This window comes from Mangifera indica, chromosome 9 (assembly GCF_011075055.1).
Source record: "Mangifera indica cultivar Alphonso chromosome 9, CATAS_Mindica_2.1, whole genome shotgun sequence".
Lineage (NCBI taxonomy): Eukaryota > Viridiplantae > Streptophyta > Magnoliopsida > Sapindales > Anacardiaceae > Mangifera > Mangifera indica.
This window is the reverse complement of record NC_058145.1, coordinates 1,729,524-1,852,165: the sequence shown is the minus strand read 5'-3', so window position 1 is coordinate 1,852,165 and position 122,642 is coordinate 1,729,524. Positions and strand designations below refer to the sequence as shown.

The following is a 122,642-nucleotide window of genomic DNA, read 5'->3' as shown; positions in this document are numbered from 1 at the left end:
AAACCCATTATATTTTATTGAACCATCACCATTATCTTATCCATCCTTTTGTACTTTCTGAAAATATTAAATTTTAATTATTCAAAAACATTTCTGAAGTTGACAAACAACAATTAATAACACAAATGAATAATTGTCCTTTCTTTCTTTCTTATTTCCCATTTAAGGTTTGATGAATTGATAATTTTCACTCTCTAAATATTAAAAAGTTAAATTCTCACCTGTCATGAACATTGTTAAGTTAAAAAAAATATTATTTTGTATATTTTATTCTATTTTCTTTTCTCCCTTTCATATTTCTGTTTTCTGTTTTGTCCCTTATTCTTTTTATCTTTATTTTCCCTTTATTTGTTCTATTTTTTTTTTCAAAAGTTTGAAATAAATTACAATTTTTGAAATATATTTAAGGTTTTAAAAATTTTTTCAAGAGGTTTTAGAAATCAAAAAAAGTTCAAGAGTATTTTTGAAAATTTTAAAAATTTAATACGTTTCTTGATAATTTAAAAAATGATAATTACACTCTAAATAAATGACAAAAATACAACTTAAAGTCAGTTAGAATTTTAATATTTTTTAGAAGTTTAAGTATCAAAATTTTATATTAATGAAGATATATTGGAAATTTAACATTTATATTAAATATTAATGATAGTTATGTAATTTAAATAAAAGGGCAAAGTAATTATTTTAAGAAAATCAAATATATTCACTAACATGATTAAATGACGGATGGGGGTGAAGATTTGGTGGTTCATCAAACCTCGGGTGGGAAACAGTGATTTCACATTTTTATTGTTTCAAAATAATAATAATAATTGTCCATTGAAATGCATCTAGAAGCGATGCATGTACTCCAGGCAGGGAGCATTCCATAGGTCAGGAACTAAAGAATATCAAATGGGAACTGGTCACACAACAAAATATTGTTTCTCTCTTACGCATACTTGTATCAATTATGGGCAAGTCCAAACTCTGAATTATATTTTAAATTAAGATTAGAGAATGATGCTTTTCTTTTTAAACAATTAGCTGATGATTGGTAATGTTTTGATTTTACTGTAACTAATCAGTCAATACGAATTCGCTAATTGATGTACGTAATTCAAATTTTTACGCAAGATAATTTATGATACGTAATTCAAACAATTACGCAAGATTTGTTAATTTATGGTAGTGACATCCTTGACATTAAATATCAATAATAATGTAAGATGTATTAAATACATAGAAAATAGAAAGACAAAAAAATTTTAACATGATTTAGTCTGATGATCGAAAAACCTATATCTATATATATTAGTCAACGTTACGAGAAAGATCTAAATTTGAATAAGAACTTTTAGGCAAGGAAAGTGGTTCTCTTTTTATGTGCTTCCAAAATATTATGCAAGCTTTATGTTTGCTCTACCCTATTGTTTGTTTTTTTTTAATCTCTCGCCTGGTCTCTTTGTTGTTCTTTCATATTTGTAAGATAAAAATGAGAGGTTGCGTGGGAATAACTATATTAGAGTAATCCTAATTTTAATGTGATTATCAATATTTATTTATATTATTATTGAATGAAAATGAAATATTTACATTAACAACATAATTACAAATTGGTAGGGAGAAAATAATTTCTTCTAATGGGCATAATGGATAATAAGAAAGTAATTTTGTTATTGCTAAGAAGATTTACAGCTTTATAAAGTCTTTCTTTTTACCGGTTAGAGCGGAAAGTTTATTTGGTATTTCATCAGACCTAGGGTGGGACACAGTCATTTCACCTTTTTATTATTTCAAAATAATAATAATAATAATAATTGCCCATTGATGTGCCTCTGGAAGAGATGCATGTACTCCAGGCAGGGAGCATTCCATAGGTCAGGAACTAAAGAATATCAAATAGGAACTGGTCACACAATAAAATATTGTTTCGCTCTTACGCATACTTGCATCAATTATGAGCAAGTCCAAACTCTGAATTATATTTTAAATTAAGATTAGATAATCATACTTTCTTTTTAAACAATATATTAGTTGATGATTCGTAATGTTTTGATTTTACAGTAACTAATCAATCAATACGAATTCGCTAACTGATGTACGTAATTCAAATTTTTACGCAAGATAATTTATGGTAGTGACATTGATATTGACATTAAAGATTCGATAATTTACCTGATAAATATATAAAAAATAGAGAGACAAAAGAATTTTAACATGGTTTGGTTTAATGATCGAAAAACCTACATCTGTATACATTTGTTGAAGTTATGAGAAAAATGAAAATTTGATCAAGGATTTTTAGGCAAGGAAAGTGGTTCTCTTCTCATGTGCTTCCGAAATATTATGCAAGCTTTATGTTTGCTTTACCCTATTGTTTGTTTTTTTTCTTCTCGCCCGGTCTCTTTGTTGTTCTTTCATATTTGTAAGGTAGAAAGAAGAGGTTACGTGCGAATAACAATATTAGAGTAATCCTAATTTTAATGTGATTATTAAAATTTATTCTTATTATCATCAAACTAAAATAAAATAATTACATTAACAACATAATTACAAATTGGTAGGAAGAAAATAATTTCTCTTTATAGGCATGATGGATAATAAGAGAGTAATTTTGTTGATGCTAAGAAGATTTACTGTTTTGTAAAGTTTTCCGTTTTACCACTTAGAGCGGAAAGTTTATTCACATTTTTCGACTATTGGCGGGTAAGAGACACATGTGTTTAGTTATTGTTATCACTTATAATCGCTGATTATGGTTGTTCGAACTTATTCGAATAAGGAAAAACTTCTTGGGTAGGTATTCCGTTAATAGTAATTTATCGTATAACAACTAGTATTCTTTTTTGATGAAAATTAGCTGATATTATATCATTTATAATAAAATTCATACGCCAAGAGAAAAAAAAAATTCAGACAGAATTCAAATTTATTTTTCTACAAGTGGCAGATTTTATATGAGGCAAATATTAAATCATTACAATAAAAATTAATTATACGCTCTCAGAATTTCAAAATAATTGATGATTCTGACAGCTAAATTAATTATTTGATACTTTGGCTTCAAGTTTCCAAACAGAGAGAAATAAATACTATTTTAAGGTTGCTTGTAGCTGTAGACATCCGATATAATTTTTTAGGTACAAATGATAACAAGAACATATTATTCTTATAAATTTCACCCGTAATTAATATCATATTTCAACTTGTTTAATTTGTTGAAATATGATATTATGTTTGAATTATTATTATTATTTTTTGATAACCGGAGACTCTGTTTATATTTATTAGATGAATAAACCTATGACACAGTGTTTGAATTATTTAGAAGCAATATTATATACACTCAATTTTGAATATCTTTTTCAGATATTCTGTCATTATGTAATTAAGTGTTACTTCATTCTTAATTTAAAATCATTCAATTATGTAATAACATATTATCTAGAATATTTAAATAAAAACCCAAAGTCAAACTAGGAGCATATAATTTCATTATTTATGTGACCTACCTACCCTTAAGATCTCTACATATGAATGGTTTATACATTAGTAATACTACATGTACAATAATTGTATAAACTTATTTATGTAATCTGAAGTGGAAGTATTTAATTAGGTGATTTGAAATGAAAAAAAAAAGTAAACAATTATATCACTGAATTATATAAATAAATTTGAAATATATAGATCATATAAACCTATTAGGATATGTTAATATTTTAAGTAATATATTAATATAAAAAAAGAGACAAAAGACATATGTATCCCCGTTCTCGATTGTGTGAAAATTTTTCATTTTTGTCCTAGTCTCCTTTCTCATTTTTATCACGGAGTTTTCTCCCCATTAGAATTAAAAACATTAAATTTAAACGAAAATTATCATCTCTACGACAAATCCTAACAAAGTAAAATATACAATCAATATTCTTGAATTTTGTCTATTGGACTAACCCTGAGATTGTATGCTCAAGGTTAATAGAATATTTGAACCATCGAAAGACTATTTTGCCCCTGCCAATAAATGACTTATAAAATCTTGCTACAGTAAATTACAATTCTGCCGTTTGATTAAAAGTTTAAGACACAAGAATCCCATCTCCGTAAGAAAGAACCTACCCTCTTCTTCACAGCAGAAAAGGTCAAAAAATTAAAACAGAACAGGGAAAATAGGATGGTCGTCGCTTTATGGTCAGCTTCAATTTTATTAAACGTAAATTCCTCCTTTCCAACACACACACACACACACACACACAACTTTGTTTTAGGTGGCATTTTAAGACAGCCATAAGTTCACAATTAAAAAATTATAATTTATGTCACGTGTAATAAATATTTCTTTAAAAAATAATTAAGATTACTTGTTGGTGGTGATTTTAATTAATTAATTAATTTGTTAATTCTTCAGTGACAAACGGGAGCTCGAGGTCGACATGACAGGAAGCTTCTCATGCCCGGTGACTTGCTTTTATAAATGATATTATTCTTGCCAAAACAGAAAAATGAATATATACAAATACAATTTGGCGGTGAGGACTTGAACGCTTATTTTTTATTCAATTATTTTTCTGTTGTTTTTGTTTATCGAATTTCTTGATTTGATTTATTGAAGCAGTGGCTCATTATTGACAATGACTGAATACTATCCAGCTCATCAAGTTATTGATATATGAACAAACAAAATCAAGACATGGGATTTTTTAAATAAAGTATCTTAGATGTACATAAGCACGCCTTGGATTTGTTTGGGTACATTTGTTTTACATGGGATGGATGAAAAAGAGGTTAATTCGGTAAGAATTGAGTTGAGTTTAGAATTGAGTTAAACTTAGATAAAAGTTATAATATTTAAATTGAATTCATTTAAACTGATGCCCAATATTATCAGAAAACTGTCAGTTGGGTGAAATTGTTTGTGGGATAAGCAATCATCGAATGAACAAATGACATAATTTGGAGTAAAGTTGTTGAATTAGAATTCTAATTCAAAATTGAAGTGTTTGAATTGAACTATGAATTGTTGGATTGAATACACCTCTAGGATCAAGAATTATGGTGTCATTGAAATGAAAAGCCAAGATTAATTACTTATTATCTTCACTTGGAATTAATCCGGTCATATTGGTCCCTGAAAGAGAAATAATAATAGACAAATCAATGAGAGACAATATTAAACTAAATTGTTCGAGCTGAACTATGAATTCTTTGATCAAATACACTGTTACTATCAAAGTTATAGTGTTATTGAAATGAAAAACCAAAATTAATTATCTTAATTATTATTTTTACTCAAGATTAATCTGGTCATATTAGGTCTCTAAGAGAGACATAATAGTAGACAAATAAATGAGAGATAATTAAAACTAAATTGTCCAAGCCGAATTATAAATTCTCGAATCAAATACACATTAAGTGTCAAAGATTATAGTATCATATAAATGACAAGTTTGATTCCCTTAATTATCATCTTCACTTGAGATTAATCCTTTCATTCTAGGTCCATAAGAGAGAAATAATAATTGACAAATAAGTGAAAGATAATTTCAAATTTGAATTATTTGAGTCGAACTATGAATTCTCAGATTGAATACACCTCTAGTATCAAGGATTATAGGCAAGATTTATTATCTTAATAATTATCTTCACTCATGATTAATCTGATCATATTAGGTCTTTAGAGATAAATAATAGTAGCCAAATCAGTGTGAGACAATTTCACAACTAAATTAGTCGAGCCGAACAATAAATTCTCGGATGGAATACAACTCTAATATTAGGACTATAGTGCCATTGAAATGAAAAGCCAAAATTAATTACCTTAATTATTATCTTCACTCAGGGATATTGAATCCGTGACAGAGAAATAATAATGGACAAGTGACTGAGAGACGACTCTAACTTGTCGGCGGAGGGAGACGTTTTGCATTAGAACTCTCCAAGTTTCAAATGAAAAAATATATACATAATACATTAATTAATAGAGCATTAATACTATATAAATCGAATCTTGAGTGTAGATTAGATATTTAAATGATATATTATTATGTGATTAAATTTTATTTTATTTTTAATTAAAAATTATTTAACTATATAATGATATATTATTTAAATATATAATTAAATATTTATTCATAATTTTATTATAATTAATATTAAACTGATTATGAGAGTAAACTCAGAATGATTAGAGGTCAAAATTTGATAGTGGAGGTGGAGGCGTAGAAATTTTGGTTCAAATTAAATCTCCAAATTATGAAGGCTTAATTTCAGACGTCAACTCTTTTAATTTATTCAGAGTTGCCAGTTCCTTCCTGGATACTTCACCAGTTTGGCTAGAATTGTGATGAGCTGGAGCACATGCATCACCATTAATCATCATTAGCTCAACTTAATTAATTCATAAAATTATAAATAAATTGCACTTGTCACCAACTAGTCCTTGAGTTTGCGGCAAATTTCAAGTGCTTATATGAAGCAAAATTATACATGCATAAGTTTGTGAAAGCGGAAATAATACGAACAAATTATTAAAATAACTATATACACGAACACAAGATTTATAATAATTCACTTTCTATATGAGAGTAGCGTATATTTCATCGTTACAAAGAAGAAGAAAATTACAAAAGTCTTTTGCAAGTCTCACTAGGCATTTTCTCTTTAAACCTCTCTCTAGTTACTCTCATTTTCTGCTTGTATTGTTGCCCTTTTATTGTATATGTTCGATACGCCTGAATTTAACCTATTTTTATAGGTAATACATAGAGCACTATTCTTATAAAACTCATAATTATAAATTGATAAAACTTTTAGTCTAACTCGTAATTCAAATTATATTCCTATTTTCAATTGTATTTCTCAAAGAAAAACAATTCTACATAGAAACATATTGGGAAAATTGATATCCTAATATAAAAATTATTTGACTTAGATTATAGTCTCCAATTCTGACAATCACCCACTGGGAGACTAATTCAATGCATGTATTTGATTCTTCACTTCTCTCTCTGGCGGCATCAACTCATATTTCCTCAAATGAAAAGTCCAACTAAAGTTGTACACAACTATAGTTTCTTAATTGTAACAATATTCATCTGCATTATAGATGGATTTTGACTCCTTTGAATATGATCCAGAGGTATAACTCTTTCTTCTAAAGTTGGGCATGCGTAATGATAACATACTTGTACTCATGAAAGAGTCAATATGACTATCAACAAATAAAAGTGAAAAGTTTTGTAATTTTTTTGTTGTAGCATTGGCGTTGTTACTGTCGCTCTTCTCTTTCATCAGTGCTTTGTGATTCCTCGTAGGAGGTTTTTATCGTCGCAATTCTAGTATATTATTTTTCCAAACCTAGACTTGCTTCATTTGTTCTTTGATTTGAACTTTTTTTTGCATGTATTTAAATTTTTGTCATAGATTCATAGCCTCTACCTCTTCTTTCAACATTCAAAGCATTTAATGTTGTCTAACCCAAATCTCTCTAACAAACCTCCTCAATGAGAATTTTAGCTTTATCCTCGGTGAGTTTTAATTTTATACTACCTTTTGAGCCACTAATTATGGTTCTCATAGGCTATCAACTATTTGGTTGGGAGGCCAAGAGAATTAGGGTGTACACAAACTTCATCATCAAAATTAAATTTTATTGAAGATAATTGATTATCGATCCTCTTAAAATCATTCATATATTCTGTCATGAAAGCATCTTCTCTCGTCTCCAGATTAAATAATCTTTTCTTAAGATGTACCGTGTTTCTCATACATTTATGTTAGACAAGATCTGCCTCGATTATGTTGTGCTGATCTCTTTGCCACATTACTTGCCACGTTCTAGTTGAATTACTCCTAATGCTTGTATATTGAATAATTTTTTTATCTTTATTTGACATTTTTAGGGTTGCTTTCCCATAGAGGTAGATATAACTTTTTTCCACACAGATGATTATTAATTTATTTATTCTAGAATATTTAATGTGTTCCATTAAACTTATTGATCCTTTGCACTAATTCTCCTTTTTCTTTAGGTCATCACTTTCTTTCTTGATCTTAGGTTCTAATACCAGTTGTTATGGGGATTTAATTAAATAATAGTAAATCATAAATTTCTATTAAAGCAAAAATAAAACAAAGACTAAAAATAACCACATACACAAACACAAGAATTATAGCGGTTCACTCTCTATATGAAAACTATATCCATTCTGTTGCTATAAAATTTCTCTATAAAGAATACGACAAATTACAATTCTCTTGAAAATTTTCACAAATTGACTCTTTCTTTGAGTATCTCTGTAGTGATCCTTGCTTTCTAATTGTGGTCTTGCTTTCTATTGTATTATGTTCCTAACTCTAGGATTTAACCCTCTTATATGGGGCAATACATGTGTACTATTTATTCCAAGGACTCGCAACTCATATCCTATTTAGACTCTTATTTTAACTCCTATTACAAATTATATTTCTTTAAATATAAACAATTTTGCGTAAATACATGGTATATTATATTATTCATAAGGGTAAAAAAAAAAAAAAGTTAACAAAGCTTAGATATCCTTTAATTACCCTATAGAGGAGAAGTTGAGAATATGAGTATGAGGGGTCCAAAGGAAAGTTTTTCCACCTCGTGTTTCATGAGTAATCTCCTTTCTCTTTCACCAATCAATAGAAAGTATAGAACTTCTTTTTATTTCTTTCTTTCCTATACTTTTTCTTCTCTTAATTTCTCACGGAATATAAAGTAGGTTTCATAAAGTCAATTACATAGTTTAAAACATGGGGCAACATTCACATTTCTGGTCATTAATATGTTACATTAATATTTAATGCACAAACATTTTGATAAATCAATATAAAGTAGGTTTCATAAAGTCAATTACATAGTTTAAAACATAGGATAACATTCATACTTCCAGTCATAAATATATTATATTAATATTTAATGCACAAACATTGTGATACATCAATATAAAGTAGGTTTCATAAAATCAAGTACATAGTTTAAAACATAGGATAACATTCACATTTCCAATCATAAATATATTAAATTAATATTTAATGCACAAACATTGTGATAAATCCACATGTCTATCAATGTTTTGTGGCTTTTGTTATGTAAATAAAAATTTTGATTTAAATTTGTTAATCATTAGGTTTTAAACCCATATTGACCACCCCACCGTTGCTACTCAGATTATCCCTTAGAAATTTTAGAGTAATATTATGTGTACATATTTTTGAATACATAATTTGATATACAAATAATGTGTTATCATATAATTGAATGTTACTTTATTTTTAATTTAAAATCATATAATCATATGATGAAATATCATCTATATACTCAATTATATATTAAAAAATATGTACCTATGGTTTTATTAAAATGCCTTTATATTTATTTTTAGATGCATATAATTTTGGTCAATATATTATTCTTAATAGACAGTTTTTAATTTGCTTTAAAATACATTCTTTGTTGCTTTTTATAATAGAGAATTACAACTAATATTCGCTTTAAACTTTATGGTCGGCTATTTATTGCCTCTTCTGTTGCTATTCTTAACAACATCAAAAACTCTCTCTCTTTCATCTTTTAAGCTGTCATTAAGCAGGCTCATAGTTTCTTCACCCATTAAGCAAGAATGGGGATTAAGTCGTCTGATAAACCAAAGTTAAAACACAAGAAGGGTTTATGGTCACCGGAAGAAGATCAAAGGCTTCGAAACTATGTTCTCAAGCATGGCCATGCTTGCTGGAGCTCCGTTCCCGTTAATGCCGGTGAGAACATGCTTATTATAAATAGTTGATTATTGATTTAGTTAACCCACTTTCCTGCTGCTTAACTTCATGAACTTTTCAAAGAAGATCTGAATAGAGTACCGCGTTTATGAATTATAGGTTTACATATTGTGTTGTAGCTCTTAACAAATTTAGAATATGATCACAAATCACCACTTTTCTTTCGCAGTTTCAAGGGTTTTGTTTCAGCTCTAGAGTTTGCCTGAATTTTGTGATCAAACCCAGATAACATCGATAAAGCTCTCATTTCACTCTGCAGTTGCTTGATCGTTGTTGTATTTAATTTTAACAAAATCAAGATTGTTAAAGTCGCATTATTTGGTTTAGCTACTTAAATTAAAGATGAGCAGATGATTATCATAATTTGACCTTTCATTAACAAAACAAAAGGGGTCACGGGGTCCCATACAATGAACATCTTACATGTTTCCGGTTTTCTATTCTTGTGGGAATTTTTTTGTTTCATACTTTTTGGCTGTCTCACTAATATTCTGTATTATTTTGGACGCCATGGCAGCTTGAGTCAACAAGGCAAAAGAATCTCTCGGAAATCTGAGATGTTCAGTGGAAAAAAACAAAAACATATCATATATTAAGAGAAAGAGACTGATAATAACTTGGAGTTCAATTGACTAAACTAGCCTTTCGTAGTTGACTTGTTATTTTTCAGGACTTTGTGAAATTTATTTTTCCAAGCATGCAGGCTTGCAAAGGAATGGTAAAAGCTGCAGATTAAGATGGATTAATTATTTGAGACCAGGATTAAAGAGAGGAATGTTTACTGTACAAGAGGAAGAAACAATCTTGACCCTCCATCGCCTGATAGGGAACAAGTAAGCACTACTCTTAGTTGTTGTCAAAATAATAAAACTATATATACATATTTTTGTGTACATAATTAAATACATAAATAATATGTTATCTTATAATGTGATGATTTTAGATTAAAGTTAAAGTAACACCTAATTATATAATGATATATCATTTATGTATCTAATTATATATTCAAAGTGTATATACATAGTATTTATTTGTTAACCTGGGAACCCTTGTGGTAAACCCCAGAGGTCCGTAGTCATATAGACTCATAATTATGGATCGGGCAAATCAAAGAGTAAACTTTGTTGTGGTATATCACGCTGGAGTCACTTGAACCCTAGATATTTATAAATGACACTTGGTTTTTACCACTTAAGCCAACCTTTGGGGTTATGTATATATAGTATTGCTGATAGCAGAAAATAAAATGGTCACATACATCTTTTGCTTGTATAACTAGTGGGCACCCGTTTTAATTTAAGGTTGACTTTTCTATTCAATTGGTTAGTGATACTGAGCAGAAAAATGATTAGATGGTAGTATTTGATTGTGATTTTGAAAAAAAAAAAATAATTGTATCATTCAATTATAAGTTATTATTTTAGTATATATAGATAAATTTATATAATTTATTTATATACATGATTTTATTCAATAAAATATTTGATTAATGAATTAGGTGGTCACAAATTGCACAACATTTGCTTGGAAGAACTGACAATGAGATAAAGAACTACTGGCATTCCCACCTGAAGAAAAAACTGGCCAAACTTGAAGAAATGGAGGCTCACAACAAAACACAGTGCATCACTGCCAGTTCAAGCTCCGAGAACATGGATTCTTCTGTACTCTCTCCTGCTAATAATAACCTCACAAGTCGAAATCTAAGCTATGAGTCGTTAATGAATCCCATGGAGAAATCATCAAGGGAAAATAATGACTTGGCTAAAGATGGTCACAAAAGCTCCTTGCCAAAGCTTTTATTTGCCGAGTGGCTATCGCTGGAGAATGTTCATGGCAGGAGTTCTGTGAATTGTGGTCATGAGCAAGTGATTTCTGGGGATGGCTTTAATAATCATAACACAAACTTTGTCCAAGATTCTTTCAGGCATGGTTATTCGTTGAATGAGGGAGCATTTTGTGGCGATTTCCATGCTGGGGTTTACAATGATTTGATGGACGAAATGTTGAACTCCGGGTTCAAGTTCGAAGATCAGATTTCCGGAACTGGGTTTGTGGATGCTTCCCCTGGGGATGGCATATACAACAATGATGTATTATACATATGAGAACATGCATACTGTCAATAGGTTAACAACTAGGTGCATGAAGAAAAACTGTTAATTATACGTCTAATATCTTGCACCAAGTTTTGAGTATTTAATTATTTACACTGATGATCATTATATGATTGAATAATTTTTAATTTAGGATAAAGTAATACAAAATTATATGATTACTATTGGAGGCTCAAATAAAAAGAAAGAGAGTTTAACATCTAATAAAATTGAATAAAGTGAGAGGTATATAAATGTGTGGATTAGGCTTTAACACAAATTAATTGATTTTGTGTAATATGAGTTTTGATCTCTAAACTTATAAGCCTAACATATTTTTGACATGATATCAGAGCACAAGTCAAATGACCAGCTTAATAGTCTAAAGTCTTCTTGGATACAAGTGACAACGCATTCAACCAAAAACTAGTTGAACTGAAATGACGGGTCAACAACATATGATAGTTGCACTTGAGTAGGGGTTTTAAAAACTCAAATAAATAAAAAAGATTTCCACATTTAATAAAATTGAGTAAAGTGAGTGGCATATAAATGTGTGGATTAGACTTTTAACATAAGTCAATTGGTTTTGCATAATATGAGTTTCAATCTCCACACTTATAGGGTCAATATATTTCCAATAAAAATACGTCATCTCGGTATGCAATTGAACAGTTAAAACTAGATGCACATAGTATTTTTTTTTTCAAAAATTAAAAATAAATAGTTTAGCAGTTGTTGGGCAGTTGTCCACACAATATAGTTTAAATTTTTTTTTTATATTTTAAATCTATAGTATCGGGTCGTGTTGGGTTGGCCATGGGCCCGGTTTTTAGGCTTAGGCACAACTCGCCTAGTCCACGAAACTGGCACAATCAATAATTTTGAAGGTCGTGCTACCCGTGGGTCTGGCTAAAAAAGGGGGCCTCGAGCCAACCCGCCCCTCACCATGTCTTGCCTATGAAGTCATGTCCATTTTAACATAGTTGTAACTTCCATATTGCCACTTCAGTTTGAGTGATTTTAAAATAAAAAAATAATAATAATTATATCATCTAATTACATAATGTCGTCTTAGTTTATATGAATAAGCTAGTAAAAATTATCTGTACACAAAATTTTATTTTAAAGTTTCTCTCATTGAAAATTTCAAATTTTAAAAAAATTGAGGTTATATTTGTAATGTTCTTAATAATTCTCCTAATCATCCGATTCACTAAAAAAAAAGGTAATAATAATAATAATAATAATTTGGGTTTAATTAAACAAGGTTAATTTATATAAATTTAACTTTTCTCATTACATTTAATAGTTATGATGTTACTCTTAATAAATTAGGTTTTATTTTTACAAATAGAAAAGAAATGTACTAATACATAAAAATGAGCAATGTTATATATATTTATTTTTTATACACAAATATTTATATATATAGATGTGTTATAATGTGATTGAATGTTATCTTATTATTGATTCAAAATCATTCAATTACATTATGACACATTTATATGTATACATATTTATGTATACAAAATATATACACATAGTTTTATTCAGATTTTTTTCCTTCTATTTGATGTCTTTTATCCACTTATTTATTTATTGTTTTACTTTTTTAATTTATAATTAAGGATTTAATGAGATCAATAATGATGCTATTAATTGTATAGGATTTTCTAACCATGAATAAAAATTCAAGGATAAGATCATGCATACTAATAAAAAATATGATTTTATGTATAAATAATAATATATTATTATATAATTAGATATTATATTATTTATAATTCAGAATCATTTTTTACAAACAAGATAGTAAAACAAACAAAATACTAATATTTATAGTATTTCGAAAACACACAGAAAGATGAAAATCATCCAAATCTATATCTAGATGCGTAGATCTATGATTTATGAAAACAATAAAATTATGACTTTAAACATATTATATAAACTTATTTATACTTAAAAAAATTTGTTTTTATTGTCTAATTATCATTACAAGAACTTACATCTTTCTCATGATATATTATATCCACGTCGAATAATAATAAAATACAACTGACGTAAGTTTTTCTAGTCGTCAGAGTTCATTAATGATCATCAACATTACCATCATAATTTCTCAACTTTATATTATGTATATCCGTTGAGATTAGTTGTTGTAAATCCGTTATGAATACATGTTGACTGATTAGTTACTGTAAAAATCAAAACATTACCAATCATCAGCTAATAAATTGTCTAAAAAGAAAGTATGATTATCTAATCTTAATTTAAAATATAATTCAGAGTTTGGACTTCTCATGATTGATACAAGTATGCGTAAGAGAGAAACAATAATTTATTGTGTGGTCAGTTCCCATATGATATTCTTTCCTTCCTGACCTTTGAAATGCTCCCTCCCTTGAGTACATGCATCTCTTCGACATGCTTTTCAATGGACAATTATCATTTGTTTTTTAAATAATAAATAGGCCAAATGACTGTTTCCCACCCAAGGTTTATGAAATTGCTTTTCACTTTTTAAATTTTAAAAAATTAATTAAATTCTTATATGTCATTCACTTCAGGTAGTAAATATATTTGATTTTCTTAAAATAATTATTTTATCTTTTTAATGAAACAATAAAATTATTATTAATACTTAATATAAATATCAAATTACCAATTTAAAAATTTAGCACTTAAACTCTTAAAAAATATCAAAACTTTAACTGACTTTAAATTATATTTTGGTTATTTCTTTGAGGGTATAATTGCTATTTTTGTAATTATCAAGAAACATATTAAAAATTTAAAATTTTCAAAATACTCTTGAACTGTTTTTTGATTCCTAAAGTCTCTTGAAAATTTTTTAACTCCTTTAATATTTTCAAAAATTATAGTCTACCTCAAACTTTTGTAAAAGGAAAATAGGACAAATAAGGGGAAAATAAAAATAAAAAGAATAAAGGAGGAAAGAGAAAATAGAAAGAGGGGAAAAAAGAAAATGAAATAAAACATACAAAATGATATTATTATCCTTTTTAACTTAACAGAATTTATTATGGAAATGAATAATAGGTAAAAATTTGATTTTTTAACATTTAAAGGTAGTAATTATCATTTCATTAAACCTTAGATGGGACATAGTCTTTTGGCAAAAATAAATAAATAAATATATTCCTGAAGTCGTAGTATCCCTTTTCTTCATTGCTAAGAGATTTAGTTGATTGTGTAAGGAAGAATGGACAATTATTCATTTTTTATACAAATTGTTGATTCTCAACTTCAGAAATGTTTATGATGAATTAAAATTTAATATTTAAAAAGGACAGAAGAATCAATATGATAACAGTGAAGCTCAATTAAACATTGCCGGTTTAGCTGTGTGCTCAATTAACTTTTGATATGCCTCTGAAAATGATTTGATTTCATATGTACCAAGTCAAATTCGTGATTGAAACAAAACTGTGACCCAACAAGCACGCATGGGCAAGAGCATACTAGCATCAATGCATTGAATCCTATCGAAATTTCGAAGTTACAGCAATAATATGAAGGGTGACCTTCTGAGAAGTCCTCACATTGTACTCATCTTTTTGCCTCAATGCATTTTAAAGGAAATTCAAGATAGTTAGGTAAAAAGGATAAGAAGGTGAATGAGAGCTTGCAGGATGGTGAAGCAAAATTTGGTAAGTATTTAACTATAAGTACTTACATTAGTAAATGAGTAAACTATGTAAGAATGATGATGCAATGCAACTCAAGACGCATATCCCTTTGAATAATGTTATGTAATTAAGTTTTGAATACTTAATCAGATAATTAAATTATATATCATTATATAATTCAATATTACTTAATCATATGATGATAATAATACCCAATTAAATATTCAAAACTCGGTACCTATATTTTATTGTATCCTTTTTAACCCCAAAATATAAAAGAAAATAAAAACACTCAATAATTCGGTGAAAACTCTTTGACGAATATGAAAGATGTTGGATGTGATTATATGAATTCTTGAATAAATGTTTCCGATTAAAGAATGGGCGTTCTAGTGGCAGAATTGGTGTTCCAAATAGTCAATAACGAATTCAGAAATAAAACTTAGGATGGCCAAGTTTGAATAAATATAAAATATAGAGGGTCAATAAGGAGCAAATGAAGCATAGATCGGTCAAGTAAATTTTGTAGGGTTATATTGACATTTTACAAATATTAAATTAACAAATTTAAAAGTTAAAAGGGTTGACTTACCACCTAACCCCCTAGGTTCGTCGTTGCCAATGTTGTGAATGCGTGTTCCACTTAATTCTTCAATTTTTTACCGAATGTTGAACGATTAGAAAAATAATCTCCTTCATGGTTTGAAAACCAAGGCTTAAAGACTCAAAATGGGCATTCCGTAGAAAAGAATGACCATTTCGTTGCAGATATAAAAATGTACTAAGGATATTTTATTAGGTTTTAAGAGAAGCTTAAGAGAAAGCTCAAGGTTTTAGAATTTTGGAGGTGATATTGATCAAGAGAGCTTTCAATCTTTTGTGTTCAACTTGTAATTAAAACTTCAGTTCTCTATCCTCCGTCTGTGGGTTTTTTTTCTAATTTTAGATTTCCACGTAAATTCTTTATGTCCTTTTTGCTCACTCAATAAAAGATTCTAGTGGTAAAATTCAAAGACAATAATATCGAGAAATGGTATGCCAGTAAAATAATACACTCATCTATAACACACATTTGTATCGAATGCCTTAATATATATAAAGAGTTGGACTTTCATCTCATTTCAAAGAATAAAGCTTAAGTTTTGGTAGAGACATATATAATTTAGTTCAAATTATAAAATCAAACTGAATTATTTAAAATTATGATTTGGTTTGATTTGTAAAATAGTTTTGTTTGGATTGATAAATTTTTTAAAAACAATTTTAAGTTTGATTTATAGTTTAGATAATTTTCAAACCAAACCAAACTATAAACTATATTATTTTTAAATACATATATATACCTATATTTAACAAAACTTTTCAATAAGTAATTAGGTGTACAACATGTTTTTTCATCTTTATTTTGTCATTTTATTTACATGTATATTTTATATATATATATATATCTCATATTTATTTTACATGTTTATATTATGTTTTAAAAAATTATAATTTTATTAAAAATATAAATTTAGAAGTGAACAATTTTAATAAGTTTAAACTATAATCTGAACCAGACTAAATCGTATTTTTTTAGTTTGATTTGGTTTAGTTTGAAATCTAAAATGATTTGGAAAATTTTCAAACCATTTTTTTAATTTGGTTTCAAAAAACTCTCAAGTTGTATCAAGCCGGATCATGCACACCCCTAAAGTTTTGGTTATAATAGTTGAATTTTGTATCATATCATATATTAAACACCTAACTTTTCTTATCGTATATTATGTGTTGTATATATATATTTTTTAAAAGAATAATCACAAAATAATAATAAAATTCAAAATACAACATCATCATCTTAAAAAATATTATAAACACCTTTTAAATTTTAAATTTTTTTAGATACATTGTTATCACATCATCACTTTTTAAAAAATGTATATCGATTTGTATTGGTAATATATATTGTATCATTCAATCTAATCACTATGTCGTATCAATTCAATATAACTTATTATATATATAATTTTTTATTTATATTATATCGTATTATAAAATATTTATTGTATATTACATGTATGATACTAATAACTTTGATTTTGGTGGAATTCTAAGTTGGAAACCACTTTATAATTTATTAGTGATTCACCATGAGAAAAAAGAAAATAAAGTATTGGACATTAAATTCATGTTACACGTTAAAATCAATAACATAACCAGAGATTTATTATTATTATTATTAAGCTACACCGGACGTTTCTCGCCATTGACCTAAAATCATATCTCTAAAGAAAATACGAAAACCCTAATTATTGGTGGCACCCATATATATAAATAAAGTTGAGATATATAATATTATTATAAAGCAACAGCCACTGTCAACAAATATCAAATATACTTTTCTAAGCAATAGTATGTGAATACAACTGTATAATTTATAGTTGCAGAAATATTCGTGTATGGCTACAATATATACACCGGCATATAATTTGCATTGACAATGACTCGGAACAGTGAGATACAGAAATAAAACTTAAAAAAATTAAGATTGAATAAAAATAAAATATATCGAGATCAATAAAAAATAATGAAATATTAAAAAGGCTAATTTAATATTTTAGGTCAATGATAGTGAAAATGTTGTTGGTTGCATGAGCAAATTAATTATAACATGTTTTTTTTTAATTCCCATTAATTTTTTTTTTTTACTTCCGTTATTCTTGACTTTGTTTTCCGATTCTTCAACCAGATGCATGCATAAGAAGATTCAACCTTCAGTAGACAGATTAATGGGATGACGATAAATAGTTTTCCTCTTATGGTCAAGAGAATGTTGGCCATCCATTTCTACATATGTGCAAACACTGAGATCAGAACTTTATAATTAAGGCAACGTATAAAAGACAATGTTTACGTAGATGAAAATACTTTTGTAGGAGGAACCCAATTTGGTGGAGCTTGACCACTCTTTTGGGACAAAACCCAACCACCAAGTTATTAAACCGCAGAAAAATATATATATAATTTACATGTTATTTAAAATAGAATTTTGAAATTTTCGGTATTTAGCAAACTTACTAAATAAAAAGTACGTGTGTGTAGACATACATATGTACATACATATAAAAAGGTTCACAAAAATACAACTCAAGGGGTTTTGGGCTGTGCCCCGACCTTTTTATACTAGAAACCAACACAACCCAAAAGGCTAACCCATTCGCTGGCCTTGGCATGGCACAGCCCGCGGACACGGTGGGTTGCACCAAATTCAACTCAACACAATCCATGACTATGTCTACTTATATTTGAATTATGGGAAATTATAAAAAATGGCCAAAATACCCTCCCACTAAGCAAAAAAGCCAAAAACCACTATTTTCAAGCAAAAATACCCAAATTCACTATTCCTAAGCAAAAATACCCATGATTTTTTCTAAAATACCAAAATTACCATTCCCCTCATTTGTATAAACCCTCCTCACTCATTATGAGGGGTTAAATAAAAATTTATTAAAATTAGAGGGGTTAAATCGTTTTATGATATATCGATTCGTATTTTTCAAATTTTTGAAGAATTTTTTTATTGTTACCATTCTAGGGTATTTTAACTTTTTGAATTCGAATTTCAGTTCCGTTTTTGCTAATTTCACCGTTTTACGATATATCGACTCGTATTTTCCAGAATTTCGATTGTTGCCATTCTAGGGTATTTCAACTTTTAGAATTCGAATTTCAGTTCTATTTTTTTGAATTTCACCATTTTATGATATATAGACTCGAATAACATGTTATGAATAAATAGATATATTGAAATACCCTAGAATATCAATAATAAAAAAATTACTCGAAAATCTAAAAAACAGATCTAAATTTATAAAACTATATGTTCAAATAGCTTATGAACGAGAACACTGAAAAATCGATCAAAAATTTTGTAATTATATCGTAAAATGTGTCTAAAAAAGCACGTCATAATTATAAATATCAAATTTGAAAATTACATATGAAAAAAGTCTAGTCCGGTCACAAACAAACTCAAAATCATAAAAACCGAAAATCCTAAATTTGATAAAATAATAAAACTGCATAATACACATTGAAACAGTTTTATTTTGGCCCCCCAATTCAGTGCAACCGACAAAGCTAATTGTCGTTATAGAGCTCGAAACGAGCTTCGCGTTTGAAAAAGTTAATTTCCACCCAACAGCCCACTGTCATGTGGCAAATTTCAAAAAAGTCTACAGTGGAATGAGGAATCTCACACAACTCCCCGATTTTTTGAAAAAGGCTAATTAACCCCCTAACCCACTGTCGATAGTGGGAAAAATCGTTCCACAGTGGGAAACACTATTCCCACTGTCGACTGTCGATAGCTTCGGAATGAATTTTCGACCAAAAATTCGTCGTTTCGACCTCCAATTTCAACACAAATCAAATCTACGTAGGTTATAACACAAAACCCCTCAACCAATTCAACGAAAACGATCAAGAATCAAAACATTTCAAGCATTGTTTAAAATTGAAACCCTAAACCCTAAACCATAAAATCTCACACAAATCTCAATAATATGAACAATAAATTGATTCAAATAAGATGACGGAAGATATTCTAATGTGGTGTGCCATTTTTGGTTGTCGAAAACCACGAAAATTGTCAGAAATCTAGCCGAAGTGCGATGATAATGGGACAGGGGAAAATTTCAAATTTTCCCCTATTTTTAAACAGTGATTTCACAGTGGGGACAGTGGAAATTTGCTGGGTTTATATATGGGCAGTTTCGACATTTCACAAAAATTGGGCATTTTTGCTTTAATATGAATTTTTTGGGCAATTTCGCTTAAACCCCTTACTTTTGCCTTTACTTTTGCCTATTTTTTGTAATTTCCCTTGAATTATTCATTGTCCTATTACCTACTTACCCTTAAGATCTCTAATATGAAAGGTTTATGCATATACATACATAGTTACAACAAGCTTTAGTAAAATGTTGGACCAATTAATTTACTTAATTACAAGTGTAACAACTAACAATTTATTTATAGTATGATTCCTTGGTTGAACTCATAGGTGTGACTTGTGAGGGACTAGCCACTAGTGTGCATGCATTATTCCAACCCACAACTCAAAGAAAAAGCTTTGGATAGGAAACAATCTCTTTTAAAAGCTATCGATAGGAAAAAGGGACTAAATCCGCCATGACTTTTGTAATCTACCAAACGATAAATAAACATTACTATTCTCTTAGAACCACTTCCCCCGATTTTGACAATTATAATTAAAGTGTAATTATTTTCCAATTAAATCGAGTCACAATGATGCCTATCAAGCTATCAACTTTCATAACTCATAAGTTATACATTTATCCCTAACTTTTACTTTTATAAATTCTTAACAGTTGAAGGAGAGTGAATACTAAAACAAACACACACATACATATACATACAAACAAAGATGAGGACACACACGGATACTCTTATTATTTAATTGTTGTTTTAGTGTCACAACTATGCAGTTCTCCACTTTCATTTTTGAAGTAACAACAACGCTGTGGACATGATCTCTTAGTATTTCCGACCAAACCACATTAAAAGTCGACTCTTCACATTCCATCAAGATTCGGTGTACTCGTTTTTTATAAATTTTCACACCAACGATAATAAATCTCATATTTATGAAATCAATAACATTTATTTAAGAAACAAGTAAGAAAAAAATAAAAACCTTTAATTTGTGCTGGTGGAGAAAAAATTAATAATCTAAGCCAGCAAATTTGACAGAATTTAAACGTCTCTTTATCGATTTCATCATCTACCCAAATAACTTCCATATAAACGCAACTAGAATATTTTCTATAGATAAATTTGCTAAGACTATTAAGCAGAAAAGATTTAATAATATGTGTCACTCTCAATCCGTTTGACTGCAGTAATAATGCATCACATCCTATTGGTTCCAGACTTCAGTGAAAGCTCCAAGTCATTCATTACATATATTTGATTTTGATCTCTTTCCAAGGTAAAATGATTTTCAGTCTGTCGGTGAACCGGACTGTGAACTAGGTATGAACAAAGTTTCAATCTCTCCATAGGAATAACCTACCCTCAGTCAGATGAAACATATATATTTTTATTTGATTTGATTTTAATTTATTATATATTATTTTTTTTATTTTACAAGATTATGATTCCATTTTAAACTACATTATAATATTATATATTATACAACATTTCGTCAATAATATTTATTCAATTTAATCAACCATTCTTCATAGTATCAAAATTGTTAATCCTTCTATACCCTTTAGTTTTAAAAAACTGTCATTTTCCTCAATTTTTAAAACTAATTTTTCCTTTGCATTCTAAGGTTTCATCTTTTTCTTTTTAAAGTCTTAAACTACATTGTAATATTGTATATTGTACAATATTTTGTCAATAACATTATTTAATTCACAATTCTTCACTCCCTTCCTGTAAAAAAAAAAAAAAAAAAAAAGAGAAAATTAAAAAAGGAAAAAAAAGAATGAGTCATCGCCATATGATCAGCATCATTTTTATTATATGTAAATTCTGTTATTCAATACATTCAAATACAAATTTGTTTTAGTAGCAGCCATAAATTTACAATTAAAAAAATGAAAATTCATGGCACGTGTAACATATATTCTTTATAAAATAATTAAGATTACTTGTTGGCGGTGATTTTAATTAATTAATTTGTTAATTCTTCACTCACAAACGGGAGCTCAAGGTTTGTATGACAATAAGCTTCCCATGCGCGATAACGTCTCTTTATAAATGATCTTATTCTTGCCAATATAGAAAAAAATTATACAAACACAATTTGGCAGTGGTGGACATCAAAGCTTATTTTTAATTCATTTTTTTTATTATTTCAAATCGCTTGATTTGTTCCTATTGAACCAGTGACTTGTTATTGACAATGATTGAATACTATCCTTCTCATCGAGTTAAATTGATTTATGAACTAACAAAATCACAACATGGGGATCTTTTAAATAAAGTATCCTTAGATGTATATATAACATGCCTTTGATTTGTCTGGGTGTATATGATTCGATCTAAACTGAGTTAAGTTTAGAGTTGGCTTAAACTTGAGTAGAAGTCATAATGTTTAGTTTGAGTTCGTTCAAGTTTATGTGCAGTATCACCAAAGGACTATCAGTCATGTGAATAAGATCGTCTTTAAGATAAACAGTATCATCGGATAAATAAAATCGAACTGTCGAACTTCACCCCTAGAAAGGATTGTAGTGCTGATTGAAATGAAAAGCCAAATTCAATTGTCTTACTATAGAGGTGGTAGTGAGTTGTGTCTAGTTGGGTCAAACCGGTTCTAGGCCCAACATGTCTATGGATTATGTAATGCTAAGGCTTGCACTGTAGCAAGTCTTGTAGATCAGACTGACCAACAAATAAATTAAGGCTCGTAGCACAACTCGCACTTTAGGAGTCAGGTCGTGTCGGGCACTTAATAGATCAACAAGTTCATTAAATAATAAAATATTATTTTTAATTTAATTATTATATAAAATTGAATGAAATTTATTTTCAAATTCTTAAAATAGAGAACAGTATCTCAAAAATTTTATTGATAATCTCTCGTTTACGACAAAAAAATATATTGGTTACATGATGAAAAAAATTCAAAGATAATACAAATCAATACATTTACACAATATTCAAATATAAGTTTGATTAATATATCATCTACTCATTTTCAACATCCAAATTCTTGAATTTATCAAATATATCATTTGCTACATGATTTTATAATTTGACTATAGCTATTACCCAGTCATTTATATATATGATTATCTCGACTATGTTAAGATGTAAGTTCGATAATCTATTATCCAACATACATTCACTTGTACTAAAAATTTATTCTGATACTACAATAAATACCAGAGGCATTAGTAGATCACTTGTCATGGCGGAAAGCTTAAGATAATTGCATTGATATGCTTTTTACCATGTTAAAACATCAAATGTGTCATTATATCGATTCATAATTTCAAAATAATGATCAATATTAATATAATTATAAAACTAGAACCTAGAGATTTTTTAACTTTGCATAAGATAGACTATACATGTGAGTTACGTTTGGGTAAAACACCTAAACTTATATCTGGTTTGAGAGTATGTGACATCTTTTCATATTTATATTCATAAATATTATACACTTCAAATAAAAATCTTGAATATGTTCTATTTTATTACTATCTGGTTGTAACAAATTTTTATTTATAGCATCTAAACAATTTTATACGCCTAATTATTTTGCCCTAGAATCTAAAATGATGCTGTAACAAAAAGGAAAAATAACTTTTTCCAATATTTATAAATTTTTTCCTCCATTTATCTAGAAATATCTTGAATAATATTTTGTTATATATATTCTTTAAAAATATCACTAATATCTACTGTATTATATAAAATCATACATGTGGATAATATACACCTGAACATTGATCGATTATTGTTTTTAGAGGCTGTAATATTTCATTAGAGCGTTGGCAATATCTCATTTTTTTTAGTCAAAAAAACTAGATTTTCACCCTCCTTTGGTTGTGTATTGAAAAATCATATTATAAGTGTTTCATACCCTTTATATGATTTCAATATGAGATATATTGAATTTCACATAGTTTTAACATCAATTTTTAATTGTTTTTTTTTTTTAAATTTTAACCTCATTTGTTTGCACATTTGATTATATGCTTGTATGTTTAATGATGATGGAAAAATATAAGAGATGACATGTCTACCTTATTAGACAAATCAATGAGACCCGTCGGAGGGAGACATTTTGCATTAGAATCTTGTAAGTTTCAAATGAAAAATAATATAACATTAATTAATATTAGCCTAATGATTAGGGTAAACTCAAAATGATTAGTGGTCAAAATTTTATCTAGGGTTTGGGTTTGCTAGTTCTTTCCAAGATTCTTCATCAAATTGGCTAGAATGGTGATGAAGTGGAACATATGCATCACTACCTCGTGTTCCTTGAGTAATCTCATTTCTCTTTTACCAATCAAGAGAAAAATATATTGCTTTCTTCTCTCTCTTTCTTTCCTATACTTTTCTTCTCTCGAAATATGTCTTCCAAGATATGAAGTAGGTTTCATAAAGTCAATTGCATAGTTTAAAAACATAAGGTAATATTCACATTTCTAGTTTTTAAATCAATGGCAAACTTGAAGATAAAATTTACAAAAGTCCATATTGAATTAAAACAAAATATAAGGGGGTCAATTAAAAAATAATGAAATCTAAGAATAGTTAATGTGAATTCGGTTTGATTCACATTCACCCTTATTTGCCAGTTGTTTTCTAGATCCTTCATCATAGAATGGTGATGAGCTAGAGCATATGCACACCACCTCATGTTCCTTGAGGAATCTAATCCTTTCTCTTTTACCAATCAAGAGAAAAATATATAGCTTTCTTCTCTCTCTTTCTTTCCTATATTTTTGCTTCTTCTCTCTTAATTTCTCTTCCAAATTATGAAGTAGGTTTCATAAAGTCAATTGCACAATTTAAACATAAGTAACATTCACATTTCTGTTTTTTAAATCAGTGGCAAACTCAGAGATAAAATTTAGGGGAATCAAGGTTGAATAAAAACAAAATATAAAGGGGTCAATTAAAAAATAACAATGTGTGTGGATGGGAGAAAGGGATAAAATGTTTTTTTTTTAATTTTATTGAGTGCAATAACAGTTATAGTTTTATTACTAACGAATTCCACTAATGAGAACAAATGATAGATGAATCTTTAAATTTTTTAAAATTAACGGATGAGACTTTATCAATTGACTAAACCTTGAATGAGAATAAGTCTTTTAGCCAATATATTATATTAATACTTCATATACTAACAACTGGTATAAAAATAGGTACAAATATTGGTGTATCGTCATATATATTATTTGATAATTTTGAATTGAATAATACTATATGTACAATTTTATGTATAAACAATTATATGTTATCATATGATTGTATAGTTTAAATTAAAAATAAAATAATACTTAATTATATTATGATATATTGTTTTTTTTGTATATAATTTTATTATTTTAAATTAAAAATAAAATAATAATTGTGATGATACGTCCACATGTATAAGTGCTTTCAAGGGCAAACCCAGCTAGCATTAAAATTCTTTTTTGTTGCATTTTATAATATAGAATTACGACTAATCGTTGCTCTAAACTTTATGGTCGGCTATTTATTGCCTCTTCTGTAGCTACTTAACACTATCGCAAACTTTCTCTCTCTTTCATCTTTTAAGCTGTCATTAACCAGGCTTATTGTTACTTTATCAATTAAGAAAAAATGGGGACTAAGTCGTCTGATAAGCCAAAGTTAAAACACAAGAAGGGTTTCTGGTCACCGGACGAAGATCAAAGGCTTCGAAACTATGTTCTCAAGCATGGCCATGCTTGCTGGAGTTCCGTTCCTGTTAATGCAGGTGAGAACACGCTTATAAACAGTTTACTATTGATTTAGTTTACCAACTTTCCCTGCTGCTTATCTTCATTAAATTTTCTAAGAAGATCAAAGTAAAGTACAGCATGCATGAATTATAGGTTTACATATACGTTCTTTGTGTTTTCAACGGTTTTGTTTTCTGTTCTAGAGTTTGCCTGAATTTTATGATCAAACCCAGATAAGATAAAGTTCTCATTTAACTCTGCAGTTGCTTGATCGTTAATGTATTTAATTTCAACAAGATAAAGATGATTAAAGTCAATGAATATCTTACATGTTTCTGGTTTTCTATAAATGTGGAAATTTTGGTGATTCATACTTTGTTGTTGTCTCACTAACTTTCTGTATTATTTTGGACGCCATGGTAGCTCAACTCAACAAGGCAAAAGAATCTTTCGTAGAGAAAAAGACTGATCATAACTTGGAGTTCAATTGACTAAACTAGGCTTTCGAAGTTGACTTATTATGTTTCAGGAGTTCATGAAATTTATTTATCCATGCATGCAGGCTTGCAAAGGAATGGTAAAAGTTGCAGATTAAGATGGATTAATCACTTGAGACCAGAATTAAAGAGAGGAATGTATACTGTACAAGAGGAAGAAACAATCTTGACCCTCCATCGCCTGTTAGGGAACAAGTAAGTAACAGTCTTAGATGTTACAGAAAATAAAATGGACACCTACATCTTTTTCTAGTTTAACTAGAGGGCACCCAATTAAATTTAGGGTTGACTTTAATTTTCGCTTCAATTGGTCACGAATTGATTAGAGTAATGGTTTTGATGAATTAGGTGGTCACAAATTGCTCAGCATTTGCCTGGAAGAACTGACAATGAGATAAAGAACTACTGGCATTCCTACTTGAAGAAAAAACTGGGCAAACTTGAAGAAATGGATGCTTACATCAAAACGCAGTGCGCCACTACTACTTCAAGCTCAGATCTAAGCTATGAGTCGTTAATGAATCACACAGAGAAATCATCAAGGGAAAATAATGACTTGGCTAAAGAGGGGCACAAAAGCTCCTTGCCAAAGCTTTTATTTGCCGAGTGGCTATCACTGGAGAATGTTCATAGCGGGAGTTCTGTGAATTCTGGTCATGAGCAAGTGATTTCAGGGGATGGATTTAATCATCATAACACAAACTTTGTCCAAGATTCTTTCACGCATAATAATTTATTGAATGAGGGATCATTTGGTGGCGACTTCCATGGTGGATTTAACAATGATTTGATGGAGGAAATGTTGAACTCCGGGTTCAAGTTCGAAGATCAGATTTCTGGAATTGGGTTTGTGGATACTTTCTCTGGGGATGACATATGTAACAATGATGTACTATACATATGAGAGCATGCATGTTGTCAATAGGTTTACAATTGAGAGCATGAAGAAAAACTTACAGTGTATTTTCAGTTTTAAGTATATAATTAGGTATCCAAATAATTATTATGTGATTGTAAACATCAAATCATACAATAATATATCATCTGAGTATTTAATTGCTCGATTACTCAAAACTTGGTATATATAACATTGGTACTTTTTATAATAATCCTGCAATTTGAAGGAGACCTCAAGAAATTTAGAAATATTCAACAACTTTTGAGTCCCTCGGCGTAAATAATTTATAGAAGAACTTCAAGAGATTGTCACAGTTAATTGTGTTCTCTGTAATGAATTGTTGTCATCCTGCTTCCGGACTCTTCGTTATGTGTAGGAGATAGCCCTCTTGCATTCTGAAAGATTTTTATCGGCCCACCATTTATATTATTTCAGGAGAAACTCAATAGTTTTATGTAATTAAAAAGCTTCAAGTTGCATTAACTTTATGATAAATGAACTCAAGAGGGAATTAAGTGCCACCTCATTACAACTTAGTCATAGGGTTGTAAAGCTTTTTCGTTGGCTACATTTATTGTCTCTAGGTATCAAAGTCAAAGGTGAAGAACAATTCCATCTTAGGAAAGATATAGGTCTATGTGAAACTTAATTTGTCCATTTCAAAAGGCCCAGTTGAGGGGAGGTTTAGGTCGTTTTACTCACATAAACTTAGGTTGGCCAGTTTACTCTCAGTTGGTCCGGTTGAAGGAAGTTTGTCAGGTTTTTGTGAGTGGTATTGGACTGGCAGCCTAATGTGATTAGGAAAGAATTGTTAGAAATCTCACACCGATTGTGAATTAAGTTAGATGTAAATATATAAGAGGGAGGGAATGTTCGACTCATTGCTCTAACTTTTAGGGTGAGAAAGACCCAAAACAGTTTTAATGAAGGCCCAATTAGAACAGAGTCTTTGGATTCCAATTCCACACCTCATTTAAAAGCTCCTTAAACGAATATATCAATTCCTTGTCCTATAAGCTCCTTCAACAAACTATATCAATTCTATGTCCTATCAAGGCATCTTGATCAATAAGTTTAACATACAACAAACAAGAAGAAAATTGAGGATGAATAAATATTCTGTCTCAAGGAGTGGGGAACCCCATATTGAGGGTTCAGGTTTATGTGTTGCCAATATTCTTTCTGAAGTTTCTGCAGAAATCGGGGGAAGTTACAAAAGGTTCATCTATAAACACATCAGTTGACAGTAAATAAATGTAACTGTAAAATGAAAAACCTGAATCACATTTTCTTTCAACAAGTTGGGACAGATTGGCCTGCATACTCAGTATCAATATATTGCTACCTAATATTTCCAACGATACTTTCCGCAAGCTATTAAATTTGCAGAGATTTTAAAACCACGCCAGACCAACTAGTTTGATTAGTTAAATTATTAACTAGTTTACAATCTAGTCTGATTTATATATGAATATTAACATATTTAAAATTCGGTCAAACCTTATAAACTCGTTGAACAAGAAAAACTTTTCTAAACCAATAAAACCTGGTTTACAAAATATTGCTTAATATTTGTCTTATTAGACTTGAAAAAAGTTACAATTTATAAGATTTTAATTGAATTAATAATAAAATTTGTAATTGATTTTTTTTAATCTGTGAAATGAAGTGTCAATTGTTTAATTAACATATTAGAAATTATGTTTTATATGTTTCATATATCTTATATTTAAAAAATATAGTAAATATTTGATACTATTCAAGAAATATATAATAATTTAGGAATAGGTTAAACCAATTGGCTCTCGATTGAACCAGTCAAACCATAAATCAGTAAGATAATGGGTTCAACCACCTATTTACTTTTAAAAGCATTGTGAGTTTGTAGAGACAAGGAAAAACAATTGTCAAGCCATCATAGTGATGTTTTTGGATTTTGTATCAAAACGTTTTTTGATAGTTTAAAACTTACGATTATTTAACAGGTTTTCTATTGTAGTCTCAAATGATGTAAGATATACATACTTTCTTGGCATTTGCCTAGAGTGTTATAGTAAAATTATGTTATTGAATGTCAAAATTATAGAACGGAAGTATGTTGAAACAAATAAGGATCTCTTTGTTTAACTTCTGGTTTCTGAGAAATGTTATGAAGGGCTGCTCAGGATCATCAATTGTAGCAGTTATTATTGTAATTGCCAAATTTAACAAAGCTGTAGGGTCTTGTAATGTAATTTTATCCCCAAAGTCATTATATATCAAACTTCTGGAACTCCTTTTCCTTAAGACCAAATCAACTGTCAAATCCTAATTCGAAATTCACCATTTCCTTACAAATTTACGAGCAAGATGTGGAACTCCTCTCATAAAGATCAGGTTTCGGTGGCCAAAAAACTAAAGCCAGAGCTAAAGAAAATAATTCAGAGGGCTTGAAATGAAGCAACTCCTTTTCTATTATGCAAAATAAACACAACATTTCTTCTATCTCTTTCTCTTCTTAGATTTATATAAGGTAACGATTACAATGAACAAAGACTAAGCATTAGTTTGGAATGAACACAACACACATCCAGAAAAGTTCAGTAGCCACTGTCAATTTATTTTATACTATTCAAGTCAAAATGAAGGTGATATTGGAATGGGACGGTCCTTCAAATCACAGAAGCAAGGCAGAACCTTGAGTTTTGTTTCAATTGTTTTTTTTTTTTCTCTTTTGTTTTTGAAGATTAGGTTTTTAAGTATTTAAAGACTGCTTAGCCTTAGAAACAATAGATTTTTTATTGTTGTTGTTTGAGTGAATGAACAAATAAATTTAAGGACACTTTTTTTCTTATATAGCATCTGAATCTTGATACAATTTGGTGGTCATTTTTCGTATCTCTTGAATGTTTCGGCATCTCAAAGGAATAGCATCAATCTATTCATGTGTCCAAATATACCTAATACCAAACATAGAAGAATTTATAATTTCGGCTCTCAAGTGTGTTATAAATCCTTTTTTAAACTATAGAAGAAAGGAAACAGGTGAAAGAGGCTCTGTCCTCCTGGTGATGATGAGGTAAACTCATAATGATTAGTGATAAAAATTTTATCGTGTTGGTGGACAATAGTAGATCCAAAAATAAAATTTTAACAAAGTTAATTAAGAAATAATAAATTTAAAAATGGTTAGTATAAATTTTTAAGGACTATATTGATATTTTTATATATATCAACAAATAATTTTCCAACTTAAAAGGGTTAACTGATTATCCTTGACTCCCTTTGAGTCTGCCACTGTTGGTGGAGGATACATAAATTTTGGTTCAAAGTAAATCTCCAACTTATCGAGGGTTAATTTCACTATGTCAACTCTTTTAATTCGTTAGAGTTGCTAATTCCTTCCTAGGTTCTTCATCAAAGTGGTTGGAGTAATGATAAGCTGGAGCATATATAAAAAATAAATAAATACATAATATGACGGGTTGACCCATTAAAGGCCCACAAAAGCACAACTAAGGGGGCCTCAAGCCATGTCTCAACCTAATCGTGCCATGAATCATCACCCAACATAGTCCATGACCATGTCTACTTAAGTTTGAATTATTCCTTGTCATGTAACCTACCTACCCTTAAGATTCCTACATATAAAAGGTTTATGCATATAAACACATCACTACAACAAGTTTTAGCAAAATGTAGGACCAAATAATTCACTTAATTATAAGTGTAACAACTAACAATTTATTTATAGTATGATTCTTATTTGGTTAAAACTCATCTATCAAACTCATAGGTGAGACTCATAATAGACCAATGACTAGCATATAAGCATTATTCCACCGACAACTCAAAAATGAAGCCTCAAACAAGACACAATCTCTTTTAGAAGTCACATAGAAGAAAAAGGGATTGATTCTTCCATTAACTCCTGTAATTTATCAAGTGTTAAATAAATACTTATTATTATATATATTAGAATCACTTTCCCAATTTTGATAATCATAATTAAAGTATAATTACTCTCTTACTATATTGGGTCGCCATAATGTCTATCTAGCCACTAACTTCTATAGCTCATAAGAGAGTTGTACATTTAATCATAACTTTCACTTTTATAAACTCTTAAAAATGGAAAGAGAGAGTGAGGGATATATAGACACACACACATATATATGCACACATACACACTCATACTCTTATCCTTTAATTGTTGTTTTAGTGCTACAACTATGTAATTCTTTACTTTCATATTTACTCAAATAATAGCTCTTGGTATGTCCAACCAAACCATGTTAAAAATCAACTCTTCACATCCTTTTTTGTATCTCTTCATATTCTTGCAACAAATTCCATCAAGATTCGGTTGCAAACTTTCAAAGCAACGAAAATGAATCCCATATATATCAAATCAATAACATATATCTATAGAAGAATAAAAAAAAACCTTTAATTTGAGCTCCTAATATTCGATATTGTTGCGTTGGCTGGCTTTGCTATACCTAATGATCAAATGGTCACAGACTTATGGTAAAAGGTTATCTCTAAGAAACAGTCGATCGATAAATTTATATATAAATGATAGTGGAGCAAAAAGTCATTAATCTAAGCCAATAAATTTGACATAAAATAAACCCTAGAGAAGTCTCTTTACTGATTATATCGTCTACCGAAATAACTTTCAAACTATATAAATTGAACTACAATATTCAGCAGAAAAGATTTAATAATAATATGTGTCACTGACAATCCGCTTGACTGCAGTCGTAACGCATTGCATTCTATTGGTTCCACACTTCCGGTGAAAGCTCCAAGTCATTCTTTACATTTGATTTCTTTTCAGTCTGGTCATAGCAGCCATATTAAAACATTATCTTCGCTGAACCAGACTGTGAATTAGGTATAAACAAAGTTTCAATCTTTCCATAAGAAACAACCTACCCTCTACACAGCAGAAAAGGTCAAAAAAAAAAAAATACTAAAAAAGGGCAAAAAAAAAAAGAATGCATCATCGCCATATGGTCAACATCAGTTTTATTACATGTGAATTCTGTTTTTCAATACATATGAATACAAATTTGTTTTAGGTGGCAGCCATAAGTTTACAATTAAAAAGATTATAATTTATGGAACGTATAGCATGAATTTTTTAAAAAAATATAATAAAACTATGTTTATATATTTTAAATACATAAAATAGGTATACAGATGATATTTAATTATGTGATTAAATAATTTTAAATTAAAAATAAAATAACATCTAATCACGTGATAATACATTAATACTCATTTTATATATTTAAGATGTATACACGCAGTATTATTTAAAAGAATAATTAAGATTACTTGTTGGTGGTGATTTTAATTTATTAATTTGTTATTATTCTTGCCTTCATAAATGGTATTATTCTTGCCAATGTAGAGAAAATCAATATACCAATACAATTTGTCAGTGGTGGACTTGAAAGTTTATTTTTTGTTCATTATTTTATTTTTGCTTTTGTTTTTGTTTTTCGAATTTTTTTATTTGATCCTATTGAACCGGTGGCTTGTTATTGACAATGATTGAATACTGCCCATCTCAGCAAGTTATTGATAAATGAACAAACAAGATCAAAACATGGGGATTTTTTTTGAAAGTATCATAAGATGCCCATATAGCACGCCTTTGATTTGTCTGGGCATATTTGTTTTACACGGAGATGGATGAAATAAGAGTGGATCCTATGTCAACCAAGTTGCATTTAGAGTTGGTTTAAACTTGGGTCAAAGTGATAATATTTTATTCAGATTATTTAAGTTTACATATGGTATCATCAAAAAACTGTCAATTGGGTGAATAATATTATTTGTAAGATAACAATATCATTAAATAAACAAGCAAATTGATTTAAAATCGAACTATCAAACCTCACCTCTAAGATCAAGGATTGTAATGTCAATTTTGAAATAAAAGCCACAATTAATTGCCTTATTATTATCTTTACTCGGGATTAGTCCACTTATATTGGGTCTCTAAAGGAGAAATAATAATAGACAAATAAGTGAGTGACAATTTTAACTTGTCGGTGGAGGGAGGCATTTTGCCTTAGAGTCCTGCAAGTTTCAAATGAACAAAAAAAAACATTAATTAATATTAGGCTGATGATTAGGGTAAACTCAAAGTGATTAATGGTTAAAATTTTATGTAGGATTTGGGCTTACCCGTTCTAGATTCTTCATTGGATTGGCTAGAATGGTAATGAGGTGGAGCATACGCATCACCATCTCGTGTTTCTTGTGGAATCTCCTTTCTCTTTTACCAATTAAAAAATATATATATTGCTTCCTTTTCTCTCTTTTCCTATACTTTTTCTTCTTCTCAATTAATTATCTTTCAAAATATGAATTAGGTTTCATGAAGTCAATTGTATAGTTTAAAATATTGGGTAACATTCACATTTCTAATTTTTAAACCATATGGCTAACTTTCATTTCTTTTGTAAATATACTAAATATATTATATTAATATTGTATCCACTAACAATGGGTATAAATATATATACATATATTGATGTATCTTCATATGATTAAATAATTTTGAATTAAAAATAAAATAATATTTAATCACAGTATGATACATCTATATTTGTACAAATGTCTTTAAAAAAATTTTAGATATATTCTTAAATTTTTAATTAATCTCGTTCAAACCTTTATTAATTTTGAAAAATTTTTAGAACTCTTCAAATTTTATTATGTCTTCATTAACTCTCTTATATTTTGTTTTGATTCAACCTTAACCCTCTAAATTTTATTTTTGGGTTCTCCAACAAGTTTACTCATTACTAAAGCCTTTAGTATTACTCATATATATTATTCTTGAAGGGCAGTTTTTTGCTTTAAAATAATTTCTTTGATGCTTTTTATAATATAGAATTACAACTAATCTTCGCATTAAACTTTATGGTTGGCTATATATTGCTTCTTCTGTTGCTATTCTTAACACCATCGCAAACTCTCTCTCTCTCTCTCTCATCTCTTAAGCTGTCATTAAGCAGGCTTATTGTTAAGTACTTTATCCATTAAGCAGGAATGGGGATTAAGTCGTCTGATAAACCAAAGTTAAAACACAAGAAGGGTTTATGGTCACCGGAAGAAGATCAACGGCTTCGAAACTATCTTCTCAAGCATAGCCATGCTTGCTGGAGCTCCGTTCCTGTTAATGCCGGTGAGAAAAATGGTTATGATAAATAGTTGATTATTGATTTACCTTCCAACTTTCCCTGCTGCCTATCTTCATTAAATTTTCTAAGAAGATCAAAGTAAAGTATAGCAAGCATGAATTATGGGTTTGCATGTATATATAGGTTTACATGTGTGTGTATATAACTAAGCTGGTAAAACCCTAGATCTAGTGATTGATCTCACAACCAATACATAAAAAAAATTGAGAATTTAATCTTGAAATGTTTAGAATCTCTCTCCTTTATCATTTAAGTTATCCATATTCATTTTTGGTGTTTTCAAGGGTTATATTTTCTATTCTAGAATTTGCCTGCATTTTATGATCAAACTCAGATGAAGCTCTCAGTTATTAACAAGAGAAAGATGATTCATAATTTGACCTTTCATTATATTATTTATTAACTTACACATGTTCAACAGAAAAAGAAAAGGTCATGGGGTCCAATTCAATAAACTTCTTAGATCTTTTTGCATCTTTCTGGTTTTCTATAAATATTAAAATTTTGGTGTTTCATACTTTTTGGTCGTCTCACTAATTTTCTGTATTATTTTGGACGCCATTGGCAGCTCAAGTCAACAAGGCAAAAGAATCTTTCGTAGAGAAAGACGAAGAGAATGAGGCTGATTATAATCAATTGACTAAAGCAGCCTTCGATAGTTGACTTGTTAATTTACAGGACCTTATAAAATTTATTTTTCCATGCATGCAGGCTTGCAAAGGAATGGTAAAAGTTGCAGGTTAAGATGGATTAATTACTTGAGACCAGGATTAAAGAGAGGAATATTTACTGTACAAGAGGAAGAAACAATCCTGACCCTCCATCGCCTGTTAGGGAACAAGTAAGTAACGGTCTTAGATGTTGCCAAAACAATAAAACTATGTAAAGATATTTTTGTGTACACAATGAACATATAAATAATGTGTCATCTTATGATTGATATTTTAAATTAAAATTAAAATAACATATAATAATATGTTGATATATTAATTATATATTAAAAAATGCATATACATAATATTACTTATCGTAAAAAATAAAATGGGCACATAGGTCTTTTGTTTGTTTAACTAGTGGGCGCCCAGGTAAATTTAAGGTTGATTTTTCTGTTCAACTGATCAATGATACTAAAATAGATACAGAAGAATGATGAAGAATGATGAGTAAAGGTACATATACAAACAAATTATATAAATTTATTTGCATAAATTAAGATGATAATATTTGATTAGGTGATTTTAAAGTTTACCTAAATTTGTACAGATAAGTTTATACAATTTATTTGTATATATAATTTTATTCGAATAATAATTCATTAAAGTAATGATTTAATGAATTAGGTGGTCACAAATGGCTCAGCATTTGCCTGGAAGAACTGATAATCAGATAAAGAACTACTGGCATTCCCACCTGAAGAAAAAACTGGCCAAGCTTGAAGAAATGGAAGCTCACATCAAAACGCAGTGCTCCACTACTACTTCAAGATCAGAGAACACAGATTCTTCAGTCACTAGCGAAAATCTAAGCTATGAGTTGTTAATGAATCAAATGGAGAAATCTTCAAGGCAAAATAATGACTTGGCTGAAGATGGTCACAAAAGCTCCTTGCCAAAGCTTTTATTTGCCGAGTGGCTATCGCTGGAGAATGTTCATAGTAGGAGTTCTGTGAATTCTGGTAATGAGCAAGTGATTTCTATGGCTGGCTTCAACAATCATAACACAAGCTTTGTCCAAGATTGTTTCATGAATGGTTATTTATTGAATGAGGGAGCATTTCGTGGCGATTTACGTGCTGGATTTAGCAATGACTTAATGGAGGAAATGTTGAACTCCGGGTTTAAAATCGAAGATCAGATTTCTGGAATTGAGTTGGTCGATTCTACCTCTGGGCATGACATATGTAACAATGATGTATTATACATATGAGAGCATACATATTGTCAATAGGTAAACCATATGCAAACAATGTTATGTACACCTAGCTTCGTATATTCAATTGGATACTCAAATAACGCGTAATCATGTGATTAAATATTATTTTATATTTAATTCAAAATCATTCAATCATAATATAATATATCATTTGAATCCTTAATTAAATACTCAAAACTATATGAACACAATTTTATTGCTCATAATAATTTCGTCCATTGAAAGAGACCTCAAGAAATTCAGAAATATTCAACAGCTTGTAAGTCCCTTGGGGTAAATAATTTATGGAACTTCAAGAGATTGTCACAGTGAATTGTGTTCTCTGTCATGAATTGTTGTTATCCTGCAGATTCCTAGACTCTTTGCTATCCGTAGGAGATACCTCTCTTACATTCTGAAAGATTTTAATCGGCCCACTATTCATATTATTTCAGGAGAAACTCAATAGCTTTTATGTAATTGCAAAGCTTCAAGTCGCATTAACTTTCTAATAAATGCACTCCAGCGGAAATTAAGTGCCACTCCATTACAGCTTACTCCTCCTGGGGCACAAAAACTCAGGTTTATGGGAAATTTGACCAGTTTACCTCCGGTTGGCCTGGTTTAAGGGAGTTTATTAGGTTTGTTGTGGCTGGGGTTGGACTGATAGCTCAATATGTGATTAGGGTAGGATGGTAAGGAATCTTATATTGGTTCTTAATTAAATTAGACATAAATATACAAGTGTGAGCGAATATCTTACACAATTAGCTAATTTTTGGGATGAGAGAGACCCAATAATACTTTTAATGAAAGCGTAACAAAAACGAAGTCTTTGGATTCTATAACTCATTTAAAAACTCCTTAAACAAATAGAACAATTTCATGTCCTATTGACTTTTCTTGTCGTGTAAATTTGAATGTTAATCATAGATACAACTTACATCTGAAAATATTGATTTTTCTGAGGCACCTTGATCATTAAGTTTTTTTTATTTGTAAGTTGATCATAAAGTTTTACATCCAACAAACAAGAAGACAATTGAGGATGAATTAGGAGTGGGGAACGTCGTACTGAGGATTCAGGTTTTTGTGTTGCCAATATTCTCTCTTAAGTTTCTACAGAAATATGGGAAAGTTTAGAGTATAGCATAAAATAGAGTAAACTAAGATTGAAAGCTTAGTTATGGTGAACAAAAATAATCTATTTTGTTTGAAGAATTTGTGCATTTTATTGTTTAATTAGGGTTTAGGATTTCGTTATAAAGAATAAAAATTAATTGACTCTATCTACAAAATCTAAATATGGTTATTTTCACGTTAAATTGTGAATACACCAAGCAAGTAAAATTTTAAATTCAATGATCAACCTCATAAGTAACTATAGTTGTCTTCATGTAAAATTGTGAATACACCAAATAAGGTGAAACCTTATATTCAACGACTAATCTTATAACTATTATATTAAGTTAGTTAAAACTTGAACTCATATTCTCAAGTATGACATCTCACTCCTTTACCACTCAACTTACCCCACAGGGGAAAAACTTCAACCTTTACTTTATGGTTAGCTTGTAACAAACATGATTATTAGCAATCTACGATGTGATATAATAAGGTAGAAAATAATATATATTTTAAGGTGTATTGTATTAATAAGATAGAGTGAAGATATCTTACAATACAATACATATTATCGATATAAATCGATATATCTTTTTAAAGAAAATGATAATGTAATAGATGTGTATATGAGAAATTTTAAATTTTTAAAGATATTTATGATATTTTTCAAAATAATGATGTTTCAATTAGACTTTTTTTAATTATTTTGTTAATATTTTATTATTTTATTTTTAAAAAATATATATTATAATATACTATATTTAATATAAAAAATTAAATTTTTTATACACGATTGTGACAAATAAATGCGCAAGCTGTGATAAGAGTATCCATAACATTGACAGTAACATGTGTGCACGCATCTCCAGTGGCATTTAAACCCATCATCAGACTACATCCATGAATTCCATAAATTCACATATTTTACAGCTTCTCTCTCTTATTAAAAACCCTTGTTACCTGATGCTTATAGTTGACTCTGAGGTGATGACTGTTTTCTGAAAGAGAAAGTGAAGATGGGAAAAGCACCATGTTGTGATAAGGATGGAGTGAAGAAAGGGGCTTGGACTCCTGAAGAAGATGCCAAACTGCTTCAACATATCAGACAGCATGGCCATGGAAACTGGCGTAACCTTCCTAAACAAGCAGGTCTCTCTTTCTTCTCTCCTAAATAGCATTAGCTTTTTAATTTTTTTCAAGTTTTTGTAAGGAGGAACCGATTGAGTCAGACCATCTTTTTCGTCGAACCAATCATATCAAATAGATAAAATCTAACTCTAATCATTCAAACCAATTATATCAACCAAGTACAAACTATGATGCTCAATAATTGATCTGTGGTTATTGCGTCAGATAATTGAAGAGTTATCTTGTCATCACATCGTGGGGTCTCGTATCCAAACTCTCTTAGGACTCTAATTGGGGATTCAGAGCATTAGATTTTAAGTCTTGATTGATCTGAATTTTCTGAAGACATGAATTTGAAATTTTAAGCATGATGTATTTTTTAGGTCTTCTTCGATGTGGAAAAAGTTGTCGGCTTCGATGGAGAAACTATCTTCGTCCTGACATAAAACGGGGTCCATTTTCTTCTCAAGAAGAGGCTACCATTGTCCAACTCCATGGCTTGCTCGGTAACAAGTAATTACTCTGAAGAATATTCGACAATACTGTTGTTTTTAATTCATCCTTAACATCATCACTAAATTGCTGGACTTAGGGCTAGATTAGAACTCAGATGTAAGCTAGGTTCAGTGCAATAGCTTAGATAATCTTCCTTTGATGATACTATTTACCTTATTAATCATGTATGATACTATTTATTTTATGGATGACTGTATTTATCTTATCGATAACCTTCAATAAAAAATATGAGTAGTTTGAATGAGCTAAAACTCGAAGTCAAATACTCAAACTAACAAGCCAAACTCAAGCCATTCTATGATTGGGTTCAGTTTGGTTTAAATCCAATTGTATTGCAAGTCTAGTGATAGTATTTGTTAGTTGATGAAACTTGACCCTTGTCAAGGAATTTTTTCAAAGTGCAATGAATTATTAAAGAGAAATATTATGTGTACCTAATTTTAAATACTTGATTAGATACTTAAATTATGTGTTAAAGTGTAATTAGATATTACTTTATTCTTAATTTAAAATGCCGTAGTTTATTTATTGTTGAAACCTATTAAAACATTTGAAGGCCCTCTTCCCGTTTGTAGCTATTAGCTTTTTGTTGTGGCCATTCTGTACAATTCTGACTCTTCCTGTTTTGCCTATTTGTGTAACAATCCATATGCAACACTTTAGGTGGGCTGTCATAGCATCCCATCTACCCGGAAGAACAGACAATGAGATTAAAAACTTCTGGAACACACATTTAAAGAAGCGTCTACTTTCCCACCAATCCCCGTCCTCTTCTGGAACAACCACCACCATCAAATCCGAGCCACCTTCAACCAGCCACATGGTTCAGTGGGAGAGCAGCAGAGTTGACTCTGAAGCTCCCTTGTCAATGGACTCATTCCTGGAAGATAAAACCGACTGTGATATCTTTCTCAGACTCTGGAATTCCCAAGTTGGAAAATCATTTTGTTCAAGTTCTACAAGGGAAGATGTAGTGTTTACAAAGGCAATGACCGAAGCATCACCAAGTCTCAAATCGGATTCGATTGGCAGCTCCCATGAACAAGATGATTGTTATCGGCCAAATTTAGATATTGTGCATCTTTTAGATACCAACAGCTCTAATGGATTCCCTGATAATTTTGATGTAGCATTGTTGCTGCTAGATTTCCCAGGTGTTCAGTGACAGGGAATTTATACGCAAGCAAACTGATAATGTTCCTGATTCCCTCAACCATCATTTCAACTTTAACCCTCATTTTCAAAAGTAATTTAGTTTAACAAAACTAGTAGAGTATTAAAACTTTGAGATAGAAGATTTGGGTTCCGGCCTTTGTGTATTGAAGAAGAGTAAAAACCTGGAACCAAATAGTATGAACTATGTTCCAATTTCTTTCTTTCTTTTTTGTCTTTTTTTTCGCACTTTGCCTGTAATTTCTTGTATATGAAGTCCATTTCTTGAGGTTTGCTATGTAATGGAGCTATCAATTTTCAACACAACCGGTGATCTGACATCCAACAACATGTCAATCTATAAAAATTCAAGTTCGGGTTATGCATTTCTTCCACGAATTATAATTCGAGTGGTGTCTAGGTCACCCATTTGAGAATCAAGTCATGTTTGGATTGATCCTTCATAGCACAAACACAATCTGAATGTTTTATAAAAAAAGAAAATTTGGGAAATTAATTTATCAGTTTGTAGGTATGTTTTTAATACTACTAATTTTAACTTGTTATACATTTATATGTTTACATAATTTTATTATACATGTGTGTTAATTAATTAAGTTAGAATTTCTTTATTTAAAGTCTTTAAGGGGAGGAGAGAAATAACAAGGAGTGAAATTGTCATAAAGCAATTTCGATTTTGACAAAACAGGATGTTTCCATGAGTTCAAACGTGTCGTGTTTGACACGATACAATCTGTTTCTTAAATGCATTAGTTTGGGTGGTCATATTGTGTCAACCCATTCACAGACCAAATTGGGTGTTTTTAACGTAAGTCAGAATGTTAAAAAAAACATAAGAGCGATTCGAACATAAACAATATCTCTATGAACTTCAGATTCAGCATTATTTCAAACCATCTTGATACAAATTCAATAATTCATCCCAAATTGCATATACACACAAATACTTGACTATGCACACAACGGTAAAGTAACGTTTACCAATTCTCCACCATAAAACCAAACACCAAAGACTAAATTATCAAATGAATGTTCAAATAAATATGTACATATAATTTATTTTTTTCAATCAGACTTCAGGATTGTACCTCAAAAAAAACTAAGGAACTTCTTGGGTGCAGTTCCAGTGGCACGATGTTTTGCAGCTGTCTCCTCTGTTTTGAGAATATCTTCCCCTCGTCTAGCTTCAACCATTGCTCTCTTTTCTTCGGCTTCCCTGTGGATCAGTGCTATTTTGTTTTTCATTTTCTCAACATACTGCGCCTTTTGCTTCTCCAATTTTTCCTGCAGAAGTATAACAGAATTTTCAGACACTCTGAATTCCAGAGAGAAAATTGAAGCACATCATTAACTTTCTTCTGCATTAAAGTTCATTACACTCAGAAGATTGAGGTGTACACAAAGAAAACACCTACCGATAAATTGGAGAGTGAATCTAAAGCACTATTGTGCTAATTAATTTACTGAATGTGGTCATTTAACAAATTAACAAAGTTTAAAAGCCAAATTGTAGGGAAATTTGATCAACAGGAACTAACCACAAAGAAGCAAGACCAACCATATCATGGTTTTCCAACTATAAAATGATCCTTAGTAGGCAAAATTAATAAATAAAAGCTGAAGGGGGAAACATGAACATCTACCAGTAAATTATAACCAGAAACAAAGAGACACAATTTTAGGTGTAAACAATTCTGTTGAATTGATTACACAAAGTTCTTTTTGCTCATGAATTAAGCATTCAGAGTACAAATTTCTGCATAATCACGTTATTAGACCACAAAAGTACATATATATGTAAACATCAGGGCAGGAGACAATGAGGATATATTCTAAACTAAATTGTCCAGAAATAATAATATATCTTTATAGAACAGCAAATGATCTAACTTTTCATGTCAGCCTTACAGAAAATTAGGGTGTTACCTCAATCTGTTTTAGCTCAGCTTCTACAGATGCTTTCCGGCTGTTCTCCCATGCAGCGATGGCAGATAGCTTTTTGTGAGCTCTGTGCAAAATTTCAAGTATGGTTTAGAACATCAAAATTCCAATCAATTATATGGAAGAACAAAGGTTCCGCATAAATCCAACCAATCTTCAAAAGCTTGAAAGGGAATTTTCATCAACAAACAGGTTTATTGTATATAGAAAGTTGCATCACTTATGCATAATTTAAAAGAAAAGTATGGCTCATAAAAAGACCTTAACACTTAAAAAGGGTCTTACTTGTTCTCTACTTTTGATTTTTCGCTTTCTTCCCATGCTCTAATCAACGAAATCCTCTTCTCAGTTTCAACTCTTGCAAGCACAGTATCTAAAGAGGACAGAGTTTGTTTCTCATATTACTCATAAGCTTTAAGTACAACAAGCAGAAAAAGTTAAATTAAAATCTAAACTTACCTCTATTGACAGAACCCTCGTCACTCTTCTTCTCAGCAGGTTCAGGGGCCTCTGCACGAATTACAAGATTTGAGTTTTGGGTGAATAGTGTCCTCCAATTTTCTTTTTTTTTTTATTATTTAAATTCTAGAATAATTACTTCTTTTTTTTTTTTTAATTTCATGATATTCATATCAACAACTTCACCAAAATTATAAAATAAAATGAAAAAAAATTCAGGATTATGTTTTGGAAATAAATATAGCTATGTGAATTTTTATTTTTATTGAATAAATGAGGCTCAAATTTTGCAAAAACAATTCAAAATTTTCTAGAATCTTCTCACAGAATCTTAAAATATAGCTATGATATTCATATCTTTTCTTCGATCGTTCAAAAAATAGCCTTTACTGCCAAAGATGATCTTAATTATTAAAAATTCCAGAATTTTTCCTTTTATAAACAAAAAGAAATCAGAAAGATGATCTATAAAGTAGCATAAAAGCGACGTAAACATCAACTCTGTTTGGTAGCTGAGAAACATCAAGAAAGCAAAGTTATTATCACCTAAAACCTTTTATCTTCAATCGTATTTTCCTCTTTTACAAAACGACGACGCAGAAGTTCAGTTATAAAAAAAGGAAGACAAAAAGAGATAGTAATTACTTTCAGGTTCAACAGCTTTGAAGTCGTCGGACGGCTTCTCTTCGGCAGGCGGAGGTGGAATTACAGTCTTCTCCTCGGCCACGTCTTTGGAAGTCTCAACAGGCGGCGGCTCAGCTGGTGATTCGGTTTCAATCTTCTTTGGCTCGTCGTCAGCCATCTCTGTGGAAGGTGTTGCTGCTAAATTTGGAGAAAAAGAAACGGCAACTGAAGAATTTAAAAAGTGGATTGAAAAATGAGGAGTTAACTGTAGCTTGAAATGCAGAGCTGTCTGGTAGGTAATGGTCGTTGCCTGAGAGTGATTTTACTTCAATTTCTTTTTATTTTTATTTATTTATTTATTTTTAAATCAACCTTATCTACGGAGACTTCCTCTCCAGATATCCACGTCATCAAGCTAGCTGTCAAATATTATTTTAGGTAATTTTTATTAGATTAATAAAAGACACGTGTAGACTTTTAACGGAACACAGCGAGAAGACTTTCACTTTACAGTAGCATTACTTATTTATTTTATTATCAATTAATCAATAAAATATAAAAAAAATAATTTCTCAAAATAGACAATAGGGAAACCCATGTGGCAGACATCCCACCTCTACAAAAACGACATGGCTATAAGAAGCCAAATTTTTTGCTCTTAAACGGCGTCGCATGTGTACATCAAAGATTCATTGCCCATCCATCCAATATGGATTCAAATTGAATTGATCCGAACTAGTTTGTCAGTTTGGTTCAAATAAGTTTCAAACAAATTTTATTTTAGCAAGTTTAAGTTTGATTTCAAGTTTAAAAATATTATATGTTGAGCTCAGGCATTGAGATATTTGGTTTATGAGCCAAAAAAATTATTATTTAAATTAATGAAAATAATATTTTTTTTCAATCAATATGTATTTATAGGGTATCATTTAAGTTAAATTTTTAATTGAGTTTAATTTAAATTTGGCCTAATTTATACCAAAATTTAAGTTTGACTATTTTTAATCTAAATGAATTTAAATTAACATAAGTGTAGCTTGTTAAATTCGAATTTGGGATGAATTTTGTTATAAACAACCCAACAGATATTATTCGTTTTTTGCTTCAGACCCTCACAGCTTTAAAACGCGTCTATTAAGTTAATGGCTTCTGGCCCCTGTCTATATACACGCTCAGTGAATTATACGAGAGTGATGTGAGACTTCAGATCACAACAAATTCAATATTTTAAAATGGAATCGAATTTAAATTGACCGACTCCGGTCTAAAACGGTCCAGCACAGCACGCTGTGGAATACTGAGCCCACATAATCAATTTCCTGTTGGCGACGGAATCTTGGTGGCCCTGAATGTAAAGTAGGTTATTATGCTTTCTGCAATCGATCAAGATCGACATTGTCGGCCGCTGTCCACAAACCAATGAGATTTTGCCAGCTCATACAGGATTAAAATATAAAAAAAAGACTTTTTATTGTTTCTGACAACACATCCATGCCGATCTTGAACTTGGTTACCTATTTTGAAGGCAACACCCTTTACCTAGAAGCAAAGAGGGCGGTGGGCCGGCCTTGTCGGGTTAAAAATGGCAAAACACGGTATGGCGCGTCATGCCCACAATATATATAAATATAATTATTTTTGTTTGGGATAGGTTATATTTTGTACCTTTAATTATGAGTACTTAAAAAAATATATGATATACATAGTATAATATAATATGATATAAATAAAAAATTATATAATATATAAAATATATTAAATTTATATTATAAAGTATATATATTATACAATACAATATATATTATTAATATAAATTGACACTCATTTTAAGAGAAATAATGATATAGTAAAAGTATGTATACAAAATTTTAAATTTTTAATGATGATGTGATATTTTTTAAAATAATTTCGTATCAATTAATTTTTTATTATTTTATTATTTTAAAAAACATATTGATATGATATAATATACAATATATACAATTGGATTTTATACATAATACAATACGTTATTCAATTTCCATAATGTTAACTTCTTAGGTCAAACAAACTTAAGGTCTAATTGTCAATATGAAAAATCCGTTTTGGATAGAACAAAATCGGGTTTTAAATGGGTTTGGATTAAAAATTTGTTTAACAAATTATTAAGCTTGGACGTAAATAGAAGTTATTCTAGTTTAAAACCCGATAAGTCCAAATTATGAAAAAATTTGTATTTACCAAGTTTTAAACAAATAAAAACAACTGTGAGAGTCTTTTACATATTTTTAAAATTACATACCAAGTAAGAATGAGCTCGAAACAAACTTGACACGAGAAAAATTTTAGCAAACCAACCTAAGCAGAAAAATATAAGAATTTTTTTTATAAGCCTCAACTTGAATCAACCAAATCCGAATCAAATTACTGATTGACAACCCTACCCGCCAGTAATTTGTCTAAAAAATGATAAGCATTATTGGCATTTATAATGGTGGGCACCAGTCCATTACCAAACAGCCAACAGACCCTGCCACATGGTGGGCTTGTGAGGGTCAAATATTCTAACAACTTGTCCAAGGAGGGTCAAGTGTCACAGTTATGGGCTGTCATTATAAAAACTCTCCATACACCCGCAGTTTTATGATTTAACTACGGGCTTGGTTTTGCGCCGCTTGTTTTTTCAGGCGAAATAACTATGTCCCCCCGGGATTTTACTAAAACTATTTAAACGTTTGAAAATTTATTTTTTTTACTCATATGTTTCATATATTAGTTCTAATTATCAAAGAGGTTTTTTTTTTTGTTTTGTATAATATATAATGTCCTTATATTGATTAAACAATGTTATATTTATATATTTTTATATATAATTTAAATACATAAATAATGTGTTATTATATAATTAAATATTATTTTATTTTTAATTTAAAATTATTCAATCACATGATAATATATAATTTATATGTTCAAATTATATATAAAAATATATATACATAATTTTATTGATATCAATTATATTTTTAATAGTACAAACAAATTATGTTTTTATTTAATTATTTTATATTTTTCTTTTTTAATCTTTTTTTAATTATTTTTTCTCATTTTTTTACCGTTGGAAAAGACCCAAGAGGATCCAACCAATATGATTGTGCTTTGGGCTCATACAGGTGATGAGATGTCTCAAAGTTGGAAGCGTTCGATCAAAAAAAATCTAAGCAAAAAATGATGGATTTATTGATAATAAGTGATTTTTATTTTTTATTTTAAAATTATTTAATCATATGTTATAATATTAATTTGTATAAATAAATAAATAAAATTTATTCGTACACAAAATTTTATATAAGAGATGAAACCATGGTGTTTGATTATGAATCTGCTTAACTTTGGGGTAGTGGCTCCTTCCTTTTCTCTCATCGATGCTTCAATTTTTAGATAGCACGTTTTTCAACTTTGTCAAACAATTGATGACCCATAATTTTGTCAAATCTCAAAGGCAGTCACATAATTTTGTCCAATCACTTATGGATTAACATTATCTGTTAGTTGTCAATACACACACCCCTAGAAGTAGTGCTGGATTCCAGTTCGAGTTTGAGCTCAACTCTATTTATATATAATAGAATTCGAGTTTGAGTTTGAGCTCGTTGAGCTCTTTGAAACTAAGCTCGAACTCATTTTGAATTAGACTCAGCTCGTTTTGAACTTGAATTTTTAACTATTTTGTTATTAAAATGACATCATTTTAATATATATTAGTCAAAATAATGTTATTTTATAACAAAATTTTTAATTAAAAAATTTGATAACTTAAGTTTGAGTTTGAATAGATTCGATTCGAATCTAGTTCTACCTATAAGTGTTAATTGGATCAGATTGGACAAAGGCCCAACTTAAAATCCGAAAAAAAGACTTGGTCTAATTTTTTAGCAGAATAGGGTCTGCTCATAGGTCTTTCAGGATTGGATTGTGAGCCTAAGGGTGCGTTTGGTTGGGAGAATTTATTATTACCTTGGTAATCTATCTATTATTCCCTTGTTTGGTTTGTCAGTAATAAAATATTACAGTAATCTTCTATTACCAATGCTGACGTGGCAGGTAATATAGGTGGTAATCTGATTACCACCTTCACCTTAGGTATTTAAAGATTACTGAGGTAATCTTTAGTTTATTATAGAAAAATTATTATTTATTAATTTTTTGAGATAAAAATAAATTTATTTTTAATTAATATGACAAATAATATAAAAAATATTTAAAAATAATTATATTCAAACGCATTTAAGTAAAATAATTTACTAGTAATCTTTTATTACCTTTAACCAAACACAATAATTATTTATACCTATCAAATTTTATCAAACATAGTAATCATTTATACCTAGTAATCTTTTAAGTAATCTATCTTCAAGATAATCTTTCTATTTTAGTAATCAAACATTACCCAAACCAAACGCCCCCTAAGTGTTAGACTTATAGGTTGGCCTCTTATTATTTATAATATTTTTAAAAATTATAATATGATATAATTAATTAATTAATAATTATAATATACAAATTACAAATATTTATAAAAAATAAAAATTTTAAACTTAAAAAAATGAGTTTAAGTTCTTTGAATCAATCTTAAATGTATGATATAACCAAAATTTTAGTTTGAATGAAACGTATTATTTAATCTTTATTTATAGTGAGACTCTTTACAAAATACAAAAATATATGTGTAGAAGTCATCAATAAATCATCTTCTACCACGACATTTTTATTTTTTTAATTATTTTTATTTTTCTTCTACCTCTCTCTTAGATCTTCTAATGACTTTTCCAACAAATTCATTGTCAACTTAAATTTAACTTTATCTGTAAAATTTGACTACTAACAATTTTTTATCCATAAAATTTTAGAAAGATTTTTTTTTTAAACCCATTTTCCAGAAATGTTAATGAAATCTATTATCAAATATACTATATTTACTAAAAAAATAATAAAATTATACATACAAATTTTTTATATGAATTAAATATATAAATTATATGTCATTATGTGATTTGATGATTTTGAATTAAAAATAAAATACTATCTAATCACATAATAATATATTATTTATATACTCAAATTGTGTACTAAAGGTCTGTACACGTAACATTGCTCAAAGTAAAAACCCCTTTATTAAATCTATAATATTTATTGAAATTGAATAACAATTTGACTAGCAAAATTTTATTAGAATTATCTCTAATCACGTTTTTATATTAACTATAGAATTAATAAAAAGAAAATTTATAAGTTAAAAAAGGTCACCAGCAGCAAATTAACCAACTGTAAACTCGATCAATTCATGCTTAAGAAGGTGTCATGTATACACAATTTTCATATATAGTTTGAATATAAAAATAATGTGTTATCGTATAATTATATATTATTTTATTTTTAATTTATAATTATCTAATTATATAATGATATATCATCTATGTATCTAAATTATATATCAAAAATAAAATATACATAATTTTATTAATAAAATTAAAATTCCAATACATGATAAAACACAAAATCAAACTTCCATAGGTACCAGCATTATAATATATCAACTAATTCTCATAAAAGGCGCCGTTAAAATTTCTCAACGACGCCCCGTTCGTAGGGCTGGATTCGAGCCGAGCCAGCTCGGGCTCGAGATCGGCTCGGCTCGGTTCGAGCCCGAAACGAGCCGGGCTCTGCTCGGCTCGATCGAGCTCGAGCCGAGCCCGAGCTAGCTCGGGTTGGCTCGGTTAATTTTTTTTTAATTTTTTATTCAAAACGGCGTCGTTTTGATTTATATATATACACAAAACGATGTCGTTTTGATATGAAAAACGAGCTGAGCCGAGCCGTTAACGAGCCGAGCAGAAAACGAGCCGAACTCGAGCCGAGCCGAGTCAGCTCGAGTCGAGCTCGAGCCGAACTCGAGCCGGTCATAAAAAAACCGAGCCGAGCCCAAGCTGGCTGCGAGCCGAGCTCGGCTCGGCTCGAATCCAGCCCTACCCGTTCGTCCGTCTCTTTTCCAAGGGCATTTAAGTGATTTCAATACAATTGATAAAACCCTAATTTTCTGCACCCTCCTCCCCATAAACGCTATATATATGACACCCTGCGCCTCCGTCACTGTAATGGAGAAACCCTAACCTTGAGAAGGTTTTCTGATTTCTTTACGTTTCTAAGTCTTTTTTTTTTTCTTATATTAATTTCGTTTGTAATTTCGTATTTCTAATGTTAAAGCAGGGATTGTGTGTATCGGCGTTGTGCCATGATGAATGCACTACGTATCCGAAAGAGTTCCCTGCAAAACTAACCAGGGGAAGATGGGCAGTTGTGGTTCATTTTCCGCCGTTGATTTCTCAACAATCATCTTCCCCACATTTTATTTCTCTGTTTTAGCTGATCTGTTAATCGGCTTTCAAGAAATTGTTTTGCTTAAATCTTTTCCATGGGCAATGCACAGAACCGGAAATTAACTCCAATGTAGGCTTGGATATGATCCGAGCCAGCTCGGTTTCAAAAATTAATTCGGCTCAAATTTATTTGATTAAAATTTGAATCGAACTTGAATAAAAATATTTGATTTATTTTTTAATTAGCGTTGAACTTGAGCTAAAGAGTATTTTGTTCAATTTTGCTCGAATTTAATTCGATTGAAGAATGTTCTAGTGTAGTTTCTTAGACATATACTTTTGTTCTAGTTGTAGAAAATTCAATTATTTTCATAGTAAGAACTTTATCAAATTATCTTCAAATTTATTTTTTATATTTTCATATTCTCTCTAGATATAATCTGAGCCAATTTAATTTCAAAAATTGATTTAATTTAATTTAAATTTATTTAATTAAAATACGAATAGAACTCAAATTAAAAGATTTAACTCTTTGGGCCGAAATCCATCCCAACTCCGGTAGAATCTTGTTTTAAGTGTAACATTGCCATGTAAACGGTGCGGTAGAGATGTCAACTAGGTATTTGCCGGACTTTTTTTCCCTGTATGTGGCTGTACTACCGCCAGGTCAGCAATTAAGATGTTAGCATGACGATATGCAGTACAAATTTAACGATGACAGGAGCTGAGATATTAGAAGCAGCATGGATTAGAGCTGGGCAAATGGGCCCGGACGAACCCGGCCCTTGTCATTAGGTTCCTGTCAGCTGATGGGCCTGGGTCCTCAGCGACAGACCTGGCTCGGGCCTTGTTTCTAAAGATAAGGCTTGGACAGCTCTTGGGAATAAGGGCTTTTTTTTTCGTAAATTGTCCATTGAAAAGAGTAGCTACTTCGGTTTGGTCCTAATTCAGAGGGCCAGCCTCGAGAGTCTCGGGCCCTGGGGAGTCGACCTGGTTTGGTTCTGTTGTCCATTTCTCAGGACTCAGTTCACTTGGAGGTATAACCGGAGTTGCTTGTGAGTAGTTTGGACGCAACTTGATTAATATTGAGTTGAATACGTTGAGTTTGGTTTTCAAACTATGTTTAAGCTTGATGATTTCGAAGAGTTTACAAACTCTTAACGTATGAATTGATTAAAATTTCTATAAGTTTAAAAAAGATATCTACATTTTTTAAATCTTATTTTTATATTTTATGAGATAATTGACATTATATAACTTTGACATTAAAATATAATAATATAATTTTTCGACTTTCGTCAATTTGACAACCCAAATTCAAGTTTGAACCAAGCCAAGCATCCCTAGCCTCACCCTTGGGACCTGTATGACTTAGCTTGTGCCAGGTTTTTGCTCACTTCTATCCTAGTACTAGAAAAATATTGTCAAATTATTTTTACAATTAAAATGGAATTTTTTAAAATCATATCATACATGTGTCATTTATGAGTTTGTTGGGCTATAAGGTAGACCCTGATTTAAATTGAGTCACGCGTTGGTTTGGTTGGAATGGACCCAAAATGATCTCGTTTAAGTTGAGTTCAAGCTCGAATTTATAAGGTTTGTATTTTTGAGTTTGAGTTTATAAATGTTCGGTTTGTCAATCTCAGAAGGTTAGAAAAGTTTAATTTGAATTAACTATAACAATTTTATTTTAACCAGTATGTATCGAAATGACATCATTTTAATTAATTTTAACTTAGTTAAGATATTGAATTGAACTCAACTTATTTTGATATTGTAATTGAATTCAAGCTCGACTTTTCTTAAATTGAGTTAAACTCACACTAATGAAAAAAAAAACTTATCAAATTTAGGTTAAATTCAAATTCAACTCCTTTTAAATTGGATTGAATTTGAATTAATTTAAATTGAAGTTTTACTATGTTCGAACCCAACCCTTATACGAGAAAGGCGGTTGAGGATATGCCATTTTTATTTCTGGCTCTCTAATTGATCTTTGGATGATGAATTAATGAGTACTTGGAGTAATAATGGGACTTGTTATAAATGCAGAGAAAAATGACGTTGGTGAAATTTAAATGAGAAAGTTACACATTTAGGGATGTCACAACCATATAATAATAATTGATATTGGCTGTGGTTGGGATAATTTTGTTTAAAATTTAAAAAGAAAATTTATAATAAAAAACGTGTTTTTCAACCCATCTAGCAATAAATGTAGATCTCGATATTACTATATGTATATTTTTTATACATAATTTTATATATAAATAATAATATATTATTATATAAATAAATATTATTTTATTTTTAATTTTTTATTATCGAATTATATAATAATACATAATTTTTTATTCATATAACATTACTTTATTGCTATTTAGTTCCAATGAATTTTAATCATCAAACCAAAACAATTTGCAATATAAAAGGAATTACCTTTATATTTGAGATATTTATTTTTATTAATTTGTGTGTTGTCTTTGCTACTCGTAAAACATATATAATTAATTGTGCAAGTGATTTTGTTTAATATTTAAATTAATTACTTTACATTTGGTTCTCAATAAATCTTTTCTTTTTCAGTAGAATAAAATCTCATCTGAATTAAATCGTCATTTTTAAAACTGAATCAATCATATTGAATAAGATAAATCTCAAATCCAATAATTGATCATATAACCACTGAATCAAGTAAGTAAATAATTTAATTTTTATATATCGTTAGAAAAAACTTAAACTTATAATTTTTTACATATAGAGTTTTTTCTTTTATCATTCAAACCATCCCATCAGGGTTTCAATAAATCTATATTTGTTTTTTTCTCAATAATCTATATTCTTCAAATGACGGTGCTATGTGAATAAAATCTTAATAATTAGGTATTTGAATAATGTAACATTACATTATTTTATCTTTAATTTGAATATATTATTCATATATTTAATTATATATTAGAAGTTATATATATACATAATTTTATTATTTTTCGTAACACCTAGTCATATAAAAGGGTACAAAAGTATCATTAGCTTATTAATTTCTCTTAGTACCAATTTCAATTAATTCTAAAACCATTTAACTACCATTTGCAGGTTTGCACCAAATATCAAACAAATTTTCAAAAATGAAGTTAGGGAGAAGGGATTATTTTTATAACTAAGTAAAGATGGAATGAAATACAATGACCAAATGACTGTTTCTCATATGAACTTTTATCAAACAATAATTTTCCACTGTTTTAAATTTGAAAATTCTATGTGTCCACCCATTATTATTCACTTTTATTAATAAAAATTGTTTGAATTTAGTTTGAATAACTTAGTTACGATCGCTGTTGGGATTGTTGGAATTATTAAGGTTTGATTATTTTTTTTAATTGGATTTTGAATTTTAGTTGTTTTAATTAGTTTCCCAGTTGTCCACCCCTGTTGTTGTTGTTGTCTACCCAAACCTGACAATGTTGTTGCCACTCTCCACAAAATAATAAATAATTTCATTACCCAATTACAAACTTATATTTTAATTTATACAACTTATTTATATGTAATTTTACTCTACCTTTTTATCTTAAACAATGAAAAAATGTTTAATTTGAATAATATTTTATTACTAAAATTAAAAAAATTAGTTTAAAAAAAATTACTTAAAAGACTATTAAATATAAATGATTATTATATTTAATAAAATTTAATATGTATAAATAATTATTGCATTTATTTAAATATAATAAAAAAATATTAGTATATTTTTTTACTTAAATATCTTTGAATATGATTATTCTAAAATATTTTTATATTATTTATTATATTAATTAAAAAATAAAATTATTTTTATCTTGAATTAATAAATCAAAATATAATTATAATAAAATCAAAATTATTTTAATAATTTTTTAATATTTAAAATAAAATAATAATAAAATTACTATTTATATTATCAGTTATATTCTCATTAATTTAATATAATATTTTATTATTAATAAATTAAATAAAATAATAAAAATAGTAAAATATAAAGATAATCTTTCTCTAATAACAACCAAACGACTCGTGAGAGTCTTTCTTTTTCTCATAATTTGGATGGGAAGTGATAAGTCAGCCAAATTCGTTTAATCAAGGCATATTTGTGTATTTAAAAATGCTGGAAACTTTGGTGAGGCTGTACGTGTTAATAATAGATATCATTCCTGCCATGTGACTGTTGTCCCTACAAATGAGTTTATCAAACACTTATTTTTACCATTAATTTACACTTGTCAATTAAAGTCCAGTCACTCTTCCATGATTTGGCCTTTCCAATAACGTCACAATCATTATTACACTATTATTCTCAAAGAATATCATATTCCATAACCACCTCTAAATAAATTGATGGGTCCCTAATGGATTGATTTAGTAAGATCTTTTAATTTTCAATCAAATTATACCTCCACTTCAAAATGTTTTTTTTACACAATTTATATATATAACTCATATATTATTATATAATTAAATAATTTTAAATTAAAAATAAAATAATACTTAATTATATGATAATATATCATTTATATATTCAAATTATATAAATATAACATTACTTTTTAACCTATTAAAAAAAAAGATTTGAACATAGGATCAGACTTGTATTAATAATATATTGAGTAATATTATATATATTTGCATTTGATTATTTAATTAAATATTTAAATAATTTATTAACATATGATAAAATATTATTTTATTTTTAATTTAAATAATAAAAATATCTATACATAATTTTAAGTATATAATTGGATATATATATGATTGGGTTGACATATTATTTATATACTAAATTATATATTCAAAACTATATACATATAATATTACTCTAATTTAAATAATTTAATCATATAATATTATATTATCTAATTTTTACTATAAATACTCAAAAAATATTTTTTGATAACAAATAATCTTATTCAAATCAAATAGTTTTTTTAAAATTGAATTAATTATACTAAACATATCATACCTTAGATTTAATGGTTAATCATATAATTAATAAATTAAATATATTATCTTAATAGATTATCAAAAAACTTTAATCCAAACTCTATTTGGGACCCATCCAATAGGGGCAATACTGGAAAAAATATTTCACGTAGTTTTATTATATGTTTTTGGTATTAACTACCCTCACCTAAGTCGTAGAAAATTGTAACAATAACGTCCTATTGAAACAACTTTTTCTTAGACATTTACAGCTAAGGAACAATAGAAGCTCATGAATGACATTATGGAATTTCACCTTTATAATAAAGAACCCTTACTTTTTGGTTTTGGTGAAGAAGACATTTCAACCAGGCTTTTCTGAGGGTCATAAAGGCGCACCTCGTGCCTTCCTGCACCAAAAAGAAAAGTATATCATTACTCTAAAGCAATAATCGATTCTCCCTAGTCCCTGCAAATGAACAAATTATATTTTGTATTATTTTAATGTAAAAATTATACACAAATTTATTTCATAACCTGAATCCTAAATCCTTGGCTAGGAAAACAGAATAAGTTACACAAGGGAACAAAATGAATTAATTGGTTTACATAATAGGAAATAATATATTATAAATTATATATATATACTTTTGATATATAATTTTAATATATAAATAATATATCATTATATAATTAAATCATTTTAAATAAAAAATAAAATAATATTTAACTATATAATGACACATAATTAATATACTTAAATTATATATAAAAAATATATATATATAAAAATACAGTTAATTATGTCAGGCTAAAATAACACACCCTCTTATTTATTGATTATATTCTGTTTCTGCAATGTAGCCATTTTTTATGGACTTTGGAGTTGACATGTTAAAGCTGAACTGAACTGGAGCCTCTTGTTTGCTTGCTCTCGTTTGTAAACAAAATTCTAAATTTTGCTGCAAAAAGTTCCAAAGAAGCGGCATGATCATTTGCCAGAGTCTCCGTGAGTTGAGTGGAGACTTGTAACAAAGATTGACTGACAAAAACTAGAAGCTTTTTCCGAAACCCAAAAAATGTTCAAGTCATGGAGGAAAGACAAGGACAAGTTCAAAGCTGTTTTCAAATTGCAGTTTCAGGCAACTCAGGTATGACTATGAATTTCACACTTCAAAAAGTAAACCATCATTTGCCTTGTAGCCTAATGGGTTTTATGAGATAAAGTGATTTAGAGGTTTCATGGGTGCAAGATCTCACCTGGTTTTGTTGAAGTTGCAGGTGCCACCGTTGAAAAAATCAGCTGTGATGATTTCTTTGGTACCTGAAGATGTTGGAAAAACAGCTTTTAAAATGGAGAAAGTTGCAGTCCAAGATGGAACTTGTTTGTGGGAAAGACCAATCTATGTAACGGTGAAACTCACAAGGGATTCTAAAACAGGGAAAATCCATGAGAAAATTTACCATTTCGTTGTTTCAAGTGTATGTTGTTCTATCATCTCAGCTTCTTTGTTTATTTCTCCTTTCTTGAGTGAACCTTTCTTCATTGGCCTTCCCAATTCTTGTGGCTGTTGCAGGGATCGTCAAAATCAGATTTCCTCGGTGAAGCTTCAATTGATCTTGCAGATTTTGCAGCAGAAACTGAACCATTAACTGTATCTCTGCCGCTAAAGTTTGCGAATTCTGGTGCAATTTTGCATGTTAGTAGTTCTCTCTTCCATTCTCAATTTTTGTTCTGTAAATACCTGCAATGATTCATTTATAGTAAATTATCTGTGGAGACAGCTGACAATTGAGAAGATTCATGGAGCTACTGATCTCAGAGCCATTGAAGGAAATGGAGATAATATCCCTAGTTTGAAGAACCAAGAGAACAATATAGACGGAGTGCAACAAAATTTTGAAGAAGTATTGTCTCCTATCATTTACCTTGACAATTTTCTTTTAGAACAATTTTCGAAGATTAGAATTCCGACCGAAAACGATTTTAACGCTACAAATAGAGAAGCACATTGCCTATCATGAAAGGTTGTGATTCTAATTGTTCTTGCAGGATAAGGACTTGAATATAATGGCATCCCAGAATGACAACAAAATCTGCAGCCTCAGAGCATCCACTGGCTCTGCTATTACATTGGCATCAATCTGGGACAGCGATTCAGAGCAGAATATTCAACTGGATCCTGCAAGCATCCAATCACCTGTCAGACAAAACTCTATGCCTCCTCGGGGAATAGCCAATGTCATTTCAAGCAAAAAACACTCACACCGGAGATCAAACACAGACTGGTCGGTTGGTTCAGTTTCGGATGGAAGTTTAGTTGACTCTACAAACAGCCTAGAAGATACCCTTCCAAGAGACTTGCAAGACGTTACAGATGGTTCAGTTTCTCATCTCAAAAGTGAATTGGCTATTATGATGAGGCAGGTAGAACTATCAGAACTAGAATTACAAACTCTTCGGAAACAGGTTGTGAAGGAGAACAAACGGATGCAGGATCAGTCGAAACAAATTGCTGGCTTGATTGAAGAAAGAGAGGAACTGAAAACAGAATGTGAACAACTCAGAAGACAAAACTCTATAGCTGAGACAGAAGTTGAAAGCGAGCTGCAAGCAGAGAATGATTATTTAAGGGTTGCACAAGAAGAAATTAGAGAAGAGCTCAATCATCAAAAGGAAATTAATGCCAATTTTCGGTTGCAACTGCAGAAGACACAAGATTCAAACACTGAGTTGATTCTTGTGGTGAAAGATCTCAATGAAATGTTGGAGCAGAAAAACAAGGAAATATCTGCTCTCTCCAGCAAGGTAGATGAAACAAGTAAATTTGATGAAAACCTATTAGAACTTGAAGCCAAGATACAAAATAATGAAAAAGAGGCAGAAATGCTGAAGCAAAAAATCATAGACCAAAGTGGTGAAATAGAGTTTTACAGAAAACATTCGGAGGAACTAGAGATGCATGCCAAAAAACTCACCAAGGACTGTGATGCCCTAAAACAAGAAAATCAGCATCTTTCTTCAAAGTTAGAGGAAAACCAGCTGCAAGAATCGATGAAGACAAGTGAATGCTTGGAGCTTTTGGCCACTGTTGAGGAACTTAAATCACAAGTAGAGAGATTGGAGGACAAAATTAAACAGCAGTCACAAGAATACTCAGAATCTTTAATAGCCATTAATGAACGTGAAAGACAGGTCAAGGAATTTAAGCAAGAACTGGTGAAGCAGGCACAAGAATTTGAAGACAATCTGGATGTTGTGTCATGTGCCAAAACAGAGCAGGAACAGAGGGCTATTCGAGCAGAGGAGGCCCTGAAAAAGACCAGGTGGAAAAATGCTGTTACAGCTGAGCGGCTGCAGGAAGAATTCAAAAGACTTTCTGTGGAAATGGCATCTAAAATTGATGACAGTGAGAAGGTGGCCACAAAAGCAATGACAGAATCAAATGAACTGCTCATGCAGAAAAAAATCCTGGAAGAAATGCTGCAGAAAGCCAAAGACGAGCTTGGTTTAATTAAGAATCAGAATGGAGAGCTCTCCAGGCAAATAGAGCAAATGTCTTTGGAAATAAATCATAAGTCTGACCAGCAAGAAGCTTCCTCAATGGAGATTCAAACACTAAGGACTGAGATAGAGAACCTTAAAAGGGAGAAGCATAAGTCCTCTGATGCAGAAAAAAACACAAAGCTGAGAGGTGATGTGGAACAGCAATTGTCAGTGGGTGAAACTGATATTCTGATACGAAGATGGAATAAAGAAAAGGATGATTTGGAGAAGAAATTTGCTTTAGCAAAGAAGGAAGCAGAAAAAGCACATAAAGAGTTCATTTTGATGAAGTCCTTGAAGGATGAAAAGGAGATGATGATAGGAAATTTGCAGTCAGAAGTCAAGACTCTAAGAGTCCAGCAAAGTGAACTCAAAAGTAGCTTGACTGGGGAAGAACTTGAGAAAGATAACCTGAGAAAACAGGTTATTCAGTTGAAGAATGAGCTACAGAAGAAGGAAGAGCGAATAACCAGTATAGAGAAAAAATTCAAGAACTACAGCAATCAAGCTTCAATTTCAGACATGCAAATTATATCAAGTTTGAAAGCAAGATTGGGATTTCATAAGGTGATTATTCAACTACAAGACTTTAATCAAACATAAAATATAATTACACTTATGCATGTCATGTTTATAAACACAATGCATATAGTGCTACATGTCTCTAAGATATGACTTGACAAAATGGCGTATATGTTTAATTTTTTTGGCATGCAGTTCAAGCATATAACTTAAACTGACTAGTTTACCAAATCAACAGGACCAATCGACATGGAAGGAAGCAGCAACGGAAACTCCAGGGAATCCAGCTCTGCTAAAAGAAAACAATCTCAATATCATGATTAAAGAACTAGTAAGCATCATGGAACAGGTTGACGTACCACCATTTGATGGGTACAAGTATTCAATTAGGTATATTAGTTCACTTCTTTTTTGCTCAGACCTTTGCAATTTTCCATCTGTGTCCCATCTGTATGTGTCAGTATGGAGCAGTTAGAGATATACGTAATAAGAAGTTTACATTCACTTCTAATCACGGTCTGTCTTTTTTATTCCTTTCCCACTTTTCACAGGAAGGACGAGATGTGCTCTAAGAAAGGGCTGAAATCGCCCACTTCCCATTCCAGAGATGCAGAGAAGACTGAACTGTTAACTCAAGTGACAATACTGAAGGAAAAAAATAAATGTATAGAAACGGAGCTGAAAGAAATGCAAGAGAGATATTCAGAAATAAGTCTCAAATTTGCTGAGGTGGAAGGTGAAAGGCAAGAACTTGTAATGACTGTAAGAAATCTCAAGAATGGTAAGAAGAACTAGAATTTGCAAACTTGCAAGAACTGAAATTTGAAAATTTTCCATCAATGGAGCGGCATAATTCTTTATGCAGTTTTTCTTGGTAAGATTGTTATGCTAGAGTTTGATCAAGCAGACTTTATCCTGTTGATGAGTGAAACATACTAAACATACATATTCGTAGGAAAAGCAAAACTACTAGAAAAAACATGGACATGGAACCGAGCACCCAATACGTAATATAGGGCTAAATATGCACCTAAACAAGCTTAATTATTGTTTTTTCAAAGATATCTGGCTTTTTCAATGGTAAAATGTACACAAACTGTTGAGATAAGTAGGTCTCACAGTGGGAAGAAAAAGAAAAATAAAAGGGTATATAATATAATGAGTATCCAAATTAAATTAGCTTAAGTCTTTTTGACAATTGAAACTCAAAACATGTTAAAACTCATTATTAATAAAGATGTTGATCCACACTCCAAGTTTAAAGGGATCAATATTTCCAATGTAAACAAAATTAGCTTCACTCCACAACTTTAACACTGAACTTATCAGCCAATAACTTTAGTTTATGTTAATGATACCTATAGATCTTATAGCTGTATGAGTGCGAATTTATGATATCTGCATTCCTTTTTGTTTTTCGCCTTGAACTCTTGAAGAGGACATTGATTAGTGTAAATGGAAGCCCTTCTCCCTGTCCTTTGATTCTGTTTTAAGCATCTTAAGGTTTACAGTTACTATCAGCAAAAGGACCTTATTTTCAGACTCGACTGATTGCCACAGGCATGCTCAAGTGCAAGTACACATCAAGAGAGACAGATAGATAAAGATGCCTGCTATGTACTAATCAATCAGAATATCATTTCAAACTGTCAACAATGAATCTGATTACTAAGCTCTTGTAGCAATGACTTAGAACATCAATCAAGTTAGTTTAATACATTTGACATAAACAGTGCAAAAGTTGTAAAATTGGAGCTTACTTATAGGAGTTATTTAGATACATACTTCAAACAACTGTTCCAGTTGACTCTGACAAGCTAAAGACTAACTGTTGCAGGCATGGTACTTCACTCAAGAGTTAAATACTAAGTTCTGACAAAGAACCGACCTGTAACTTCATTCAAAATGATTTGAGTCCCTATGCACGGCTTCTCACTCCATTTATTGACTCTGAAACTTTTTTCTCCAAGCATGGGCACTTCCATCACTCCACACCAACTTAGTTTGGCCATCACTTTCGTTAGTTGCAAAAGCCAGAGTCTGTAGGAAACTAAATGTATAAATACACAGCAATGTATGTGTGTGATTTAAGTGAGTGGGAATATACATACACTCAGCATGCACATACATAACAATAGATAGTTCATACAAACCTGTCTTGCTCTCTTGTCAATAGGTGTCCATATAGGAAGAAATGAAGTTGAAGACATTTTGTTCTTTGAAGAGCTTGATGATTGTTTAGATCGCTTCTGTTTCTTTTGTTCTGGTAAATTCTTAGGAATGCTGCCTCCTTGGTACTTGAAAAATTCAAGAATAGATGGACTTCTTCTCTTAATAACTTTTGATGTATTCCCTGAAGCCCCAAAGCATGGGGCAGCTGTATCACATGGATGGGAATGCTGCCGCAATCTGCTCTTTTCCCTGATTTTGTTCAGAAATTCCATTGTCCAGGGTGAATCTGGTTGTGCTTTAGCTGAATGAATGGCATTTGAAAGTGGGGTTCTACTATAATGTGCCATTTCTTCTTGGAATGGCACCCCTTTGGAATCTGCAAATCTCCATTCTAAAACCTCCTCTAAGAGGTTTTTGCGGTGCTCTAAAGGCAATTTGCCTCTATAGTAATCAGTATCTGGACGGTCATTAGTTCCTTGTAAAGTCTGTCTCAGATCTTTACCAGAAAATACATTTGAACCAGAGTTGACCTCGGTAGCTGTTGGGAAAGTAGGGTGACCACTTTTACCCAATGACAGTCTTCTTGCAATTTTAGACTTCCCTATGGAATTGTTTTCCATCTCAGGCACTGAAAGGAAGGATGAAGATTTAGGCACAGAATAGAATTCCTTACCTGATACTGGACTACAAGTGAAGTCTACTACTTCACCTTTAAAGTCCTCTTGCAGATTGCTAGACTTACTGATGTTATGCCAATCCAACTTGTTCATCCTAGCAATTTCTGATGCTTGATTTTTATCCAACAATATATCTTTCAAAGAAAAATTGGGATCATTTGTTTCATTTAAGATCTGAGGACCTTCTAAGCTCTGACAATCAGATACCTTGGAGAGTCTGGAAGGTTTCATCCTCGTGTCAAAATCCAGGTCCAGTTTAATATCAAACAAATCATCTAAAGATGAGCTAGGCTTAGCATGGTCTCCATATATTGAATAATCCTTCCAAGAATCATAGGGCTTAGGCACTCCAGATGTATCCAAGATGCTGTCAGTAAATTGGTTCAAGGGCTCCAAATGCATCGACTTATCCATATGTACATCAATTTTCTCAGGATTAGAAAAGCATTTTTGTCGTTTTCTCTGAGAATCAATATTCAAATGACACTTATCTGAGTCTGGCCCAGAAGATAATGAAGATGAGCAGTCTGTCATTATAGATTTTGAATCATCACGCTCCCCATATTTGCACAAAATACCGAACAGATTGATACTTTCATTAGGAACATGATACTTTTGGATCACAGAGATTCTACTCTCAAGTGAAAGCTGAAGGAACTCAATGAGTGTGACTATGGAAGTCAGCATAACATGAGCTGTCAGTGGGTTCACTGAAGGAAACTTGGTAAGAAATGATTCTGCAAGAGTTTCTGACTCAGGCATTTTAGGTAATAAGCCCCTAGTCAATTTAATGGGATATCCAATGCAGTTCAATATAATTTCATCGGTTAACTCGGATGAATAGGAACAAAATAACTGTAAATCAAGTCCCAGGCTTGCTGCAGCCGCATAGAGCTCATCCGAGGATTCCATTACGGTAGAAATAAAGTTGATTTCACCTTCAAAGACCTGGAAAAGAATTAAGGAAAGTCAATTATCAGTACAAGGCCATTGGAAATGAACCAGTACCAGTAACTGACAAATACTATAATAATTAGTGGCTTCACTATTTAAATCAATTAAATTTATTTGATCTCTCAATTATCTATCTACCCTATCACGATAAACATATAAAAATCTGATTACTAGATCCCAAATTTTTTAAAAGAAACGCTAAGACAGATACCTCTACCTCTAATCATTTGTGAAATCAGTCAGGCCTGTCATATAATGATCATAAATTTAAGACAAACAAAGATTGACCTAATATTAGGTAATGTTGAATAATTTCTTTTGCAAACAATTTCAAGGTCTTCATTTGTGCCAAAGCTTATTTATTGATAAAAAAGGAGCTGCAATGAGAGGTTTCAATGGTTTGAAAAGCAAAACCTTCCCTAGCCAACCCAATAAAGTTGGTACTGTCCAAACTATCATTATATGCATGAGATAAAGCTAAAAGTAGAAATATTTAAGCAAAGTATCACAATTACCAGAATGCAGGCACTGAAAGTAAAGCTTAGCAAGGTCAAAACATTTGTGGCAATATTCTCCACACACAAAGGTAAGCATGAAGAAGCTTCATCTGAAGCAGTAGATTTCTTTCCAATGTTTCCAGAATCATACCATATTAGGCAAATTGCAGAACTAATTATTATATCCACAGGCAGATTTACATCACGTTCCACAACCTGTATCCCTTCTTTCTCCAGTGCAAGAATTTTTAGGTATGTACTTCTCCTGGATGCTATCATTTCCTTATCAATACTTTGAGTATTCACAATTATGATTGTATCAGGGTAACTTATGCACTGCTGAATGTGGTCAGAATCCCTTGCCAATTGTGAACTAGGAACTGAAGGAGGCATACGACAAATTTCTACTTCTGCAGCTTCCTCAGATCTGATGTAATGTCTGTCCTCAAGTGGTACAAAGTTTAGCACTTCCAGCAACTGCTGAGTACTCATATCCTCATTAAGGGTAGAGATAGAATGAGACTCTTCACCCTAGGATATAAATCTTGTCAGAGTGGCTGTGCATTGTTCCGAATATGTAAGCTAGCATGTGGACAATATAAGAAAATATATTTAACTTGGAAAAGGCAGCAAAAATCCTAGAATACAGCTAGTGCCCATGTAGTGGTTGAACCAATTAAGAAGAGGTTATACAAATTCTAGATTAACCAATCTTCATGCAATAACTTCCTAATTTAGTCTCTATGTATAGCTTGAAAAATATTATGAAAGAGTCAATTAGTTTTCAGTTATCACCGTATGCTTATTCCAAGTGACTTATCACGTTAAAGTAGAAAATCAAACAATTGGACTAATATAAGACAAACACCCTTTTTCTATCCAACACATGACCAGAGAGAGTCCCTTTAAGTCAGCCTTTACCTGACTTCTGTAAATTGCAGGAAAATTCTATTCCTGCAAATTCAATGACAAACATATGTTCGCCAACAAACATTCATGTAACCCAACAAATTTTTGGTAGAAATATTATGAAAAAATACTAAGTCTATCTAGTATCCTAAAATTTATTTCTAATTAATGCAACATTTTTATGCAAGTAGAAACAAAAATGAATTTATGGAGAACAAACAATTTAGAGTTCACTAACTAGAGCAATGCTAGCAGTTGATCAATGAGAATATGAACACTTTCTATATACCCAAGCATGAAGAATGAATAAGATAGACTGACCACTTCTATCTTTTGGGGCATATGAACACCCTCACATAGTGCTCTGGAAGCACTACAGTTCTCCAGTTCCACTTTTAAGAAATGAAGACAAGGTAAGCCAGATACATTTGGGGAAAGAGTGGATATTCTAGATAAGCCATATGAACCACCGTATTCCAAGATGAGGCCAAATTTGTTGAAGGGAAAAGATGCAGATACCAACCTTCAGGAGGAAAAACACTTAATATATATATTGTCATGGAATCCTCACGGCTAAGCAGTGAAAATTAGTAGCATTCATTAGTAAAAGTGATAACTAATGGTCAATATAACATCCCAACAGATTACTAGGCTCAATAGTCCTAAATAGTATACTTGTATAAAGCATCTATATCATCGTCCATACACAAGCAGTCAGATCACCATCTGCAAGCCATATAATTATAACTTGACAAATGTGCCTCATTTCATTAAGGTGTGATGTACTGAAATGTTGTGCATTATATTGATAGATAAACTACAATAGGCTGGTGATCCTAGAATAGAAGCACACCAGTGGATTGTGTTAAACCAAAATGATTCATTCTATTAACATAGAGATTGTGCTATATTTAAAGTTCAAAGGGTCAATCACAGGGCAAATGTCCTTGAATTTAGGGGTCTATTCATATTCATGCCACAAAAATTCAATGTATGAACATATTATCACACATGTACATATAATGCACCTTAGACTAAAAATATCATGAATTCATGATATCTGTAAGCTTAGACCTTTGTTCGAACATATAACATTTTCATTATCACCCAAAATCTGGAAGCATTATAGCAAGCAAATAAAAAATCAAATCCAGATCAAATCAGTGCATCAAATTGATCAAAATTTATCAAGCATTTTCTAGGAGCCCCTCCTCCCATTCCAGGCTTAAGTATATATACACTTTCCCTGTTCTTTCAGTGAGTTGCATGGCCCATTTAGTTATGTATCCTCTTCTAGTAAGTACGAAAGTTTAGGAAGCTAGAATATACTCTATATTAAGTAGAGATAACTCAAACAGTTACTAGCAGAATGCACATAATAAACTCTTTGTCACATAATATATCAGTGAGATAATTAAAACTTGTATCCAGTGTATATCAAAAGAATGAAATCATAGAACCACATCCATTCTAATTTTAACAAAACTCATATCCAATGAATATCCAAAAAATGTGAACTCAAATTTCTAGATGTTCTGTAATAGCATTAAGGACAACTGATCATTGTGTATTAGAATTTTACTATCTAGAACAGCTGATATAATGATATGGGCTGCATCAAAGAAATCATCATGGACATAAAATGAATCACTGAAAAGTTACAATAAGCAAATGAAACACATTTATAGTTAATGGGGATCAACAACTTACTCATGAGATACCAATAAGCAGTCAGAATTCAGCAGGTCATCCATTTTAGACCTTTTAGACCCACTATCATGAAGGGAATCCTGTTGATCCAAATTTGTATAAAAATTATGTAGCTCATTACATGATAACCCCATGGACATTACCAAACGCTTCAATGACCACCAGAAAACTTGCTCAGCCAAAATTAGTACTTTCAAATTACTCTGGGAAGTGTTTGACTGAAGAATTCCTTGAATAACTAGTAGAGAGGGATGAGATCTAGTTATTTCTTTGTCAACCTTCACATCTGCTTCTACAATAAGTGACTGCAGTAACCCTAATCTTGATTTCACACAGTCCAGGCTTTTGCATAACTTATCTGCATAAATGCGAGCTGTATGGATGCCATAGAAACAGATGAACCAAGCCATTTGTTTGATTGCACATAGAGTGACAAGTGCTGCAGATTTTTCATCTACACGGCAAGAGGCTGTCTGTAAAATCTTTTCAGTAATGCAGTCCATCAGCTGGTTTTTTGGAAGGCTAAGCAATTTAAAATGATCTACTGCTGCAAATGAGTTCAGCTCTGTTTCATTCTGAACAATGGCTAGATAACTCTTCTCAAAGATATCAATTAGGGCCACAATATTGTCTGACAACACAACTTTATGCAATATGACGTTCCACTGCTCCAATTGTAAGCCAGTGGACATGCATGCTGCTGCCAGATTACTGGAAGGAACAGCGGTCTCAGATTCCTTGACTGTGGCTTCACCCTTCTGTCCAGTGGTAGCTTTCCCTGGATTCAAGAAAAAGTCTAGATCATCGAACCGTGACATAGATTTGAATAAAAGTGAAGCCTCCTTTGTATTTTCTTCAACTGATGATTTCATTTTTCCTTCTTTTGAACTTCCGTTGTGGTATAACTTCCCTGAAGCAACTCCCATAAGATGATCATCAAGCACAGAAGTTCCATCACAATCGATTTTCAGCCATTCATCGCATTCTTCCATGTTTTGCCCAATTAAAGAATCATCAGAGAGAATGAAGCTATATACTAACTTCTCATCATCTGAAGTTGCAATATGAAATTCAATCTTTGACTCTGCCTCCAACATGTTCTGCTGACAACAAAATAGATTAAAATTGCAGTTATCTCCTTCCAAAAGATGCCAATCCAAGTATATCCCATCAGATGCAGACAACGGCTGTGGCCTTAATTCTGCTAATTTTTCCTCCATCGTAGTGTATATTGATCTTATCTTGTCATGATCGGAGAGAACAGGTATGGGAAAAGACTTGAATGTTTCATCTGTTAGAGTTAGTTCATGACTAATGATCAACTCATTGTAATTTTTAAAATTCATGTCATCCCTGAACATCCAACCATATGCAATGGGTTCACCTGTTGTTTGTGTGCTGAAGAAGTTTTCAAATAGTTGAGATGAATCCGTATCAAATATTTCAAATTCCTGAAATATCACTGGGCTTATTGACAACAGCCAAGCACCATCGACCTTCCCTAGATGAGATTCAGAATTTTCTTGAAGCTGTGAACTGTCCACCATGCCTATAAAGTCCGCTTTATGGAACATATCTGATGCCAGCTCCGAGTCAAGGCACTGCTTTGATGAATCAAGATCTGAAAGAGGATCTAAGATATCATGGTCCACAGAACCCAAAATTTCCTTGGTGTTAATCAGCAAATTATCTTTTAGACTCCAGTGTTGATGTTCCATGTTTTCGAGAAGTGAAAGAAGTTCATCCTCTGCAGACACGCTTGTCAAATTACCTAGACTTATTTCATCCACTTCTAAAAGAGGAAATGTGCCACCCTGAAAGAGCAGTTGGCCTGGTAGAGGACCATCATCTTCTGAGATATAAGTACTTTGCTCCATGTAGGAGTCCGAAGCAACATCTTCAACTGAATAAACTGATTCTTCAACCTCATTAGGATACTGTAATGCAAGCTCTTGCATGACCATATCCTGCAAGAAAAACCTAAGTTTAGAGGTTCATAAACTCCTGGGAAAACAAGAAACAAAATCTCAACCCTTCCGAACACTCTGAATAGATTGATCTGGTTGACAATGCCATTTAAATGAGAAAGAAAATGACATGCAACTTTTTAGGATGTGAGAATTACATTAAAATTGTGTTGGCCTTACATAAGTTGCATGTTAAGGTTGTGAGGCCAGTACCGAGTGATGCAAACGGCTGCAAACATTGTTATTGATTCTTCTAAATTAAATTCATCATTCAGCCAGCAAAAAGAGTTTGTGAAATAGCCCTTTCATTTTATAGTCGTTTCACTCTAGAATTTGGGCAATGTCAGTAAGAATCAAACAGGAGTAAAAAACTTGTGCATGTGCCATTTGCAATAAAACGGCCAGTGTAACATTATTGAAAAAAGTTCACATTTATATGCTGTCAGAGCATATTTAAAATCCAAGCTGTCAACTTTCTGCTTATAGAATTGAATTCAAGCATAAATAAATAAACTTTGCTGCCCTGTAAATAGGCACTGACAAACTTAAAATCTGTGGTTATAACACTGTAAAGCTTGCAACAAATTATCAGCAACCAACAAAATGAGAGATATGCTTCGAAATTCAAAGTTGTACACAACAATCAAGTCTTTCATAAACACTCAATAGTAAGCTTGTAAATTCTAAAAATATCTTTATTAATCATGCAAAACACCGACAAGGATATTAATAGGAAATATGGAAAACTATAGATCAATGTTAATATGCTTATACATCTACACATTTATAGACAGGACCTATAATTCATCGGATTTTGAAATTCAAAAGGTAACTTACCCTGAACTGTTTATATAAATTTGGAGGGACATTAAATTCTAATATTCTATGGCATAAAAACACTATGATTAACAATATGGTTCAGAAATTTACTAAATTGGTTTCAAGCTCTGGAGCTCCAAATACAACCAAAATGTCCTCGTTATCGAAAATGGAAACATCTTCCTGAAACAAATAAACTTTACTACTTAGCTAAAATATTTTAAAATAGATATACAGAAGCATATTGTATCAGAGTATGTTGGACAGATTTTCACTATACCAAGAATAAAATCAGCTCTGGTGTTTCAAAATGGATTACTTCAACCCTTTGTGCATTCTTGTCAACAGCAGCAGTCTCAATATCCTTCTGCAGTGACATTAATTAAACTTTGGAGGGAATCCAAGGAGACCAAGAAAAGCATGAATTAAACTTAGTATTAACAGTGCCTTTTTGGAGATCCAACCTCCATAGTGTCTGATTCTGAAGTTCTCTGATTCTCATGTTCTTTCTCTTTAAAAAGAATATCAAATACTTCCTGCAAGTCAAATAAATCAATTCCAGTTAATGGCAAACTATAAAAGAAAAAACCTAGAATTGCTAATATCCTTTCAATCTGATTCCATGACTTCATAGACATAGGCTGGATTAAAAATGATTGCTTCATCCACTTTGCTTTTTCGTTTTAACGGTTAATCTCATTCATCTTCCCTAATGTTTGATTTTTAGATGAATTCTTCATCAGATTTTTTAACCATTTTATATGGTTTAATGACCATTTCTAATTTTAGAGAAATTTTCTACATGATTGGTACCGCGTTTCATCTATGTTTAGCCAAACCTCAAAATATATTGATATTATTCTTTGAAATCTGCGATGATTTCAAAACAGCAGCCAATTCCTTTTTGCACAAGCTTACCAGCATCATGGATATTAAGTTAAGTCAACACAATTTGAAGTACTATAACTGGAATGAAAAAGAAAACAGTATTTTACTGTGCTCCTCAGAGCACGCTTTCAAATGCGCAAGAAGCAGCTCCTCTTTTTAATCTGGCAACAAGCAATAACATTACTTCATATGCTTTTAAGTGGAGAAAAAACTTCCCTATAACTGAACCTTTCAACAAGAAATGGCCAAAGAATCTAGAATCTCATACCTCTTTTTTATGTTTTTACAGATCCAGTCTTAAATGACATGAAACATAACTCTGGACTTTTATGATTCCATTGTTTCTATTTCTTTTAAAATACATAGCCTAAAACTGCAAATTAATCTTCCGTTTAATATTAAATAAAACCTAAATTCGGTTCAAAGGTCAGATTATCAACCAGATTCTGTATCATAATCACACAGCTTCATTTGATCACTAAATTAAAATGAAAAATGCCGATTCACCTCATCGTCGCAGCCTTTTCTAAACCGCGAACATAGAGAATCAAACTGGCGACAATCAACATCAGTTATTTGAGGAATCACTTCGGAGAAGAACTTGGAGAGAGCGGAAAGGATCGGCAATTGCTCGATCTCGAGAGATATGTCAAAGACGTCATCGAAGCGGAGAAGTTCGTCTTTGCAGGAGACTAACTGCGAAGGAGGCAGAGAAGGAACGGGAAGGTTTAGGAAATTTAGGGTTTCGATTGGAGAACATGAGGAGGTGAAGTAATCGGTATTCAGAAAGCGAGTTCGCATTTCAGCTCGGAAGTACAAGACGGCAATTGATTTTGAAAATTAAAATTTTGGCGCTCTTGTTTGGATTGGCTTATTTATATATGGTACAGCTGAGGGTTCTGTTAGTTAATTGGCATTGTAGTTCCGAAAATCCACCTTGTGTTTTTTTCTTTTTTTCAATCAATATTTTTAATTCGAAAATTTCATTTTCCATTCAGATATACTTTTTACTAAAATCCATTAAAATTTTAAAAATGTCCAACTTCACCAGAGAAAGTTTACCACGGGTATTTCTTAATCTAGGTTCTCATCGGACAAAACTAAAATAAATAATTTTTAGTTTAAGTTTTTCATATGAAAAAAGATCATATTAATCAAACTTTAATTCCACATGAAAAAATAATTACATTAGTATAACCCTACCCTTTCACGAGTTATTTCGCTTAATTACTTGAACTAACGTTCGAAATTTCATCATTAGTCATTAATTATACAAATTAGAAATTATGAAGGTCATCAGCAAGATTATTTCTATTCCATTGTTTTTATTAAAACTCACAAATGAACTTATCTATGTGTATTTATAGGTGATACATTAAGATCTCAATTCATGTTTGATTGAATATTTAATTGAAGTTATTAATGGTGATAGAAAGTGGTGATGATGTTGCCGATAATGACTGAAAATTGTGATAGTGGTGTAAATGGTAGCAGAGAGTGGTTTTATGAATTTGTAAAATAAATTATAAAATGATAATTTTTTCATTTCAATATTATATTTTAAGCTCATCCATGTTTTTACCATAAAATTGACGAAATGTCAAAAACATTACTTTTCAACGAAGGTATAGTGAAATCTCAAAGGTCAAAAACATTACTTTTCATCAAAGGTATAGTGAAATCCCAAAATAATCTTTTATAATTTTTGAAAATCTAAACATTCACTCATAAACAAAATTCTGTTAAAAAACTCAATTAAAGTTAAGAACAAAATCATTATTTAACAAAAATAATTAAAAAAACATAAAATTCATTATATTTTTCCTACTAAGTTTCAAAAACTAACAATTTCACCCTTACCTAAAGTTTTCAAACTTTGAAAAGTAGCAATTCCCCTCTCCCAAAACTTAGGATTTTCTTCTTCCTAATTTTGGCCACTATCTCCGACTAACAACGATCGATCTTTCTTCTTCTCGGTGAAGTCTCTTCCTCCAGTAACCTTGGACTTTCTCCGACGACCCTGAACAACCCCTAGATCGAAAAGTTCAAACGTCTTTTGTCTATATTAGAAAATCCAAATAAAGGAGCCCCTCATTTGGATGATGAAAAATATAATGAATTTTATTTTATTTTTTAATTTTTGTTAAATGATGGTTTTTCTTTTAACTTTATTTAAAATTTTTAACAAAATTTTGCTCATAAATAGGTATTTGGGTTTTTAAAAAATAAAGAGGGCTACTTGGGATTTCACTATACTTTAAGTGAGAACAAGTCTTTTGCCCTTTATGAAAATTTATATATAGAAGTTTACATAAAATTGAAGCGGCATTTGGTTTGAATAATATTTTATTACCAAAATTGAAAAATTTCCTTGAAGATAGATTGTTTAAAAGATTAATGAATATAAATGATTAATATGTTTGATAAAATTTGATTAATATAAATAATTATTGTATTTTGTTGGAGGTAATTAAAGAATACTAATATATTATTTTACTTAAATATCTTTGGGTATAATTATTTTAAAATATTTTTTATAATACTTGTTATATTAATTGAAAAAGAGATTATTTATGTATTAAAAAATTAATAAATAAAAATATAATTATAATAAAATCAATATTACCTTAATAATATTTTAATATTAAGATAATAAGTAGTTATCAAATTACGATTTATATTATTTACTATATCACTATTCATAATAAAAAATTATTACTGATAGATAAAATAATATAGTATAAATAATAAAAAATATATTATTAAAATAATTTTTATATGATAAAAACCAAATAACGCCTAATGGTTTGAACATGTCCGTGGGCAAAGAATGCATGAGAGCTAGTGTTGTAAATTCTTGTATTAATTTTGGTAATGAGTTATCATTTAGTCCATCAGGTTTTCGACGCTACTGTTTAAACCACCGAAGGAGGACAATGTTATTCTGAAGCCCAAATCTCATGAATTGAAGATTTAATTTAGTTTAATTTAAATTTATTTGATTCGAATTTAAATCAAAATATTTGATTCATTTTTAAAACTAAACTAATTTCAAAATAGAAAAAATTTAACTCAATCTAATTTATGAGTTAAATATATGATTTGATTGAGTTTGATGTTGATATATTATTTTATTTGAATTATATAAGTAATTATTAAAATAATATTATTTTATTAATGAATTAAGAATTTGAACTATAAATTCAGATTATAAATTTAAATTAAATTATTTTTTATTTAATTTGAATTTAAATCACTTTTTATTCTAATAAACTCAAATTGAATAATTTCACATTCAACTTGAGGTAGGGGACTTGTGGAGAAAAAAATCAAATCTCAACTTCAAGCAATTTGCACGTTATTTACACGTGTGTCGCTACTATTGGCTCTACATAATAATGTTATTTGAGAAGAGACACTAGATTGCTCCCACTTTGTTTTCCCTCGACCTTCTTATTGTTTGTATCCTCTGTTCGTCTCCCCAGCACTTCGCTTCCGTGGCTTACAACATCAAAGCCTTGATTGGGCGGGTAAAATTCCCATAAAGCCTCCACAATCAGCTTCATGCCAGGTAAGTTCCCTCTCGGCCGATAAACTCTGTTCAATGGGCGTTTTTCTCTTCCATTAAAAGCCGTATTACGCAGTTGGTATTTACTTTCAGTTTAATGGGTGGGTGCTCAACGTTCCTTCTGTTCTACTTGTTCAAATATCTCAATCTGTTACTGGGTTTCTTGGATTGTTTTTGTATTGTAAAGTCGCGGAGATAATGGGATCTCTACAATGTCTTAACAATGAACTCCGTAGCTTTATCTGGTGCAAGAATAGTTGATAAATTTACATGTTTTGTTGTTATTTCGCGAAATTTCTGCTACCATAATGGTTTTTACGATTATGAATGCTCAGAGGGGCACTTCTCGGCGAGGAGGAGTTTTCTTGATAATGTTAAATTTGATGCCGGAAGAATAATTGAAATTTTACAACATGATGGTCCTGGATTTGATGCAAAATTGGCTCTCAGTGAGTCAGGAATTAGGGTTTCAGGGATACTTGTCAGGAAAGTTCTTTTGGGAATTTTGAGGAACATAGATTATGAAAACAAGACCAGGTGTGCAAAATTGGGTTACAAGTTCTTTGTATGGTCTGGTCAGCAGGAAAATTTTAGGCACACGGCAAACACTTATCATTTGATAATGAAGATATTTGCAGAATGTGAGGAATTAAAGGCAATGTGGAGGCTGGTTGATGAGATGATAGAAAATGGGTTCCCAACTACAGCACAGACATTTAACATATTGATTTGTACATGTGGTGAGGCTGGTTTAGCTAGAAAAGTTGTGGAGAGGTTTATTAAGTCTAAGGCATTTAATTATAGGCCATTTAAACACTCTTATAATGCAATTCTATATTCACTTCTTACTATTAAGCAGTATAAGTTGATAGAGTGGGTGCATCAGCAGATGTTTGATGAGGGTCACCCCCCAGATATTCTAACTTATAACATCATCATGTGTGCAAAATATAGGTTAGGGAAGTTGGACCAATTTCACAGATTGCTTGATGAAATGGGTAGAAGTGGATTTTCCCCTGATTTTCATACGTATAACATCCTTCTCCATGTGCTTGGCAAAGGAGATAAACCACTTGCAGCACTTAATCTCTTGAATCACATGAAAGAAGTGGGTTTTTATCCAAGTGTTCTTCACTTCACCACATTGATGGATGGCCTGAGCCGTGCTGGAAATTTAGAAGCATGCCAGTACTTTTTTGATGAGATGATCAAAAGAGGGTGCATGCCTGATGTGGTTTGTTACACTGTTATGATAACAAGTTACATAGTTGCCGAGGAGCTTGAGAAGGCTCAGGAACTGTTTGATGAGATGATCATCAAAGGACTGCTTCCAAACGTATTTACATACAATATCATGATTCGCGGTTTTTGCATGGCAGGGAAGTTTGACAAGGCATGTTCAATGCTGAAAGAAATGGAATCCAGAGGTTGTAATCCAAATTTCCTAGTGTATAATACCCTAGTGAGTAATTTGCGGAATGCAGGAAAGCTGTCTGAAGCACATGAAGTGATTAAACATATGGTTGAAAAGGGGAAATATGCACATCTAGTCTCCAAATTCAAAAGATACAGAAGATGCTAGCACCCAATTGTGCCATATGGAATTGTTCAGTTGTAACATTACTGGGAACATGCTTGTTAATTCAGCAGTCTTGACAGCATGGACCTGCTGCCCTGTAATTGTGTTATGGAAGTAGGACTGGTAAACATTTAATTCTTTTTTGAAATTTTTCATGCCTAATCTTGAGATATAATAGAAAGCTAAAATTGTGCCTTTCACTGTTTCTTCCCAATTTGCTTGATGGGTTTATTTGTGTGTTAACATGTCAGTATTAGATTAATCAGATTATCACAGTGTCCCCGACATTTAAACTTAATGCTTACCATGATGATGCAAGATGATTTGTGAAGTACCAAAATATAATTTTAATTATTATATTTTTCTATTAGAGATCAAGATGGACTTATCCTCATAAAATTCTTCCTGTTAGAGTTTTTAGATCTGACCTTCATGGGAATAATAAGTACCTTCCTTTAAGGACAGAACATTTATTTTACTATGGAGTTAACCATAAATCCTTAATAGGAATCAATATAGGGAAATCAAATTGGGAGAAGAAGGAAGCTTGACAGAATTTCGAGAGAGTCAAATTTGGCTTGCCTTGTTATGTTGAGACATGTATAGAGCTCACGCAGATCATATTTTCCTTTACTTATTGGTACTATAGGCACAGTTCTCTTTTTGTGATTCTGTGTGTGATTGATAATTGTTTTATGTGCTTAATTAATAGTCTGGTCACCTTATTGATTTCAACTCCTATACTATTCTTCGTTTTTGACACGGTGTGCACTAGACGAGTCGGTATAAGATACTATACATCTTTCTGCGTTTTACTCCAGTCTCCATATACTCACTTTGTGCAATCCTTGTGTTGTTTGGTGCTCATTCTTTGTTATAGAAGACTTCTAATATATTACAACTGGAATGTCTTCGTTTAGAGCAATACTATGTGTATATATTTTTGGTATACAATTTTAGTATATAGATTATGTATCATCATGTAATTAGGTATTATTTTATTTTTATTTAAAATAATTCAATTATATAATGATATATTATCGGGAAATTGAAAGTTTTACCCTCATTTGGGCCCACGTATACATTTATATCACATTTTTTACACTCTAAACATTTTTACCATTTTACATGATAGGAGCCCTAAATTGTCCTTATCTTCAACCTTGAGAAACTAAAATAAAGTTTACAGTATTACTTCTTTTTAATGCACTATAGAGAGAGAACATATATAGATATTTAGTATCAGTATTTGAAACAAGATTTATATATATGTGTTAGATAAGATCAAGTGAATTTAAAATTATTGAGTTTAAATTTTTTAGATCAAGTACAAAAATTGTAAACTCAGAAAACTGATTTTGATTGGAAAGGTTATTTTGGGACTGGGATTGATGATGCAAATTTGGGGTTGGTTTGAAATTTGCTTAAAAGGGTTGAAAGAGTTGGCGTCAACTAGGGTTGGATTCGAGCCCAGTCAGCTTGAGCTTGGCTCGATCGAGCTCGAAATGAGCCGGCCTTAGCCAAGAACGATCGAACTCGAGTTACTCGTCAGATTTTCTAATTAAAATTTGATATAAAATGACGTTGTTTTGACCAATATATATTAAAAACGATGTTGTTTTGATAACAAAAAACAAGTCAAATCAAGCCGAGCCGAATTTGAGCCCTAAACGAGCTAATCTTAGCCGAGCTCGATCGAACTTAAGCTCGAACTCGAGTCAATTATATATGAACCGAGCCAAATTCGAGCTCAAACGAGCTCGAACTTGACTCAATTCGAATCTAGTCTGAGCGTCAACCCTTTAATGTAAATTGAAGGCCAACCCCTTAAATATAAGGGGTTAGTGTAAGGGGTTGGCGCCAACCCCTTTGTATAAAAAAAATTAAGGGGTTGGTGCCAACCCCTTAAACATCTCCAAGCCCTTTATTTTTTATTTTGGTTTTATTTAATTTTTATATAAATAAATATATATATATATATTTTGTTAGAAATATTTTTTGTTAAAATAAATATTATTTTGTTAAATAATAAATATTTCTTATTAATTTAGTTTGGGTGTTGGTGAAACCAACCCGGGGTTGATGACGTCAACCCGGGTTTGTGACGCTAACCTGTTCTTTTTCTGAAAAATTTTCAGATAATAATTTTTGTACTTTTTAACCATCAATACAACATTATAACAACTTTAAACAATGAAAACAATATGAAATAACCACATTAAACAATCTAATAACATGAAATCAAAATAAAATAAAATTTCACAGGATCAACTATACATTATTTGATTTTTAATTATTCATAAAGAAAAAACATAACATATGAGTTTTATAATAGCTTTCTCACGGGTTTTATTGTTCAATCACATGTGTTCTTTGTTGAAGAAATATTTTTTCCATGTTGTAGAGATTTCTTCCTTATTGGAAGAATGAAGAAAAAAATTTTCTCTTTCTGCATGCAAGAGTTACAAAAATAGGGGTATTTTGGAAAAATGAAATACTGTTATAGTATTTTTGTTTAGGCTTTGAGATGGGTGCTATATATGTATACATGGTTAAAAAATGGTAAAAATTTTAATTTTCCTATATTATTTGTGTACTCAAATTGTGTATCAAAATTGTGTATACATAGTTTTATTATTTGGTTTAATAATATCATTTATTTACTTAAATAACTATTTATCTCTATTTTGCATTTTTGCTTTAATCCTCTTCCTCTACTCATTTTAGGCTTTTTGATAGAGTTTTTAGTGTGCTCCAATCGATCCACTTATTTCTCATATTTTAGGTTATTTCTTAAACATTATCTATTGTTTAAGCTTCATTGTTTAACCTAGATTTTTGTTTCAGTTTAAAATTATAAGTTTCTTCTAATTATTATCACTATGTTGTATATATGAGATCTTTATGCTTCTGACCAGGTTCTATCCATTTCATGAGACTTCCAAGAATTGAGAATTTATAAATCATAAGGGTTTGTAGGGTTTTTATCATATCATGGCTAAAAATAAAGTTTAGGTGGTTGTAGCATAGATAAGATGAAGGAAAGCCAGTGGAGACCGAAGTGTTGAAATAAGTTGTGAATAATGGGCAATGAGTGGTATTTTGGCTGCTAGAAGTGGCTATTATGCCTAATGAAATTAGACAATGGTTGTACAGTGGAGGCAGTTAGGATAGTGACGTTTGCAGCAGTGGTGATGGGGTATATGGTGGAAACTATGATAATCAATGAACTGATGAAAGCATTTTGTTGGAATTGTATAAAATAAGATCGATGGATGTTATCCCATTGTAGCCAAACAATTTGTGATGTTGCTAAGGTTGGTAGCAGGGGTCGCCATTGTTGTGGACCTTGTGATCTTGTTATTGAAAGCACTAGCAATGACAACAACATGACGGAGACCAATTTGGTTGAAAATTGAGTAATTTTCTTGTTCTCTTTAGTTTTCCTATAGATATCTAACTTTCTGTTTATCCTTTGATCTAGTTTTCCTATAGATATCTAAATTCCTTTCTGGTTAAGTTATGTCTGAATATACGCTAGCTTTAATCCTATATGGCCAACTTGAGTATGAGTTTAGCCTTAATTGGGCTTGTTAATTTCTCCACAAGGTTCATAAATGTAGCACAAAAGGAGATCACAATTGTGCAGTCTTTGTTTATTAAATTTCTTACTCTTGAACCCTAATCCAATGCTTTTTAGGTTTAGTGTGAAAACTAAAAAGAGTAGCGATTATAATTGATTGATGACCTGTAATTTGTTATCACTAGTATCATTCCAGCTAAGCAGCTCACTGTTTGATAATCTTTTGTCCAAAGAATGACATCTTTTCAACCATCATATGATATGATTTCAAGTCTTACAAGACAAGCCTTGTATTCCAAGACAAAGATATCTACTATGTAATGTTATAGTTTAAAGATTTGGCACAATGGAATTGTTAGTGAGACATCTTGAATGCATTCACTTTTGGTGTTTAGTTAAGTTTAGAGTCAATGGTTCTTTCTGTGTTTGGCTTATTAAAAGAATGGTTTCAACTCTTAGGTTAATTTGTGTAAAGATGATTTAGTTCCTTCATTAATATCACACATGACTTCACATTTGCACTCATCACCCCTACAACTCCTTACTATCATCTTAATACAAATCAATAACCTTAAACTCTATTCTTATATTGTCGTGCATATCACAATGATTTTACATTGAGAGGCGACCATAAGCATTCAAATAAATGCCAATGCAACATGTCATTTACACCTATTGACCTTTCTTAACCTTTAGCCACTTGTTCTTGAAAATCAAAACTAGTTGCTATAAATTTCATGCTTTGATGGTCAAACTTAGGATTAGATTCAAATTGAGTTTGTTTGAGCTTTAAGGTTAGTTTGGTTTGTTGATAATGCCATTAATTGTTATTATTTTAATTTATAATCCCCTTATGTTGCGTGAAAATTTGATTCAATCTAATGAAATTACTTATCTTTTTGCATTTATGAAACTTAAGTTGGGCCAAAAAGATGAAAAAACTGGAGCAGATCTATTAATCTGGAAATTTCGTGATGCTGACTAGGCGTGGGCACGTGAAAGACGAAAACAGAATGCGAAAATAAAATCTGGACGTCCATATTAATTGCAAGGGTCCACTAAGTATCAAGATTCGCTTCCTAGAAAAGGGATAATTACCAGCTGGAAAAGAGGATTAATTGAGATAGATAAGGACAAATATTTTTGGAGGAAAGATTTACATTAAAGATACATATCTTTTCCTTTCTTTTTGGGGAGATATGTATCACTTTGCTTGGTTGGATTATGAGATTAGGATTGACTTTCAATTTCCAGATTTTTAGTAGGAAGATAATATATATACTATTATTTTTATTTGAGAGGATTCACCATTGTAATCAGAGAATTAGAGAGAAAAATATGGTTTATAGTGGCTGAATAGTTTGTCTTGATTGAAAGGATCTAAAACTATGGAACTACAATGATTGTGAGATTTAATTTTGTTTTTTAATGTATCTTTTTATTTATTCGAGTATTGATTATCTTTTTGAATTATTTTTTTATGATTGTGTTGATTGATTTCTAAGGCGCACGATTAATTTATCAATTAATATAATCTACGACTAGTTTAGGTGCTGAATCCATAATTGTTCAATCAATTTAATCGAAGTGGCGACTAGGTTTATCGTTTGCTGTGTCAGAAAATATAAATCCTAGGAAAATAATCAACTAGATTAAATACAACGTCGTACGTATGTGTTGTCTTGCTTCGTTGGTCTTTTTAATTCGTAATGCTATTGTTTAATTAAATTCGAGATCGTATCCGAATTATTAATCAATAAGGGTTAATTGGAATATATGTTTTTGGTTAACTAATCGTAAGGAAGGACAGGTAAATTTAATATCATAACGAATATTTGAATAATTAATTTGATATTTTGTTTCGATGATCAATCGTAGTTCCAATGGTGGACGTGACCAAAAACCAAGGTTTGTTAAATTAATTTATTCCTTTTAGATTATTTTATTGAATTTTTATTTATTGTTTCTCATTATAATTTGCATTCATTTCAAAACCTCCTTTTTTATTTTCGTGTTTCGATTTAATTATGACGACATACTAATCAAAGCTCTTCGAGGGAACGATCTCTACTTTCCTTTACTACATTTTTGTTGTAAGAATTTAGAATTTAATTTGGATGTCAACGACAGCATGTACCAAATTTTGGCGCCATTGCGGCGGAGTTTTTACTTTGTATGTTCGTTATGCGATTTTCGAAATAAGCTAGTTTACAATTTGATCCAGAAATTGAAAAGACTGTAAAAGGGCTGAGAAAAGAAGCAAAAAGGAGATTGCACGCACACAAAACAGTTCATGAAACAGAGGAAAACATGGCTAAAAATCGGACTTTAAGAGAGCTTGCTACTTCAGATTTGAATCAACAACCACACTGCATTACTTTTCCGAATTTAGATATTAATACTACCTTTGAACTAAAATTTGGACTAATCCATCTTTTACTTATTTTTCGTGGCTCAGCAGGTGAAGATCCTCATAAACATTTGAAAGAATTTCATGTGATGTGCATCGGAATGAAACCGAATTGGGTAATCGAAGAACAAATCAAGATGAGGGCTTTTCTGTTTTCTTTGAAAGATGATGCGCAAGATTGGTTGTATTATCTACCCGCTGGAAGTGTCACCACTTGGCATGAAATGAAAAGATTATTTCTGCAAAAAATTTTTCCAGCATCAATAGCAGCCAGCATAAGGAAAGAAATCTGTGGCATTAGGCTGTAGAGTGAAGAGTCTTTATATGAATACTGGGAGCGTTTTAAAAAACTCTGTGCAAGCTGCCCACATCACCAAATTTGTGACCAGTTGCTTATTCAATATTTCTATGAAGGACTCTTATCAAATGAGAGAAATATGACAGATGCAACAAGTGGTGGAGCATTGGCTGACAAAACACCTGAAGTAGCCATTTGTCTCGGCGTGTCAATGAGGTAAATGTATCTTCTCTTGAGAGACGACTTGATGATCTAACTACTCTTGTACGTCAAATGGCTATAGGAAAAATAAAGGCAGCAAAAGCTTATGGAATCTGTTCAATAGGAGGACATCCAACTGATATATACCCAACACTTCAGGAGGACTACTCTGAACATGCTAATGCAGTGGGCGGATTTTTAAGACAACAGCAGCAAAGTTATAATTATAATCCTTATTCGAATACCTATAACTCAGGTTAGAGAGATCATCCTAATTTTTTGTATGAGAATGCACATGCGAATCAGCCTTCAAATAATTTTTAGCCATACCAGTAACATTATATTCCTAGGCAACAACAACTAATTCAAAATTCTGATTCAGGTACATCTCTTGAAGATATTGTAAAAACTCTGGCGGCTAACATTATGAAATTTCAGCAAGAAACCAGAACCAGCATTCAAAATCTGGAAAATCAAATGAGTTAGATGGCTATTACAATTAGTAGGCTGGAAGCACAAAATTCAAGCAAACTGCCGTCGCAAATTGTGATGAACCCAAAGGAGAATGTTAGTGCCATAATGTTGAGGCGTGGAAAGGAGCTGGAGATGTCAATTAAAGCACAACCTACACCAGCACAGCCAGCAGAAAACAGAGAAAAATTGGCAACAGAAAATAATTCTTCCGAAAAGGTAGCGACAGGTAAATAACCTTCTTTCAATGAATACAAACCTGTTCCTCCTTTTCCTGAAGCTTTAAAACTGAAGTATGAACATAATGCAGATTTATATGAGACCTTTCGATAGTGTAAAGTCAATATTCCACAGTTTGATGCAATAAAACAAGTGTCTTGTTATGCTAAATTTTTGAAAGAGCTGTGTACATTGAAAAGAAAGCAAAAACTCAAAAGGTATGAAAAAATAAAGGTAGGAGAAAATGTTTTAGCCATAATTTGAAAGAGTTTTCCTGAAAAATACAAAGATCCAGGTATGTTTTGCATCCCTTGCACAATAGGAGGGACGAAAATTGAAACAGCCATGTTAGATTTAGGAGCATCTATTAATGTAATGTCATATTCCATTTATTCTGCTCTTAATCTTGGACCTTTAGAAAAAACTAGTGTAGTTATTCAATTGGCGGATAGATCAAATGTATATCCTAAGGGGTTAATTGAAGATGTTCTTGTTCAGGTTAATGATAAATTAATTTTTCTAGTTGATTTTTATGTTCTTGACATGGAAAAGAATGACCAATCTGCACCTATTTTGTTAGGAAGACCCTTTCTAAAAACAGCTAAAATGAAAATTGATGTTCACAAAGGCACACTGACTATGGAGTTTGATGGTGAAGCTGTCCAATTTAATATTTATGATGCTATGAAATATTCTGATGTGAATTTTCCTGTGTATTCAGTTGCTTTAGTTGATTCTCTAGTGCAGGAAATTTTTGATGATGAAGATGAGTTGAAAGCAGCTAACCATGAAATTATTTTGAAAGAAAGAGATGAATTTAAATTAATTTCAGATGTGTAGAATGCAGTGGCAGAGATGAATGAGTGCAGAGAACTAAAAAATACAGGTAATTTATCTTCTAGTGTGCTGCCAGTGCCTAATGAAAAGTTGGTACCTTCTGTTTTGCAGGCACCAGAACTGGAGCTAAAACCTCTTCCAAATCACCTTAAATATGTGTACCTTGGAGATGGGAAAACTTTACCAGTGATCATTTCTAGCAAGTTAAATGAGCAGCAAGAAGAGAAACTGGTGCAAATTCTGAAAAAGCATAAGGTCTGCCATCTTCCAATTGAATTAGATCATAAAACATATTGGGTTGTCAAGCATTGCAATATGAAGTTGGATGAGAGTGGTCCTGATAGGAAATTACAGTTGCAAGAATTAAAAGAAATTTGCAATGACGCGTACGAGAGTTCTAAGGAGAAATCAAAAGCATTCCATGACAAAATGATTTCCAGAAAAAAATTTTCACTTAGCCAAAAAGTTCTCCTTTATCATTCAAGACTTCGATTATTTCTAGGTAAATTACGTTCTCGTTGGATTGGGCCGTTTGTTATTACTAACGTTTTTCCTCATGGTGTAGTAGAGATTCAGAGCTTAATGACATCAAAAGTATTTAAAGTTAATGGCCATAGACTCAAACCGTTTTACAAAGGAATGCCAGTTGAAAACATCAGAAAAGTGGAGTTGAAAGATCCCGAATAAATAGATGAAGGTATTAAGTCGAGCCGACGGCTGTAAACAAAGGCGCTACTTAGGAGGCAACCCAAGCTTTCAATCTTATTTTGATTAATGCTTAAATTTTAATTTTCTAGACATTTGTTTTTAATTTCGGTTTATGTGTTTCAATTTTAGTTTTATGATTTTTGGATGTTTAATTAGCAATTATTTTATGATTTTAGATTAGGTTCGTTTTAATTTATTTTCATGTTACTGTTCAATCATCTGCTTCCTCCTGTCAGGTTCCAGTGAGCTGTCTGTAAATGTTCATAGGGGAGCAATCTGCATTTTGGTGTTCTGAAACTGGGTCATGTGCTTATGTCAAAAGTCCAACTTTTGCTTTGCTATTTTCTTAAATTCAAGGGGGTCATATGATTTAGTGTGATTATAAGGCTGGATTTATATGCTTCCAGAGACCATATTCGCCAAACCTAAGCCTCATAATTCCTCTCTAACTAAAATAAAAACCTAGCAGCCCCTCTCCTCCTTCTGCAACGCCAAGGTCAGAACCCGTTCACAGCATCAAAGAGCAACAAAATCCACCCATCAGATGCCTCATACACCGGAGTTATCATCGAAATTTGAAGAATCCTCCATCAATTGCAACTCTTCATAATTCGAACTACTGTTCCTCCTTTTCCACAAAACCAGAGAAGTTTCCTTTTCCTTTTCTCTTAAATTTCAGTTCTCATTTTATTTTGTTTTGTTTAAACATTAAGGACAATGTTTGGTTTAAATGTGGGCGAGGGTTTATTTGTGTTTTATTTTTCTGTTGTTTATTGTTCTGTTTTTCAGTTATATTTTTGTTTCTGCTATGTTCTTATGTTTTATCCTTTTGTTTTGCTTTCAGTTTGTTCTGTCTATCTGTTCTGTTTTTTTTTTGGTCAGTTTTTTTTGTTCTATCTTCTTTGTGTTATGCTTATTCTGGTATGCTTTGTTTTGCTTTGTGTATGTTACTGCTCCTTGTTGGACAAAGTTTGATTTTTATTAATATGACAGCTAGTGTATCCTTCCCTGTTTTTAGTCAGCTAAGCAGTTCCATTAATTTCATTTGAATGAATTAATTTGTATGCATGCCTTGGGATTTAGCTGCTTCAATAGGAGAGCATTGTACACACTGATTTGTTAGACTAATTAAGGGTATGCACTTAAACAAATTTTGATAATTGAGTGCTCCAGTTTGTTTGAAGTTGAGGTGAATTTATTTAACCCATGAGTTTTGAGCCGAAAAAGATTGAAACATTCATATCAATTTATATTTTCTTTGATGAGTGATATTCTCCCATGTGAATATATCTCTAGAACTTGCTTTGAATCGTTTCGAGACCATATTGAAATATGCATGCATGAAAATAATGAAGGCAATCTTGTTTAAAACCTTTAGCTTAAAAAACCAACCTATTTTAATTTCCCTAGTTAGCCCCTTGAGCCTTACAAAGCCCTTGATTCTTTGTGCTAAAATCATATTATAAACCTAAGCCTTCAAGTAAAAATCCTCACCCAACCATGAAAATTAGAAGGGCATTTAAACTAAAATTTGTTGCTTGGTGAATTTGTTATCTTGAGAAATTTAAGTGTGAGGGAAAAGGGGACTTAATTGCATAGGAAGAGATGATGAAAAGAAGTTGGCATGAAGAGAGCTATTGAGATTGCCTTATAGTGTTATCTTTGCTACCCAATTCTCTTAGTTATTCAAGAAAAAAAAAAACAGAAAAAGAAAGAAAAAAATGCTGAAAAAGAAAAAAAATAGAAAAGAAAAAAAGAAAAAGACAGAAAAGAAAAAAAAAAGAAGTTGAAAAAGAGAGAAGAGAAAAACAATAGCAATTAGCAAAGAAATGTGGTAAATGTGGTGGTTTTGACTTTACATTTTTGTTCCCCTTATGTGTTTAAATGTTTTGTTAATATTCATGGTTTTAATCTTTTGTATCCATTAATCCTCACCTTTACCCAAAACCCCATTACAACCTAAAATAAAGTCTTTTTGATTTAAGCATGTATATAATCTAAGTGGTGGAGATTTGGTGCATAAGCAAGCCTATGGTAGAATGTTTGCATTGGAAGAATTTGAGCGAAACATTGAACCATTAAACACACGAGTGATATGAGTGATAATCGTGAGGATGATTCACCAAAGCTTTATACATGCTTTAGAATGCGATTGTCTTGATTTGTCTTTGTGCATACTTTCTTGTAAAGTTTGATAATGATGTGTGTTGATGCTTGAATCTTGGTTGGTTTGAATCTTAAGGTATGCACACTTTTTGGTATTATGAGAAAAGAGATTGATGGAACATTTTTGTGTTTGTTTTGTTTTTGTTTTTGTTTTACTTGAGGACGAGCAAAAGATAAGTGTGGGGGAATTTGATAATGCCATTAATTGTTATTATTTTGATTTATAATCCCCTTATTTTGCGTGGAAATTTGATTCAATCTAATGAAATTACTTATCTTTTTGCATTTAGGAAGCTTTGAGCATTTTTGGAGTAAGTTAGGCCAAAAAGATGAAAAAACTAGAGCAGATTTATTAATCTGGTAATTCTGTGATGCTGACTAGGCGTGGGCTCGTGAAAGATGAAAACAGAGTGCAAAAATAAAATCTGGACGTCCAGATCAGCTACAAGGGTTCACTAAGTATCAAGATTTGCTTCCTAGAAAAGGGATAATTACCAGCTGAAAAAGAGGATTAATTGAGATAGATAAGGAATGATATTTTTGGAGGAAGAATTTACATTAAAGATACATATCTTTTCCTTTATTTTTGGGGAGATATGTATCACTTTGCTTGGTTGGATTAGGAGATTAGGATTAACTTTCAATTTCCAGATTTTTAGTAGGAAGATAATATATATACTATTATTTTTATTTGAGAGGATTCACCATTGTAATCAGAGAATTAGAGAGAAAAATATGGTCTACAGTGGCTGAATAGTTTCTCTTGGTTGAAAGGATCTAAAACCATGGAACTACCATGATTATGAGATTTAATTTTGTTCTTTAATGCATCTTTTTATTTATTCGAGTATTGATTATCTTTCTGAATTATTTTTGTATGATTGTGTTGGTTGATTTCTAACGCATGCGATTAGTTTATCAATTAATATAATCTACAGCTAGTTTAGGTGTTGAATCCGTAATTGTTCAATCTATCTAATCGAAGTGGCAACTAGGTTTATTGTTTGCTGCGTCAGAAACTATAAATCCTCGGAAAATAATCAACTAGATTAAATGCAACGTCGTACGTTTGTGTTGTCTTGCTTCGTTGGTCTTTCTAATTTGTAATGCTATTGTTTAATTAAATTCGAGATCGTGTTCGAATTATTAATCAATAAGGATTAATTGGAATACATGTTTTTAGTTAACTAATCGTAATGAAGGACATGTAAATTTAATACAACAACCAATATTTGAATAATTAATTTGATATTTTGTTTCGATGATCAGTCGTAATTCCAATGGTGGATGTGACCGAAAACCAAGGTTTGTTAAATTGATTTATTCATTTTAGATTATTTTACTAAATTTTTATTTATTATTTCTCATTATAATTTGCATTCACTTCAAAACCCCATTTTTATTTCCGTGTTTCGATTTAATTGTGACAACATACTAATCAAAGCTCTTCGAGGGGACGATCCCTATTTTCCTTTACTATATTTTTGTTACAGGAATTTAAGATTTAATTTGGGTGTCAACGACAGCACGTACCACTCGTCAACCTCATGAGCTTAAAAAATTTGATGCAAAATAATGTCATTCTAACCAATATGTACTAAAATGACATCATTTTAGTACGAACCGACTTTAAAGCTTGATTCGAGCTGAACTTAAGTTTGGTTACTTTAAAACTAGTTGAGCTTGATTTCCTTTGAAGTGAGCTCGTCTCTGTGTAAATCAAATCGATCTCAAGCTCAGTTCGGCTGGAATCTAGCTCTAATTAAACTCAAAGTCCATTGTAACTTTTTTTTTTTTGGCAACGAGGCCGCTAATAAATACAATTCAAAGTTTTAAGTCGAAATAAGGATACATTTATTTATCAATTTTGAACACCAAAAGTTTCACTAGTGACAGACTGAATCAACTTTTGAATGAATACGTATCTTCATGAAAAGTATTCATTTACATGTAAAATGCTATTGATTTGTATTGATTTTGTCACCTAAAAATAGTGATAGATGTAGATGGTTGAAAAATGATATAAGTGGTGTAATTTTTTGGTCCATAATCTCCATTTGTTATTAAAATATTGTCATTTTTGAATAAATAATATCATAATTTTGTTTTTCAATTTTAAAATTCAAAATAAATTTGGTTTAATAATCTGACATATTGTTAAGATGTTATCATTTTTGAATATATAATTTTTCATAATTTTGTTATTAATTGTGACCTAAAATATGTTTTGAAAGTTTGAAAATTCATATAGTATTTAACTAGTCTTATCATCCTGAGTGCACGTACATATCCAACTCTTCTATGCTTCGTTAAGGTGAGATTTTTAGAGGAGTAATGTTATGTACAATTATAATTCAAAATCATTAAATCTAATAATAACATATCATCAATGATACCTAATTTAATACTTATTATAAATGTATATAGATTTATTATTTGTAAAAGGGTGTTACAATTAATTACAATTTTTTGTCCTTCAAATGATATTTTCTTGTGAAGAAGAATATGAGAGTGTGCTAAAAGTTTAATGTTTTCTGGCTAAATTAGACTGAAACAATGCTATGTGTACACAATTTTAAATATTTAATTGGATGTGTGTTATTATGTAATTGAATATTGTTTTATCCTTAATTTAGAATCAATCAATTATATGATGATATCTGATCTATCAATCCAATTGATTTATCAAAATCGGATATATTTAGTTTTATTGATTTGACACAAAATAACCTCTAAGCTGTAATCAAATAATAAGAACCCAGAAAAGAAAACTCATAGACACAAAACTTCTTCCTTCGTTCACTTTAATATTACTTGTTTATAAAAAGAGAAATCTGGCTATTCTTGCAAAAAATTTTTAAATCTAATGCATGAAGAAAAAAAATTTGCTATAATTTATTACAGCAAAATTTCATCATTTTTTCTCTTTCTTCTCTTCCTTGTTTTCCTCTTTCTCCTCTTCTTTCTTTTCTTCTTTTAAGTAAAAAGTTTCCCTACTTTCTTCAATTTCCATTTTTAAGTAAAAAGTTTTACTTTTAAATTTTATTAATTAAATAGGCACCGTCACATACGCTATGTAATAATGCAAGTTTAAGTCAAGTCAATAAAGAGAAATGGCAGAGCGTCCCATGTATTGTCCAAGAAATTTCTAGAGGAGCAAAAATTCTTTTCTACGAAGAAAAATACAAAACTTCAGGCAAATCCCAAGAGTTGAAAAAAAAAAAATAGACATATAAAAATAAACAAGAGAAAAAGAAAGCACAAAGATTACACAAAGGAAAATTCTCTTAAATGGGTTCTCTATCCTTTCTCTATTTTTTCTACTTTCCAAAGAAAACTTCATCTGCTTTTTAATTTATAGGCCAATTTTAATCCATAAAAGTCATTGCAGATCATGCGGCTGTCAATAAATCTGATGATTTTTTACTCTTCATAAATGACCTATCATAATTGATATCCATCACCTCTCAAAAACTGGGCCCAAATTTTGGCTGAAAATTTGCAGGTTCAAAGACATGATTTTACCACCAATTTTGACTAACAAAAACTGTTATTTTTAAATATAGGCCAAAAGACTATTTCCCACTAAGTTTTAACCCAAACCTCCAAAATACATTTATGGTAATTCAAAAACTCAAAAATTTATCTATAAACTAACTTTGGATAAAATTTTTAATTATATGAAAAAGTAAAATCGTTATTTTATCATTAAATACTAAAACCTTAAGGAGACAATTGGATCTAGGGGTAAAAAGTTTTACCCTGGTAATCTATATTTTATTACTTATATTAATTTTAATAATCTATCTTTTATTATTTATATTACTTTATTTGGTTTATAAGTGATAAGAGATTTTTGTACTATTTTATTACTAATAGTGATGTGATAAGTAATATAAAAGATAATTTGATTATTATTTTTACTTTAAGTATTAAAACATTACCAAAGTAATCTTAATTTTATTATAAATATGTTGTTATTTATTAATTTTTTTAGGATAAAATAATTTTATTTTCAATTAATATAACAAATAACATAAAAAATATTTTAGAATAATTATACCTAAATGTATTTAAATAAAATAATATACTAATATTTTTTTATTATCTCTAATCAAATACAATAATTATTTATACTTATCCATTTTTATTAAAATTTATTAAACATAATAATAAATTATACTTAATAATACTTAAAATAATCTATTTTTAAGATAATCTTCTAACTTTGATAATAAAATATTTTCTAAACTAAATATCTCTCAAAAAATTAATATCATTTTTTTCATATTTTAAAAATTAACATTTCACGTGTAATATACAATAATGCAAGTTTGTCACATACGCTGTACAAGAATGCAAGTTTAAGTCAAGTCTATAAAGAGAAATGGCAGGACATCCAATGCACTGTCCAGGAATTTTTGCCGAAAGAAGCTCGAAACTTCTTGGTGGGTGCATGTGGTAGCTCATCATCTGATGGGTTTTAGCTCTTGGCCTGCCATAATTGACATCCAACACTTTTCAAAAGTTGAGCATTAATTTTGGATGAAAATTTATGGGGTCAAACATATGATTTTGCCACCAATTTCACTAATAAAAACCTTACTTCAAACTATTATTAATTAAATAGGGCACTCACATAAACTATGCAAGTTTAAGTCAAGTCAATAAAGAGAGAGAGATGGCAGGGCATCCAACGCATTGTCCAATAAATTTTTATTGGAGCAAAAATTTCTTTTCTACGGAGAAGAACACAAAATATAAGGACAAATTTCTAATAGAGACTACACAAAGAAAAAATCTCTTAAATGGCTCTATCCTTTCTCTGTTTCTTCTTAAAAAAAAAAATTCATTAGCTCTCTTATTTATAGACTACTTTTAATCAATCAGAGTTGTTACAAATCATGTGACTGCCAATAAATCTGATGAGATTCCAACCATAATTGACATCCACCATTTTTCAAAAGCTGAACATTAACTTGAAAGAAAAATTTGTGGGATCAAAGGCATGATTTTGCCACCAAGTTTCATTAACAAAAACTTTTGCTTTTAAATATTATTAATTAAATAGGGCACCTACACATACACTATGCAAGTTTGGGTCAAGTCAATAAAGAGAAATGGAAGGGTATCCAATGCCTTGATTTTTGCTGAAATGGGGCGAAATTTGTTGGTTGCTAGCTTGAAACTTCTTGGTGGGTGCATGTGATAGCTCGACATATATTCGAGTCTATGGTCTGGGTTATCTTATCTTGATCTCGCTACTGCATGAAAAACATACAAGTTCATTTGTCTTTCAAGTAATTAGAGTGAACCCTGAGAGAAGAAGAAACCAGATTAGCTCAGTTACCATTGGTAATTAACTTCTGATTCACTGCCAGTAAATCGGAACAATCAGCAGATCTTATTACCATGTAAGCAGATTTTTAATTTTCTCTCTCGTAAAAAAGAAATTCTGCAAGTTCATGCAATGAGTGAAATTCACGACAATGGTAAAATTCCAAAATATTATTTAAACTATACTAGTTCGAGGTGTGTGCAGACTGGATACAGTAAAAATTTTATATAAAGTTATCCTTGTTAACTTTTGTCTTCGTTTTCTCTGCAGTGTGAAGAGGGAGACCGGATTTTTTAGCTCTATCCGACAGATCTGATCAAAGCCTCTCATCAGTTCCAGTTGATGGCTTCGTCTTCCAACATTCCAGAAGTAAAGTATGATGTTTTCCTTAGTTTTAGAGGCGAGGACACCCGGAATAATTTTACATGCCATCTTAACGCAGCTTTGTGTGGTAAAAAGATTCAAACTTTCATCGATGACAAACTCGACAGAGGAGAAGAAATTTCACCATCTCTATTGAAGGCAATTGAACAGTCAAAAATTTCCATTATCATTTTGTCAGAAAATTATGCCTCTTCCAGCTGGTGTTTAGAAGAACTTGCAAAGATCCTTGACTGCAAAAAGATGGTAATACCAATTTTCTATCACGTTGATCCATCACATGTAAGGAATCAAACTGGAGCTTTTGGGGGAGCATTTGCCGCACTCGAAAAGCGCTTTGAGGAGAGGTTAGATATACTACAGAGATGGAAGACTTCTTTGACGGAAGTAGCCAATCTCTCTGGATGGACTACTGATAGCAAGAAGTACGTATATATTTTACTTGTTCTCTTTGAAAATATTTTACTTTGTGCTATATTTTTTAAGCCACCTAAAGAAAAGAAATATAATTTTATTTGGAGAATTTTCCTTAGTGAAAAGAAGTGACATATCTTTGATCAAGTAACAAATTCATTAGATTAGCTATTGGAATGAAATATGTGATGTCTTTCTCTCTTTGATTTATTCATACTAACTAACATTCTTTATATCTTTTTAGGTCTGAATTTAAACTCATAGGAGAAATTGTTACAGACATATTAAAGAGACTAACAAAAATGTCTCCAAGTAATCATAACGACTTAATTGGAGTATATTCTACCATCAAAAAAATTGAGTCTTTGTTGGAAATTGGGTTCAATGATGTTCGTATCATGGGGATTTGGGGCCTTGGTGGAATAGGCAAGACATCTATTAGTCGTGCAATATTTAACAAATATTGGAGTGATTTTGAAGGTTCTTTCTTCGCTGAAAATGTTAGGGAAGAATCAGATAAAAGTAGGGGACTAACTTCCATGCGTAAAGAACTTCTTTCCGCAATATTAGGGGATAGAAATGCCAATCTACAACTCACCAACACAAAAGAAAGACTTGTCCGTAAGAAAGTTCTCATTGTTTTTGATGATGTGACTTCTTTAAACCAAATAGAAAATTTAATTAGAGATCCCAAATGTTTAGGTTTAGGAAGTCGAATTATTATAACATCACGGGATAAACAAGTTCTTAAAAATTGTGGGGCAGATCAAATATACAAGCTTCAGGGACTACTTCATGATGAAGCTTTTCAGCTTTTCAGCCATCATGCCTTTGGACACAATGGGTGTACAAATAAAGAATACATGGAATTATCAGAAAGGATAGTAACATATGCTAAAGGTGTCCCATTAGCTCTCAAAGTTTTAGGCTCTTCTTTATTAGGAAAGACAAAGAGAGAATGGGAAAGTGCAACGAAAAAATTAGAAACAAGTCTTCATAAGGATATCCAAAATGTGTTGAAAATAAGCTTTGATGGATTAGATTATGAAGAGAAGCAAATATTCTTAGATATTGCATGCTTCTTTAGGGGGCAAGATAAAGGTCTTGTAATAGATGTCATGGATTCTTGTGGCTACTCTACAGAGATTGGGTTAAGTGTTCTTATTGATAAGTCTCTTGTTATTGTCTTGTATAATAATAAGATAATAATTCATGATTTACTTGAAGAAATGGGTAGAGAAATTGTCCAACAAGAATCTATTGAAGATCCTGGTAAACGCAGTCGTTTATTTCACCATGAAGATGTATATCATGTTTTGACAAAAAATAAGGTGAGGAAAATACATTACTTATTCATTTTTATGTTATATATAAACATAAAAAATGCATTAACATTCGTGTGTATAATTTCTAACTCCATTTCTCTTGTTGATTAGGGGACCGAGACAATTAAAAACATACATCTAGATGTATTTCGAGTAAGAGAAATGCACTTAACTCCCCACGTTTTTTCAAAGATGCAAAACCTAAAATATCTCAAAGTCTATAGCTCGTACTATGGAGAGGGTTTTAATAAACTGTATGGATTTCAAGACGTGGAATTTGAATTCCTTGAGCTAAAGTACCTCTCATGGCCTAGGTATGCATGGAGATCATTGCCTCTGAAATTTCATCCAAATAATCTTGTTGCACTTGAGATGCCTCAAAGCAACATTGAACAACTTTGGCCCGGGGTCCAGGTACTTTTATATTATTATTTATATGAAATTAAAGCACATTGTGAATTCCAAATATCATATATATATACTAATTTTTTATGGTAAGCCTTATTTGTTTAATTTCTTTTTCATTACAGAATATTGTAAATTTAAAACATATTGACCTCAGTGGATCCAAGTATTTACTCAAATGTCCTGACCTTTCATTGGCCAAAAATCTTGAGATTCTAAATTTAAGAGGCTGTACAAGTTTGATTGAGATTCACTCATCTATTCGGTATCTCAATAAGCTTTCTACCTTAGATTTGACATATTGCATAAGCCTTTGCAGTATTCCATCAGAAATTTATTCGAAATCTTTGCGAGTAGTTTTTTTCACTTGCTGCTCAAAATTGGATGCAGTGCCTAGTCTGTCATGTAATGTTGAAGAGTTACACTTATATGGAACTAAAATTAGAGAATTGCCTTCATCAATTGAGAATCTATCTAAATTAGTAACTTTGAATCTTTCCAATTGTACAAGGCTTGAGAGTCTTCCTAGCAGCATTTATAAGTTGAAGTCTCTTGAAAATCTTCATCTTACTTGGTGCTCAAATCTCAAGTTAGTTCCAAAGTTGTCATGTAACATACAAAAATTATATTTAGAAGGTACTGCAATTAAGGAATTGCCCTCATCAATTGAGTGTCTATTGAGACTAAAAATTCTGATTCTTAAGGATTGCTCAAGGCTTGAGAATCTGCCAAGCAATATTTTTAGTTTGAATGCTATTGAAGATATCTATCTCTCTGGTTGCTCAAGTCTTACGATAGTTTCAAGCTTCCCATGTAATATTAAGAGGTTATGTTTAGATGGAAGCGCGATACAAGAACTACCCCTGTCAATTCAGTCTCTATCTAAACTAGAGAGATTGAATCTTGCAGATTGTTGGAGGCTTAAGAGTCTTCCGAGCAGCATTGGTAAGCTGAAGTCTCTTAAATATGTTAATCTCTCTGGTTGTTGGAAACTTAACAGTTTGCCTGATGAGATAGGAAATTTAGAAGCTTTGATTGAACTTGATGCTTCTGGTAGTGGTATAAGGGAAGTGGCTCCTTTATCAGGTTTGCAATGTCTCAAGTATCTAAATCTATTTGATTGTGGTATCACTGAGTTACCCAGCAGTCTTGGCCAATTAACCTCACTAGAAAGCTTGAATACAGGCAGAAACAAATTTGAGAGCATACCGGCAAGCATCATAAATCTTTCTAATTTGTCCCGGCTTCGTTTGTGGGACTGTGATGTGCTTAAATCCTTACCAGAGCTTCCATCAAGCATACAACTTATAGAAGCATGGAATTGTAAATCACTTGAATTATTATGTGGTTTATCAATTTTATCGTCCACTACAGGGAGGTTTAAGGCAATTAATTTCGTCAATTGTTTTAAACTGGATCAGAGTGCCCTTGAAGACATTGTGAAATCTGCTCTACAAAATATTCAACAAAGTGCAACTGTATGTCAATTTCTCCTTTTATTTGTTTTTTTTTTATAAATAACAAATCTTGTAATTTCATACTTGATCTGAAGATTTTGACTGTACAGGGATCAACGAGTTTCCGACATGATCCAGATGGCTATATATGTTTTCCTGGAAGTTCAATTCCAGAGTGGTTTACCTTCCGAACTAAGGGATCGTTTATTGAGCTGCCACCGGGCTGTTTGAATGATGGCCTACTGGGTTTATCTTTCTGCATTGTTATATCACTCCAAAACGATCATAATCCGATCGAAAAGTTGATAGTTTACTGTGAGGTGCATGTCAAATCACATGGTGGGCAATATGAGAAAAAGGCTGGAAAGTACTGGGAACCTTGGCTCCTTCAGTCGTTTATTGACTCAGACCACATATTCATTGGATGCACAGATTTTTGGTATTCGTCCACTTGGTTGTCTATCAATAGTGAAGTTCTGTTTCATTTCTTTATTGGAGATAGGGACGGTAGACGTCTTGAATGTAACGAGGCGAAAGAGTGTGGCGTCTTGTTCCACGTTCCACAGCGGACCTAGAAATGAAATTTAGGAGGGCAAGAGTAAAATAATTTCATCAATGGTGTTATGTAAAAATCTTTAAGTGTTATTATTTGTCTAATTATTAGTTCAAAATTTTGTTGTGCTTTTAACAGATTCTTCATCGATGGATGTTATATGATAAAAAAAGTTAGTGGTAAAGTCTGTATTCATTTTTTTGCACATTCAATCATTTCTTCTATTCTCTACTCTATTCTTCTTTGTTGCACCTCAAACATCTACTTCAACATTACTATTATCTATTGGTTAGTTTTCTACTTCAATTTAAAAAAGAAATCAGTTTGCATATTGTGACCAGTTGCAAAGACTTGTTCGTCTTACTAATCATGTATATAAAAGAGGTTACAGGTGAAATTGAAATTGATATGCATGTGATTGAAGACAAAAGCATGTACAAAACAATTTGCTACGGATTAATTTTGTCTTTGTGATATAAAAGATAAACATTAAGCACAAAACTACCCTTTGTTCAAATACCTTACAAACAATAAGTAGATAACCCAAAACTGACCAATCTTCTTTCAAACAATCACTCTCAGTTCCCACACAAAACAAACAATCAAAGATTCAAACAAGCTTAATCATATTTTAAAAATTTCTCTTTTCTGTCTGCAACTCCGTCTTCTTATTATTCTATTTCTCTTTGTTTTCCAAAACTAAAAATTATTTTACCTCTAAGTCATCGTTTTGTTGAGATGGGGAGAGATTTTCTCAGCTTGGCTTCAAAGACTTTGCCAGTTACTGTGAAAGAAGAGGCATGTGACGAAGCTAAGTCACAAAATTTCATTGATGTAAATTTTTCTTCATTTTCGCTGTAATCAAATAGACTTAGTGCATTTTTAAACAAAACTAAACTTGAGAAAGCAAATAGGTATTTCTTCAAAATAATAAACAGAGGATGAAATTGAGACCTGAATGAATAACTAAATATCAATTTGAAACGGAGGTGAAGAGGGGAAGGGTTGACCAAGCTGTAGAGAAAATGGTCAGAAGCGGCTACCCTATTCTGTCAGTGTTATTCAATAAAATTGGAAAATTATTTCTGGTATAAAATTGTAAATTGTAATATATAAAGACTGACATAATTGAAAATTCATTAAAACTTAGGATTTTTTTTTTTGAAGGATCCTCCTTGGCCCCTGCTCAGTCCGCCACTGTGTTCTACCTTCTGACTAGTGGAGCACCACATGCCAAAAAACAAAAGTTGGCCTGATGAGATGTTTTCAGTTGCTAGATTCGTACTTTTGAATAATCAACTAAATATTTAAATAATGTGTAATCAATTTAAAAAATATTATAATATTTCTATAGGAAAATTGTCAACAGTATCACATGATATGTACAAATATGACATATTTAGTTTGGGGGGAAAAAGACCATTTTCCATCCAAATTTTAGCCCAATTTTAAAGTAACACCCATGGGAGATGAAAAGCTCAAACTCTCACCCATAACCAAACTGCTGTCTAATTTTTCAGTTAGAGATAAAGGTAAAATTAACATTTTACCTATAAACTTTAAAACTTTAAAATTTTGTTATTTCTTCTCTCCAAGTTTTAACAACTAACATTAACATGAACAAGACCATTAAATTCTGAGCCCAGTGTTGCCAGTTAATTTGATTTTTTTATTCAAACGAAATTACATAGTCGCCCTTTTATTTCAATTTTTCCACTAGCAGAGTTATAATTTGGGTGGGAAAATGTTCATAATGTTAATTAGGGGTGTAAAAGGTATTTGCACCAAACCTTGGGTGAGAAAAGTTAATTACTTAATAAAATGAGAAAAAGAAGGCTTTAATATAAATTTAATATTTAAATGATTTTTTAATTTTTGTTAATTTAAGATAATATGATAATTTTGAAAAGTTGATTAGTTAGAAATAATATGATAATTTCACATACTAACAATGTTTTATAATTCTTTTCTATTAACAAAGTTTAATTTTAGATTAAAAAACATTATTTTCTCACTCATGGGTGAAAAGGACTGTAGGCCAAACCTTGGGTGGGACAATGTAATTTTTTCAATTACGTGACAGTGGCCAGCGACAATTCAAAACAAACATATATAATTTCCCATTAACCTAGTAGGGTCTTGTGTGTTTATTAAATATCATCACTACACTCTCATGTTTTCAATTATGTTTTTCAGGTTATATATGTCATGGTTCTAAAAATCAACCCAAATCGGTTGGCTTTACCCATTCAACCAGGAATTGAGAGCCAGTCCACTTCTTGATGTTAGCATAAAAATTGAGGAAACTTTTTATTCTGCCACATTAAAGTGTATGTTATGCATCACCAATTTCATCGACAATCAATCGGTTCTACTATCAATTGATTTAGATTGATCATTTTGCCGGATCAATACCTAGTTCTCACTTGAAAAGATTAATAAAGGATTCTTCATTTATATAAAATAGAGTTATGTGAATGCATAATTGAGTACATATACATATTCTTAATTTAAAATCATTAAATTATAATGATTCATATTTAATTATATATTTAAAAATATATACATATAATTTTATGATATAAAATCTATGGTAAAATTCTCTATATATTTATATTTATATTTACATACATCCAAAAAAATAAACAAGTCAGCTTTACCATCGAATATTTTAATGCGCTTTTGACAAAAGACAGAACTCAGCAAAGAATTCTTAGAAAAAAGAAAATTAAATAACTGCGTCTACTGTACTACAGAAGTTATTATGCAACTGAAGCTCTCTTCTTTCTGTAAACAATTCTTCTACCTTTTAATTTGTCAACCATTGACGCCTGAATTCCGAACCTTGGAAGTGATAAACTTTTCTTTGCAATTTGATCATAACGTGAATTACAGTGCTGTTAAAAAAATTTCCGTAAACCGAACTGAACTGGGGCAGTATACAAACTGATAAGTGGATTGGAAAATAGGATAGTCAAAAATCTGGTTCAGTTGTTGGTTAGGATTTTGGCTAAACTGTTTTTCCTTTTTTTTTTAAATTTCGATTCGGTTATTAATCTTGTAGTATTTATAAACAGGTTAACTGAACCAAATCAGTTTGAAGGTTGGAAAGCCTTGTTCAAGAGTTGAACGCTCATTCCATTTTCCAGATTGCTCGCTTAACAAACAACAACATTGTTCCACTGGTTGTTCATCATTCTGAACAAATTGAAGAAAATGTAGAGTCTGAACCAAAAAAGCAGTTCCAATGACTGTCATAGAAAATTCGTTTCAAAACTGGTTTAACTGAAATTCAATCTTGTTATACAAAGTTATCGGTTCAGTTAAAAAATAGTTTATCTTTTAACTGATTCAGTTTTGGTTTAAAATTTTCTTCAAATCAAAATGGTTCAATTAAAGTAATAAACTGATTTGATTAACCAAATTTGAATTATGGGTGAGACCGATGAGGAAATAGAGATGGGTCCAACTGAATCTACAGACAGACTAGCCTACATATGATCCGAGCCGGCTCAGTCTTGAAAGTCAATTTAGCTTGATTTAGCTCAACTCAAATTCGTTTGATTAAAATTCGAACTGAACTCGAATAAGAAGATTTGGCTTATTTTTTAATTCAAGCCAACAGGTGTTCGGCTCGGTTTGAATTCATGGCTCGAATCAGTAGTTCGGATTCGTGGCTCCATTCGGCTCAAATTAGCTCGAATTCATGACTCGAATAAGAAATTTTGAATATTATTTGAGTAAAACGATATTGTTTTGTCAATGAACTGTAAACTCAAGCCACAAATCCAAGTAATACATTCGAATAATCAATTCGAACCATTGATTTGAGCTACGAAATAGAGTCAAACTCAAATTAAATCGAATTGAGCCATTTTTCATTTGAACCAAACTCAAGCCGGACTTAATTTTGGCTCAACAAACTCGAGCCAAACTCTAGCCTCTACTCTGCTCTACTGGTGCCGTCTGGGAGCATTCAGCTTGCTGCTCTGCCTCTGCTGGTACTGTATCAATGTCCATACTGCTGTGTGATCTTGCTGTTGGTGCTGTCTGGAAGCCTTCTGCTTGCTGTAGTGCTGGTGTAGCAGCTGTGAATATGTACTTTTTCTGGTGTTGCTCTTTGGTTCAACTTGATGCAATGGAAGTTGCAGGTGTCGTGGTATTGAATGCAGTGTGCTGTTTCTGCTAATGCTTGTCTTCCTGGTGCTCGCTTTCCCTTTTGGATGCTGACCGTGTGTTGAGGAAAGGCTCTGAAAGCTCGAAGTTCTGCATTGTTGTATCTGTTGCGGTGCTTTAACATTGGTCACTCTCTGAGCCTTCTAGATAGTCAGCTGTTCGGGATATCCTCTGTATTGTAGCCTGCTGTTTTGCCTTTTCTGGAGCTGGCTGAGTATGGCTGCTGATCTGGACTGGTGCTGCAGAATTTGGTTGTGTATGGCTGTTGGAAGTTTTACAAATTGCTGGCTATTCCTTGTTGGCTGTTCAAGAGTTTTGGAAATGCTGCGTGCTGCGAGCTGCTTCCTGCTTCCCCTTCGCTGTTCTTGCAAGGGTGGAGCTAAGGAGGTTACTGTTCCTCAAGAGCTTGGTTCATAGGTTTGTTCCTGCTGCAATGGCTCTGTTTTCAGTAGCTATTGGGGCTGCCTTTGGGATCTGCAGGGTGATAAGTCTGATGTAATGCTGTGTATTGTGTTTCTCCATTTTGGTTGCCAGTTTCCATGAGTCTCAGGTACAGCTATTAGTACGGTCCAAATAAAAAAAAGGTACATATTTTAAAGTATATTGAGAATTGATACGATATGATATGTGTGGGTAAAATTAACGACATGAACCAACACTTTTTTTATCTAAATTGAGCATGCAATTAGGGATGAATAAAAATAGGGTTGAGCTTGAACATTCTTTAACTCGAATTTAACTCAAAATATAACATAATTTAATTTGATTTGATTCGAATCAATAGTTCAAATTTGTAGCTCGGTTTGGTTTGAATTTATAATTTGAATTTATGACTTGGATTCATGATTTGAGTTTATAGCTCATTGACAAAATAACATAGGTTTAAATATAAATAATTATTATGTTTGATAAAATTTAATAAAAATTAGTAGATATAAATATTTATCATGTTTGTTTAAAGATAATAAAATAATTCTAAAATATTATTTTAATTAAATGTCTTTGAGTATAATTATATTAAAATAATCTTTATGTTTCTTATTATATTAATTAATAAAACTATGTGTACTGAATTTAGGTACCTAATTCGAGTATATAGATGATATGTTATCATGTGATCGGATGATTTTGAATTAAAGATAAAATAACACTCAATCAAATGATGACACATCGTCTATGTATATGAATTGTATACTAAAAGTAGGTCACATAATATTACTGTATATTAATTACAAATAAGGTTATTTTTGTTTCAAAAAAATTAAATAATAAGAATATAATTATAATAAAATTAAGATTAACTTAATAATATTTATATATATAGTGAAAGTGGTAATCAAATTACTTATTATACCATCTATTACATCACCATTGGTTAGAAAAGATTACCGAAATATTTTATTTCTTAACAAACCAAACATAATAAAAGGTATAGTACTAGAGTAATATTTAAATCCCTCAATCAAACACTCTCATAATGTATATAAATAATGATGTGGCATCCTCACATGATTAGAGTAATACAACAAATACAAACTTATTTATATAACTTAATGTGGTATCATTTGATTGCATAATTTTGAATTGAGAAAAAAAAAGCAAATAATTATATTACCAAATCACAAACTTTCATCTATTTTTGTATTTTGTGAAGATAAGTTTGTATAATTTGTTTATACGTATAGTATTTATTATTGAATATCTATTTTAAAATCATCTAATCACATAACAATAATGTCTTATTGTATAGAGTATTATTGAACTCCAATATATAAGGTCACCAATTTGTCCACAAACAATGCATTGTGTATAGATATTGCTTTGTAATCAGCATCAATTAGTTTCCATAATGGTATTAGAATAACATATCATATCATGTATTAAAAATATAATTTTTCACATAATACATTTTATCATATAATACATTTTTTAAAAATAAAAATAATAAAATTTTTAATTATCACATTATTATCTTGAAAAATATAATAAACAACTCTTAAAATTGGACCACCCCTCATTGAAACAAACCCAAAGACGAATAAACTCATAGTCATAAAATCATTTATGCATAATTGAACCACCCCAATTGCTTTAATGACAAGAAATAAACTTACAAAAATAATACTATTTGTATATAGTTTTGAATATTCAATTAAATTCTAGATGATATATTATTATATAACTGGATGTTAGTTTATTATTAATTTAAATCACTCAATCACATAATGACACATCATTTATATATTAAATTGAATGTTCAAAATCGGGTGCACCTAGTTTGATTGAAACACACAAATGAACCAAAAATCACAACTACTAAATATTAATTAATATGAATTGAAGTTTTTTAACACCTACAAAGAAGCATGATACTCAAAGATCAGAAATTTCATGGTGAAAATCACATACAATAACACTATATATATACATTTTTAAATACACAATTTAGTACATATATTATATTTCATTATGTGATTGAGTGATTTTAAATTAAGGATAAAATAATATACAATTATATAATTATATATAATCTATGTGTTCTATTATATATTCAAAAGTTTATGCACATAGCTTTGCCCAATCACATGATAGTGCAGGCATGGGGATTGTCATCGTTGCATAATGAAGCAACCGTTTTATCAGACGCCACAGCGACCGAATAAACAGCAGGAGTGCGGAAGAACGTATGAGCACCATTACTGGTTCCATGTGTATCATTATAATGGCTCACAATGTAGCTTGGATACTTATAAAATGAAGCAAAATGAGAGCATCGTGGAAATGGCCATGGCTCTGCTGCTTTTCCAACTCGTTTAATGGCTTTCAGCACCTTCCTTTCCTACACTCCAAACTCTTACCTTAATCTTTTGCATCTCCATTTCTATCTCCACTCCTTCAACTCCTGGAAAAAATATCACAACCCAAAATTGAATCCATGAATCTCAAGGTCCATCCAAGTAGGGGTGGATACAAATAGAGCCCAACCCGAACACCCTTGGCTCAAGTATGGTTCGAATGTAAAAAAGTTTGAATGAAATTTGGTTCGAATTTGTCAAACTAAAATTAAGAGTGATTCAAGTTCCACTTAAGTTTATGGTTCAAAGCAAAGACTTAGATTTGTAGTTGGATTCATTATTCAAATTTGTAACTTATTTCTAAAACAATAAAACTGTGCGTACATATTTTTGATGTATAATTTGTATATACAAATGATGTGTCATCCTGTAATTAGATAATTTTGAATTAAAGATGAAATAACGTCCAATCATATGAAAACACATCATCTGTATATCTAAATTATATATAAAAAATGTATACACATAATATTGTCCTTGACAAAAGGACATTATTTTATCTAATGATAGGTAAAACAACGTCATTTTAACAATTACTTCAGATAATTTAAATCGAAACATGAGTCAATTTTGAATTGATTTGAGTCATTTACCCGACTTATGGTTCAGACCAAACCGAACTTCCACTAACTCGAGTTCAGTTCGGTTTTAAAAATGAACTCAACCTCCTTACTCAAATTCGGTTTGAATTTAAACTAAACTGATTTTCAAACCCTAACTAGCTTTGTTCGGGTCCAGCCTTACATTATGGCTTTTGTTAGGACTAAAAACATAGTTAAGGTTCAATTTCCACTTGGATGAACCCATTTTTCTGATTAAAGAAACAAGACAAGAATTTAAGCCATACCTTTGAGCTTGAAGAGGGCTTTCTTTAACTTGAAAGCACAGCCTTCACAGTCCAGATTTGGAACTCCGACCTCCACCACTGAAAATGACATGCATTGTTAAAATCCCATTTTCAGAATGGCTCTTTTGGTTAGTTTTACATGCAAAGAAAGAGAGAAGAAACTTACAGACATGGCTACTACGAGTTTGAGCTTAAGCTTTTTAGCAATGGAGAAACTGGTTGGTTGGTGATGAAATAGTAGAAAAAATTAAGCAGTAGTTTTATGTATCGGTATTTAATGCAATTAATTGAGGCTCCTCCCTGCAGAAGAATTTGTTCACGTGAGAGACATTATGCCCAAACCACAAAATACACAATACATTTGTCAATGCATCAATATGCTTCAGTATATTTATGCCATGCTTGTAGTTAAATGACGGGGAGTAAATGACATTTACCCACCCAAAGTTTGGCTTGAAAAATTATTCCACTCCTTCATAGTATAAACAACATCTTTTCATTTTAAAATCAAATTTTGTTAATAATAAATTAACTGTGAAAGGTCAAAATAATAATTTTATTATCTATAAATTAAAAAAAAAATTTAAAAAATGACTATATGGTCATTAGCCTCATATGTTTTAAACATACAATTTAGTCTTTTAACAAGTTTGAAATATTGCATTTATACACCTAAAACCTTAGCCATCATTCGATTTTACCATCATTAGCGGTGAAGACAATGTTGGACGGGATGGAAACTATGATACCATAGAGGGAATGAGTTAGAGATTGATAGATCAATACTGAAAGTGTCTATAGAAGGTATATTAGTATCAAATATGAGTCATTAGAAATGAGATTATCAATTCGTTTTAGAAGAAAATGATTTTAATACAAATTCAATATTTTAAATGACTTCTTTAGATTTTTGTTAATTCAGGGGTCACAATTCATTTTGTTTACATAGTTTAATATTTTTTTTTTTGTAGGAAAATGTTATTTATGTCATCAAAGAATTAAAAAGTACGTTTATGGTAAACCTTGGGTGGGAAACTGTGATTTACTCAATGATATTATCACCTTTGAATATACAATTGTTCATTTTTTGTTATCAATTATAACCTAAAAAATGTTTTGAAAGTTTGATTTGAGTGCACATACATATCGAACTCATTTATGCTTTGTTAAAATGAGATTTTTAGAGGAACGATATTATTTGTATTTATAATGATACCAATAATAATATGACATAATGTAATTGATTGTTTCTTTATTTTTAATTTAAAATTATTAAATCACATAGTAACACTCCATTTTTGTATGTAATTTTATTATTTGTAGAAGGGTGTTACAATTAATTATATCTTTTAAATGATATTTTTGAGTGAAGAATAATATGACAGTGCGCCAAAAGTTTAATGTTTTGTATACCAAATTTTAAATATTTAATTAGATTTGTCAAAACTGAATACGCTTAGTTTTTTTTATGCATATAAAGTAAGGTTTTTCAGGTTAAAAACAAAATCTAAAGATTTTAATAGTGAAACAGAACACATGAATAAGACTATATTTTAACCGGTTAATTAATTAATAGATAATAATTAATTAACTAACTAAAAAAAGAGGAATACTAGGGTTAAAAAAAAAAAAAGAAACGGATCCAATTCCCGAAGAAAAATCCCGTCCCGCCGTCAAGCAAAACGCAAAATCTCTCTTTCTTTAGTTTCCCGTTCCTCTCCGTCTGTGTGTTTCCCCTCTTTGTTTTCGGCAACTACGAAACTGCAGATTTTGTCATGTAAACATGCAAAATTACAAAAATAACCTTTCTTTTTATATTTATAATATGTTAAAATAATATATAAACAGTAAAATTGGACGTACCACGCATGGGGTTTGTGAGTTGATAATGTCCCATCAATAATCAAATGGTATAGATGTAGTCCAAGTCAACAATTGCGTCAATAAACAATGCTACCATATTTAGGGTAGGTTTAATTTGAATTATTCAAATCCAAAATCCTATTTAAAGATTTAATTACTTTTCATAAATGAGTGAAATTCAAAGTGATTTTAAGTTGATTTAGATTGAATTAAAAATTTAATTATTTTTTAATTAAATTTCAGATTCAACTGATTGATTACAAACTAATTTTAAATTTAAAATAATCTCACTGTCAATTTGTGCTTTGTTTCGGCGTACACTCAAATGAAAATAATGTCTTCGTTTCAAATTAGAATACTTTAACCAAAAATATTTTTTTTCGTCAGAGAGAAGAGTTTGAGAATGAAGGGAGAGCGAATACGGTTAGATAGTGAATTTCGTTATCTCATAAAATAATTTTAAAATCTTAAAAGAAAAATATTCATTTTTTAAATTTTAGATAGAAAAAATTTATAAAATTTTTAAATTTAAAAAGAAAAATATAATAAAATTTTAATTATTTAAATTTTTAATAAATAACGGTTTTATTCTTCATTTTTATTAAAATTTTAAAAAATATAAATAAATATTTAAATTTTTTAAAATTATCGGTAAAGCTTTAGAATTTCATGGAACCTTGGATGGGAACAAGTCTCTTGTTTACAAGTTTTAGCTCAAGTCAACAAAGAGAAATGGCTGAGCATTCAGTGCATTGTCCAAGAAATTTTTACTTTCCTATTAGAAGAATACAAAACTTAAAAGACAAAATCTTCAGGAGTCCCAAAAAACATAAACAAGTGAGACTACACAAAGAGAGAATTTCTTAATTAGGCTCTCGATTTTTTCTTTTCTTTACTTCTTCTACCAAAAAAAATCTTCATCAGCTCTCCTATCTATAGGTCAATTTTGATCTTGTTATAAATCATGTGATTATCGATAATTTTGATGAGTTTTGACTCTACATAAATGCCTAAGGGTGGATGCGGGTCAGGCCAGACCGAGTTTAAACACCCTTTAGCCCAAATTTAGCTTGAATAAAAAATAGTTTGGTTCAAATTTGTCAAGTCAAAATTAAATCTAATTCGAGTTTGATTCAAATAAAAATAATTCAACTCAGTTAAATTCGAGTTTAACTCGAATTCGTAGTTCAAATCAATGACTCAAATTCGTAGCTCAACTGGGTTCAAATTAATTGTTTGAATGTATGACTCGAATTTGTGGCTCGAGTTTGTGGTTTATTGACAAAATGACATCGTTTTATTTAAATAATATTCAAAATTTTTTATTCGAGCCACAAATTAGAGCTACCAATACGAACTACAAAATTTGAGCTGATTCGAGTCATAAATTCAAGCTAAATCAAGCGACGAATTCAAACTATTAATTTGAACTATAAATTCAAACTAGATTCCTATCAAATCGAGCCAAACATCTTTTGGCTCGAGTTTAGCTTGAATTAAAAAATGAGCTAAATCTTCTGATTCAAGTTCGACCTAAATTTAAATCAAACAAATTTGAACCAAATTAAATTAAGTTGAATCAATTTTTGAGGTCGAATCGATTCGAATCATATTCCGACCTAAATGACTCCCTTAATTGACATCTATCACTTTTAAAAAACTGGGCATTAACTTCATAAAGATTTGTGGGAAAAGCAATTATTTTGCCACCAATTTTGAGTAATAAAAATTTTTACTTTTAAATATTATTAATTAAATAGGTCACCTTCACATACGTTAGGCAAGATTAAGTCAAGCCAACAAAGAGAAATGACGGAGCATCCAATACAGTAAAAATTTTATATAAAGAGTTATCCTTGTTAACTTTTGTCATGGTTTTCTCTGTAGTGTGAAGAGGGAGACGGAGTTTTTAGCTCTATCCGACAAATCTGATCAAAGCCTCTCATCAGTTCAAGTTGATGGCTTCTTCTTCCAACATTCCAGAAGTGAAGTATGATGTTTTCCTTAGTTTTAGGGGCGAGGACACCCGGAATAATTTTACAAGCCATCTTAATGCAGCTTTGTGTCGTAAAAAGATTCAAACATTCATCGATGACGAACTCGAGAGAGGAGAAGAAATTTCACCATCTCTATTGAAGGCAATTGAACATTCAAAGATTTCCGTTATCATTTTGTCAGAAAATTATGGCTCTTCCAAATGGTGTTTAGAAGAACTTGCAAAGAGCCTTGAATGCAAAAAGATGGTAATACCAATTTTCTATCACGTCGAACCATCACAAGTAAAGAATCAAACTGGAGCTTTTGGAGATGCATTTGCCGCAATCGAAAAGCGTTTTGAGGATAGGTTAGATGTGCTACAGAGATGGAAGACTGCTTTGAAGGAAGTAGCCAATCTCTCTGGATGGACTACAGATAGCAAGAAGTACGTATGTCTTTTACTTGTTCTCTTTGAAAATATTTTACTTTGTGCTATATTTTCTAAGTCAACCAAGCAAAAGAAATATAATTTTATTTGGAGAGACTTAATGGAGAAGTGACATATCTTTGATCAAGTAACAAATTCGTTAGATCAGCTATTAGAATGAAATATCTTATATCTTTCGCTCTCTGATTTATTCATATTAACTAACGTTTTTTTTTTTTATCTTTTTAGGTCTGAATCTAAACTCATAGAAGAAATTGTTACAGATATATTAAAGAGACTAACAAAAATGTCTCCAAGTGATCACAACGACCTAATTGGAGTAGATTTTGTCATCAAAGAAATTGAGTCTTTGCTAGAAATTGGGTCCAATGATGTTTGTATTGTGGGGATTTGGGGCCTTGGTGGAATAGGCAAAACATCTATTAGTCGTGCAATATTCAACAAATATTCAAGCGATTTTGAAGGTTCTTTCTTCGCTGAAAATGTTAGGGAAGAATCAGATAATTGTAAGAGACTAATTGCCTTGCGTGAAGAACTTTTTCGCAAAATATTAGAGGATAGATATGCCAATCTAGAACTCACCTACACAAAAGAAAGACTTGCCCGTAAGAAGGTTCTTATTGTTTTTGATGATGTGACTTCTTTTAATCAAATAGAAAAATTAATTAGAGATCCCAAATGTTTAGGTTTAGGAAGTCGAATTATTATAACATCACGAGATAAACAAGTTCTTAATAATTTTTGTGGGGCAGATAAGATATACAAGCTTGAGGGATTATCTCATCATGCTGCTCTTCAGCTTTTCAAGCGTTGTGCCTTCAAACATAATGATTATACAATTGACGAGTGCATGGAGCTATCATATAGGATAGTAACATATGCAAAAGGTGTCCCATTAGCTCTTAAAGTTTTAGGCTCTTCTCTGGTAGGAAAGCCAAAGGAAGAATGGGAAAGTACAATGAATAAATTAGAAAGAAATCCTCCTAAGGAAATCCAAGATGTGTTGAAAATAAGCTTTGATGGATTAGATTATGAACAGAAGCAAATATTCTTAGATATTGTATGCTTCTTTAAGGGGATGGGTAGAGATTTTGTAATAAGTGTCATGGATTCTTGTGACTTCTCCACAAAGAATGGGTTAAGTGTTCTTATCGATAAGTCGTTCATTGTTGTATCAAATAATATGATAACAATGCATGATTTACTTGAAGAAATGGGTAAAGAAATTGTTCGAGAAGAATCTGTTGAAGATCCTGGCAAACGCAGTCGTTTATTTCATCATAAGGATATATATCATGTTTTGACAAGAAATAAGGTAAGGAAAATACATTACTTATTCATTTGTATGTTATATATAAACATGAAAAATGCATTAACATTCACATTTATCATTTCTAACTTCATTTCTTTTGTTGATTAGGGGACTGAAGCAATTAAAGGCATATGTCTAGATGTGTCTAAAGTAGGAGAAATACAATTAACTTCTCATGCTTTTTCAAAGATGCAAAACCTCAAATATCTCAAAGTCTATAACTCGCATTATGGAGAGGATTTTAATAAGCTGTATGGATTTCAAGATGTGAAATTTGAATTCCCTGAGCTAAAGTACCTCTCGTGGCCTAGGTATGCATTGACATCATTGCCTTTGAAGTTTCATCCAGAGAACCTTGTTGCACTTGAGATGCCTGAAAGCAACATTGAGCAACTTTGGCCTGGGGTCCCGGTATTTTTATGTTATTATTTTTATGAAATTAAAGAAGGTTGTGAATTCAAGATATTCTATGGTAAATCTTATTTGTTTAATTTATTTTTCATTACAGAATATTGTAAGTTTAAAACATATTGACCTCCGCGGATTCAAGCATTTACTCAAATGTCCTGACCTTTCATTGACAAAAAATCTACAGACTCTGGAGTTAGATGGCTGCTCAAATTTGGATACGGTACCAAATATCTCATGTAATGTTGAAGTGTTATTATTAGGTGGAACTGCAATTAGAGAATTACCTTCGTCAATTGAGAGTCTATCTAAATTATATCTTTTGGCTATTGACAATTGTACAAGGCTTGAGAGTCTTCCTAACGGCATTTGCAAGTTGAAGTCTCTTGAACAACTTTATCTCAGTGGTTGTTTGAAACTTAATAGTTTGCCTGATGAGAAAGGAAAATTAGAGGCTTTGAATACACCTGAAGTTCGTTTTATTGGTATAAGGGATTTACTACCATCCATAGTATGTTTGAAAAAACTCAAAGACTTCACTTTGGGGGGATATAATGTTAAGGAATGCGTGGATTTGATGTTGTCTTGTTTATCAAGTTTTCAATTTCTCTCGGGTCTAGATCTATCTAATTGTTGTATCACTGAGTTACCTAGCAGTCTTGGCCAACTAACCTCACTACATAGTTTAAACATAGGTTTCAACAAATTTAAGAGCATACCGGCAAGCATCATAAATCTTTCCAAATTGTCCTGGCTTAATGTACGCGGCTGTGATGTGCTTAAATCCCTTCCAGAGCTTCCATTAAGCCTCAAATATTTATATGCATATGACTGTTATTCACTTGAATTATTGTCTGGTTTACCAATTTCATGGTCAACTACATGGGGGCTTGAGGAAGCTAATTTCAGCAATTGTTTTAAACTGGACCAGAGTGTCCTTGAAGGCATTGTGAAATCTACTCTACAAAATATTCAGCCAAGTGCAACTGTATGTCAATTTCTCCTTTTATTTGTCTTTTCTTTTTTTTATAAATAACAAATCTTATAATTTTGATACTTGATCTGAAGATTTTCACTGTATAGGAATCATTTGGTTACAATACAAATGGAAAATGGATATTATATCCTGGAAGTTCAATTCCTCAGTGGTTTACCTTCAGAAGTAAGGGATCATTTATAGAGCTACTACCGGGCTGTTTGAATGGTGACCTAGTAGGTTTACTTTTCTGCGTTGTTATATCACCCAGAGACCATCCTGATGAGGTGAAAGACTTCAACGTTAGATACGAGTTGCATCTAAAATCAGATGGTGGGCAATATGCACAAAAGGCCGAGGGTTCTTGGAACGTTATGGAGACTCCGGACTCAGACCACGTATTCTTGGGTTACGAAGCTTCTCGGTCTGCCCAATTCGGTTTCAATAGTGAAGTTTTGTTTCAATTCTATATTGAAGATGAGGATTTTAGACGTCTTGAATGTTACGAAGTGAAAGAATGTGGTGTCAATGTTCTACTCTACCTTCAAACTAGTAGTGGACCAATGAAAGAATCTGTCACAAGTTTCAGCTCTGAGGAAAATAAAGAGGATCAACAACACGCCAAAAGATTGGAGTTTAGGCAAATAACCAAGCAAGCACAGAAACGCAGAACGAGAGTTTCAGCGTTTCCGAGATGGTTTGGTTTCCGAAAGGGCCCAAAACTGTTACAAAACGTTTCGGAGGCGTTTCGACAATTTAAGAAAGAAAGAAAACGCATTTCAGAATCTCCACACTTTGAGAACAAAAGGAAACGCGTCTCAGAATTGATATAAAGTAAATCCCCTCTCTTTCCTTGCTGGTTTCTGTAGGTTCTGCTCTCTTGGGTTTTATGTATTGCTTGTGGCGATTCCAGTTCTGCATGCTGTGGAGAGCTGTATCGTTGTCTGCTGTGTGATCTCCTTACTGTTGCATTGGTGTTGCTGGGTTTTGTCAAGTCATCTGTATCAATGTCCTCCTGCTCTGCCTCCGCTCTGCTCTACTGGTGCTGTCTGGGGGCATTCAGCTTGCTGCTCTGCCTCTGATGGTGCTGTATCAATGTCCTTACTGCTGTGTGATCTCCTTACTGTTGGTGCTGTCTGGAAGCTTTCTGCTTGCTGTGGTGCTGGTGTAGCAGCTGTGAATATGTAATTTTTTCTGGTGTTGCTCCTTGGTTCAACTTGATGCAATGGAAGTTGCAGTTGTTGTGGTATTGAATGCGTTGTGCTGTTTCTGCTGGTGGTCGCTTTCCCTGTTGGATGCTGACTGTGTGTTGAGGGAAGGCTCTGAAAGCTGGAAGTTTCTGCATTGTCGTGTCTGTTGTGGTGCATTAACCTTGGTCACTCTCTGAGCCTGCTAGATAGTCTGCTGTTCGGGCTATCCACAGTGTTGTAGCCTGCTGTTTTGCCATTTCTGGATCTGGCTGAGTATGGCTGCTGATTCTGGAATGGTGCTGCAGAATTTGGTTGTGTATGGTTGCTGGAAGTGCTAAAAATTGCTGGCTATTCCTTGTTGGCTGTTCAAGAGTTTTGGAAATGCTGCGTGCTGCTCCCTGCTTCCCCTTTACTGTTCTTGCAGGGGCGGAGCTAAGGGGGTTGCTGTTCCTCAAGAGCTTGGTTCATAGGTTTGTTCCTGCTGCAATGGCTCTGCTTTCAGTAGCTATTGGGGCTGCCTTTGGGATCTGCAGGGTGATAATTCTGATTAGTGCTATGTACATTTCCTTTAGTTTGTGTTTCTCCATTTTGGTTGCTGGTTTCCCACGAGTCTCAGGGTTTATGACTTCTTGTTCATTTGAGATTTGTATGGCTTGGCATAGGCATAAGTTGGTTCTGTGCACTAGTGTCCTAGATTTTGCCTTGCTTTGGTACTGTTAATATCTTGGCCTGCCATTAGATTGATTCAGCGTACGTTGTGCTTTGCTGTCCTCCTTTCGTGAGGGCGAGTTTAGATTGTTTAGCCCATAGGTTTGTGTTTTTTCAGTGCAATGTAAATATTTACTTACCAAAAAATATAAAAAATAAATAAAAAGAAACCGTAGCATTATAGAATATAAATCAACGAACTTAATAATATTATATTAAAAAATTAACAATAAGTCGTGATGGTAAAAAAGTCATCAAGTGATTCCGTAAACACATTTTCTCAATAACTTTTCTTTTTCTCATAAGTTTTTTCTTTAGCCACCCTTCAACTTCTCATAGACGAACCAAAGTACACTCAATAGAGTCACTTAAGCTAAAGAAATTCTAAAATTTCGGAAAATAGTTATATATTTTGACCCCATTGAGTAGCTACACTGTTCTTCTTTTCCGATAGCTTTCCAACAACAAACTCATCTTCAGTTTGAGCAAGTCAAATTCCAACTTGAGTTGGGTATTTTGGATATAAATTGAGTTTAGACTAACTCTTATTTAATTTTGATTCAGCTAATCTATGAACTCTACATCCATGAAAATCACTAAAATTCCATGTGTTATCACATTATATCAAACTTTAGTTTGAATTATCATAATTTTTTATTGATGAGACCCAAATTTGTTTTTCTTTATTGAAAAGATAAAACTTTTAGATTTTTTATTAAATGAATTAAACTTTTTCTGTAATTTATCATTGGTATTGAATAAATCACTTTACTTCGTAAATAAGAATGATTTGGTAGCTTTTTGGTTATTAATTTTTACTGGCACTGGAAGTTAAATCCATTTTCATATGACATAATACAAGTTTGGTCATTTTAGTAAAAAAAAATAAAAATTTATATTTTTTATTCTGTTTTTATACTATTTAATATATATTAATATTACTATATATATAGTCATTTTCAAAAACAAAAATAAAAATAATAATCTGTCTTTACAAGTTCAAGACAGTAGTATCAAAGTTTTTTTATTATTTGTTTGATGATTTTTTTTTGTAAGATTGTGACATAACTATATGCAAATTATTTTGTGACATAATTGAATTAAAATGGGAACAGTAAATTCCATCTCACATCCAAGGTTTGATTTCAAAGAACTTTTCCACCCTTCAATAGTAAACTCACAATTTTTATCCAAAAGCAAACTCCGTTAATGGAAAAGAATTTTGATACAGTGTTAAAAAATTAAATTATTATATTATCCCAAATTATTTTACTTTTCACGATTATCATATTATTTTAAATTGATAAAATGAAAAACCTTTACATATTAAATTTACAAGTCATGTCTTTTTCCTTTTCATCCTTACACATTTTCTTCATCTCGCCTTTGTCATCTCCCTTGCACCACAACGAATTTTTAACAATACATTTTACTCCTCCAAAGACAATAACTTGTCGCAGTTGGTCCACAAGCTGAACAAATAAGGTTGAGGAGTCAAAAGATCAATAAAATTATCATTCACAAATTGATCTATGCTACCATGACAAAATATTCGTCATCTTCACCAATGGTTATGATGAAATCTCTAAATCGTCAACCATGAGAACATCTAGATTAATGTCAAGAGGCTAGATTCAAAATGTTGGTGAACAGATAACCAAAATTTCAAAGAATTATAAAAACTATAAATTACTAGTTTTCAAACCTGTAAAATTGTCTATAAATCATATTTAAAACATAAAAATGAAATTTTGTAAAATGATTAATTTTTAATTTTTTTTCAAATTTTTATTAAATTATTAATTTACCCTTATATATTACTTTTTTTTATATATACGTAGAGTTGAGTTTTGGGTACATAATAAAGTGTAATTTAAACTATGAAGAGATATATAAGTGTTCTTAGGCCAAACCTTAAGTGGGAACATGTGATTTACTCGCGTACGTTTGATCCAATTGATTTCATGGTAGTTATTGACCGTTATATGTGTGAACTGGGTCAATCTGATATTGAGCTTCCGACACTTATGTTAGTACAGTGTAATCGAATTCAACGAAACTACATCAATTCCAGAACTAGTCAGCAATGAAGGAAACACTGACAGACAAGATCACTTGTCTTCGTCCCAACGAAGACGATTTCGTCTTCGTCTTCGTCCTCGCCATCCTCCGATTCTTGATTCTTGTTGATCCAATTGTGCAAATAGATACGTTTTATGATTCTTGATGTAATGATCTATCGATTGAGATGCATTCTAATGGCTGTTTACACTCTTTCATATTTTGATGGTTACAATCTCTCTATTCGTCCTCGCCATCCTCGGATTCTCGAAACTCAGTAAGACACCCAATCCAACCTAAGCGTGAGGTCCTCTCTATATGATCCAGATACCTAGGATGTAGCTATTATTGTGCGTTCAGTGTTGTGATTGTTTTGATGGTTTTTCTGCAAGTAGCTTGATGATGTTGCAAATAACAATGGTGTCATTGATGTATTCGAGAAAAGGCCGAACTCAACTCCCCAACATTTTCAGTGAGTTTTTTGTTTTTCCTTTTTCCTTGAAGAAAATTTTGTCTGTTATATATATTTTCCTGCCGCATAATAATCGTGTGTAATGCTTCTCTGATTCTTGAAGTATTTGAAGACCCAGTGCAGACCTTGGAAGATGGGAGAGAAGTATTTGAAGAGAAGCAACTTTCTCCTTGAGCTGTAAATTCTGTTGAAGCATTTTTGTTCAATTAGCAATGAATGCATTTTGCGGACATCTAAACTGGATTTTTTGTTCAATTACTAGTGAAACGTTCAACCACTATAATGCATTCATTTTGGTTCTTAGTTTCAAGCACTGAAACTAGAATTTTGTAGACTATAATCGGTTCAATCAGAAAAAATATTTGAAATGTATTGTGGTGGTTTACAAATTTAAAAAAATTGTAATACAAATTAATAAAATGCAATTAAGTTAAACATATTTTACCTTGAATTTGGTAAATCGAAAAATAACATCGGTAAATTATTATTAATTATGTTGTTTAAACTTGAATTTTTATATAATAGATAATTTTGTATATTCAATTATATAATTATATATAAATTTTTAATTAAAATAATATTAATTTAAAAGGGTATTTTTGTCATTATACTTACTAAGGGTAAAAAGTAATTTAACCTATAGACAAACAGAACATACTAATAGAGTTGGATCATAAGAAGGTATTTGAGTTTTTTAAACCTAGTGGGTGGAAGTTATCAATAAATCAAACCTTGGGTGGGAAATGTCATTTGGCCTTTAAAAAGAAGTGTGATACCTTGTCGTTTCACTCCCATGTACACAAATCCAAAGTATAGCAGCTCCACTTCGGTCTCTTCAATCCCAGATCATTATTCCTGAAATCTTACAAAATCAGCAATTAACAACGACCCAGCGAGGACCGACAGGTGGTGACCAACCGAGAGGAACAAACGAGACTATACGATGATATCCGAGAGGACGAACGATCGACAGGCGACGAGGAGAGACGAAATCCGACAGACAGACCGAGCGATGAACCGAGAGGACAACCGACTGACCAATGACGAGGAGAGACAATATCCGACAGAGAATCGAACTGAAATTGTAAATTTCTGTATATTGACTCCTTCATTCGACTTTGTTCCAGAGGAATTGTTTTGGATTTTAGGAAATTATTGTTGTAGAAATTTCAACTTGTTACATATTTGTGAAGTTGAATATTTGTTAGACAATATCCGACGGAGAATCGAACTGAAATTGTAAATTTCTGTTGACACCCTAACACATTACTGCCGACTTTGTAAATTAGAAGTTGAAAATGTTTTCATAGTGTTTGCTTATTTTGAATTGGGAATCTGTTTGTTTATTTTGTTACATTTGTTTTTGTTTGCTGACCTGCTTGAGAATCATTTTTTAACGTAAAAATTTGTTTGTTCATTTTCCCCGAGAATGGTATGGATCAGTTCAAAGTCATGTGTTACTATGGCTTGGAGTCACGGTATGGATTTTACCAGATTATAAGGCCTACACAGATGGGACTGTCTCTGAATATCGGTTTATATGTACTACTGTCAAGAAAGTTAAAAGAAATTAACGTATTCTCATAAATCAGAATATTTCTCTCCTTCTCTCCGTTCTTTTGTGCTGCACAGATATGGCTTCAGCTGCATTCATCAAGCCTCTCCCTGTAATAGAGTTTGTTACACAGCTTCTAGGCAATGATGTGTTGTGTAGGACATTATATGATTCTGCTTGTGTGAAGGTACCCTTTATTATATTAGTTAAGTGTTTGTTGTTGATTTTTGGTAGTTACTTTGACTTGAAAAGTCTTTTTCTTGATGTTTACTAGATTAAGAAGGCCCTTAGAGGAGTCAAAGTAGAAGTTTCTCACCATGGTAATGTCTGTAGAAAGTATTGTGTTTCATGATTGATAGCTCATCTAGGAATAATCTGGCACATTCCAAGGTGGTTAGCATAGCATGTGATGTTTGCCAACCAGCTGATGTGCAGAAATTGGCAAATTTTGCTGTCAGTGAACTTGGTTCTCGTGATATATTGGTTAGTGATTGTGCCTTTTGACTTGGTTTTAGACTTCTCAAAAATTTTCAGCTGCTTCAAGACTTGCAATGTTTCCCCTCCCCAACTCTACTCCCTTTCATGCGATCGTTTTGCTTCTGCTACAGTGTCAACCTGACATTATTATTCTGTTCCTATTAGAAAGAAACAAAGCATTTATTGGTTCTTGTTGACTAACTATTCAAGCTAGGAACTTACTTTCAGCTCTGGTAGTTTCGGCTTCTAGTTAATTGATGTATTGATTTGACTCCATTGATTTTACTTTTGTCCCAGTCTGTTTTAATCTGCAAGCATTGGTTCATATTAATTTTTTATTTCAATCAGAAATGCAAAGTGCAGTTGTAATTAGTGTATTTTGCTACCTTCTGTTCTCTAGACTTAGAGTCTCACAATTTTTTCTTGGCTCCTGATTTACTCTTTACTTACCAGCAATTTGACAGATCAATAACGCACGCACTAATAAAGGTTTCAGACCCTTAATGCAGTTTACTGATGAAGATATTAAGCAGGTATTGAACATATTTATTGTGATTGATAATTCCAGATTTTTTAATAAGCAAATACGATTTCCTATTCAGAACCTGTCAAGTTTGCTCGAGTACTGGAAACATCAATTGCTGTTAAGTTGCCATATATTTTACCAGGACCAAATATTAATCATCACCTGTCTGAAAGCTTTGCATTAGCCCATCCCTTTATTGGAAAAAGAAAAGAATATAGGCCTACGCTGATTACTCACCAAAGTATAACGAAAGGCTTGTGAATCCTTCTCTGTCTTCCTTAGCTTTGTGTGTATGTGACTGTTAGAGCCAAGGCATATGTGAGGAAGAAAGATAGGAAGGGAGCAACTATGAGGACATATGGCAGCAACCTAGGAGGGATAAGTGTCAAGCAGCAGGAAAAAGTGAAGGCAACCAACCACTACTAACCCAGTGAAGGTGCAACAGGGAAGCAACTAAAGCAGGGGACCACCAAGATACTGAATTCTGAGGAGGCAATCCGGGATTGGAGAGACAGTTGTGAGGAGAGAGGCAAGGATATGGGCCTGGAGAGGAAGGAAGAGAGGGCGGGCAGAAATTGAGAAGAAAAACTGAATGGGAGAGACCCAGCCTTTCAAATGCTGGATGAGTTGTTGAAGTCCTTTTTTTTTGGTTTGTTTCCAGTTAGTACGTAAAAAGAATCAAACAGTGGAAAAAGAACTATTGTATTTCATTTCCAGAAAAATCACTCAATACACATTCTCAGTTAATTTCATCTCTGTTCTATACAATTTAATTTCACAATTACAATATTTCAATCTCTGGTACTTGTTCTGTGGTGTTGTGGTTTGTTGAATACTGGTGGAACTCAGCTTTTGATTCTTCTTCAGTACAGTAACTCTGGTAACTCCAAGTTTGTATCAACGTGGTATTAAAGCATGATGAGGATGGAATCGAGGGTTGAAGGATTGGAGACCGACATGACGATGGTAAAGGGAGGATTATAAGAGATGGGAGTGAAGATGGGGGAACTAAACTCAAGAATGGGAAATATGGAATCAAATATGGAAACTATTAAGGAATTTTTACGTGACCCGAGGAAGTCAATGCTCAGTAAGGAAGGAGGTGATAAGGGTGGACATGTGGGATTGAATGTTTAACATCAATCCTCATAGATATGTAATAATCATAAAATGTTTTCGATATAAATTCATTAGCATTATCTAGCTATATTGATTTGATCGAATAATCTGAAAAATGTGTCTCTAATTTGATAATTTGTATTAATAATTTGGCAAAAACAACAATTCGAGTTTGCAATAAATAAATATAAGACCATCATACAGATATATCAATTAAGACAAAAAAATAATGAAATGGCTCATTTGGTGGATGAATGGGTCCATGTCCTCTTGAATCTTTTGTAAGAATGTTAGAGTTGTTTAGTTCATATCCATGTGAATTTTTAATAATTCTACGTATCATTTTAGATCTTGGGTGACCTAGCTGCCCAAGACTCGAGGGCAAGCTTTATTTAAGAGAGAATGGGGAATGAATTGAAAGGCTTTTGTTTCCGTTCTTGGTTTGGGGGCTTTCGGGATCCTCTCGATCTTATTCGTAGTTGGGAAGGGGGAAAGACAGTTATGTCAAAGCATAAAAACTTTTGAATCAAAGAACTTCTAGTTTGATACTACGTAAGATTCAGTTACCTTTATGATTGTATAATATAATTCAGATGATAAAACGAATAATTTTTCTAATATATGCCTGCCAGTCATACAAAGAAATTTTGCACCATTTTCACTCATGATTTCAATATGATAACCATTATTTCTTATGTTTTTAAAACTAAGTAGATTTCTTTTGGATCTACTTGAATATAATGCATCATTAATGCTTTTTTAGTCCCATTTTTCAATAAAATTATAGCTTTATCGAAGCCTTCAATTAGATTTACTAATTCAGATATAGTGTTTATTTTAGTTTCAATCGGCGCTAAAGTTAAGACAAATTTCTTTTCTTTAAGAATTGTGTGCATTGTTGTATTATCCATCAAATACATGTCTTTATCATCAGCTTTTAAAATCAACATTTAAATTTTGAAGTTTATATCCTTTTGTTTAAAAATTAAATTAGTTATAACATACACAAAATAGTGAAAGGAAGGAAAACATGATAATAAAATACAAAATAATATTCATGATTCCAAAATAATTATATATGATGGATTCTAATTATAAAAATCTTGGATATTCACGTCACTAGTCAAGTAACCTATATTCTTACTTTTGAAAGAAATATTGAAACACCAAGATTCATTAGATCAACAGAATCTAAATCATTAGCAAATTTGATTATATTTTTATGGATGTTTAATATAGATCCACTTAATATTTGTGTGTATTACAGGTATGTGACCAATGACATTTATGATCATATTGATTGTTTTGTGGTTTACTCTACATTATTTTTTATTTTGCTTCAGTCTTAATCCACTTCTGGTGGTGTGATTGAGATTTTCTATTATAATCATCTTCAAATTGAAATTATTTCATTCATGGCCTTACTCGTACCCATGATAACTACTTATGATAGTTGTGCTCATTTTATGGAACGATACAGTGTTTGTGGGGGGAGTTTGATGGTTTTTCATTAATAAGCAAATATAACATTAATTCAAAATTTTCTTTTTCAATATTACTACTACAGGAGCATATTATAAAAAAATAAAAGGTCAAAAATATTTTCCCTTCCACGTAATTTCAGTCGAGAAAAAATTTTAAATATAGTAGAATTGTACCAAATAACAGAGTCATTGGAAGCATTATTGAATTTAATGTTCATATTTATCTTTTAAATTTCTTCACGAATCTAGTAGATTTATCATTATATCCACATATTTGGCTTGTAATCCTTCAGAGATATGATGCTGGTAAAATAGTGGCCTTAGATTTGTCTTTCTGGGACATTTTATTTAATCACTTTTTCAAAATTCATAAATTCTAAGTGGAAAATCGTGTAAAAAGCTCATTTAATATTATCTATCAAATTTTAAAAACTTTAGGTTCAAATAATATTTTATATTCACAAAACTTCTAGTTTTATAGACAATATATATAAATTAATCTTTAAAGCTTCAGGTTCATATATTATCTCATATTTACAAAATAGCTAATCTTATAGAAGAAATATTGTAATTAATTTTTAAAACTTCAGATTCAAATATTATTTCATATTTATAAAACTTCTAGGTTCGTAAATAGTATTAAGATATTATAGTATTTAAAACTTTAATTCTGATTATATTTTGGACTTCAAGTCCATACTTTTCACAATTTACGTAAACTTCAAGTTACAAATGTGATATAGTTAATATAAAACAAACAAAATTTGAATATAAATACATATTCAAATAATATTCAAGACTTCAGGTCCAGATTTATGATTTTGTAAACTTTGGGTCTAGATTATGATTTTGTAAACTTCGAGTCTAGATCATGATTTTGTAAATTTTGGATTACAAATGATATTTAGAACTTCATGTCCAGATTCATGATTTTATAAACTTCAGGTTATAAATGATATTCAAGACTTTAAGTCTAAATTCATGATTTTGTAAATTTCGGATTACAAATAAGATACAATTATAGTTTGCATTTACAAATATAAAATAATATAAAAATTAACATATCTACAGTTTGCTTTTCACAAACGGAATATAATGAAATGATTAAATAGAATAATAATAATAATAATTAAAATAGTTATAATTTATATTTTATAAATAGGATAATATCAAAATTAAAATACCCCTACTTGTATCATATAAATAAAACAATAATATAATTAAAAAATAAATAATATTAAAATATACTTGAGTTATCTGTATAGATAACGTATTATAAATTTTAATAACAGGAAAGCAGAAACGAAAGAAAGATGAAATTCTTTCTGACAGTATTGGTATCTGTATACGAATACAAAGGGGGGAAATTGAAAATTTTTAGCATTATTTTATTCTGTCTATACAAAATTGCCACATATCCTAAAGCTTTCACAAATATACCATAACAGTACTCACATTTCCCAAAATACCCCTCTTCAATCTTTCATGCATAAATTCTCTCTCTTCTTCTCTATAACTTTTTTCTCTCTTCTTCCAAAGTGATAAAAGAATCACTCTCTCTTTTCCCTCATCTTCAAAAACAAAAACAGGAAGAAAAAAACTGAATTCTTCATATTAAAAATTTTGTTAAGTGAGGATTAAAAAAAAAAGAGTAACCCACAAAAAAACTCAACTGGAAAAAAAAACCATCGAAAAAGTGTAAAAAATGACCATCAAAAAAGATCACATTCAGTAGGATTTAACTGGAAAAAAAAAATTAGCATTTAAAGATTAAGACTGAAAAAAAAAATTTTGCGTTTAATCAAAAAAAAAACATTGGCGTGAAATTCTGAGAATAAAAGTTAGCGTTAACGCCAAGGGTTGGCGTTTCCGCCAACCTCTGGCTACTCCAAGCAAAGTTTTATAAAGGGTGGGCCCACCCTATATTACAATAACGCCAAGTTTCTTATCCCAATAGTTTTAGTTTATAAAAGATGGGTCCACCTAAATTAATACTAACAAGCCAACTATTTCCGCCAACCTTTATAATATATTATATATATTATTATTATATTATATATTATATATTATAATATAATATAATATATTATATATATTATAATAATAATATAATATAATATAATATAATATAATATATATAATATAATATATAATTATAAATATTAAATATAATATATATAATATAATTATAATTATAATATTATATAATATAATATATATAATATATACAAAACCTGTAAGGGTTGGCAGAATTGCCAACCCTTACAAGTTATATATATTATATATATATAATATATATTATAATATATATAATATATTATATTATATTATAATAATAATATATTATAATATTATATATTATAATTATATATTATAATATTATATTATATTTATTATTATAAAGGTTGGCGGAAATAGTTGGCTTGTTAACATTAATTTAGGTGGGCCCATCTTTTATAAACTAAAACTATTGGGATAAGAAAGTTAACGTTATTATAATATAGGGTGGGCCCACCCTTTATAAAACTTTGCTTGGAGTAGCCAAAGGTTGGCGAACGCTAAGGGTTGGCGTTAACGCCAACCTTTATTCTCAGATTTTCACGCCAATGTTTTCTTTTTTTAATTAAATGTAAATTTTTTTTTCAGTTTTAATCTTCAAATGCTAATTTTTTTTTTCAGTTAAATCCTACTGAATGTTATCTTTTTCGATGGTCATTTCTTACACTTTTTCGATGGTCTTTTTTTTTCAGTTGAGTTTTTTTATGGGTTATTCTTTTTTTTTTTTAATCCTCACTACACAGAATTCTTAATCTGAATAATTCAGTTTTTTCC

At 31.0% G+C, this 122,642-nt stretch overlaps 11 protein-coding genes, 2 long non-coding RNA genes, 2 other non-coding genes and 1 pseudogene across 18 annotated transcripts; 12 read left to right on the top strand and 4 right to left on the bottom strand.

The window, feature by feature from the left end:
- Nucleotides 1-9,469: 9,469 nt before the first annotated feature.
- LOC123226172 (transcription factor LAF1-like) lies at nt 9,470-11,977 on the top strand. The gene is made up of 3 exons (XM_044650681.1): nt 9,470-9,768; nt 10,493-10,622; nt 11,288-11,977. The coding sequence occupies exons 1-3, from the start codon at nt 9,633-9,635 to the stop codon at nt 11,895-11,897; spliced, it is 876 nt and encodes a 291-aa protein (XP_044506616.1). The 5' UTR covers nt 9,470-9,632; the 3' UTR covers nt 11,898-11,977.
- Nucleotides 11,978-25,891: 13,914 nt separating this feature from the next.
- On the top strand, nt 25,892-27,393 carry LOC123225432 (transcription factor LAF1-like). Its single transcript, XM_044649375.1, has 3 exons — nt 25,892-26,027; nt 26,555-26,684; nt 26,838-27,393. Exons 1-3 carry the CDS (start codon nt 25,892-25,894, stop codon nt 27,391-27,393), a joined length of 822 nt encoding a protein of 273 aa, XP_044505310.1.
- A 7,047-nt stretch (nt 27,394-34,440) lies between these two features.
- On the top strand, nt 34,441-36,518 carry LOC123225431 (transcription factor LAF1-like). Its single transcript, XM_044649374.1, has 3 exons — nt 34,441-34,576; nt 35,304-35,433; nt 35,933-36,518. The coding sequence occupies exons 1-3, from the start codon at nt 34,441-34,443 to the stop codon at nt 36,516-36,518; spliced, it is 852 nt and encodes a 283-aa protein (XP_044505309.1).
- Nucleotides 36,519-38,562: 2,044 nt separating this feature from the next.
- LOC123225433 (transcription factor MYB17-like) lies at nt 38,563-40,806 on the top strand. The gene is made up of 3 exons (XM_044649376.1): nt 38,563-38,777; nt 39,140-39,269; nt 39,936-40,806. The coding sequence occupies exons 1-3, from the start codon at nt 38,645-38,647 to the stop codon at nt 40,435-40,437; spliced, it is 765 nt and encodes a 254-aa protein (XP_044505311.1). The 5' UTR covers nt 38,563-38,644; the 3' UTR covers nt 40,438-40,806.
- A 500-nt stretch (nt 40,807-41,306) lies between these two features.
- Nucleotides 41,307-43,791, bottom strand: LOC123224734 (remorin-like). Its single transcript, XM_044648434.1, has 5 exons — nt 43,491-43,791; nt 42,846-42,896; nt 42,672-42,759; nt 42,372-42,453; nt 41,307-41,729 (listed from the first exon to the last, which is right to left on the bottom strand). The coding sequence occupies exons 1-5, from the start codon at nt 43,645-43,647 to the stop codon at nt 41,535-41,537; spliced, it is 573 nt and encodes a 190-aa protein (XP_044504369.1). The 5' UTR covers nt 43,648-43,791; the 3' UTR covers nt 41,307-41,534.
- Nucleotides 43,792-49,538: 5,747 nt separating this feature from the next.
- Nucleotides 49,539-49,870, top strand: LOC123226580. Its single transcript, XR_006504350.1, has 2 exons — nt 49,539-49,625; nt 49,713-49,870. It is a non-coding gene; the product is annotated as an uncharacterized LOC123226580 (long non-coding RNA).
- Nucleotides 49,706-49,852, top strand: LOC123226622. Its single transcript, XR_006504371.1, has one exon. It is a non-coding gene; the product is annotated as a small nucleolar RNA snoR135 (small nucleolar RNA).
- Nucleotides 49,871-55,624: 5,754 nt separating the features above from the next.
- Nucleotides 55,625-59,728, top strand: LOC123225984 (myosin heavy chain, fast skeletal muscle-like). Its single transcript, XM_044650387.1, has 7 exons — nt 55,625-55,932; nt 56,063-56,263; nt 56,359-56,481; nt 56,567-56,689; nt 56,835-58,895; nt 59,089-59,240; nt 59,402-59,728. The coding sequence occupies exons 1-7, from the start codon at nt 55,861-55,863 to the stop codon at nt 59,643-59,645; spliced, it is 2,976 nt and encodes a 991-aa protein (XP_044506322.1). The 5' UTR covers nt 55,625-55,860; the 3' UTR covers nt 59,646-59,728.
- A 738-nt stretch (nt 59,729-60,466) lies between these two features.
- LOC123225983 (protein SHORTAGE IN CHIASMATA 1) lies at nt 60,467-70,316 on the bottom strand. Its single transcript, XM_044650386.1, has 9 exons — nt 69,951-70,316; nt 69,020-69,091; nt 68,836-68,922; nt 68,667-68,738; nt 65,770-67,736; nt 64,381-64,582; nt 63,169-63,681; nt 61,004-62,647; nt 60,467-60,890 (listed from the first exon to the last, which is right to left on the bottom strand). The coding sequence occupies exons 1-9, from the start codon at nt 70,242-70,244 to the stop codon at nt 60,792-60,794; spliced, it is 4,950 nt and encodes a 1,649-aa protein (XP_044506321.1). The 5' UTR covers nt 70,245-70,316; the 3' UTR covers nt 60,467-60,791.
- Nucleotides 70,317-72,862: 2,546 nt separating this feature from the next.
- LOC123226601 (pentatricopeptide repeat-containing protein At1g55630-like) lies at nt 72,863-74,790 on the top strand. Of its 2 annotated transcripts, none has more exons than XM_044651154.1 (2): nt 72,863-73,014; nt 73,347-74,790. In XM_044651154.1, the coding sequence occupies exons 1-2, from the start codon at nt 73,008-73,010 to the stop codon at nt 74,591-74,593; spliced, it is 1,254 nt and encodes a 417-aa protein (XP_044507089.1). In that variant the 5' UTR covers nt 72,863-73,007; the 3' UTR covers nt 74,594-74,790. The 2 variants fall into 2 exon arrangements, with proteins under 2 accessions (XP_044507089.1, XP_044507088.1); XM_044651153.1 differs by having other exon boundaries at nt 72,864-73,014; nt 73,105-74,790.
- Nucleotides 74,791-80,855: 6,065 nt separating this feature from the next.
- On the bottom strand, nt 80,856-80,962 carry LOC123226609. Its single transcript, XR_006504358.1, has one exon. It is a non-coding gene; the product is annotated as a small nucleolar RNA R71 (small nucleolar RNA).
- A 9,643-nt stretch (nt 80,963-90,605) lies between these two features.
- On the top strand, nt 90,606-95,540 carry LOC123224691 (disease resistance protein RPV1-like). 3 transcript variants are annotated; one of them, XM_044648383.1, is made up of 6 exons: nt 90,610-90,897; nt 91,092-91,627; nt 91,861-92,947; nt 93,053-93,355; nt 93,472-94,824; nt 94,914-95,540. In XM_044648383.1, the coding sequence occupies exons 2-6, from the start codon at nt 91,164-91,166 to the stop codon at nt 95,376-95,378; spliced, it is 3,672 nt and encodes a 1,223-aa protein (XP_044504318.1). In that variant the 5' UTR covers nt 90,610-90,897; nt 91,092-91,163; the 3' UTR covers nt 95,379-95,540. The 3 variants fall into 3 exon arrangements, with proteins under 3 accessions (XP_044504319.1, XP_044504318.1, XP_044504317.1); XM_044648382.1 differs by having other exon boundaries at nt 90,610-90,975; XM_044648384.1 differs by having other exon boundaries at nt 90,606-91,627; nt 94,768-94,824.
- Nucleotides 95,541-102,113: 6,573 nt separating this feature from the next.
- LOC123224818 lies at nt 102,114-103,406 on the bottom strand (annotated as a pseudogene).
- Nucleotides 103,407-107,055: 3,649 nt separating this feature from the next.
- Nucleotides 107,056-107,756, top strand: LOC123225656 (disease resistance protein RPV1-like). The gene is made up of 2 exons (XM_044649764.1): nt 107,056-107,523; nt 107,751-107,756. The coding sequence occupies exons 1-2, from the start codon at nt 107,056-107,058 to the stop codon at nt 107,754-107,756; spliced, it is 474 nt and encodes a 157-aa protein (XP_044505699.1).
- A 50-nt stretch (nt 107,757-107,806) lies between these two features.
- On the top strand, nt 107,807-112,128 carry LOC123225655 (disease resistance protein RPP2B-like). The gene is made up of 7 exons (XM_044649763.1): nt 107,807-108,127; nt 108,275-108,837; nt 108,943-109,245; nt 109,343-110,230; nt 110,326-110,915; nt 111,088-111,402; nt 111,714-112,128. The coding sequence occupies exons 1-7, from the start codon at nt 107,809-107,811 to the stop codon at nt 112,126-112,128; spliced, it is 3,393 nt and encodes a 1,130-aa protein (XP_044505698.1). The 5' UTR covers nt 107,807-107,808.
- Nucleotides 112,129-115,445: 3,317 nt separating this feature from the next.
- LOC123225346 lies at nt 115,446-117,959 on the top strand. The gene is made up of 4 exons (XR_006504121.1): nt 115,446-115,733; nt 116,282-116,391; nt 117,135-117,214; nt 117,284-117,959. It is a non-coding gene; the product is annotated as an uncharacterized LOC123225346 (long non-coding RNA).
- Nucleotides 117,960-122,642: the final 4,683 nt, after the last annotated feature.

Excerpts from the sequence above, each read along its gene's own strand:
- LOC123226172 (XM_044650681.1), top strand. The coding sequence starts at position 9,633 with ATGGGGATTAAGTCGTCTGATAAACCAAAGTTAAAACACAAGAAGGGT. Across the intron at positions 9,769-10,492 it reads CTCCGTTCCCGTTAATGCCG|GCTTGCAAAGGAATGGTAAA; the intron begins GTGAGAACATGC and ends CCAAGCATGCAG. Across the intron at positions 10,623-11,287 it reads CATCGCCTGATAGGGAACAA|GTGGTCACAAATTGCACAAC; the intron begins GTAAGCACTACT and ends TTAATGAATTAG.
- LOC123225432 (XM_044649375.1), top strand. The coding sequence starts at position 25,892 with ATGGGGACTAAGTCGTCTGATAAGCCAAAGTTAAAACACAAGAAGGGT. Across the intron at positions 26,028-26,554 it reads TTCCGTTCCTGTTAATGCAG|GCTTGCAAAGGAATGGTAAA; the intron begins GTGAGAACACGC and ends CCATGCATGCAG. Across the intron at positions 26,685-26,837 it reads CATCGCCTGTTAGGGAACAA|GTGGTCACAAATTGCTCAGC; the intron begins GTAAGTAACAGT and ends TTGATGAATTAG.
- LOC123226601 (XM_044651153.1), top strand. The coding sequence starts at position 73,235 with ATGAACTCCGTAGCTTTATCTGGTGCAAGAATAGTTGATAAATTTACA.
- LOC123224691 (XM_044648383.1), top strand. The coding sequence starts at position 91,164 with ATGGCTTCGTCTTCCAACATTCCAGAAGTAAAGTATGATGTTTTCCTT. Across the intron at positions 92,948-93,052 it reads ATGTTTTGACAAAAAATAAG|GGGACCGAGACAATTAAAAA; the intron begins GTGAGGAAAATA and ends CTTGTTGATTAG. Across the intron at positions 94,825-94,913 it reads ATATTCAACAAAGTGCAACT|GGATCAACGAGTTTCCGACA; the intron begins GTATGTCAATTT and ends TTGACTGTACAG.
- LOC123225433 (XM_044649376.1), top strand. The coding sequence starts at position 38,645 with ATGGGAAAAGCACCATGTTGTGATAAGGATGGAGTGAAGAAAGGGGCT. Across the intron at positions 38,778-39,139 it reads TAACCTTCCTAAACAAGCAG|GTCTTCTTCGATGTGGAAAA; the intron begins GTCTCTCTTTCT and ends TGTATTTTTTAG. Across the intron at positions 39,270-39,935 it reads CATGGCTTGCTCGGTAACAA|GTGGGCTGTCATAGCATCCC; the intron begins GTAATTACTCTG and ends GCAACACTTTAG.
- LOC123224734 (XM_044648434.1), bottom strand. The coding sequence starts at position 43,647 with ATGGCTGACGACGAGCCAAAGAAGATTGAAACCGAATCACCAGCTGAG. Across the intron at positions 42,760-42,845 it reads CGAGGGTTCTGTCAATAGAG|ATACTGTGCTTGCAAGAGTT; the intron begins GTAAGTTTAGAT and ends TGTCCTCTTTAG. Across the intron at positions 41,730-42,371 it reads CTGAGCTAAAACAGATTGAG|GAAAAATTGGAGAAGCAAAA; the intron begins GTAACACCCTAA and ends ATACTTCTGCAG.
- LOC123225983 (XM_044650386.1), bottom strand. The coding sequence starts at position 70,244 with ATGCGAACTCGCTTTCTGAATACCGATTACTTCACCTCCTCATGTTCT. Across the intron at positions 63,682-64,380 it reads TGCCCCAAAAGATAGAAGTG|GGTGAAGAGTCTCATTCTAT; the intron begins GTCAGTCTATCT and ends TTTATATCCTAG. Across the intron at positions 62,648-63,168 it reads CTTTCAGTGCCTGCATTCTG|GTCTTTGAAGGTGAAATCAA; the intron begins GTAATTGTGATA and ends ATTCTTTTCCAG.
- LOC123225984 (XM_044650387.1), top strand. The coding sequence starts at position 55,861 with ATGTTCAAGTCATGGAGGAAAGACAAGGACAAGTTCAAAGCTGTTTTC. Across the intron at positions 56,690-56,834 it reads TGCAACAAAATTTTGAAGAA|GATAAGGACTTGAATATAAT; the intron begins GTATTGTCTCCT and ends TTGTTCTTGCAG. Across the intron at positions 58,896-59,088 it reads CAAGATTGGGATTTCATAAG|GACCAATCGACATGGAAGGA; the intron begins GTGATTATTCAA and ends CCAAATCAACAG.
- LOC123225431 (XM_044649374.1), top strand. The coding sequence starts at position 34,441 with ATGGGGATTAAGTCGTCTGATAAACCAAAGTTAAAACACAAGAAGGGT. Across the intron at positions 34,577-35,303 it reads CTCCGTTCCTGTTAATGCCG|GCTTGCAAAGGAATGGTAAA; the intron begins GTGAGAAAAATG and ends CCATGCATGCAG. Across the intron at positions 35,434-35,932 it reads CATCGCCTGTTAGGGAACAA|GTGGTCACAAATGGCTCAGC; the intron begins GTAAGTAACGGT and ends TTAATGAATTAG.
- LOC123225655 (XM_044649763.1), top strand. The coding sequence starts at position 107,809 with ATGTCTCCAAGTGATCACAACGACCTAATTGGAGTAGATTTTGTCATC. Across the intron at positions 108,838-108,942 it reads ATGTTTTGACAAGAAATAAG|GGGACTGAAGCAATTAAAGG; the intron begins GTAAGGAAAATA and ends TTTGTTGATTAG. Across the intron at positions 109,246-109,342 it reads AACTTTGGCCTGGGGTCCCG|AATATTGTAAGTTTAAAACA; the intron begins GTATTTTTATGT and ends TTTTCATTACAG.
- LOC123225656 (XM_044649764.1), top strand. The coding sequence starts at position 107,056 with ATGGCTTCTTCTTCCAACATTCCAGAAGTGAAGTATGATGTTTTCCTT.